This window comes from Dermochelys coriacea, chromosome 13, assembly GCF_009764565.3.
Source record: "Dermochelys coriacea isolate rDerCor1 chromosome 13, rDerCor1.pri.v4, whole genome shotgun sequence".
NCBI lineage: Eukaryota > Metazoa > Chordata > Testudines > Dermochelyidae > Dermochelys > Dermochelys coriacea.
In genome coordinates, this window is record NC_050080.1 from 14,124,214 (window position 1) to 14,268,392 (window position 144,179).

At 40.7% G+C, this 144,179-nt stretch overlaps 1 protein-coding gene across 8 annotated transcripts; it reads right to left on the bottom strand.

Moving 5' to 3' along the window:
* Positions 1 to 13,290: 13,290 nt before the first annotated feature.
* DOK5 (docking protein 5) lies at positions 13,291 to 101,156 on the bottom strand. 8 transcript variants are annotated; one of them, XR_005288728.2, is made up of 10 exons: positions 100,792 to 101,155; positions 54,572 to 54,679; positions 35,428 to 35,542; positions 35,208 to 35,348; positions 32,566 to 32,755; positions 31,073 to 31,208; positions 24,901 to 28,948; positions 24,113 to 24,791; positions 23,210 to 23,305; positions 18,489 to 18,609 (listed from the first exon to the last, which is right to left on the bottom strand). XR_005288728.2 is itself a non-coding variant. In XM_038370436.2 (8 exons), exons 1-8 carry the CDS (start codon positions 100,855 to 100,857, stop codon positions 13,447 to 13,449), a joined length of 942 nt encoding a protein of 313 aa, XP_038226364.1. In that variant the 5' UTR covers positions 100,858 to 101,150; the 3' UTR covers positions 13,291 to 13,446. The 8 variants fall into 8 exon arrangements, 6 of the variants coding, with proteins under 6 accessions (XP_038226364.1, XP_038226365.1, XP_043351754.1 ...); XR_005288727.2 differs by lacking the exons at positions 24,113 to 24,791; positions 24,901 to 28,948 and adding an exon at positions 13,499 to 13,511 and having other exon boundaries at positions 100,792 to 101,156; XM_038370436.2 differs by lacking the exons at positions 23,210 to 23,305; positions 24,113 to 24,791; positions 24,901 to 28,948 and adding an exon at positions 13,291 to 13,511 and having other exon boundaries at positions 100,792 to 101,150.
* Between the last annotated feature and the right edge of the window lie 43,023 nt (positions 101,157 to 144,179).

Consider the following 144,179-nt stretch of genomic DNA (forward strand, 5'->3'; position numbering starts at 1 on the left):
AGAGACTACTCTAAGGTGCCACAAATACTCCTTTTCTTTTTGCGAATACAGACTAACACGGCTGCTACTCTGAAACCTGTCATAATCCAAGGGCAGTCATCCGCCTGACCTTGTTTAGCTTGCAAAATCTGACTGAAATCAAGTAGTAGCAAATGTTCAACCTGTGGGCTGTAAGCTCTAGGGATACGATGAGTCTCTTCCCATTCCATGATTTCAATGTTCAGTGGATATGGATCTGCTCAATTCCTGCTGTGAAGTGCTGCAGAACCCACTGCTTCCTTTGAAGTGCTCTGGATGCAGGGAGCATCAAAGAAGACCATTTCCAAGTAGCTGACTGGGGGGGGCGGGGTATTTGTCACCGGCTTGGTCTCCCACAGCATCCTCTGGGGGTGTGACAGGGCCCATGTACACACCCAACTTCCAGTCCTCAGTGTCCAGGTAGTCAGCAGCACAGAGCCAGGTGTGGGAGACTCAGCTGAATCCCCACCGGAGTCCACCCTTGCAGAGTTACCAAACGTCCCTGCCCCCCCAAAAAAGGGGTGTGGGGGAAAGAAAACAAAACCTGAAGCAAGCCCACAGCAGGCAAGCCATGATCCAATTCTACACCCACAGGTGAGTCACTAGGAAGAGTTCCAAAGCAATTATTCAGAATCCAGATCACCTGCCACTCAAGGAGTTCAGACAGGCAGCAGTTGCACTAGCAGTCCTTGTTCTCTGCCATACTTTCCTCTGGGAGCAGAGGACTGAAAGTCTGTTCCCTCCCAGGCCTGCTGCTAACTGAGTTGGGCTTCCCCTCTTTTAAGCCTTTCTTCCAGGCCTGGAATGCCTTGCAGGTATATCAGGGCAAGCCCATAACAGTTCCTTAACTGTCACCTGGCAGGTGCAGGGTTTGTACACTCCACCACAAGGGATCACAGTGATTGAGAGTCCTTAGTATCCAGAATGTCTTAGTATCTAAGTAGTCTGCAGCATGTCTTGTCAATAGTGTTGCAGTACATGTGGGACAGAAGAGACATGTGGGACCTGCCACAGGGCTTGATCTTGCAGCTCTGAAGTCAGTGGGAGCAATGACATTGGTGTCAGTAGACACATAATCAAGCCTTGAATACTTGCATTGCAACTAAGGAATTTTTCTACATGATTGCAAGAGGCACAAATTTGAATCTCCATCTCTATCTCTTATCTCAGTGTCAGAGGAAAGAAAGACTCTCAAAAACAGCAAGTTCTGTTTCAGTGGAGCTGGGGAAGACTGCAGTAGTGAGTCAATATATTCTTTTTTGCCAGCTGGAACATTATCTATGATAGAGAAAGAAGTCTGGACTGTATGTGAAGGAAAATAAAGATGGCGATAGGGATCAGGAATGGTTTAATTGGGGAGGAGAGAAGAAATACCTCTTTCAAGCAAGCCCCGGAAAATCACACTGCGTTACGATAGCCACCTGGGAGAACTATGCTGCAGCTGTGTGCAGTTAGACAGTCCTCAGCTAGATAGGAAGGAGCTGAAAATCAGACAGACAGGGCCAATGCTCATTTACATGCTTTGCTTTTCATAAATGTTGCAAGCAGCAGGAGAAATGTATATAATTTAGGCTCTTCCCCAATTACGCCAACCCTCCATTTTTCATGTTGTGAATCACCCCTCAGTGACAAAGAGAGAGATGCCAAGCTGCTTGCTGCTATTTCACAGACAGAACAATCCCCCATTGTGTGTGATTCAAGAGTCAGCAGCACACCTTTGTTTAAATCCTACTCCATCCTAATCACCATCTGTGTAAGTGGTGGACGTACAGCACACCGGAAATAATTTTGAATCCATGGTTTTCATTTCTGCAAAGGGGAATTGTAGGTCTCCAATCCATTTCCACTTTTATTGTGTTTCTCTAAAAGGTTTCACTGCAGAAATTTCTTTTAGAATAAACCAAATGTTTCACTTTGTTGCTATTGCTATGCAAGCAACACGAAAGATAAAGAGTAGAAGCCTGATATGGCAGAAATGGTGGAAGGTGTTGTAAGATAGATAAAGAAGAAAAAGCATAGGATAGTTTTACTTTATCAGCTATAAACCCCAATTTAGCCAGAGAGCAAAGAATAGGGCAGATACTGTTAAAATAAATCAAGTTGTTCACTTTTTCTATCACAAGGAAACACTGACACTTAGTGGCAAAGGAGAGTGAGACAAATCAACCCCACTCTTTAACAGGGAATTCTCTCAGTTTGATTTCTGGGAACTGCAAACCCATTGGGATAAAATAAGAACTGAGCCAACATTTCAGACAAAATGGGAACTGACCAGTTCACAGTTGTTTCTCCCTCAGTTGTCTTTCATCTGTGTACCTGTAGGCCCACTGATTGACACAAGTTCTGGCTAATGTCAGCAGTGGAAGAGAGACCATCTAGGAGGTTTCTAAAATAAAGCTTGTTATCACATTCTTCTTCCAGTCTCATCAGACTCTCTGTTCCCATGTGAGTGCCAGCCTTGGTTTTAGCATTGAAGAGGGTTAGATAGTTGTATAACCATCTGAATGCTTCCCTGCAGTGAAACCTTTGAAGATCCACCCCAATACCATCATGTGATAAAAGACCCTGGCTGTACAATCCATTACACTCACTAGCCTGATGCATTTACATTGACTTCAGTGGGTTTACATCAACCCAGTATCATCTGGTGTATAAGGGCTTGTCTACACCATGCAGCTTTTAGCAAGAAGGCTGTGTCGACACAGCCTTGTTGCTAAAAGTCAGTGTGTAAACGCTTTTTTTTAGTAGTTTGTCGGCACTTTTGCCGACAAAATACTTCCAGCCCCGTGAGCGGTATTAGCTTTTTCGGCAGGCAAAGCCACGTTCACACTGCCAGTTGCATCAGCAAAACTTTTGTCTTTCGTGGGGAGGCTTTTTTAAATACCTGTGAAAGACAAAAGTTTTGTCGACAACTTCGCAGCGTAGACAAGCCCTAAGAGTCTTCTTAGTTGCAAACAGTGTGATACAGCATGGCCAGAAGACAGCAGGAGAGTGTTAGAAGGGAGCCTTATTCCCTGTAAAGGGAAGAAAGTTTACTATAAATTAAAGCACTTGAAGCCAATTAAAGCATCTGAAGCCAGTCACATGATAAAACCCCCCTGCTTCAGAGGAGGAGTTGAAGCAGAGTGGATTTGAGTTGGAGCAAAGAGCAGTTTGGAGGGAAGCAGAGGAGAGTTTGGAGAAGTGTTGTGGTGGGCTAAGAAGACCAAGAGCCTAGGTATAGGGACACCTGGTTTGTGCAGAGGGAGGGCAGGAAGCCCCACAAGCTGAAGGACAGGAGAGGGAAGTACCCCAGGGGAAGGACTGCTAGTTCTAGTGATTTACCGCTATCCCTAGGGCCCCTGGGCTGGGACCTGCAGTAGAGGGCCTGGGTCCCTCCTTCTCCACTCCCCTCCTCTAGGACACTAGTGGGACAGTTAATACCCCAGTTCAGGGGCAAGAAACGGTGCCCTGAACCCCCACCCAAGAAGAGAAAGTGCGAGACCCATCATAGTAGTGCTGGCAATTTGCCACAACAGTTTCTTCTCTATCACTGAGCTTCCTTCCAGAATGAAATAAAATGAGGTAGAAAAACATGTAACGCTTTATTATGAATATGTGTAGCATCTGGGGGATCAGGTCCACAATATGCTAGGTGCTGTACAGCACATACATATAACAAACAGTCCCTGCCTAAAAGAATAATTCTAAGGCAAGTATGTAAATCTTCACAGCTCATTGTTGGCTCTAAATATGTCCTCTACTAGTAGTTTATTTTAAACCATATGGATTAGAATTCCCAAGGGTGCAAGTCAGACTTGAGCTAATCTCAAACATGTGTGATTTGGGGATGGTTTGATGGTGACAGTTTTGTTTGAAGCAGCCACATATTTCCTCTATTGCTATCACTACGATGATTTTCTTATCTATTGTACTCATATGGCCCCTGTTATCACATCTGAGCTCATCACAAACTTGAATGCATTCATCCTCATAACACCTGTGAAGAAGGGAAGTACTGTTTATCCCCACTTTAGAGATGGGGAATTTGGGGCCCAGAAAATAAATAGGTGACTTGACCAAGGTCACAGACAGGTTGTGGCAGAGCAAGGAATTGCATCCAGGTCTCCTGACTTTCAGGCTAGTATCCTAACCCTTAGACAATCCTTTCTCTCAAGATTTCATTGGGCAAACTGCACCAATGCACACAAGGGAAGTGTTGATGAGTGCCAGTAGCATCCACATGGGCAGTTTGTGACACACTGATGCACCCTTGAATTTACACCCCAAATATGTCACATTAGTCCACCATGGAGACAAGCCCTAAGTACTTCAAAATATGGCCCAACATTACCAAGAAACGCAATGAATTTTTCCTATCAAGTATACTTGCTAGCATTTGGAAATTAAATGGGGAAATGTAACACAATCAAAATACCCTATGTTAGAACTCTAATTAGAGCCATTTGTTTGGAAGCTGTTTTTCTTTAACTATTATGTGTTTGGTGGTAATGATACAATATTCTGTAAAAACAAGAAAATGTTTCATTAGTATTCGTGGCAACGGAAGATCAATCTGTACTTGTAAAAGTTAATGAATACACAGAAATATCATATAGTCACCTGTGATCTCAGTGCCCAATGCAGTAGCATTATTATGCACTTTTCAGCATAGCAACAGGGCTCAGACACAACTATTTTAGTATTCAGATTATTTGTGTGATTATATAGTTAATGGTAACAAGACTGGAAGTTGCAAACTTGAAGAGTGCTGATTTTCTTAAAATCAACTAAAGCTGTTCACACCCCCTACACAAAACAACAAACAAAATCCCACCCACAAAATATTAACGCAATAGGCCAATGGTGAAAAAATATGGAGGTTTCGTTTTGATTAACATTGTAATTATCAGGGGGTTTTCTGTGTGTGTTTTTGTTTTAAATTCTCTAAATACATAGCTTCCAAGGACACGTACAACCAAATTTTTGAATGTAGGTACAATTAGGGCTAGTCAAAATATTCTGAGTTTTGAATTTGACTTCTCTAACTGAAAACAATTGATTAAAATTTTCAACAAGAATGTTTGTGTTTTGCAACCAGCTCTGGAGACAGCTCACAAATGCCTACCCATCCACTATTATCTCTGCATACACATCATATTGGCCAATTCTGCTGTATGTACAATTGCTTGATTTGCACAGCCATATATTATGCTGCACATAAATGCAGGTTATCATAGTTGCACCGTGGTAGCTTGATTTAAAAATGTGTGCGTACACGTGTGTGTTATCCTGCCCCTCATTTGCCTGCATGAAGAATATGGTATGTATGTACGTGATTGCGAATGATGGATATTTACATATGTATCTAAAATGTATTAGTATGCTCACAAATTAGATACATTATTCAAGATGCAATAACCCCATACTTTCAAAATCAGGCCCATATTTCTAGTGAAAATATTTAAACCTCATTTTTCCCCTTTGAATGTGTTAAATGTAATCTAAAACACAGAAATATGCTTGACTATGTAAAGAAACAGAGGACAATCAAAACATTAGAAAGAATCATATGAAGGTCTCAAAATTATATCCTTGCTTCAGCACTGCTTCCATACCCTTTGTTATCGGTATGAAGTAAAGCCTCAGGGATGGAGCAATTGTCCCACTCTGAATTTACATCTATAAAGAAGAAAGTCTATTCCCAGAGTCAAAAGACAAACGCCTGACATTAAAAAACACTAAACGTCCATCTTTAGTTTCTGGAAAGGGCAATCCTAATGAGACAAAACGACAGAACCACATTTGGCTCTGTCTTAATACCCTGTATTCTAAGAGACAATCAAATACAGCTGAAGAGTGGTAATTTGCTTTGTATTGGCTATACTAGATATGTTCAAGGAAAATCAAATTAAAATTGTATGGGATGCCATGACTTTACTTCCAGAGATATAGTGATTTTTTTCCTGATGTACTGGAGATCTAATTCAAGTGAAGTCTTAAAAAATTATCCCCCACTGAGTGCTGCCAAGGTCAGTGCCAGTTTGGGTTACTTGCTGTGTTGCTGCTGGTTAAGTAGTGCAGACCTGCTCATGAGCTAAAGAGACTTGCACAGTCCAGAATACTTTCTTGTTGTGATTTTGGAATGAAGCGTAATTCGCTTGGCAATTCACTTCCTTTTCATTTCCTCTCCTCTTCCAGCCCCAGATTTATACTTCCCTTTCCATGTTTTGCCCCAGAAGACTATTCCTCAGTAGTGAAAATATTCCATGCTGATAAATACATGCTGATCTCTTTCAGGGTGAGGGAGAGTGAAAGGACATAGTCCACCACTGTTCTGTCAGATCTAGGTGGAAGTGCAGTTTGACAAATAGCATGTTACTTATGTCCAATGGTGAAGGTTACACAGAGCTCCAGGCTGCCCTTTGGAGGGCATGCATATTGGCTGTCCGCTATATGTATTCATGCTGAATATTTTTGTTCTTCTGAAGCGTTCATAGATGTGCTGAATTTCCATCGCCCCGAAGTTTGGAGGGAAAGCAAGCTGGGGGTGGCAGACTTCAAATGGGAGGATCTGGGTGGTAGAACTGCTGTAGTCTCTCTGCTCATATCTAGCCCACCCACTATGCAGAAGGATTATACCTCTTGTTTGGGTAGATGACTATTCTGTGTGGCAGGTGGAAGCAGAGAATTAGAGAGCCACAGGAGAAATAATGCTGCATGGATCCTACTATCCTTTTTCCCTGATCCCAGTGGGATCCATAAGGGCCAGGACCCAACTATTACGTTTCTAGCATTCTTCCCATTATACATCTGCTCAGTGCTCAATCCAGTGGATATGTTGTTCTATTTCTATACCATCTTCACTGTTGTATCAGTTAGTAAATATTTTAAAGCCCATCTGGATAAATCATACGATATCACCCAAAGATTCATCACCGTTCTTAACATTACATGGAAAGAGACTTCTAGGTACTTTACAATAAGACAATCAGAATTCAGTTCAAAACACACAAACTTTTCTCCCACCCCCCCATAAAGCCATGGGCAATTTGGGTGGGCATTCTCTCTCACTCAGCTTCAACTAATGACCCCTCGAGCTGATTTGTCTGGTGATGATGCAAAAAATAAATAACCAACCAAACTCATCCTGATCTGTTATCATAGCTATACATTTAGCTAACTAACTGTTTGTGACAGATTTTTGACATTAAATGTCATATATGATACAGCTGAAGAGTACAAAGTATTTGAAGGGAAAGTTGCTTTTAGATCATTTTTCCCCACCCTGCACACAGTTCCACTAAAAGGGAAAAGAATCAGACCTCACTGATTTAAGGACCCTTCACTTAAAGACCAAGGTCACAGTATTTTCTGTCTTCTTTATAATTGGACTGTTCAACCATAGGTAAAGTCTTACCATATCAATCACTGCATGAATGAAGGCTGAATAAAAGCATTTACTGAACTGTCACATCTATGATAAAACAACATATGCTGTCAGCTTTAAAGGGAATCCATTAATGGGACAAAAACCTTAAAGATAAATACTAGTCATAGCATGCCCTTAAAATCACTTATTTATGGTCACAGTCCATAAAAAATAAAATGGAATATAATCCTTGTTTACTGCAAATTGAGCTTATTTTAGTACTGAACTGTGTATCAAACAACAGGGGTATATTGATTACCCCCTTCACAAGTACATGCTGCCATTCTTCCCAACACTTTATGTCAGGCTGCTTTTCTGAAAGTCTCTATCACTCTCAGTTCTGCTAGTTTTACTTTCTAGGAGGTGGATACTAGCAATTTATATTTTTATAGCGCTTTGCATCCTGAACAATCCCAAAATGTATCAAAAATATACAAACAAAGGACCCCAGGCTGATTTTTTTTTTTTACATGTATGTGTGGTCCTATTTGGAGTCAAGGGAAGACACCACAAAGAAATCAAGGCTTGAAATGGTATGGAGATTGAACTAGCTGCCCACTCTTATCACAGGATTGAGGCACATTGCTCGGGAAAGTGTGGGGAAGCCTAGACTGCATCTGACTTTGCTATGTTTAATTTAAGGATACAGAATATGAGTCTCCCGGGTTCTTAGTGTTTCCTTTCACCAGAATAAATTTTTAGAGAAAAGCCTAAAATGAGCCCGCTCCCCCACAACATCCTTGAATAGGTCCAAACCCTGGAAAAGACTAACTTGTATTGAAAAGTTGTTCATTTGTCAGATGTATGATTGACCCTCCAGGGGATTCAATGTGAAATCAATTAGAGGTGGTCAGGAATTTTTTAAATGAAACTTGTGTCAGAAAATGAAAACTGAAACTTTTCAAAACATTGTATCATTTCAGTAAGGAAGTTTTTCATGTCTAGGATGGAATCTTTGGTCAAAATGTACATGTGCATGTCACCAATAACCCAGGGATGAGGGAGACTCAGGTTCAAGTCTTTATCCTCTGGATTATTGGCTAGTCTGGAGTGCGGATGTCTACTTGGGGTTTTTCATGAAAAGCCTTGAAAAGTCTCCATTTTGTCCTGATATGGAACAAATTTTCCAATTCACACAAAAAATAAATTGAGTTGTTTCGCAAACAGCCCTATAAATGATTCATTTCAGCCCAAATCAGCTAAATGGTTACTTGCTTATGTACCTCAAAACTATGTTAAGAAGAGTGGAATTAATGTGTTTCCTTAACAGCCATCTGTTTTATTTTTTCCTTCATATCAGCATTTTTACCTTCATTACTTCCATAGTAAATCTTCTTTTATGCCCCTGTATACCTTCATTTTGTTTTATTGGCTTCCAGTTTAGAGGAAACATGACTTTGTCTTAAAAAAAAAAAAAACACCCATAACAAAACACATTTTGTGCTTTTCTGTAGTTTGCTTAGCTTTGTGGGGGTGGGAGTGGGTAGAATTGTTCATTCTTCAGAGGCAACACTCCAGAAAGTCAGTTTCGGGTCTCTAATTCAGCAAAGCACGTGATTTATTTCAGACATATGCTTAAAATCAATGAGATTACACACTTGCTTAGAGTTAAGCATGTGCTTAAGTTTTTATGACTCCTGAGAAGAATATGTAAATATAAAAATTTAATTCCCATAAGTGATTTAGAGGCCCAGTCATGAAGAGACACATTGAGAAACAAAATCAAGAGGATTATTTACATGAATAAACATTTGCAGAATTGTTTCCTATAATTACACAAGCCATTGACAAATTTTCCAGGTGTGGTTACCAAAAGGTAGACACCTAAATAAAGAATCTAATTTTAAGGACCAAAATTTGAAAATTTTGGCCTATGTTTTGTTTTTGATCGAAATAAAAAACATTACACTAATGTCCATTCCTTTTAATATATACAATTTCCCTAACTATTTACTGTTTTCCTTCTACAAGTGAATACTGCCAGCAATCCCATAAGCACTAAATCTGACCAGACTATTCTTGTTAGCTCCGCTACAGTAACACATTTCCTGGAAATGGAAACGGAACACCATACTCACTGAAGTTGTAACGACCCTTGTGAGTTTGTACATGGCAGGGACACATAGTGCATTTATCTCCCCATTGTGCCATAAGCATTAGACATAAGCTTCATTCACTTATTCTTGGGTTCTTGAGTACATGGAGCTCAACACACCAAATACAGATGTGGATGGGTAGAGTGGGGAGGGGAGGTAACAGGATATCGCCTTTCAGCAAGCTACAGAGGGGAGCGTTTGCTGCATCTCCATAAAGCTTATAGCAACAGCATGCTCCCCTCATGTACAGTGAAGCTCTAGCCAGCTTCTTGCCAGCCTCAGATATGCTGCCTCCAGAGTCAGAATGCAGAAGTGACCTTCTGCATCACCCCAAATGCAGGGCAGGGCCTAAAATGCACAACTGAGTCTAAAGCTAGACATTTGTCAAACAAGCTCATTGATAAAAGTCAATGTATATCTTGCTCCCTATTGGTGAGTAAACATTACGCTCAACCCTTCCTTAATCCAAAGCTAATGTAGGGTAAAAGGGGAATGTAATAGCACATCCTTACTAGAGCATACCCTTGCCTGGTGCTCTGCAGCAACCACTCAAACTCTGTGTCCATTGTGGTCTTTTGCTGCTCTGCCCAGCTCCAACATCCTCAAGGTGGCAATGACTTAACACTCTAGTCTGTCCTTTACAGTTCTATCCCTTCTGGGATTCCCGGTGTGGCAAACCAATAACTTCCAACAAATTAAAAAGGGTTCCAGACACAAGATCTTCCTCCCACCTGGGCTCTTAAGTCTCACTTTCCCAGAGCCCAAACTAAACACAAAGAAATGTAACTACCAACTTCCTGGGCTCAATTCCCTGCAGATTCTTCACTCTTTCCCAGGATTCATAGAGATCTTCCTCACTATTTTTTACAGAGCGCTTTCTCCATGGAGGCCCAGTTCTTCTCAGTCCACTGTCCCTCAAGGCTTCTTCCCTGGAGTCCTTCCCCTTGTCTGTCTCTTCTCAGGCTGCATCCTTACATACATCCACCTGAGTCTGGGCCATTCCCAAGCCCTGCTTCACAAGCTTCTTTCTCTCCAGTTACCCTCTCCCTTCAGGGCTAGTCACATGAGAAACAAACCCCTCCTGGCAGCAGCTTACCTTCTTCTCAATCAAGTTGCCCCTAAAAGACTGAGATCACCCAGCTCCTTCACACCGCACTTAAACTAGACCCACACCATGTAACCCTCAGCACATCAGGATCAGTTGGGAGGGTATCTGCTCACAGGCAATGCTGACCCTGACTCTCCTTAAAAGGGCCATCTATTTGTGACAGGTAAAAGTGATGGCATCACAATCATATCAGAGTCAGCACATAACTGACCAGGCTCCACATGAATCGGTTGGCATCCTTTCTCATATAGTATTTCCAAAACTTGCTCACACAATGAATGCATAGATATGTCTAAGGACTTGATGTCTAAGGACCTGACCTACTCCAGTTTAAATTCAGAGTAACTCCCCTGAAGCTGGTGAAATTATGAAGTAAAAATTAATCAGGCCTTATTTATTAGCTCAACTCTGACTTCACTGAGCTTCCTTCTACTAATAGTGTTCATAGGTCAAAATTATGAGGTCTTTGCTAATAAAAATCTCATTGTAGGCAGTCACCACAGCAAAATGGTATCTCTCAAACATTCCAGCCATCTCTTTCACACACTTTTCTTCTGTTTCCCACTGTATTTCTTGTTGTGTCTTCAGCTCCAAAACTCTTCCACGTTTTCATAGCTTGTACGCTCTCAAAGGCAAGGACTGTGTCTTGTACAGCACCTACCATAATGCAGACTTTGGGCTTTGTGACCTTTGGGGATTATGATATTCTAATATTAAACATAATAAAATTGACACCCAAGAATAAAATTGTAGATAAATTGGGAGAAAATGGGTTAAATTCTGAATATTAAAATCTATGACAGTATTATGGTTTATTACAAAAGACCATGCTTCCTTTTAAGTATTGTAAAAGGTCATCGTTTTACTGGAATAGATGTCAAAGTGTTTTGTGAAAAGGTTTTCATTTCGCTTTACTCAAGGACAGGGACACGGGTGATAAGGATTCTAGAAATTCCACAGGCAGAAAGACAGATAATCAAAACCATTTATCAGACATTTGGAGTATGGGTAAAATGGGACTCAGATCTAAACCACCTTGCTTTGGGTTTTGCAGAACCTAAACATGACCAGCACATTTCTGCAAAACCTAAACCACCCCTTCTATCTTTCCTTGATGCTGAACATGCACAGCCCCAAACCAGAGCCATTTACTTCAACATGTGAACTTTGTGGGAGTTGGTTGAATGGGACAGGGATCTGAACCCACCCTGGGTTTGAATTTGCAAAAACAACACTGTCTCTAGCGGCAAAGGGAAAAAGCTCTTTACATAAGTAATAGGTTTCAGAGAGACCCCGATCTGGCTTCTGGCATTGTAAGCAGATTGATTGCTATTTCCCCTGCATGTCACTTTAGTTCTTCCAGTTTAAAAAAAAAAAAATCATATAATACTTGTTTGAGTAAAAAAAATAAAAAAATGGATTTTATAGATGCCACCATCTTACATTTTGCTGATACATCCCAGTAAAGAGTGCTAGTGCTCATTTCAAGGGAAAATTCATGTTCCTGTCAGTTTCCAGGTGACTCAGGCATGTGTGGGTTTATTGATACTGAAGTGAGCATTGCCTGAGAATGCAGGAGTGGCTTCTAGAACCTATACATTTTAGAACTGACTCTGGCTGGAGTTCAAGCTACAAATGATCATCATTTGGAGTAAAATAAACCAGTTGTTCATCCTTGCTCTTTTTCATTGACTTGTTAGCAAAATTTTATTAACTACTGTTAACAATCTGTATCACTACACATAGCTCCCTCATTTATGAAATATCAGAACAGCCAGAATTATCCACTATGGGTCTCCAATTCCCCATTTAATGCCCATAAACTGGCTATCCAGTTAGTGCAATATAAAACACAACTGTTGCATGAAAAATTCTGTCCAACTTAATTAAACATTCTAATATCATATCTGTGAATGCAGCACTTAAAAGGGACACTGTCAAACATATTAGCTAGGACACAAAATGTGACCTCTGCCACAAAATTATTTGGAGCTCATGGGATAAAGACTGTGGGAGTTACTATTCTGTTTCTCTAAATTCATCATAAATCCTAAAGAATAGCAATTCTTTGGGAGAGATCCAAAATAACCCAGTTTTCCTCTTCTTACTCATGAGTGGCTGTTGCTTGACATTCTCTGAGCTGACTGCACTGCTGATATTGGCATTCACATGGAAAAGCACAACATTGGTGGGGGAAAAGGTTTTATTTTTAAACACCATAGAGTTGGAAATAAACATGGAAAAATTAAAGAAATTTTGACAGTGTCCTTTTAAAAGTCTACAAGGACTCAAGGAGACTTAGCACAGGAAAAACAGATCCAACTGCTGCTTAAAACTGGCCATCATTTCTGAAAGTACTATGGTCACAGATTAGTCTTAACCAATAACGTTAGCAACTAAAGGGTAAGAGATACAACAAACGAACCATGAGATTGCTGGCACAGCTGACATCAACAAACATGCTGTGGAAACAGACTAAATGGTATCACAGTACCACATCATAAGACAAATTCATATATTTGCAACATATATCTATCATATAAAAACAGTAACATTTAGGGGCTGATTTCTGTCCCCTCCAGGTGTAATATTAAACAAACATTGTGATAGTTGGTTTGGCATTTTTTCAAATATCTACAGTACACATTTCTTTCTTGCCAAGGTTAAAAAAAAATTGTATTCAAGGACTTAATTCAATCCACGCTGGAATTTTTCAGTATTTCCACCTTTGTTTGCTTGCCGTCATCATTATTATCCGCTGGGCCAGGCTGTCACAAGATAGAGAGAGTTTTCAAATCCTTTACAGTCTTTTATCAATGCTCTGATCTGTAAGTGGGGAAAGTGTCTGTTCGATGAAGCTTCAGGGGGCTTGAAACATCTTCACCAAATCAGATGTAAGAAAAAGAAGCGTAGTTACTGTACACAGCACTTTATTCTAGAACTAGCTAAAGAATGAGACATGCATTAGACTCACTTTAGTCACTTAAGGGAAAGACTGTCACTGTGCAATATGCCACACTGCCTTAGGAACTGACCAAGAAGGGAATGTAGAGAGTCACATGTCCCTTCTGGGCTCCTTCCTTACTCCAGGGGGAAGCAATCTGATACTGGTCTGTACACACACACACACACACACACACACACACACACACACACGTGTAGAATATTGCTTCTCCTGCCATTCTGATTCAGCTGTACTACCTGATTTGCTGCGGGAAGGAGCCCAGGCTCCACCCACTCTCCACCCTCCTGTGCAGAAGGGACAAGAGTTGTCCCATAGAGGCTGCTTTCCCTTCCTTGCTGCGACCCACAAAGTGTTTAGCCCATTCAGGACACACAGAGGCTCCTATATCACCTCACTCTCCTGTGAGAGTGTATAGGACAAGCAGTCATTTTGCCCTAAATTAAATAAAAATGTAAACAGGGTCAAATTGAGCTGCATGTTCTCATGCTGAGTGGTGCCTTACTTCAAAGGCCATCCCAGTAAGATCCATGAGACTACTCCCTAGAGATGGTCAGGAAATGACAATTTCAACATTAGCAAATCAGTTTCCATTCTGAATCGGAACAAAGTCGTAACAGCAAAACATTTCACAAATCAATAGCATACCCAAAGTTTTGATTCAACATTTCAAAACAAGATCAGGCCATTTTGTTTCAAAATGTCAATTCAAAATGAAAATGTTCATATATTTTTGGAAAATTAAAAAAAAAAATGGAAATTTAGTTTTTTTGCTTTCAAAAACTTCTTTTCCTCAGAAAATGTAGTTTCATAGCAATTTTACAAATATCAAACTTCTCCTCTTCTCACTTAATAAAATACTACTCAAAGTGTGTAAGGGTATTGCAATTGGGCCCATGCTTAGCACCAAGTTTATTTTATACTGAGTGTTTCCTTTTTTCTTGGTAACTTGGTGCATTCTAAGATTTTGGTAAACTAAACTGATTGCATATGTTACAGGTACTGTCTGAAAAGCCGTTCTAAATGTCGAGTGACAAAATAATCCGAATGGGTGTTTATTAATTGGAACAGTATTCTATGTATGACTTATTTCTGGAAGTCCCAGGACTTATCAGAGAATTTAGATCCATTAGCCAGTCCAAGCTGTGGATTTTTTCCAAGCATCCTTCTATTTAGTTTATCTAATCTAAGCAATTTTTCAAGTATAAAAATAACAGTTTGTACCAATATTGTCTCCCTATTCATCATATGTCAAAAACATTGGTGTTAAATTATTACTTTAATAAGGGGCTTTATCATAAACCACAGTAAGAAAAATCTGCTGATTGTGAGGCAATATTGCAAATAAATGTTTTTCTTGTTGTGTCAAAGGCTGAAATTCAAACTGGCATATAAGCAAAGTATTGCTTTTACTCTTCATCTCTTTTTAAAAACATATGGTGCTTTTATGTTGTGTCTGCGCCCTCTAGTGTTCAGATCGTCTTCAAAGACAGCAGGGAAAATCTGCTTAGCTTTGTTTATGAGTTGGTGATAAATGAGGCAGGAGAATGAGAAACGTACACAGGCTATGGCTTGGCAGAATTTGATTTTTTTAAATAAATTCAGTAGATAATATTTAAAACCTTTTTTTATTTTTATCAATTAAATTTTCACACTTGCGGGAAGTTATAGGGGGTCAGACAATTATTTCATGACAGTAGATAGGAGATTCAAAAGTGAATGTTTTATAACTATTAAAACACAAATTATCAACATCATATGTCAAAATATACAAAATAAATATCCTTATATCAAACTCTAAAGTTCTGAAGCAGCATTTTTCTTACTTCTGTAAATTTCAGTCACCCTAGATGGAACTTTTTTGCCAGTTTGTGTGTGTACAAATTGTCTGCGAAACTGATGTTTTACTGATATTTACCAATAACAATCTATTCCTGTATCTAATCCTGTAACAAGCCTATCTCTTGTGATAAAAATCACAAATCTTGCAATATATGGTAAACCCAGTTCCTGGAGTCATTTGAATGTGAGAATCTAAGCCTTCATTTAAAAAAAAAATAATTGTACACCTCATTATTGCAGAGAAAAAAAAAAACTTGAAAACATGAACCCTAAAGGCTCAAAACTAGGTAGCAAATTAAAAGAACCCCACATTTAAAAAACACAAAACAAAAAACATTTATGCCAGTCATGATTTTTTTAGTTCTAGCTTGACATTTGAACACTTGGGGTTGGCAAGTGATATCTGCACTTTGATATCAGAACTGCAGTGTGTTGCCTTACCAGCCCCTAAACAGTTCTGTGAAACACACATTTACAACATTGTTTTGTTTTTCAGTCATCATTTAGCTCAAAGTCTGTCCACATGCTCCCTACTTCATGGGACTCAATTGCAGTCAGGCGCAGTAAGGCAACTTGACTTCAACAATTTCTCTTTCTGGGACAAATTGTTGCCAACATCCCCATTGGTAAACTTTACAAGGTTGCCAGTAGCCTGCCCTTGTGCATCACCCTGCATGGGCGCCAGACACAACTGCTATCCCTGAGCTCTCTGAGTGGCATGAATGTTCCCTACTGGTGCTCTCTACAGTGCAAGCCACCCCAAGGTTAGCCTGTCCTTCAACACACTAAATTCTGGATGCAGCCTTCTCAGGGTTAGTGCAGCAGGTGTTTTCTTCCTGCAAGTCAGTGAGCTCAGGGAAACATTTTATCTCTGTGATGCGTGTCAATGGTGCCTCCTCTTGGGACAATACAACTCTACTCTACTAAGGGTTGTGCCTGGATGATAGAGTCTAGGCCTCTCTCCATTGCCTCTCCAGTATTGACATCTAGCAAAGCTATTTCAATCCCTCTTCATTAACTAAAGGAAACAAAGGAACTGTCCAAGTTTTATTCCAAAGTGCTCTAGAGAGAAAATCAGGCCAGAGGGGTTGTGACAGTTTTTGGTTCCTGCCATCCAATAATCCACTATTGCCTTGTTTCTGTTAAATATTCGGTTAATCCAGTCTGTTTTCAGAATTCCTCTGCTGACAACTCAGAACAGATCCCCGATCCTTAGTTACTGATCATCATCAATACAGTACTAACCCCGAAACAGACCATCAGCTTCATTCCAGCAGATTTAAAATAATAAACTTCACAATATAAAAAATGTAGATGGGAAAAGGTTTCAATTTTAAATTAAGACTATGTGCACAAACTAGAAGGTACTGATTTAGGGCCTGATCCTGAGAGGTGCTGAGCACCCACAATTCCGACTGAAGTCAGTAGTAACAAACAAGACAGTCCAGACATGTGATGGAGCTTAATGGAGTTACATCATGGATGTATTTGAACCAAAGGATCTATAATATATTGGAGATGTTGCAGTATAACCTCCTGGGATCAGCTCTTAAATTGTAAGAGTGGAATTCTCAAAAATGCTCAGCATTGGTCTAACTCTGCTCCTACCGAGCTTGGGGAGAATTTTACCAGTAGAGTTAGGTCAACACTGATCATTTTTAAAGATCACATGCCAGACACTAAGGATGGGACCCTGTCTTCCTTCATGTTTGTAGTGTCTACGGCACACTCACCATTCAACATTCCTACCTGATAAATTAGAGCACTGAACTAGTCATCAAGATAAAGTCTCTTACTAGCCACTAGATGTCCCCCAGTGATCATGACAGAGGCAATAATGGGCTGTATGGAACTGCTGAATTACTGACCCCATAGAAAAGGAGTACTTGTGGTACCTTAGAGACTAACAAATTTATTAGAGCATAAGCTTTCGTGAGCTACAGTTCATGCATCCGATGAAGTGAACGGTAGCTCACGAAAGCTTATGCTCTAATAAATTTGTTAGTCTCTAAGGTGCCACAAGTACTCCTTTTCTTTTTGCGAATACAGACTAACACGGCTGCTACTCTGAAACCTGACCCCATAGGAAAATCTAACTTTACTCAAAATTGCCCAGGCTCTTATGAGAAATCTCACAGAATGGTCTGTGCTATCCCTTAGGCGGGCAATGGGAAGTATATCTGAAATGTGATAGCCAGAGGAACTGCAGTTCCCCTGAGTACGAGGATGCAAGCAAGCAGTTATCCCACTGCTGAATTGGATGGATTGTTCACAGCAAGGCCACTCCACTGTGTGCTTTACTAAGCCGTATTTTTCTGTTTGTTGTTGGAGGGACTGGTGTGAGAGGGTTGGACAAGGAGAAGGGTTAGTGACTGTTAGTGGAGGGATAACACATTTGAATGGTGGATTAAAAAATCCCCCAGCAAATCATTTCAACTCATTTTGATCATTTCAAATCACTTGATCTTTTCAAACCATTTTGTTGTTAGAATAATTTTAATTTGCTGTACTCAATTGACTACTCCCGTGAGTAAGGCATGTTCCAGGACCAGACCATAAACATGTGCAAAATGCAATTTTTCAAAGGCTTATAACTTGCCCAAATTTGGGCAGATTTTCACAGGGACAGCAAATGATACAGCCCTGACACAAAGGCCACCTGCTGACAAATTCAAGTCCCTGCTCCAAAGCATGGGCGGTGCTAGAGAAAGAAAAGGTTGCTAGAATTTTTTGACACAGGCAAAATAATGTATTTTGCGTAGCTTTGTTCTTGGAAATGGCTAAAGCATTTTGGATGAAGTTTTCCAAAATAATTCAGCCTTGGACAGACACGCGACATAGTAAATTTCAGCCTGAGTGGTCAAAGTGTGGCAAATTATAAGCAACTAATTACAGGATCTTATAATAGGAAAGTGCTGGGCAACCATAAATAGATGGTGCTACCATCCCTACCTATAAACACAATTATTGTTTCCAGTACAATAAATGTTCAAACCACTCTTTGGTCCTGTTTGTGACAGTTAGATTCTCCCTGCACCATGTCTCCCTTACCTTGTAGGCCGTACAGCTGGCCCGTACTGTGTTGCCGTGTAATGTGCTGCCAGTAGGCACTCCGGGGCAAGGGCACTATGGTGTTGAGGGAGACGGCTCGCTCGCTCATTTTCATTTGAAGCTGTAAGAAAGGAAAGTGAGATCAGGAGTAGAGCACTACAGTGGTGTTTCTAACACCCACCAGAGCATGTTAATTGCTAAGGCAATAGTTGCATAGAAAAACCTGCTGGAGCGTTGGGTGAGAATGACAAACACTCAGGTTTATTAATTCAAATCTTTATCTGAACCAGACACATGCCCTAGATTACAATTAGTATTAAAAGCAAGAAACAATAAAGATACTGAAAAAGACAATGGCTAGTTACCTTCTCCTAGGGAGCAGGCAGGTCATGATGGACTTCTGTGTCTCCATAGGAGCCCCAACTATCCCTTACAATCTACCACCTTTTGTATACATCCAAATGACATATTTCATTAGTTCTCTTCCAAACACCACTAAGTAGTATGAATATTCTGTGTTTTATGCAATTCATACAAAATACACGTGTAAACTTCAATTGGGATGATTTTTACTGTCCTGGCTATTTTTGTGTTATTTCTAATTGTTTATCGTCACTGATCGTACATTGATGGCACATGCTTGACCAGGCTACTTCTATCTTTTACCTGATATTAGGGACTCATTTTTCTCCAATTAGCTTTTGGCAGCACATTTTGTGTATTCATTGTCCTCCAATTTAAGCACATCCTATGGTGAAATCATCACTGTTGTCCTGTACAGCTGCAGCTGTAACAAGTTTACTTAATAACAAGGTCACAAAGACAACACTCATATCAAAACTAGGTTGAAGCCAGCCAAATCAGTACAAATATCATTTAGAAATGACCCTTATGTCAATTCCAAAGAGGAGCTTCTAATGGAATAATAGCTTTATCCCTCCACCCCCAGCTCTTGCCAAAAGTAGTGTAGTTTTTTATTTTGCACTGGTAGCCGTGACAAAAAATTAAGGGCTAAATTCCACAAAGCAAGGCTGGGAGAGGGATGTGCAAAGGCAGCTTAAATGTTTGTACTTCCCTGGTCCTGGTCCAGCACTAGTTCCCCTGAAGGCTGTTCTGAGCCCCAAATGGTTGAAACAGAAAATCAGTGAATCGTGAGGAATTTCTGGCCACTCCCCCTTTGCCATCAGAGAATTCTACTACAGTGGGGGTCAGCCTGCCTGGGCCAAATGTACTCTCAGTCTTTTTCAGCCAGGGTGTGAAAAGAAAAGGGAAGTCGTTCTTATTTTTTGTGCATAGGTTTTTCTTTTCATTATTCTGTCTCCTCTCTCATCAGCAGGGCAGCAAACATCTTACCCTAACATGCTGCACTGAGGACAACACAGGAGTTCATTGGCTCGTCAACACAATAGAACAAATTCATCCCTTGGGCACCTTCATCGAGTTAGACACCTGAGCTTGTCTACACTTATAGTGAAGCTGCGCTGCTATAGTGCTTAGTGAAGAGGCCACCTATACCTCCCCAAGAGGCAGTAGCTATGTCAATGGAAGAAGCCCTCCCATCAACAGTGCCATCTACATCAGAAGTTTGGTCAGTATAACTGTGGATTTTCCACACTCCTGAACAATACAGTTATACCAACAGATGTTTGTAGTATAGGCCAGGGCTCAGTATACAAATGATCAGATTTCCACAGTGAGAAGGGGCACAGAAATACCTATCTAAGGAGTTGGCATGAATTGGGCCTATTCAAACTTCACTGGCCTGAGGAGAAAGACGGACAAGATCATGATGATTAAATGCGGTACATTAACCAGAAGCTTTCTAAGCAGAACAACTAAGGAGGTGTTGGGGGGTGGGAGGATGTGGAATGGCCAATACAGTTTTGAGCTCAGAAGGCTTTCAGGTGACCTAACAGAATTCACAAACAGGCAAAGGTCAGACAAAGATAAACTGTTCTCATTAGCGACAGAGTCAAGTCAGCGCATCATCTAAAAATTACAATGTGAAGAGTAAACTATGAATCCGAGCAGAACTATGGCTACAGCATTTCATACAATGAGTTAGAACATCTGGCATGGACTAAGCTGCCAACTAAGGCCACTGAAGCAGTTTAAGACACAGGCAGTCTTGTGAAAGAAGAACCCTGTGGCAATGCAGAGGCAGTGCTGGGATACAGCAGAAGGGACCATGCTAAATGTATCCTACCCAGGGGTACAGCTGTCTGAATCTTTCATATCCAATTCATCTTGCTTGGGATTCATTAGGAACCTGGCCTTGGTTCACCAAGGTAAACCCAGGACACGTTTTGGGTGGACATAGCCTGAGTTACTGATGAACCCTTTCATCCCTAGCTAGGTTTAAATGGCAGGTTTGGGCAGCATTGTACTTAATTTGGGACTTCACTCAAGTCTAAGACTCAAAATGAAATAAGGTTTTCCTAATAGCTTACAAAAAGACACTGCTGAATGTTGCACAGCTCTATTCAGATAGGCCTTTTCTGGCCACTTGTTCTGTATGGCTATTACCACCAATGAACTAATACCATTAATCTGATAATTGAGGACTTTTAAATTGTGTTGGCATAGTTACAAGATGATATGGTTTATAGCTTACCACACATTCATGTCAACAGACAAACATGCAAGACTTCAAAACAAGAGTTGCGGTGGTATTACTGTGCCACAGCCTACAGCTTCTTAACAATTTGCTCCCCTGAAAACAGGAAAGCTAACAAATTACTGTAATTTCAAAACATATTAGTCAACCAAATAAAGCACTTTGAGGTGCAATACTTTTTTTTTTTTTTTATGACATAGGCAGTTTCTAAAAGAAAACATCAAATTAAAAATGCAATAATTTTTTGGCTCTCCTCGAATTTTGTGCATTGACTGATTGCACCTGCAAGTAGGAGGTATGCAGCCATTTTGCATATGCAAACAAACAATGAATGCACAAAATCAGTGAGCCACCACTCTACAGAAAAGAAAAACCAAGGCACAGACATAGCAAGTGACATGGCTCAGGTCAGAGACGAAGCATGTGCAGAAAGGGAAGAAAAGCAGATCCTGTTCCTTATCCAGTAGATCATCTCTCCCCCTCAGTTTGCTCCCAGCTTGAACCAAAACATTTAAAAAATTATGCTATTTGTATTGTCTCTATATTTTGTTGCGTATGAGACCAAAAGTGGAAATAGAGAGATACTGAGTAGTGGACCATTCTTGGGAGATTTTCAGCCCAGCCCAACCTGACATCTTGTTCTCATAATATTTCCAGTTTAATTTTCAGGCCAAGAAGTTTTTTATGTTCAGAGCACGTTCTAAACTCAGATGCTTATATGAACCCCACTGAAACTTTCTCAGCTGTCCCAGCTGCTAATGTAAACAGGATCAAACAATTTCTGGTGTCTTTCAGTTAAACAGGTGAACACCAAAATTCACAAAGCTTATTAACCTGTAAAACTCAAACATGAAATAAAACTTGTTCAGAAAAAGGATAACCAAGAATACTAAATATCATCCTACCATTTGATAGTCAACACCACAACATAAAGATTCTCTCCCTTGTGCAGACCTAAACTCTGTCAAACCCTTTCATCTGCAAAAACCTTAGCATATAGACACACCTTACAGCTTCCTCTGAAGGTCAGGAGACCCTATGTATTTCAGATCAGGGTAGAAAGCTGTTCCCAGAGCTTAGTTGACCCTCCAAGAGGATGTCCTACTTCTTGACCATTTTCTCAGCTTGAATGTCTCCTCTGATTGCAACTATTTCAGTACAGTGTCAGGAAAGATGTGGAATCTCAAATGGAGAAGTCCCAATCCATTTAGGATTTAGGACTTCCTAAATGCATTTGAGCTAAAACTATCTCATGTAAAACCAAGTCTCATGACTCTTCCCTTATATGCAACACCCTCAGCTTTATTCCCTAATTTTTAATTTTAAAAAGTAGAAAGCATTGTCAATTACACTATGCTTCAAGATACAAAAATACATGAGATCTATGCGAGAGCTGGTAAAAATATTCTGAATTTTGACTTTTTAATGCAATTTTTTGTATTTTCCATTTTTAATAAATATGTTTATTAAAAATGGAAAGCTACAGTCAGCTACATATTTATCCAACTTTAACTCTGTGGAACTGCCAAAGGTTCTGTCCAGAAAGTCAGACTAAGGGCTCTAAAACTCAAAGTTTAAAGAAAAAAAAATTCTGGAGCATGTAAGCTCTATGGGGAAGGGACAATCTTTTTGTTCTGTATTTATACAAGCCTAGTACAATAGGGTAATGCTCTATGACTAGGGCTCCTAGGTGCTACAGTAATATAAATAATATTTTAGAAAGCATGTGAAGTGCCAACATACATAATAGTCTAGGCCTGGATCATCTCCATTCTCTTAATCTCTGTTATATTGGGAGCAAAAAGCACAGTAATATATCTATGCTACACTGTGTTGTTGTGGAATATGTTCTGAAAGACATGCTTCAAGCATGTTTCAACTTTTATTTTCCTTTAAAAAAATCTGTCTAGAAATGGAGGGAAAGAATCTTTACAAAATTAGCGTATTTTATAGCAAAAAGGGTCAAGCAAGCACACAGAAGAGGTAGAGATAAGGGCTGGCTGTCTTTGAGGAGAAGAAGTAAAGATTTGAAAGACAAAGTGGATGAGGTAATATTTTTTATTGGACCAACTTCTGTTGTTGAGAGAGAAGCTTTCAAGCTTACATAGAGCTCTTCCTTAGGTCAGGGTTGAAGTTATTTAGCAAAACCCATTCGCCTACAAACTTCCTTTCTATCAGGTGTCGACATTGTGCTTGAGATCTGAAAGGAAAAGCAAACACAAGTCACCTAGTGATCTTTCAAACACCCACATCTAAGTTACTAATACTGAATCACTCTAAACAACATACACGTCCACTTACAATCTCTTCAATAAAGAATCAGCAAAAACTTCAGTGTTAGCATACAGTTCAGCACCATAGAAACAAACAACTAGGATCTATTCCAGGAAATGGAAAACTAGAACACTGATTTTGACAGTTCCCCAACTGCACAAAATCTTTAGCAGTCTGAACTCCATTTAAGAGTGTCTCTAAGGTAGGTTGGGTGAGAAGGGAGTGTAAGTGACAGTACAATGTTCCTGAAGTGAGTGGAGTTAATAATGGGACATGCTTGGAGGATGGGAAATAGACTTGTGGGGGAAGATAATTTGATGAGGACAAAGAGGCCTGAAGGAGAACCTGCTGTGAGTTTTGACCCAAAAGGAGGGGAAATGGGTCTGGAGAGATAAGGAGAAGCAATTCTATGTCCTCAACACACAGACTGTGTCAACACAGCTCAGATTCCATGCAAACCCTGTCTAGACCATGACTGATTTGATTCCCATAATTCATTCACTGGTATCTCTGCAGCAACATAAGGAGCCAGAATGACATGATAATTGGCTGTTTTTATTTCACATAATCATTCAGCACTGAAACGTGGGGTGAAAGCTGTAGGAAACAAAATGTTAATGTGCACATGCACAATGGTTACAAGTTAGCCAGGAGCAGAGAAATGTGAATCTGTGTTGCATTAACTTGGTGAGTGAATGATTTAGCAACTGAAGGACATCAACCCAAAACCTACCATGTGGGGAGTGCTGCTTAGATATTTCCACTCATGTCATTGGTTAAAGGCTATTAGGACCCTTCCAGTCACATCCCATCCAAAAGATACTGCCATTCTCCCTGATGAGACACCACTCTTGGTAGAGAATACACTGTAGCGCTTGTGATGGCTTGCTGGTGAACCCTGCACTAGCACAAAAATACTGCAAGCTAATGCATCCTCTTCCATCAAGACAAACATTTATGCTCAGCCCTACCTAGGTGCACTTTTTGTGGTGGCTTCTTCTTCATTTTCCTTATACCTTAATTATAGCGAACTCTCCTCTTAAAAGCAATAAGGGACTGGAATTTTTCTGATCTTTGTAACAGATGACTGCATAATGCAGTGTGGAGGCACTCTCACAAAGGCTAACATTTTACTGGCTGTTTGGATGGATGACCATGGTACAGTGATCATTAGCAGGGTTTTCGTTGTATACTGAGGTTCACTGGCAACCTGGATGGTGTAGTCTGTTCTTCTGATGCATATGCGTAACAGGAAAAGCAATTTAGAGGCACTCAGGGGTCAGTGGCATTGTACCATTTCACCATTAGAGGAGAGCCAAAAGCTATTTTGTAAAACAATGCAGTACGATGGGATGTTATTGAGTGGTGTTTCAGCCAGCCAAGGAATTCTGTGCCATATTAGTGACTCCATTCTGCATTCAGAGAGAAGCAAAAACACAGTGGTGAAAAGCAAGTTACTATTTTAGTTCATATTTCAATAAATTAATGAAACAGGCAAGATGTAATATATAGTGTATATACCTGGCTGTGCCTGAAATTTTTCTGGATGAATGTCTCCACATCTTAAATCCTTCTCCTGAACAAGGAGAGCATCTTTGAGTCCTTCTTCAATAGGAATGCACTAGTGTGACTGAGAACAGAACTTGGTCTAATACTTCTCCAATATTATCTGTCCATTGAGAATAAAACGCATGATTTCAACTGGGGTTTGCAATGTGTTTTAAATGATTTCTGTGGAATACAGAAAGGCCAAATTATCACTCTTACTGTGGCCCCTTGTGTCATTCTAGTGCTGAAAAAGATGTGTAAAGCGGCCTCCGCTGTGCATTTGAGAATTCCCCTGGCATGGGGGTTGTATTAGAGGCTTATGTAGAGGACAGTTACCAGAATGGAACCTAATCCTGGGGCTTGGTTTCCAAGCAGTCCAGCAGTTTGAGGGAGTCACCTTTGCATCTTCTCTTGGGTCCTACATTAAGCACAGCTCAGCCAGGACTAAAAGTTTGGATCAGAAATAGTTTATTTAAAAAAAAAACAAACCACTCCTTACCACCACCATCCCACAAAATTAGTATTGCCTGTGTTCTCGTTCTCTCTCTCTCTCAACACAAAACAAAACACACAGAAAAAAAACAATCTAGGTAATTTATGTAAAACATTTGTTAATAGTGTGCGATCTGTTCACTTAGTCTGAGTATACATTTCAGAGATTTATCAAAAACACTAATTATAAAGTAACTGAATATTAGTTCTGGGATATATTGAAATTAGGGCTGTCAATTAATCACAGTTAATACATGTGATTAATGCAAAAACATTAACTAGATAAAAAATAGTTGTGATTAATCAGTTTTAATTGCACTATTAAACAATAATAGAATACCAATTTAAATGTATTATACATATATTGATTTCAATTACAACACTGAATACTAAGTGTATAATACTCACTTGATATTTTTATTACAAATATTTGCACTGGAAAAAAGATAAGAGAAATAGTATTTTTTAATCTCACACTTAATTGTGATTTTTTAAAATCATTTGTCAGCCCTAATTGAGATGGGGCTTTTTTTTTCCTTCCAGGTGAAGTAGGTTCATGTTGTCAATTCAAACTTTAAGACAATCACTGCTTAGTTAAGGCAGTTACCAAATCCATTGCAAAAGATATGCAAATGCTGTAGAAGAGGCAACATTTTTATTTTAACATCTTCAGACAGACAGTGATGTGTTAATGCTCCTTTTAAATTTTTTTGATGAGTTTACTTATGTCGTTCATTTTTTACCCTACTGTCATCCTTTCTACTCCAAGGTATTCCTTTTTTCTAGTCCCAGAGATAGAAAGTACCATTCCCAGCACTAATTTCCATTTCTAATGATCACAAGTACACATGGAAATGACCATAATTAGCAATTTGCCATCCAATAATCCAATTGCACTTGTATTATCATATGCATCAGATGTAATTTTGTCTGAAAATCCGCCCCCAAGCATCTAGGCTGCTCGTTGAACTGGCCAATACGATCATTCTAGGCAATATTGGCTTTCAGTTGCCAGAACTAGGAAGTTTCATTCTCATTAAGTCTTGATATTCCATCATGAGAAGTAATGAGGTTCCTTCTTAAACAACTTGGCCTGAGCTCTGGCATAAATGGCAACAGTCAGGAACTATAATTCTGTTGGTCAATTATTATGACAGCTAGATAATCTTTCATGGGTTTTGAAAAATGTGTTTGTGCTCTAAATATTACTTTTCCATTGAATGGTGGTACAAAATAGAAAAGGAAGAAAGCATGAAAAGGGTGGGTATAAACCAGATACGCTGTGTGGTGGCAAATAATCAGAAAGGGTGAAATTCACCCAAGCAGAGGGCCAACACTGTTTCTGCTCTCTCCAAAAAGGACACATCTTTTAATTCACTTTGCTGACAAGTAAATGCAACTGTCTGGTGTGTATGTGTCACAGGGCTGCTTTGCACCAATGGTGCAAAGAAGTCATAAAATTGGCATATCTTACGCCACTCCCATTTGAAACTTGTCATGTGTCTGGACAAAGGTCATGTGGTCACAGCATCTTATCTGAAATGAGCCCTTGTCTGCTCTAATTGCAGTGAGGGCTAGCCTGATTCCTTGTCAGTCCCAGAATTAGGGAAGAACGTGGGTAACAATGTCACTTCTGCCAACCTTCCACCAGTCTTGTGCTAAGCACAACTCATCCAGATTGGAGTACCTGAGCCAATGATTAGATATGGACCTTAGAGATGAGTAAATAGCAGACAAAATTTTCTGTGAATATTTGAGTTCTAAAATGAATTTTAATGATCTACATATTCTACCCTTCCAGGTACACTTTCTATAAATAAAAATAGAATTTCATGATGTAGCTGAACATGTTTTGTGGTCTGTAAAAGAGGTGAAATTCATCAAATAGATTACCTATTATGAAGTATTCTCTCAAATCTAACAAGGACAACCAAAAACCTTAATCTGGACACCCCGGAACTCTAGGATGAAGGCTGGAATCTGAACCTAGATCCAGAGCCATATTTCAGAGCCATCTCTATGATGGGCTACACCAAAAACCCAAGATCTGAATTTCCGGTTGGTCTCAAGTCTGTTTCCAGAGGTAGATGGGCTGATCTTTGTATACCACTACTAAATGATAAGCCTTTAAATTTAAAAGAAGAGTATGTTGTTATCGTCAGGTTAGCATTCTAGGATTCAGTGTTATTTTTAGAGGTTACAGTTGGCCCTAGTTTAGTAAAATGGAGTTTAGATCTGTTGCAGCTGCTCCCCACTGAAATTTATGGCAACTGTATCTCTGAAGTGATTGAAATGACTATTTTAGTGCAGTTTAGTATTTTAAGAATCAATTGAAGTGACTCTTCAAATACCATATTGCACAATAAGACTGCCATTTACACTTCTGTAAAACCACCAGATATGAAGTGGTCTGAAAATGCTATTCACTTCAACAAGAAAAAAGTTACCGCAGAGTGTTAGACTTTGAAAATAGCTATGACTAAATAGACAACACATTACTCAGTCTCTTCCAACACTTGCGGACTGCAGCCAGTCCTTGCTTCCTAGGTATGTCTGACCCAGGCCAGGCTATTTGTAACCTGTTTTGTTACATCAGTAAAATAACTGCTAATTCAGAATAAATAAAATAATAATCATCATTTTATTCCCCCTTTGATAAAAGGCTGACATTGCTGCTAAAGACTTGAAAATAACCCAATGTTTTAACCATCAACACAGCTCTAAGATATGTATCAGTAGAGGATACTGCATTGAGAGAAAGAACAGCGTAAAACTTCATTTGCTACTGATTTTGCACCTCAGGTCAATACATTTGTGGAGGCAGAAAAGCAAAGTGTGTCCTTGACAAGTACCACCCAAATATAACCTAATAAATTGAAGGCTGCATTGGAAATTGCTAAAATCCCAATGGCTGCACTTGGGGCAGAGTTTTTACAATTGCATTTAGGTTTGGTATGCTGTATTCTGTCATCATGACAACACATGTGGATCTTCTATTGACATAATGACAGTGAATATATAAGGAGCCAGCTAACACCATATCAACAGAAGAATCTTGCCTTCAAGAATGACTTCTTGGTAAAAACCTCCCCACATTCCTACCTACAAGGTGATCACAGATGCTGATTAAGAAAATGAATACAAGGCAGAAAGTCTAGGAAAGGTACGTAGGTAACAATATCTGTGAAGTGTCAATATTAACTACAAATTAATATACTGGTATTGACTGGAAACAAGTCAATGTTTTGTTTTAAATAATAGCAGACTCAAGCTCTTCCAAAATGCCTTGCAAAACTACAGCAATGAATTATTTATTAGCTTGGGTGCTTAATTGAAGTTTAGCTCAATTATCCAATCTGCAAAATTTGGCTTGACACCTTAAGAGAACAGTACGATTCTTTTTCCTTTCACGGTTTCTTGTATTTCCTCATTCTAGTTTGGTAGGAATTACTGTGAGAACAGCCTCTCTAGCTTTCTTTTTGTGATTCTGATTCCAAATCCTGGCCCACATTCAGAAAAATAAAAAAACCTACAAAAGGAGGAAAGAAAAAGGTGGAATATTAATTCAATACATTAATCTTCAAAAAAAATAGCAATATTTGGATGAAATTTCAGAGGACAGTTTACATTTTGTCTCAACCAATTACATCCAGCCTGACTCATACCACAATATATCACTTAGCCCAAGTGCTTAGAAGGATTCTGAAAAGGATTAGACATTAATATGGACAACATCATCATCCATGTTTACATTAGGAAGGATAAGTATTGATAATCCCTTATGCTTTAGGGTATAAACCAATCACTATCTATCTGGAATAAGGAGGAAATTTCCCGTATGGTCAGGTTATCCCACAGTTCTCCATTAAGTGAATTTTATATCTTCTGAAACATCTGTTACTGGTTAGAGTGCTAGTCTGCGATTCCGGATACTAATGTTCAGTTTCCTGTTCTGCCACAGACTTCCTACATGATCTTGGGCAAGGTAATTAGTCTTTCTGGACCTCAGTTCCCCAGCTGTAAAATGGAGATAAAAGATACTTCCCCCTCTCTGAGATGTTGTGAGGATAAGTACACTCAAGACTGTGAAGTGCTCAGATGCTACAATGACAGGAGCCATACAAGTACTTTAGACAGAACACTATATGAGATAGGACAGTAACCTAGCTATACCACTGGTCTGATCCAGTATGGCAGTTACTGGGTCCCTATATGCCTAATTTCTCTAGTTTTGTAAGTGTCAAAAAACAGGTTTGAAGACATGATTAAAGCATTTTACAGCCCCAGGAAGCAGAGATCCTTTGAGACTCTAGACCAATATTTGTTTCTCCCTAACAAAATCAAGCAGTTTAGTTTAAAACAATATATAGAATCATAGAATATCAGGGTTGGAATGGACCTCAGGAGGTCATCTAGTCCAACCCCCTGCTCAAAGCAGGACCAATTCCCAACTAAATCATCCCAGCCAGGGCTTTGTCAAGCCTGACCTTAAAAGCTTCTAAGGAAGTAGATTCCACCACCTCCCTAGGTAACACATTCCAGTGTTTCACCACCCTCCTAGTGAAAAAGTTTTTCCTAATATCCAACCTAAACCTCCCCCACTGCAACTCGAGACCATTACTCGTTGTTCTGTCATCTGCTACCACTGAGAACAGTCTAGATCCATCCTCTTTGGAACCCCCTTTCAGGTAGTTGAAAGCAGCTATCAAATCCCCCCTCATTCTTCTCTTTCGTAGACTAAACAATCCCAGTTCCCTCAACCTCTCCTCATAACTCATGTGTTCCAGTCCCCTAATCATTTTTGTTGCCCTCCGCTGGACGTTTTCCAATTTTTCCACATCCTTCTTGTAATATGGGGCCCAAAACTGGACACAGTACTCCAGATGAGGCCTCACCAATGTCGAATGGAGGGGAACGATCACGTCCTTCGATCTGCTGGCACTGTCCCTACTTCTACATCCCAAAATGCCACTGGCCTTCTTGGCAACAAGGGCACAGTGTTGACTCATATTCAGCTTCTCGTCCACTGTAACCCCTAGGTCTTTTCTGCAGAACTGCTGCCTAGCCATTCAGTCCCTAATCTGTAGTGGTGCATGGGATTCTTCCGTGCTAAGTGCAGGATTCTGCACTTTTCCTTGTTGAACCTCAGATTTCTTTTGGCCCAATCCTTTAATTTGTCTAGGTCCCTATGACACTTTCTAAATTATTCTTAAAGTGTAGACATCAATTAATAAATGGAAAACCATGAGTCAGCCACAATATTTTGGAATTGAATTGATGAGAAACACTTCCAAATAAACTACTCAAGTTGCTGATTAATAATGGAAAGCTAATGAGAATGGAAAACATGTGCCTACAGGACCCAGCCTTCTTTCCTACAGCAATTTACACCCATTGATGGTTTTACAAATAAGGCAATCAAGGAATATAATGCAGAAACTTCTACTTTCAGTTGCTTAAAAAAGCAATCATTTACTGCTTTAGTAACCCCAAGTGCTAAATGCAGTCAGAACTGAACACATTAACACCTTAACTAGAAGAGAAGAAAATCAAACTGTAAATCAAAAATTAAGAACATGCTCAAGAAAGTGGTCTATGGATTGTTACTCATTAATGCTGAGTGTTGCATGACAAGCATGACTAACAACCATACCACTGAATTTTTCACACTCTGTAATAAGCGCTCATGTTGTTCGGCTATGGCCAAAGCAGCTGAGTGAACCTTCTGATAGATCGCCTCCCCATCTCTTGTCTGAAAGATGAATAGTCCTTCCCCAGTGTCACACATCCTGCCAAAATGAGAACAGAAATGATCCAAATGTGAGGTTTTCATTTGTTCAGGGTGATTTGTAAAGTATATTTTCGGCAGTACTGTTGTAAAAAGTGATATCAAAGCAAAAAGGTAATAAAAACAAAAAATAATTGTTTGCAGTACAACACATTGATTTAGATACAACTTCATAAACGTATATACAAACCACTAGAACAGGATTACTCATCATCATCAACAACATATGGGCCAGATTCTCCAACTCATATTCATGGAGTAGTATTTACTTATGCACATAATTGCTTCTCAATGTAAACATTATAGAATCAAGTCCTTGGTGTATTTCACTCTCAAACTATGTATGCTTGAAAGGGTTTGATTCAGCTGTGAGACTCAGGCCCCTGTCTAGAATCTACATTACTGATCTAAATTAAATTATTGCGTATCTGTTTAGATTGATTAAAGATGATGTTAGAAATAGGGAAGTGTCGCTTAGAGGAAGCCATGTACCTGTTTCCAATCAGAAAAGTTACTAAGAAGATAAATGTTACCTCCACATGCACTGGTGGATGTGAACTTTATTTAATTGAGGAGACCAATATCTAAATTGGCTGAGAAAGTCAGTAATTAGGCTTATATTGATTTGCACCATTAGGAGAGCACAAAATTTCCTCTGGGACCTATGTGAAGCCACCATGCCGTTTCTCTTCAGATTTTTTCTCTTTCACGTCTACAATGAAACATCCATCTTGGCATAAAACACAGGCTTCCAATAGGAACTAAAATAGCATTTTAACACTAATGCCAATGCTTTAAGGCAAAATTCCCCTCTTGCATCTACATGACAGATCCTGACTCCACTATTTAGCTCTCCATAATTGCACAGAACTCCAGTAAAGTTTTGAGAGCAGAGTTTGCCTTCAACTTGAAACACTTGTACATGTAGCTAGTAGATCCATTAGTCACTCCTAACTGAATCTTCATGTCATTATGGCTAAGGTAGATGCTATTAGTGCCCAAGGGTCAATCTTTGTGTTGTACGAATTACTGGCAGAATATGATATTTTCCCCCCTTTTTCTTTTAAATCTATACATCCAATTCTCTGGACTCATGTACAGTATTTATTAAAAATAACTACACAGTAAAAAAGAATCAGTGTGCAAAATTTGTGCTTTTTTAAAGTTGTAACTTAAACTATCCATCTCAAAAGGATGAACAGTTTTCCCCACAACCTCTGTAAGGTTCTGAACAATCTCCACTCTCATTCACTTCAGTGTGAGGTGGGGAAGCTCATTAGTACCACCTAGGATTAACCCCCCCCCGCCCCATTGCTCCTATATGAAAATGGCTTATAGTACTATAGCAAAGCACTCACCTCCCTGCTTCAAATGTAAACCAGGTTGGGTCTCGTCCATACCGCCGGAGGGCACTTAATGGCCAAGAGATGAGTTTTACTCTGGGATTCTGGATATCCCAAAGACAGATATGCTCAAATGTTATCTGCAAGGTACATTCCCCATGCACCTCTAAATTAGGGGATGGCATTAAATACACATTGAATCTCTCTAGAAGAAAAACAAATGGTTGGTCTAAAATCTTTAAGTTACATATTGTAGACATTATAGGATTTTTCTATTTTTCCTTTATTTATAATTACAAAGTCTTATATCCACTTTTAGCAATTACTCCAATAATAAAAACTCACTTCCCTTAAGTGATTGCATTTGTTTCTAAAAATATACTGCATATAGAGTGAAGCCATTTCAGTACCATAAAAACAGTACATAGCACTGGCCTCTAAAAATCTATAAAACGTTATCTACATGATCACTTTTTAAAACAATTGAGATCTGACGCCCTTTGGGGTAAGGGTCTATTTTATTACCTATCCGTAAAGGGCCTAATAGAGTCCTGGATTCCAAGGCCACAAGGGATCATTGTGATTCTCTAGTCTGTTCTTCTGTATAACACAGTCCATAGAATTCCCCCAAAATAATTCCTAGAGCAGATCTTTTAGAAAAAAGTCCCACCTTGATTTAAAAATCATCAGTGATGGAGAATCCACCACGAGACTTGGTAAATTGGTCCAGTGATTAATTTTCTCTCATCATTAAAAAAAAATGCTTTATTTCCAGTCTGAATTTGTCTAGCTTCAACTTTCAAACACCAAGGGAGAAAGTTCAAGCTGCCAAGGTTCAAAATGTGGGGCCGCAAGGATCAGAGACCATAGAGAAGCCACATAGTGGAATTTAATAGCGCTCTGCATGCTGCACAACTAAACTCTCCAGTGGCCTGCTCTGCAGGAGATTGGAAGGGAGGTGAGCTCTGGTATGGCCTAGGAAGTGACTGGAACGTTGCTAATGGATCCAGACCTACACAAATTCACTGACAACACATCATATGGAAGGTTGCAGTAGGCTACAGCTGCTATCCATGGCCTTCAGGAAGAGCTGGGAAACTCTCCAATGCCCTGGCCCCGGTTGAGATTGCACAGAAGATTCAGAATTCTCTACCCAAATAGGCTTTGATTCCCCAGACAAAGCCTATTTACTCAGACCTTACATTCAGGACATGAGTGTCATTGTGAAGAACTATAGCAATGAAATTCTCTTCTAATAATTATGGTTGTATATAAAAAGTGTCACAAGAATAGTTTAACTGCAGTGCAAGGCTGTGCATTTAATAAGTCTCTCGTCTGCGTTCATGACTGCTTAAGATTTTATATGAACTCAGTTTCGCAAAGAGGATTCCTCAGTCTACTTCTCACAGACATGGAATTATCTAAAGCCACTCACACACTTGTCAAACTGGTTTCTTCTCATTCATCACCTTTTTTTATTCACTTGACTTAGTGCACATATTTTTGATTGAATGAGTAACAATCAGAATCGATAGAGGAAAGTGGCAAGTAAATCTGAAAATTAATATGTTCTTTAATTTCAAGCTGGGATAGTATTTTAGAGGTTTAGAATCTGAAACTACACTCTGTTACGTCAGTTCTGTGATGGTATAACTCTGTTTAAGCCAGTGGAATTGCACCAAAACAATGGAATGAAACACAGATTCAGATTTTTAACTCTGAAATCTGGTTTTAAAAAAGCTTGGAGAAATGGTACTAAAGGAATTCCAGGTTTTCTTCGGGTGAAAAGATAAACTAAGCTTTCAAAATTAACTCTTTTAGGTTCAATGAATTGTTAAAAATTTAGCTGATGTTGCATTCTCAGTTATAATTTTAGTGCAAGTCCCTGGACTCAGCATGAAACAGAAATGGGATGAGGGCTAACTATAAATTCTAATATGTTAACCATACATGGGCATCTGAGAATGTGTGTTTGGCCAGTATACAGACTGGAGGGGAAATAAGCTAATAATTAGGGCTGCTTGAAAGGAGGAGAAATTCCAGCCTGTGCTTCTCAAAGAGGAGTGTATTTTCAAAGCATTTAGGTATATGCATGTGGTCACACACAAGGCATTCACAACTGTATTCTGCATGCGGTTAATAAAATTGTGTGCACTAATTAAGTCATGGAAAGCCCATGTGTGCATACAAGTAGCTGATTTCCATATGCAAGTGAAGTAATTGAACTCAGATTATATATGCAATTATTATTTATATTGCAATATTTATTCTTTGTATTTGTGCCTACAAGCCACAGTCATGGACTAGGACCTTATTTGGGTAGGTACCTTCCAAATGCAGAACCAAAAAGCATTCCCTGCCACAAAGAGATTACAATGCACCTAATTTGTCTGAAAAAAATCTCACTAGAACGTTTCTAAAATCCTAAATCAGAGCATCAGATTAGCAGAACAGGTTAGTGCTGATAACAACCAAGAATAGTGTTTTTTTGTTTTGTTCCGGGGTTGTTTTTTTTGTACCAGGTTGTAAAAGCTTGAGTATATTTCTGGTTTCTATGTGCATGGCCCAAACATTTCAGTAACTGAGCCATGCACTCAGGTAGGAATTATGTTCTAAAACTTTCTAAATGCTATAAAGTTCAATATTTCTATACATACCACTCTGCTCCCTTTCTACACCAGATGCCAACAAGTCAGGCTCTCCAAGGCTTATGTCATTAATTTGAGTTCCTAGGCATTCCATCTGCAGCACTTTGCACCACTCATCCGCCTCGAGTTCTGTATAAATGCCCAGAAAATCTGTGTGTAGGTACAATATGTTTATAATTTCACAATTAACATTCCAGTATTTTCTAATATACTGTGACAGTTTACCCACCTGATTCACAAGCAAAGGTTTTAGATGAGTCATCATTGAAATAAATGCCTACAGCATGTTTCTTCGTGCTTTTTGGCAGTCGTAATATATTCTTCACGTTATTGAGCTCTGTGACCTGAAAAAGAGCAATTTGGAGTTCTAATTAGGATCCCTGAATAATGACTATTGAACGGAGGAGAGAAGAGAAAAGCATTAAGCCAAGCTGGAAAAAAAAACAAAAAGAATGAGCCCATGAGCACACACAAGGAACAGCTACCTTGACATGAATCAGGCTCACAGATGAACTTGAAGATTCTAAATGATGTAGTCACATTGACGCTTCCACACTGCCTCATATTCTGTCTGCATGCAAGCTCCAGTGAAACCCAACAACAAACAGGATTTAAGCCACAGGGATGGTGGAATCATCTCTTCAGCATTCACACCAATGGGGAAACACCGATAAGAAGTACTTTGGAAAGAGCAAACAGGTCCCCAGAAGTATCAACAGGACCAAGAGAAAAGGTTTCACTTGATCCATTCACCTAGAGGGTGAAACAGATTCTGTTATGACTTGCTCTATGGAAGAGTAAATACTAGGGTAGGTGAAATTTTCCATCTAAAACTATTTTTGATGAAAAATTAGTTTTTCAATAGAAGCGTCCACTTTCCTTGTAGGCCTGTAATAGCAGAGGGCTGGACGCAATGACCACAAAGGTCCCTTCCAGTCCTATGTCTTACATTCTTTGAACATTTTCAGTTTTTTGGTTAGAAATACAAAAACCTGAAAACCGAACATTTAAGTCCTCCCCACCCCTCACAAATATGGTTTTCAGTATTTTTTTAGCCAGAAATTTCCAGACTTCAGAAAATCAAAACTTTTTCAGTTTTTGTCAACCAGTTTTCATTTTTTTCAATGCAAAGTTGATTCCCTCCCCCCTGGAAATCTCCCATTTTCTGTCCAACTCTACTAGATAGCTTCAGCAGACAACAGGTGATTTTTAACATTTCTACACAAAGATCCCTACTTTCCAGCCTAGACTAGGACTTTGCTCTAAGATTTTAACAAAAAAGAGCCTAAAATTTGACTCAGTGGTAACTGTTGGTTGCTTTGCACAATTTACGCTCAGGCAAGTGGCTAAATGTGGAATCAGGAGACTACATTTTAGACATCTGTTCTGGAACGTCTTAGCCCTACACCTCAATATTTTCATTGCCAAAGTAGTCATCTGAACATGAACTTCAGCGATTCCCTCCACTGGTGCATTTTTTTTTGATAAATTTCATCAGAAAAAGGAAGGACATTGCTGCTAGACCTGTCCTTTCCAAAAACAGCTTACACCATTATTGTCCAGGTTTTCCTAGTTCTCTGAATATTACTGAAAGGGTACGGTAACATTGAGCAACATTACATCCCAGTGGAAAATTTCACTTGCTTTTACCATTGTGGGCGGGTTCTCTACAGTGCTGAAAACCAAAAGGCATTACAATCTATTTATAAAGAAGTGAGAGACTAATTCCTAATGAGCCTTAGGCTCCCACTGACCCTGTCTGACCCAGTTCCTCCTCAAAGCAGTTCTACTGCATGTTCTCTTCTGGCAAGCAAGCGAGAGAGAGAACATCTCTAGAGGAGGAAAATCTTTTAAAGCTAACCTCTCCTGAAGGAGAATGGAGCAAAGGAGCAAAGTGATGGGTGCATTGTGAGCAGCCGCCAAAATAAAAAAAGCAATGCATTGGCTGCCACCTGTGTCTGGACTCACACTTCTTTGAGAAGCAGCAGAAAGACAGGAGAGGGCCATTACACAAACACTAAGCCAGCTGCTAAATCTCACCACCAGGTGGCTGAGTTCAGAACTCAAACTTTCTTGCCTATGGGCTTTAGAATCAATCTTAACATTGCTTTAAACAGGATAACATAATTGTGCTTAATTTGCATGATCTCTTCCCACTTTTACAGGGAAGACTATGGCAAGAGAGCCCATGATGGAAGAGCATTCCCGATGCTAACAAGACACTAACAAACATTTTGATAAAAATGAAAAAATCTGTCAATATCTATCCCCCTCTCACCTCATCACATTACAGGTGAACTGCAAATTGTCAGCTACCAAGTTCAACTTCTAATATTTCCTTCTCGCCCCCAAGGAAAGAATTCAATAGCATGGAGAGAAACAGTAGACACTTCCTCTTTTAGGACCAATGTCTCCCTTTCTCACTCACAATGAATAGTATTTTACTCTCTCCGAGTAATTCCTCTGAAGAAAATGGAACTAATGGTGGAGTAAATTATTACTCATGTTGAATAGAGAATGGTAGAATCTAACCCATAATAGTTTGCTACAGTATTACAGAGAATGCACTACTCTATCATTTAGCATATAGTGTTAGATGGAACACAGGGAAGAGCCCGCTTCCTGAAGTCGTTAAGCTAGCTTTAGTTCTCCCCATTGTTCACAACCACAACATAGAGGGAGTGCAAGATTTGTGCAATATTTCTGGCCACACAGAGATTGTATTATAGCTCCTTCCCTACCTATGGGCTAAGATCTGCGTGAAAAGCATTGCTCTACTTTGTAGAATTCCCTTCACAAACTCCAATTCCTGGGCACTTCACTAAACTGATGTTAGTGGGTGTTTTTTGTCTGCAGAATTTGAATCAATGATCACAAAAAGGTGAAATAACCTAATTCACTGATATGGCATCTCTGAAACAATTTAGCCTTCATCTTGTGGTTGGTAGAGGACCAGACCATGGAGAAAGACTGGTGCCAGAAGCTGGTATAGGCATTCTTCCAATGATTTACATTAGACTTGACACATCCAGAGCAAAGCTTTCCAGAATAAAGGCCAGATTCTGCTATCTGTACTCACGCTGAGCAGTACCTTACAAATCAATGGTATTACCTCCAGAATAATGTACTATTTAATGTGGGTAAGGGTTTCATGATGGGACATATGATGATGAACAGTGGTTTCTCTAATGTATATTAACTATCATCAATATAAGCACTGTGCCCTGATGCTTTAAGCAGTGGTGGGCAACCTGTGGCCCATCGGGTAATCTGCTGGCAGGCTACGAGACAGTGTTTATGTTGACCATCTGCAGGCATGGCTGCCCACAGCTCCCAGTTGCCTGGTTTGCTGTTCCCGGCCAATGGAAGCTGCGGGAAGCAGTGTGGGCTGGAATTCAGTGGAATACCCTGATGGGCCATGTGCGGGCTGCAGGTTGCCCACCACCGCTTTAGAGAATAAGGAGCTCTCTGTTCCCATCTGTTGTTGAACAGGGGGAAAGAATGGCCCCAGAGCTGCTTCATTTGCATAAAGCTATTTACCTAGAACTCAGGAGGCATGTCCCAGGGGAAGGAGCTCTTTGTCCCCATCTACTGGTGAACAGGGAAAGTATGGTTGCAGAGAAAGCTTCATTTTCATAATCTTTCTACCAGTAATTCCTCCAGTCACACTTTGGGAGCCACCAAATTGTCCACAAACTCAAAATGTATTGAGTAGTGGAACTGAACTGACAAAGAAGAGAGGGGAACTCTATCTTGTGTCATGGAGTGCATCCAAAATGGCAAGGACTTTGCTCAAGGGACTTATGTTAGTGGTTCCCCGCTCCTGAGGATCCTGTGCCATTGAAAGAACTTTTTGCTGAAGCCACAAAATACAACACCAGAGCTACCATGGAAGAATCCAATGCCTGCAGATTGGATGTGCGATATCAGCCTTCATCATCTTAAATGGGATTTAGCACATACTTACCATTAAAACATGTGCTTAAATGTTTTGGTAGATTGGGGTTCAAAAGTCTCTCTTCCATAGGCCTTCTGAGGGTAGCAAGGAACATTGTAGTCAGGTGACTAAGCTTTTAGAAGCTTCAAATAGAATTCTTTTCTATGTAAATATTGAAGCTCTTTGAGAGAACAGTGTATAAATTTAAACACGGGTTTTCGGTTGTTCAGCATATCATGACTATGGAGTTTGGGAGGAATATACAATTGAAGAAGGGGGAAAAAGTACTGACATTATCAATTCATCTCAAAGGTCATGCAGTTATGAAGAACTAGTATGGTAATCCAAAAGACAGAGCAATAGATTTCAATAGTAATTTAGTACACTCCAATTCATGCTTGAAATGCCAAAGTTCATCCATTTGAACAGCAAAATTTATTTTCATTTGGTTCATTTTTCCTTTCACATGTGCTCTTTATGAGCGTACTGTGTCACAAAGCAAAGAAGACTCTCTCTCTCTCTCTCTCTCTCTCTCTCTCATAACAGTTGCCTTCAGAGTGCTCACACTGATTCAATTTGCTTTAACAGTCATCAAGAAACACTAATCCTAATGAACAAAATAAATTCTTCTTCACACCAACATTAGATCAGAGGAGAAAAATATATGGAATACATAATGGCCTGGTTCGTAGAAAGTTTATTTTGAAGGCTTTCAGATGTGCCTTCTGCTGGTCATGCATGGGGTAAATTTCACCCTTTAGGACAAATCTTGAAAATATTGATGTCAGTAGGAACTTTGCCATAGATTTAAATGAGACTAAGATTTATCAGATATTATACTGAAGGAAAAACCCATAGTTATAACTGAAGTTAGATAATAAACAAAAATGTAGAAAGATTAGCCCCGTAGATAAAGTTAATCAATCAAACAGCTACCAAACTTCAGAGCAAACTGCACTGGAAACTTAGTTCAGGGGGGAGGCATTTCACACAGTGTGGTCATTCTGAAATCCTTTACTTGTAGCTATGAACATTTTCTGATATTTGGTTTTGCAAATCTGAACAGGCTGTAGTAGAAACATTATCCTGTGTGCTGGGATAGATATATAATCCACAATTTTGACCTTTGGTCCTGGTCCAAATATCTATGATAATGTGCACATCATTCCTTCTCTTCCCAGCTGGCTTCAACTCAAATTTTTTTTTGGTGCAAGGCTTCATAAAACACAATGAGAGAAATAACTTGAAGAAACCAAAGCACTATGGGCGTCATTTGGACCATGAATTACATGAATGATTTGATGAAAAGTATTAAACCAGCAACATCCCTTCATAGATAAACTCTTCAATCCTCTACTTCCAGACTCTTCAGCCAGAAGACTTACTTTTTGTGTGCTTTGCTTTCATGGCTGCCATTTTATGTAGCCTGAGCTGTGCAGCAGAAGTCTCTGCTGTTTCCCTTTTATTCTTTACAGCTATATTTTTATTTCTGGAATTGTTACCCAACATGCAAGAGATCACGAAGAAGATAGACACATTCCAACATGGGAACATCCCCTCCTTTTAAGATCTAACTTTAGCCGTTGGGTTATCCATGTTCTCTAGGCTCAAAGCGGCACCTGTGTATCTGAGGGGAAAACTGGGTAAAGACCTCTTAATAACTGAGTGGCTGAATCCTTCAACAAGCCATTTCATCATCATCAATCATCATCATCATCTCCTCCAAGCGTCCAGGCAGCCTTCCTTCTACTGACACTTGCATGGCAGATGGTGCAAATGGTCTGGCACATGTATGCTGAATCCATGTTGAAAAGTGACAAACTGCTAATATCTTTAGTATTGTGATTTTTGGCAAGAACGGGTGATGAGCAAGTCTGAAAATATCTGTGATTGAATTTTTCCTGGCTTTTTGAGGATGACTCATGTCACTATCTTACCTGGTGTTGTTTATTATTATCACTACTACTTTTCTTTTCTGCATCTTACTAGCTCTCCTTGACTCAGACTCTTTCACAGCAAATGTATTTTCATATGCATGATTTGTGCTGTGCTTACATTAATTAGCTAATCCTCAGCAACTCTTTCAGATCATAATTACTGTACCAGCTCCCATTTTTAGAAATAGGAAAAATGAGATGCAAAGAAATTAAGGAGAACATTTTCAAAAGTGGCCACTAATTCTGGGTGTTTGCCACAGTTTCAGAGTAACTGCACCTGTGACCTCCCTCTGTGTTCTGGCCAAAGAAAGTCGTCTTAGATCTCTAACAATCAGTCTCACTGGACAGGGACCCATGTTCTACTCTCTCCTGACCAGGGCTTTAGGCTTGCAGCCTCCTGGTACTTCCGATTTCCCCAGCCAGATCTGACCAAAAGTCTAGTCCCATGCTTTGCTGTCTCTCCAAGGGCTCAGAGTAGCAGCCATATTAGTCTGTATTCGCAAAAAGAAATACACCTGAGAGACTCGTGGCACCTTAGAGACTAACATTTATTTGAGCATAAGCTTTCGTGAGCTACAGCTCACTTCATCAGATGCATTCAGTGGAAAATACAGTGGGGAGATCTGACTGACATATTCCAGTGGTTACAGGTCATCACAGGTCCTAGTGAGCACTGCCTAGGACTGCTGTCAGTGGCATCTAAGCCTCTGTGTTCGGTAGAGTGGCCACCGATGCATCCCCAGAATACTGGACATTGCAGTACTTCTGGAGTGGTGTCACCCTGCACCATGCATGTGAGGTCACGCCAGAGTGGGCAGAGCAACACACTCTGTAAAATGGCCTCCTCCCCTATGATACCAAAAAAAAAAAAAAAAAAAAAAAAAAAAAAAAACTATGTCCGGTGCCAGATAGGGACAAACCTTTCCAAAAACAGGACAGTCTGGCTTAAAACCAGACAAATGTTCTGCCTTGTGCTCTGGATCCCCTGGGGTTTATCAGACTTCTAGAGCTGCAGCACTGGTTCCTCCCTTTGCCTCTCTGGCATACTTCCTGGGTACTGTCTCAGTCTACTACCTGATCTGTCTCCTGCCCTATCCTCAGGATCAGCACTGACACCCCACAAGATACCCCAGTTAATTAAACACACCCCTTGCCTTTAACTCCATCCAATAAGTGTAAAGGTCCTAGTTTACAGTTTAACTCTCTCAGGGCACAAAGCAGTTGTCGAGCAGTCCGCGCACGCACGCACACACACTCTTTGCACAATCCAAAACCTTTATGCTCTTTTATTTGTAAACACGTCAAGAACAGGGGATCATGCATCATACAAAACAACAAACATCTGAAACCGCAATGTCCCTCACTTTCTAGCTCACACTTCCCTTGTGAGCCCTTGGGAACCATCTGGGTCCAGGAAAGCAGACAGACAAGGCATTCCCTCCTCATACAGGCTGTGGTATGCTAGCTGGTCTCTCTCACTCATGGAGCCCCTCAGCCAGCTTCTGTGATCTTCTGCTCTCCTGTCCCATCCTACCTCTTCCTTTCTGGCCCCCGGTTTCTCTGTTTCTTTATTTAAGCTCCTCCTGGTCAGCTGACCTGTTTTGTTCTACTGCTGGTATGTTTCTACTGTCAAGTACCATTGTTAACCTTAAGTATTTCCATTTGTATCTGTCTGATGTGTACGCACTACAGGACCTGTCAGCAACCATGAACCTACATACGGATAGGAATTTGTAATAACAGTTTTTCATCATATTACTTCACAAGTCTGGCAAGTCAAAGTCCTACCAACCCTTCAGCAGGGTTTGGGATAAAAAGGTTTTGTCCATTTGTTCAATCAAAATGAAGCACCTCTGGCAGGTTAAACTCAGTCTTTTATACCAAAAAGCCTTTCTTTGTCTCCTTGGGCCTCTGGTACATATCTAAACCAATACATGAAAACAACCCCATGGGGTGGTACTTCTCTGGAGTGGCCTACAGTCTAGAGACTGCAGTAATGACCCCCCTGGAGGAGCTGTAGTAACCCTTGCTCATGAAGTAGAATACAATCTCTAGTACACAATGATCCATGTAACATTCATAAAGTTAATATAATAGTCCCCGAAAAAATTACATTTGATTGTAAAATTTGTCATGGCTTCTGTTTGTAAATGTCTTGCTTACACAATAGGGGAAATCCATTGATTTTCTATTGCCATGAACTTCAATGGGGTCAGGATTTCACCCCTAGAGCTTAATTTTTGAAAAGTACTGTGGGTTTGCAGCTACTGAAGTTACAGGTATTTGGCTTTTTTTAAAGTCAGGTCTACGGGTCTAAAATCTGGCATCTAAAAAACAAGGAACTCAAAATTAAGTCCCAATTTTCAAAAATACATGCACTCTCAAATTGCACAGCATCTTGTCCCTGCATATGCATAGGCTGTGGATTTGTGTGCATGTACTCACGGTATTTTATATTTTATTCCCTTACCAGGCTTTCTGAGGGAGGAGGGCAGAGTGCTTCTTCCTATCAAACAAAGCCCCAAAAGCCCATTCATGCATGTTAATAGCAGTACATGAACTCCACAAACTGTTTCAACTGCTTCAAAACAGACTTCAAAATGTGCTTCCGGTGTTGACCCATATTCACCTCATATGTAAGTAATAAAGTGCCGGTATTCTAATGGAACATTAGGAGGAGTACATTTGCAGCTGGAACACTACTCTGGCCTCCATGTATGGGTGCAAAAGTTATATGTACTCTTACTTGTACCCGCTTTTGTGGTCACAAAAACACCTGCTAACAATGCTAGCACCTGTGGGCATAAAGAGTTTTAAAATGTTTAGAGGGCCAATCACATCTTTCTTAAAGGGGCAAATTATCAACCATTAGCCTCCATCTCTGCATGTGCAAAGCTGCATGCACACAAAGATAAAAGTGTGTTATGGTTTGACATCTGACAAAAATGATATTACATTTCATAAGGCTTCCAATTCTGGCTTGTAGAAGGATTATGGCTAAAACCACCTACTGAATTTTGAGACTGGACTTATTAGTTATATATCACAAACTATCACTCTCAGACCTAGTCCCTTGGCTCACATGTTTATTTGAGCTGTGCTTGAGATCCATAACCACTGGCTACCAGCTTTATACTATTTGTCATTTCACAGTAAGGAATGACACATATACATATACAACATAATACGCCTGATAAATCTTGATATATGACATTCCAATAAAGATGCCAAAAATTCCTTGTCAATTTTTTTTTAAAGTCTCAGACAGGACACTTTATTTTTAATAAGTGATAGTATTCATTAAAATAAATGTTTAACAACCAGTGATTAGCAGAGTGGTCATACTTTAAATGTTTAATTTGCTACCAATACAATTTTGCATTACCAAGCTTGGAAAACAATTACAAATTACACAATTCAATTTTCCAAATGGATTATTTTGTAACTAAGCAGAAAAACTGCTTAAATTACTTCTGCTGTTTCAAGGGAAGATTAATACAACCAGATTAAAAGTCAGATTCCCTTGAGGAATCTGTATATTCCTGTCAGCATTATGCAATTAATTGATATAGTATTGGAAAATTAAGACCGTTTCTGGTATGTTGCAAAATCAAAAGACGTTTAGAGAAACAAGCATTTGATTTCCAACATTTCCCCCCGCTCTTTCTTTCCAAATGATAACTTGTAGAAGATGATGATTCATTTATGTTTACCAATGAAAACAAGACAGCTATCTAAAAGGCAATTTTCTACACAGCTTTTGTAGTCTGTATCCTAATTATTTTTCCTTCCTTGTTGGATTGCATGAATTATGCGGCCAATTCGCTTTGTGTATACAAATTTGAAGCCCACTTCATAAGCTTCAAATGACTTTGTTCTCACACAAGTCACCCATCTATAGCCTTGCCCTGAATAAATCACACCCACAGAGTTTTTTAACCTGTATATGTTGCAAAACTAATAGAAGATTCCAAAGTTAAACTGATATTATTTATAGGCCAATATTTTACAAAGTTACTTATTTCAAAAGGATTTGTTGTTCTTTTACCTTAATGAGACATTGTTTTTTATCTATTAAATACAGGACTCTTTCATGGAACTTGGATTGGTAATGGAACTATTGAACGCTCCCCTATGCGCTCAAAAAAGGGATAGCTAAAATCTGGCCCTAGCTAATTAGTAGAGAACTTGTATAGCATAACTTAACACCTACTGAAATTATTATGCCTCGCCCATCACCATGGGATCTGAGCACCTATTTTATAGAGGATGCTAATGCAACACACATATGAACAAAATCCACATACCATTAATCTTTAGAATTAAACCCAAAGACTAACCTGGTTTTCCTACCTTTAAATGATTCTCTGCTGTAGGTATTTTAAGCCATGTGCAGGGCTGGCAAACTGTCAGGCCTGTTCTCAAAATTTGTGCACACAATTGAGTATCTTCAGAAGCTGACAAACACCCCTACTCTGCACATGAAAAACCAGCATTGGCTTAATTTACCATTCAAAAATGGGCATGCAAAACTGGAGGACAACAGATTGCTGGGCAAAGCATTTATGGAAGACCCTTCAATTTTTCAGACAACTCTTGGGCCTAATTCTGTGCTGGCCTAGACACTTTGCACCACCACTATAATCCTGACTGGGATGATTTACACAGGGGATTTATGCATTGCAATGCTGATCATTGTAATGTCCAATTCTTAGGCTCCCTGCTGCCCTGTAGAATTCACAGCCCCAATTTAGACACCAAGGCTCCCATAGCATTTTATAGGGAGAGTTCAGTGCCTAAGAAAGGGATTCTCAGAAGCCAGCAGGATGAGTAAGTAACTGCCAGGAGTGAAATGCCAAGGATGAGGGTGGATCTGTGGCCCAGATCCACAAAAAGTACTGAAGCATCTGTGGGCGCATCTACACTGCAACTGGGACATGCTTCCGAGCTTGGATAGACAGACACACACTAGCTCTGTTCGAGCTCACATGCTAAAAAGAGCAGCATAGCTGGGGATAGCACAGGCAGCAGCTCAGGCTAGCCACAAAATAGAAACCCACCCAAACCCCCTGGGTACATATTTGGGTGGCTAGCTCAAGTCCTGCCAGTGTGCTATCCCTGTCTATGCTCCTATTTTTATTGCACTTGCTCAAGCAGAGCTAGTGAGTCTGTCTACTGGAGCTGAGAAGCAGGTTCCCAGCTACAGTGTAGACATGTCCTTATTGATAGGCCAGAAAGAGGTGCCTATCTCTACTTGGGATTTTCATCCCTGAACCTTCTCCAGGTCAGCCCTTTCTCATGAAAAAGCATAGAGATGACACCTGACCCCAACAATAAATAGTCCACTGGGTTGAGAACTCACCCAAGGTGTGGGAGACCCAGTTCAAATCCCTGCCGTACCTGATTTAGAGCAGCAACTTTAATCCATGTCTCCCACCATCCTGGAGAGTTTCCCCAACCACCATGCTAGAGGCTGCTCTGGGGTGGGGTCTCTTACTCTTTTCTGTTGAAGCTTTTCCACTTTGTATAAGTAAATATTCATTAGGCCATGGGGGGGGGGGAGGGGCACGAGAGAGGGCGAGAAGCGAGAGATTGACTCTCTAGCTGGAGAATCAGGTTCAAGCCCCTGCTCCAATGAAAATTTAATTTACACAGCATGGAACAGCTTCAGAAGGAGAAACTGAGAATGACCCATGCCTGGGCACTCTAATGGGAATCCTGGGCTTTAGTCCCTATGCCAAGTTAGACCAGGAGGATGGAATCCGAGTCACCTACACTAACCCTGGGGCTCTTGGATATTCTACAGGACATGTATGCTTACAGCAGTCCCCAAAATTCCTTATCTGCTCGTTCCTGTCTTTTGAGGAAGAGAGCATGCTTTGAAAATGCCTACCAGAGTGAGGCAGGCAGGGGAATGCATAGCTTGAGAATCCCACCAAGCTCTGGGCATGAGCTAGGGCCCCAAGCAGCTCATTAGCCGCAGGGCGGCATCAGTGGAAATTTAAACACCTACGGGGAGTAAGGCATCTACAAGATTAGGTGGCACTTAAGAAGTGGTTTGATGAATGTCAGTGGCGCCTAAATGTTGGACTTTGGCATCTAAAAAGGCAGCGAGGTGCCTAAATACCTTTGTAATCGAGCCCCAAATCACTCAGCATAATGAGCAGGGCTACACATGAAAACAATCAGCTATAACTGAATTTCCCTTTCTCTGTGTGTGTTCAGTAAAAGACCTTTAACATTTTAGGGACTGGCTGGAGGAGGGGTCAGAGGTGGTGTTTAAAAAACAAAAAAAAAACAAAAGGCAAAGAGCCTTTTACAAGTAATTTGAAAATGCTGTGAAGATTTTAGGGTTTTCAGGATTTGCCATAAGCCATAGCCTCACACTACATGTTTTTCCTTGATCTTGGGGGGGGGGAACATCAATTTTAAAACATCTAGTTCCCACCCCCACCCCATTCATATTTTTCAGGGTAGTCTTCAAATAAAATAAACATACTTATGTTTAAAGGCCTGGTTCAGGTGTGCATAATCTCTCTGATTGCATATGTAAATGCTCCTAGTTATTTGGTTGTGCATTTGCACTGATTGGGAGAGTCAGTCTTGAAGCTGAAATTCATGCTGGCTTCTGTACTGTCATTCTGAAATTAATCAAAAAAGTTACTTCAATAAGTCATATACTCTCTATTTGTATTTGACTTGCCAGCATATTTTTCACATTTAGGAAGTGGCCTGATGCATACTTAAAATAAAAGGTCCAAATCCGTGTTGCGTCAGAGACGCAGCACAGAAGATACAGGCCACAGAGAGTGGGAGGAAAGATGGCTTTACACCACCAAATTTGCAAGGCAGCCAAAACAGCATTCAGCATAACTAAGAGTATCTTCCAGGCTGCCTATGGACTGCACTGTATCTCAGTATCTCCACAATGCCAGGCACTATGGCTAGGCTTCCTCCCACCCTCAACCCGATCCCTGCCTTGCATCTTATCCTGGGGCTTGTGGGGGTGAGAAAGTATAAGGGAGCTTATGTCATCCCTGTGCTGCTCCTATATCAGAGGATCTCACCCAACCCCTTTCAGTTCCTTTACAGCCCCATACACAACTGGAGTGGCATATAGGGGGCAGAGTTGATCCCAGAATTCCAGTCTGGGCTAAGCCTGGGTGAACCATTCAGAAAAGAAAAGCAAACTCATCTGAACTGACTGTTCGGATATGCAAAACAGAATGCAGATATCACGGGTCCGTGATCAGCAGTCTCAGATACCTCAATGTGATGACACCAATCTAGAGCCCACAGACCAAAACCCTACGCGGTGACATAGCAAGCAACCCACCAAGCAGAACTCAAAAGAGTTCTCAGGCCACATAAATTCAGACTCTGACCCCAGATCCAGGATTACTAGTAGAACAATGCCGTGAAAGCGGATGCTCAAGAAAGAGCCCTGACCTATCGTAATAAATTAAAAGTAACATCTGCAGTTAAATCTATCATTTAAAAAAAAAAAAAAGGATTTAATGCTTCAGTGAAAAGGCAGGTGCTACTGAAACACTGGCTGGTTTTGCCATTTTTCCTCCTTCTCCCCCACCTGCCTTATAGTTTTTATGACGGTGTAAAACTCTTCTTATAGAATGATATATAAGGCGAACAGAGGCTCCTGCTGTTACTAGATTTGATGCAGCCTTCATCAGCATTTGAGAGTCATTTTTCAGGGACCAAGTGGGAGGATAATAACCACATTTCTTACACATTATTAATGCAAAAGTGGAGTTTCCTCCTACTGCATCATTTGTCGAGCTGGACCACATCCCCTTGGATTCATTAGCACAGTCTCTCATTGCGGTGCCACCAGGCATGATAAAGGGGTGGGGCTACTTTCTCATTTGTTGTAGCATTGCTGCCTTTGTCATAGCTATTTAAAAGCAACCTTCTTTCCCACGGGTATTTAATGAGAATATTAGCAGAAAAGAACCCAAAGCTATTACCATACACTTAGACCCAATCTTGCTGACCAGTGTTACTATATATCAATAAAGGCAGAGTGCCACGATTCCATGTTGGTCTCATACATCAAAGCAACCGAGCATAAAGATGATGCCTTAATACAATACATCACTGAAGCGACATTACTCTAATGATACACATAGTGAAAAACTGACCAGAGAGAACATTAGCTGAAGTCTGCGCCACATAAAATTGGTTTTGAATTATTAGCCTTGCTGTTCCTGGAACTAGCTCATGATTCTAATAAAGGAATAATGATGATATGGCTATTTTCCTCTTCACTTTATTAGATTTAGTTAATATTACTATTATTAATTGTTATTAATTATTATTATTGCAGACACATTTAGTTAGATTATATCCCAGACTGGAATTTCACACATCAAGAAAGCAGCTCTCAGGCCCTGACTCATCTAGACAGGCAATGCCGCCATTCTTCTTGGTTACTATGACATCATAGCGAGTAACATCAGAAAGACTATATTCCGTTTCTGAGCAATCACCTTCACAATTTGCATTCACCATATGGATATATGCCCAGCACCTAAGTGAGCGGATGCAGAAAAAAAAAAAAAGTTTTTCATGACACAGGAGGGCGGGTGGGAGAGGGAGATTTGAGTGTAGCTGACAAGTTGGCCCACAAAGTCCTCCAAACTTTAGGTACTACTTTTGTGGCTATGACAGCCTTTGTTTTAATGCTGTAGACTACAAAAAGAGGCAGTTCTACAAAACTTTCAGAAATTTCCTATAAAATATACTCCCATGGTAGAAGTAGCAATTGAATGCATGTTACTCAATACTCCTATCAATAATGTGAAAACCTCAGTAGAAAGAATTAAAGGTAGATCTCACAGCCAGCCAGGACCAGATGATGACCATTCAAGCTAGTCTGTGGATTAGACAATGTCTCTTGCTTGGATGAACACTAGCACAGAATTCGGCTCTGATGGACATTGATTATGGTCACACCTGACTGAGAAGTTCCTTTGTATTGCAGAGTATCTGGATGAAATGAGGGAGCTGGTGGAAAATTTTCAGATTTCTGGTAAAAACAGTAAAAAGATTTTGTGCTACGTTTTTGGTATTTTGACCAGCTTATAGAGTGATTGACATTTTTTCAAAAATTCAAAATTTGGCCTAAAAGTTTTCAATCACCTGTCAAATAAAGGTAAACATCCAGGGCCACCTGAACTAGTCTGTGCTTAACATTGAGCACATGGAACTTCATGCAAACAGGCATAGGGATTTGAGGACAAGGGATTTCCCAGGTCAAAGCAGATGGGTTGTCGAGAGTAAGGGCAGAAAAAGAAACTGCTGTTATTTTGGCTACAGGTTGGACATACTTGCACTAGACTCTCAGCTGATGCAAATCAGTGGCATAGCTCCACTGAAGTCAATGGAGTTATTTCAATTTACACCAGCTGAGGAATCTGCAACTTCATCACTGACTACCATCTCTGTACAAGAAAAATAGTAGAGCTGAGTGGGAAATGGTTTTCTTGTCCCATGAATTTGGTTGATAATTTGAAAATTTTCACAAAAACAGGAAAAAAAAAAATCTAACTGGGTCAATCAAAACATTTTCTTTTAGTAATTTTGAGAAGTTTCATTTTTATTTCAATTTATTAATTATAATTATACTAGAGATAGCATCAATTTCAAAAGAAAAGTCATTTCAACCTGGAAGTTTTGTTTCAAAAATGTCAAAACAAAACCGACAATTCTGATACTTTTTTCCTCCAATTTTGTTGTTTTGTGTTGAAAAATTTGTCAAAAAGGACGCTTTCTCACAAACAAGTATTTTTCAGCTAAAAGATTTGTCAGAAAATTCCCAATCAGGCCTAGTAAACAGGACTTGTGGACATTTTGTAAATTAATAAAAGTTATGCTACAGCTAAACACCACCCTATCTCCATTTCCAATTTCTCTCCCAATGAAAATGTGGATACTGCTACACCACAGACTTTGTTACCACAGCAAAGGGGAAATACTACACAGGCAAATGATAGCTCATCCTGCATAATTAAATTTAAACAGTACGGTCTGATAAAAAGCACTGCTTATTTTTCATTTTTGGATGTGCAAAGAAGAATGATAAACATGGAGAAGCAGTAAATTATAATGACGACACTGATTGTTTGGTGCGGGGCATGGAGAAAATACACTTCCAGATTCACTGTTAGAATACTGAACGAAATCATTAATTAAAATAACATTTACTCTAGACTACAAATGGTTTCTCATGAAAATGTACATACTGCAGCAGAAATATTCTGGATATAGATAATTATTATTGTGACTAATTTGCATTGCAGTAGTGCACTTAGGATCCCACTGCAAATCAGAGTCCTGTCATACAAGGCACTATACAAAAACGTATAGTTAGAGACAGACCCTGTGCCAGACAATTTACATCTAAACCGTGGGGCAAACTGGCTTCTGGCGCACACACTTCTACTGGGCATGGGTACACCCATTCCCAGGCTTCTTGACCAACATGTTTACAATGTTGAGCTCCACTGGCCAGATGCATGGCTCACCTAAAAATTCTTGTCCATAGTGGTCTCACATAGGGAATACTGGAGTAATGCTCCATTTTGTACAGGAAATTGCAGGACACCTTGCATGGATTCTTTGTGGCTTCATTTCTCATGTATTTAGACAGTTGAGCCTTACATATCTGGAGCTTGGGTCAGCTTTGGTTAGTGGGCGCTGAAGTTTGAAACGTTTTGGTTGGAATAACCTGGATTTCCCATGGCAGAATCTCATTGGGAAAGTATACCTTGCATTCAGTAGGTTTGCTTAAATTCTCATGGATTGGCCATTACCAGAAGTGGGACTTTTAGCCAGTCACAGAATGAGCTGGCCCATTAAGAGGATTGAGGTCTGAACTGAACTTGTATCAGATTTGGTCTGATGGTGATCTCCCCAAATAGAAGCAGTGAGTGACGTCACCTGACAAAGCATCAGGTGACTAGGAATTGGGCCTTCTGGGGGAATAAAAGGACAGTCCTGGCCAACTGGCTGCTTGGCTGGTGGATGAGAGTCAACTGACTGGAATATACCATTTAGCTTGACACATTTGGGCTTGAGCTCAAAATGCAGCATGAGCAACCATACCAAAACATTTGTGAATACCCAGAAAGAGCAAGTACAGTTTCCAAAAATCTTGACTGGGAAGTGCATGTATATAGAGGTTTGAAAAGATGGTGGCTGATCTAGGGATGCAGGTCAAACTCAAACCTAGACAGATTTCAAGTGTATTCAGCGTCTTAGTCAAATCTTTCGCACAGCTCCAAAAAATATCATTAAATGTAGTTCTAGATAGAACTAATGTAGCTTTCAGAAGTATATGTTGCACATACATTTTTTAATTTTAAAATTACATGAAGAGGTTTTATTTCCTCAAACTTCGTGTTTTGGGGGGAAAAGTTGGGTTTGGGGCTTGTTTTGGGGTTTGTTTTTTTTAAAACCAAAACATTTCTAAACAACCCAAAATATTTTCCGGGAACATTTTTTAGACGTTATTTTTACTCAAAGAGTGTTTTTTAAAACAAAATATTTCAACCATGTCTAGTGTTTATTTTGTGCCTACAATTATTTCTGGGTATAAGATTAGCTGATTAAGCTAACCGGCTGAATTCTGCTCCTATTGAAATCAGTGGGAGTTTTACCATTTATATGACTGGGAGCAGAGTTTGGCCTATACCGAGAGCTACTGTAAATGACACACTAGCTGTCTGAGCTCCCGATTACATCCATAAATCAGTTACTTGACATTAGGCCATATCTTGCAACTTGATTTATGTGGCTGGATCCCTATGCCTTCATGGAATCCCTCTGAAGTTAGTGGTAGCCATGTGGTATAGTGGTCCACTTGTGCAGATCCAGTTGCAGGAATTGACCTCTGGATTGCATATGTAATAAACTTGCAAATGCAAAAATGGATATCCCCTTAAAGAAGAGAAGAAAATTTTGCCTTAAGTATTTCGGTTCCTCTTGGATCTCAAATCCAGTCTTAAATTCAAAATCTTCCAGGCAGTGGTGCATATATGGCTGATGCAAATTTAATCTCTTATAATATTAATGCAGAGCATCAGTAATTGTCAGAACTGCACCATCATAAATGTTACATATTTCGTACAGAGCTGAAATGTATCTACTCTAAAAATATACACTATGTAATCCCCACATAGATCAAATGGAAATTATTCACTTTTCATTGCTTTTGCAAACTGAGTAATATAAATTTGAATAAATTCCTTTTTCTGGGCATGACGTACTACAAATAGCCCTGGGGTTTTATGACCAATCCCTTATAAATTATGTAGGGCGTAGATACAGATGGAGTAAAATAGGAGAGGAGAGAATTCAGATCCAGTCTTCCCTCAGGATTTCCTCCTATATGTCTCACAAACTGGATAAAAGAGGATCAGCCTCAGAAGCTCATCTGCAGTCTCACGCACCTAGGAGGTTATGCACATAATTCCTAATATTCAAATGTATTAATCTTTTGCCACCAAAGATTATAAAATTAAAGCATATTATTTTCAACTCCACGTCCAGGAGAATTATTCAAGTAAATTCTCAGGTGAACTGAGATGAGCAGAGGACTCTAGAGAGAAGTGATTAGAAAAATTAAGGAAGTTCATTGGTCTGAAAGGCATCCAACAAGGGCTGTCATACTAACACGGAGCCAAATTCGCTACCTTCAGCAGAGTTAGACTAAGGATAAATATGTGGTCCTTTATGTTTCCAAGAGTTTGCACAAATAATCTCTGTCAATATAGACCATTACAAGTTCAATTGAAACTTGTGTCTAAAAAACCTGGCAGTAGGGCCCTTAAAGTCTTGGATTATGGCAATTATGATTTAGACTCCCCTTTCCAAGGCAAGCATTCTGGGCCTGATTCTTGTTTATGTTAAGGCCATCTTACACTCATTTAGCAGTGCAGATGGGTCTTAAAGTAGGTGTACAATATTAACTTACTCCCACTTACATCTTTGACAGTGTAAAGGGATCTTTAAGTTGCCTTAGTGTAAATGAGACTTAGGTCTTATCTTTTTAATATGTCTGAAGTGTTTTTAGCTCACTATTCTTGCCATGCTAATAATAAACTCTGGTTTTGATTCATAAAGGTATTTAATCACATGGTTTCAATGTTGAAAAAGAAGGGACATGCTTTTTGTGAAAACTTTCATGATTTTTTTTCCCCAACTTTTCAACCAGCTTTAAGGCTCATCAGTGCAACAGAGTTAGGATAGACACAAAAGTGAGCCCACGATTTTGAGTATCTTGATTATTTACAGTTATATTCATAGTAGATGAGTTGTCAAACTATACAGTTTATAAAAATCTTTAAATTTCACTGGAGAGTTAGTCTTTGAAGTAGCAACAAAACTAAGTATTCTTGTACTCTAAACATCTGTGGGAGCAGTGTAGAATTAAGAACTCAATGGAAATTTGGATACGTTTATATATGGCCAAATCTTACCTTATGGTAGCACCTAAAATAGGCAGCATGCTCATCTGAAAACTTCTCCAGTCGTTTTGGCCCTTTGCTTGAAGCTTTCTTGAATACTAACCAGCATCTCTGATAAATCTGGAAGCACAAAAGAGTACGCTTGGCATCTCCAATGACTTGAATATCGCTGACATTTGCATAAAATGCTCTCTTCTTGATGCTTTTGCATGTAAATTATTTACAAGTTACAAACTAATTGTTGCTTACAGTAAAAATAAAACATTTTATCCACCATGGATCTTAGATAGACTTACTGAAATCAGAAGAAAGAAAATGAGGGTTTTGAAGACAGGGGGAAAAAAATCATCACTAGCCTGATTTCAGAATGCAATGGCATGAAGAAAAAGCTTCGGAACAAAATACTTGTCTGATCATTTCCTTTAATGCTAGGCCCTAGAGGGAAAAGGATGCAAATCATGGACTTGCTAATGCAAGATCGTTTCTGTTCCCAGGGGATCAATACTACAGAGTGAACAGTTGAATGATTTTTATTTAGACATATTGTATTATTGTAATGGGAGTAATTAAAATAGATATAGGATTCAGTCTTGCTACATGCACTTCAGATAGCAACTTTGTAAAATCTTGGTCAGAGCAGACAGGCAGGTATGGAGCTTTCCGTAACAAAGACAGGAAACAACACTCTGTTTCTGAAGGGATTGGAAAAGTTACTGGGCAACACAAAGGCAAAAATCATTCAATTATCCTGGAATCCAGAACCAAAAGGTTGGTCCCAATGAAGTCAATGGGAATTTTACCAACATTTGGCCATTAATCATTACCATACTCACTGTATTCACCTGATTTTTTTTTTGACCTCTTCTTCTGCTTAACAGAACACCAGGGAAGTTGAAGGAGTATTTCATAAAGCCCCCATAAACCCAGTCTTTACCCACCTGTCTCTCCAACTACTCCTCTAGTCCCCTTAATCTGTTCATCTCTAAATATAATTGTGCCACTTTCTGATTATCATTAATTGTACTATGGTAGCATCTGTGAGCCAACCAAAATTTCCACACTTTTCAGAAACTTTCAGAAAAGCGTGGCTAAATTAAAAAGTGTTCACAGAAAAAGTGATAAAAGGTTTAGAAAACTTGACTTTTGAGGAAAGGTTAAAAAACTGGGCATGTTTAGTCCAGTCTTGAGAAACGATGACTGAGCAGGGGACCCGATGAAGAGTCTTCAGATGTATTAAGCAACTAAATATCAAGCCCTAAAATTGTGACACCCTCAAAATGCATTCACAAGACCATTTCTAATTGTATGATTCACAGACAAAACTGGACTCACAAAAAACGTTTAAAAGAAGAAGACAAGGAATGTTGACATTAAAGAATCATCATGTTTTCCATACCTCCCCCTCCCCTTTCTAGTAGATTAAATGTAGTACAGACTAACATATTTACTCATAACACTGAAATAGAAAATAAAGAATTATTAACAATAAGATTAAGAGCTTTGATAGCTGTATTTTAATTTGTAATTATGTATAAATGAATTAAACACTTAGGTCAGGGTTTTGGTCAGCATATGCGTGGTTTTGGCAATTCTTTTACATAGGATTGCTAATCTTCTTAAAATGTTATTGCTAACAGAAAAACAACATGTGTTGGAAGATGCAAGTAAAAAGAAACAAAATGATAAATAAATAAAACAAACAAACAAAAAACTTTTTTCTAGGAAAACCCAGGGCACAGTGACACAAAAACAATCTGAGCCACAAACTGCAAACAGGAAAAATACAGAAGATGGGTACCTGAAGCTTGCACATGTGTAATGTATGGGTTACCTAAAATCCAAAGGGTTGATGTGCTAAAAGTCAATGGGATAAAGATTAAATAATCTGTAATGTAGAAATGTATAAGAAACCCAAGCGAGCACGGTCCCAAACAGGAGAAACATCAGACCAGAAACTGAACAGGGAAGTTGTGGAATTCCCATCATTGGTGGTTTTTAAAAACAGGTTGGACAAACCTGTCAGGGATGGTCTAGGTTTACTTGGTCCTGCCTCAGTGCAGGGGGCCTGACCTGATGACCATCTGAGGTCCCTTCCAGCCCCGCTTTCTAGGAGTCTAAACTATTGTGGCCCCATCCTGCAAAGTACTGTACAAACATAGACTATTAAATAGTCCCTGGCCCAGAGAGTTTATAATCTAAATTTTAGAGACAAGATGGCAAATGGTAAGAAAGGGGGATTTAAACACAAGCAGAGTGAAAAAATGTGGTGGGCTGAGAGCATCATGTTAGTGCCATGGGTTTTCTACACTTCAGGGCAGTGTTCTGTTAGGATGGGGATTAGCTAAATGGAAAGACATGGGAAGGGAGGGACAGGAGAGAGAAAGAGCAGAGAAGACAGAATGAAGGATGGAAGAATTGTTCAGTGGTTAGGTCACTAAGCTAGGATTTGGGAGAGCCAGACTCAACTCCCTGCTCTGCCACCAACAGTCTGTCATTGGGCAAGTCACTTAGGAAACTAAGGCACTGACAGTCTATCTGTAGAATGGGAACAGCAGCATTTCCCTACCTCAGATGAGTGTGATGAAGATAACTGTATTTAAGATTATTGTAAGGTGCTCAGGTATGGGAGCCATGTAAGTGCCTTAAACAGAAAGAAAGTGGAGTGAGGTGCCGGCTTTGGGATGGGGAAAAGTAGTTCTGGTTCCTTACAGCTGTTGCTTCCCATACAACTGCGTTCTAAACCCCCTTCAGTCTGAGGGCTGTTCTAAACTTAACACTTAAATTGAGCTAGCTATGGTGCTCAGGAGTGTCTACACTACAGAGCTATAGAAACACCACTGCAGTGCAGTAGCTGTGCCGCTGTAGCATCTGTAGTGTTGACAGCTTGATTCTCCCTTGTCCACTATCAAAATCCTCTCAGAGGTCTTTAGTTACTCCATTATATCCAGACTCCAAATCCTCTATTCTTTTCTCCCACTCTTTGAACCCTCTGTTGCTTCCAAAGAAGGTGAGCAACACATGTTTTGACTTCTTATCCTTCCCTCTGTCACTGCATCCTCTTCTTGTTTTCCTCCAACCTCAGATTTCTCCTTCAGTATCTCTTTAGGTCAGGTCAGTGTCTTCCTTCTCCTCAGCCACTGTGCTTGAGGGTTTACAGAGGCCCCACCTTCTCTTCTTTACATACAATCTCTCTCATACAGTCACATAGCTTGAACTACCATCTTTATGCTAGTATTCTTTCATATCTATTTTTCCCATCCAATCCTGAACCTCAGTCTGTGTCTCTAACATTTTCCCCTGGTGTCTGGCGCAGAGCTCAATCTGAAATTGCCTAAGGCAGAAGCCATTGGCAAGACTAGCCATCCAGGGCTTCTTGTATCCAGAGAGACCAGAACTACCTGGACCTCTTCCCCACTCCTGCTCTTTCCTTCTGAGATCTCCCTATTCCCCATTCTGTCACTATTAACATCCTTCCCGTCTTTCAGACCTGGTATCATCTGGGATGCCATCTTCAAGCCTTATTCTCTCCCCCCCCCCCCACATATATTCAGGTTGTATCTAAATATTCCTTCACACCATTTGTAACATCCATCCTACTTTCACTCTAGACAACTCAAAACTCCTGTCCACACCAACAACATTTCCTGTCTTGATTATTGTAACCCCCTCCTCTCTAGCCTCCTACCACCTATCTTACCCCTGCATACCTGGCACAAATGATGTGGCAGTTTTGGGCGCACAACCAATGCATAAATCAGCATTTTAGAGGAAGTATGAGTTAAATTGTAATGAATTAACAGTGTCCATCACTTAAAAATGCAGAGGAATGCCAGCAATTGCAGCATTCTTGAGGTGAAATTGTTTTCAGCAGCTAGGCAAATACAAGCAGAGTTACAGACTTAGAGGATCCAGAAGCTAGATGAACAATTTCTTCCTTATTAAAATAGCCATTAGATAAACAATAAAGGTTAAGTGTGATTATTTGAATCTGGAAAGTTAACAGACAGAAGGGAAAATGTATTTATTTTTTGAGTGTAACAGCTGGGAAGGCATTCATTTTTAAGTCAGTAATATTAATTTTTTTATACATTTATAAATCTTGCTTTGAGTCTGATGCTCTGACATCATGTATGTATAATTTGTACACAGAATACCCATTGGTGTGCATGGCACTTTACAGAAAACAACCTTTTACTATTTATAAATATAATCATTGGGTTTATCTAGTGCAGTGTTCTACCTCCAGCATGGACAATAACTAGTGCTTCAAAAAGGTACAGAGCAGGACACCGTTCCTGCTCCTTTGTCTGGTTCTACCTGGGGGAGGATAACCCTGGTGCAGGCACTGCAAAAGACAGCTATAAGACTGCCTTCTAAGGGTGCTCCTGCACGCCCCAGCATAAGGGGAGTGGGACCAGGAGCAGTAAGGTGTGCTGGGTGCTGGACTGTAGCAAAGCCAAGAGATTCTGGGCAGCTCTGCAGCTTATAGGCTGCTTTATCTGAGAGGCCCTCAGGGCTACCTACCAGGGAACACAGCAACTTTGGGCCAGGAGGGTGTGAAAGAGGCTTAATCACCCTCCGCCTAGGCGGCAAGTCCTGCACTTCACCTCTTAAAAGTGCAGCGCAATTTCACTCCAGGTGTCCTTGTGTGGTCCACTTCATGGCACTGTGTGTGCTCTCTGAGGTGCATTATCGGATAAGGCGGGGAGGAGTGCCTTTCTCAAATACATCTCACCAGTGGAGACATGATGCCACATTACATGGATCACTGATCTGCTGTGTGTCAGAGGAGATTTTCTTGTCTTCATGTGATCCAATACAATGGGCACATAGCTCTTGATTTTGTGTCTCACTCATTCTACCATTGGGAGTTATGGACACATTTAGAGAGAGTACTGTATCTGATTATGGAAACTCCCCAACTATTCTAGAGCGTGTGGATTCAGATTCAAGCAGTAAAAATACTGCATTGTGAAAATGAGTGCGTTTCAGAAACCTTTTGGATCCACTTATTGTTACTCAGTTCTCAACATCCACTATATAAATTACAGCTATTATGCATTGCTACTGATAGATATGCAATGGATCGTTGGGAAAATGAAAATATTTGAAGACACGAATCACTTTCTCACGATGCTTCCAAGCAAACAGCCTCAGAGAAGGATAGTCTTGAGCTTAAGGTGCCAGTTTAAGAATTGAGAGCGCCAGGGTTTCTTGCCAGCTCAGCCACAAGTTTCCCATGTTATCCGGGGAAAGTCATCCGTGTACCTTAGTTTCTTCATCTGTAAAAAACTGAATGATAAAATATTCCTATCTCACAGAAGTGTTTTGAGGATAAATTTGTTCATGAGGTGATCAGGCAGTAAGATGATGAGCACCATTACATTTTTAAAATGAAATGTTTGTGTGCATTAGATATACACTTGTAACAAAACGATCCATTTACTGTGCAATTACACAGACTTCAAAACTATAGCAAAGTACTTCTAAGTAATCTTCAGAGCCTGTCAGGTTTCACCCTAAGTCTAACTAAGGAAACAAGTTTCACAAAGGATACAGCTCAAACGCAATAAGAATTAATGGGCCAAATTCACCACTGTTATTTGCATTCTAGACTTGCCTAACACTGAAAGTAGCCATATATACCAGCAGAAAATCTGACCCATCATCTTCTTGGGTCAAATCTTGCTTTTGACTTTTATGCTTTTGATACAGCAGGATGCTGATTGCAAAGAACAATGGAAGAAAAAAGCCTAGAGTTATTTATTATCTTAGTGCTCTTGCCTGAGTACCATAGGCTTTACTAGTTAAACGTAAGAATAGTTACTTACAGCCTAGATCTGGTGTCACATTGCAATGAGAACACTTACTTTGTGCTGCTTTCTACTTGAAAGAGTCTCAGATGTTGATTATACTTTATATCTGGGAATGTTTGAGTTGGTTTCTGGATGAGAGCAGGAGGTTACTAAGTTATTTTCTACAATACTTAGTTTGAAATACTATCTTGAGAGTTTATGAGACACATGCTAACCAAGTCATTAAGCTGTCAATTTATTTAGGATAACACTCCTAATATCAAACATTAAGCAGACATCTTTATGATATTTTAAAAAGGTTAGGAAGAAATATAAAAGTACTACTGAAGATAATGTCTTCTAGTTTCCTTTGATCTAAGTTTGAATTAAAGACTAGTGATTGAATATACAAAGTAAAGCCTGAATTCATGGAAGTAAAATGTAGGATGTAGAACACCTTAGTGTAGAAAAATTCATAACTGGATCCATATGTAGTTTATGACCAACAAATGTCTATCTGCATTAAACCTAACAAAATACAATAGCAGGTAATGAAGACAAGAACTAGAGGCCATGTTATGAAAAAAGAATATACAGAAAACTCAGGCAGAACTATTTCATGAGGTGGATTAGGATTTTAGATTGTAATCTCTTTGGAGCAGGACTGTCTTTTTTACTTTTTGTACAGTGCCTAGCACAACAGGATCCTGGTCCATACACTATGGTAATACAAATAATAAAGAAAACATTGATGGAGAACATCACCAAACCAAATAATGTTAATCACATTTAAGAAACAAAGGGCATTCAATTTATGCACTCTGCCTGAGTGAATTATCTGACATCTCTGATGGAAACACTAACTTGGGGCTTGATCCAGAGCCTGTTGAAGACAATGGGAACTTTTCCATCAGAGAAACTTTGAAAACCAGTTTCATGACTGGCCAGGCTACAGTGTGAAAGTTCCATTTCTTTCTCCTTGGTGAAACCCCCGGCCCCTTGGTTCACTCTACTTTCCTGTAAGCTAACCACCCTCCCCTCCTCCCTTCGCTCACCGCTTGCAGAGGCAGAGGCAATAAAGTCATTGTCGCTTCACATTCATGCATTCTTTATTAATTCATCACACAAATAGGGGGATAACTACCAAAGTAGCCCAGGAGGGATGGTAGAGGAGGGAAGGACAAGGCCACACAGCACTTTAAAAGTTTAAAGCTTTAAAAACTTATTGAATGCCAGCCTTCTGTTGCTTGGGCAATCATCTGGGGTGGAGTGGCTGGGTGGCCAGAGGCCCCCAATCACGTTCTTGGGCGTCTGGGTGAGGAGGCTATGGAACTTCGGGAGGAGGGCGGTTGGTTACACAGGGGCTGTAGCGGCGATCTGTGTTCCTGCTGCCTTTCCTGCAGCTCAACCATATGCTGGAGAATATTAGTTTGATCCTCCAGCAGCCTCAGCATTGAATCCTGCCTCCTCTCATCATGCTGCCGCCACCTTTCTGCTTCAGCCCGCCACCTCTCCTCCCAGTCATTTTGTGCTTTCCTGCACTCTGACATTGTCTGCCTCCATGCATTTGTCTGTGCTCTGTCAGTGTGGGAGGACAGCATGAGCTCGGAGAACATTTCATCGCGAGTGCTTTTTTTTTTGCCTTCCAATCTTCGCTAGCCTCTGGGAAGGAGAAGATCCTGTGATCCTTGAAACACATGCAGCTGGTGGAGAAAAAAAAAAAGGGACAGTGGTATTTAAAAAGACACATTTTATAGAACAATGGGTACACTCTTTCACAGTAAACCTTGCTGTTAACATTACATACATAGCACATGTGCTTTTGTTCCAAGATCGCATTTTGCCTCCCCCAGCGCGTAGCTAGCCCCTCCCCAATGCTCCCTCCTCGTGGCTAACAGCGGGGAACATTTCTATTCAGCCACAGGCAAACAGCCCAGCAGGAACGGGCACCTTTGAATGTCCCCTTCAGAAAAGCACCCTATTTCAACGGATTTTGTTTGAACGCCAGAAAACATGCACTGCAATGCTTTGTTCTACAATGATTCCCGGGTACGTGCTACTGGCCTGGAGTGGTAAAAGTGTCCTACCATGGTGGATAGGATAAGTCTGCCCTCCCCAGAAACCTTTTGCAAAGGCTTTGGGAGTATATCCAGGAGAGCCACGAGTGCCAGGCAAATTAATCATTAAACATGCTTGCTTCTAAACCATGTATAGTATTTTAAAAAGGTACACTCACCAGAGGTCCCTTCTCCACCTGGCGGGTCCGGAAGGCAGCCTTGGGTGGGTTCAGGGGGTACTGGCTCCAGGTCCAGGGTGAGAAAAAGTTCCTGGCTGTCGGGAAAACCGGTTTCTCCACTTGCTTGCTGTGAGCTATCATCATCTTCCTTGTCCCCAAAACCTGCTTCCATGTTGCCTCCATCTCCATTGAAGGAGTCAAACAACACGGCTGGGGTAGTGGTGGCTGAACCCCCTAAAATGGCATGCAGCTCATCATAGAAGCGGCATGTTTTGGGTTCTGACTGGGAGCGGCCGTTTGCCTCTCTGGTTTTCTGGTAGGCTTGCCTCAGTTCCTTAAGTTTCACACGGCACTGCTTCAGGTCCCTGTTATGGCCTCTGTCCTTCATGCCCTGGGAGATTTTGACAAATGTTTTGGCATTTCGAAAACTGGAACGTAGTTCTGATAGCACTGATTCCTCTCCCCATACAGTGATCAGATCCCGTACTTCCCATTCAGTCCATGCTGGAGCTCTTTTGCAATTCTGGGACTCCATCATGGTCACCTCTGCTGATGAGCTCTGCATGGTCACCGGCAGCTTGCCATGCTGGCCAAACAGGAAATTGAAATTCAAAAGTTCGTGGGCCTTTTTCTGTCTATCTGGTCAGTGCATCTGAGTTGAGAGTGCTGTCCAGAGCGGTCACAACGGAGCACTCTGGGACAGCTCCCCGAGACCAATACCGTCTAATTGCGTCCACAGTACCCCAAATTTGACCCAGCAAGGCCGATTTCAGTGCTAATCCCCTTGTTGGGGGTGGAGTAAGGAAATCGATTTTAAGAGCCCTTTGAGTCGAAAAAAGGGCTTCATCGTGTGGACGGGTGCAGGGTTAAATTGATTTAATGCTGCTAAATTCGACCTAGTATAGACCAGGGCTTAGAGAGAGAGAGAGAAAAAATGAGTCTGCTCTACAGCCTTAGCTAACAGCCAGTTGGCTTTTAGCTCGTGCAGTAGAGGCTCCAGAGGTCCCTGGTTCGATTCCACCTGCCAATGACCAGGGTCTGTCGGCATTACAGTAGTACACACGTTCTCAAACTTAATTGCACTGTGACCCCCTTCTGACAACAAAAGTTACTACACGACCCGAGGAGGGGGGACCAAAGTCTGAACTCACCTAAGCCCCGCTGCCCTGGGGGTGGGGGCCAAAGCCCAAGGGCTTCAGCCCCAGGCAGGGGGCCTGTAACGTGAGCCCCGGCACCCAGGGCTGAAGCCCTTGGGCTTTAGCTTCAGCTGTGGGCAGTAGGGATCGGGCTTTGGCCCCAGATCCCAGCAAGTCTAATCAAGTCCTGGCAACCCCATTAAAATGAGGTTGTGACCCATTTTGGGGTCCTGACCCATAGTTTGAGAACCGCAGAAGTAGTAGATTGTAGCAATTCTGGCAGGTGGTGCCAACATTTGACCATTGAAGGGTCTGATAGAGAAAAAAAGTATAATGTAAGTAATATTTACTTGGCACAAGACATGTTTACTCTGTGGAAATCCTCAATATGCCAAGTGACCAAAGTTATGAGAAATGTGGGTAGATCAAAAGATTTGGAAGAAAAATAATTTAGAAAGGAGCAAGCTATAAATACCTTGACAGACAGATCAATAAATCCATGTTCACCACTTCACTTTCTTTGCATCCGAACAGGAAGCAGGAAAAGAAATGAGGACACGGAAAACTAACAGTGCACTGATGGCTCCCTAAGTGCCGATTCAGAGAAATAATTTATCTAATGCTTAAATTAAAATGGAACAACACTTTTATATTGATTCAGACACATGGTAGCTACTATAGCAAAAGCTTTACACCGCTAAGAAGAAATCTTGAAGTCAAATGGCAAGAATTAGTTATGGGTGAAGAGTTCAAACAATGCCTGAACAGATACCATTGGGACAGAAGACTTCTGAGGCACCTGGAATTCCTCCCAGCTCAATGTTTGACTAGACCATTAAGAACCAGAGGAAAAAAAAAATAGATGACATTCAAGAAGTGAGTCAAAAAGGAATTTGATGAGATAGTAGCAAAATCACTAGAGATTTCATGGACAGAGCTGTGAAAATCAGTACAAGGGAAGGAAAAAAGAATCAAATTTCCTGGGTATGCTGAATATGAGAGTTTCAATCCTGCTTTGGTATTTTTTGTTATTTTCATGAAGGATATGAGCCAAACAAACTCAAAGGTAGAATATAGCATTAAAACAGTCAGCATCAGTTCATCCAGATTAAAACTATTTTTTTAAAATAATCATATGATTCTTAATTTCAGCAAGTAAATGCTACTTATTGTCAGGTTTACGGGTATGATCCAGTAAGGTGCTGAGCCCTCTGCCCCCAATCTAGCAAAGCACTAAGCAAATTACAATTACAAAACAGAGATCAGACCTCAAACCACACTTATAAAACACTACCATGTACTACACACGCTGCAGTTCACACCTTCATGGTCATACATGGCAAGCAAGATTAGCCTGCAATCAGTAACAAGCAGAGTTGGGTGGGGAAACTGGATTCCCATCCTGCAAAAATCTTTGCTAACTCAATTTTTTTCTCATTCTGAGTTGGCATGAACCAGAGACCTTTGTAATTTTTCAAGGTCCCTGTGATCCACTCATGCCAGAATAGCCTGTAGTCCAGTGGTTAGCCCACTCAAGTGGGATGTTGGAAACCCAAGTTCAAGTACTTATTCTACCTAACTCAGAGCAAGGACTTGAACCTGGATTTCCCAGGTGAGTACCCTAACCACCTGGCTATTTGTGGGGGAAAGGAAGACAGTCAGTCTATCCGACTCTCTCCTTTCCCTCCCCACAAACAAATTCAAGCCTGGACCAGAAAAATCCTTCCCAATGAAAGCTCACAGAAATCATCAGTTTTAACTCAGCACTTTCTAATGAAACCTTTTCCCTCCCCCCCCCCCAGAAAAAATTCCCAGCCAGTTTGTGTGACCAGACTTTATGAAATGAGCAGACTTGGTCAAAGTAAGAATGTGCTATGCAAATTTTAAAACAGACAATTTAAATTGTTCACTTTGGGACATCATTGCCACAGGCTAAGAACTAACAAAAACAGCTGCTGAAAGGCAATTAATTATGTACATTAATGGATTAACAAATTAATCTGCAGCTAACAAGGTTCTATCACTTCACTAATCAAATGGTAATATTGTTAAACAGTACTTTGTTGGAATTTACATTTCATAAACTAGGAATGGTGGATAACATGGTCACATGGAGTGATAGTGAGCAAGCAACTGGCTGGGTCCCTTAATTATTTATTTATAGGCTAACACTTTAATGTTTTGTTGCATAATGTAGTCTGCAGCAAACTCTGTGATTGGTTAATCCAGGCCAGGATTCAAACAGACCCTGTTTCTCAGTCTGAGCTGAGAGTCAATTTTCTGGAGTCCCTGTGTCCCTAGCAGCCTTGGTATAAAAATTTGGCAGACCCTGGGGTAACAAGAAAATCTGCATAAAATGGCATTCTTAACACTCCTACATTGGTATATATTAATATGAATCTAAATAGCCAAAGTATGTTGGTTCCCACGAGCACTAGTTCATTAATATAGACAGCCACCAAACAAAATGGGACTAACATGTTGTGACCCTAAGGCCATCCTAATGCCAGAGAGCAGAGGCTCCCTGATATCAGGAAGTGAGTTTCAGTTGGGCTGACCAGCTCAGTGTACCTCAATTCATTAATGTTATAATCTAACAGATGTCACGTAAGGTATCCTTGGAAAACCAACACACTGATCATTACAGTACACACACCCCACAAGAATATTAAACACCCAAAGGGCTGTACAAATGCAAAGGAAACATGGAATTAAAATGTGTCTGAACCAGACAAGTCTGGGGATTGGATAAACAAGTTTTTTCCTCCAGACACAGCCAAGGCCAATGCCTCCATTCAGGTATAATCCCAGACAACTGGCAATCAGTCAAGTGGCCATTCATTGGCATACCGGAGACTGCAGGGACAAATCAATTTGCATTGTAAAAAGCACGAGTGGGGAAGAAACGGAGGAGAAAGTAAGCCGGTATGCCCTGGTAAGGCATACCGGCAAGAGCCAGTGCGCCGTACCGGGGAGGATTGGCTTCCCCAGGCGCAATTTAAAGGGCCTGAGGTCCCAGCAGCGGCTGGAGCCCCCAGCCCTTTAAATTGCTGCCAGAGCCCCGCTGCCAGAGCCCTGGGGTAGCAGCAGCGGGGCTGGGGCGGAGATTTAAAGGGCCCAGGGCTGAAGAGGCTGAGCCCTGGGCCCTTTAAATCATCCCCGGAGCCCTGCTGCTGCTTCCCCAGAGCTCCGGCAGGCTCCGGGGACAATTTAAAGGGCCCAGGGCGGTAGTGGTGGCCGGAGCCCTGTCCCTGGAGCCCTGCAGCCAGAGACCTGGGGAAGTGGTGGCAGGGCTCTGGGGATGATGTAAAGGGCCCAGGCCACCGCTACTGCCAAGGGCCCTTTAATCCACTGCCAGAGCCCCCGGCTGCCACTGTTACCCTGGGAAGGGGGAAGGAGGCACTTGCTGGTACAAAGTGGGCTGGGGCTGGCTCTGAGCCCTCTCAGCCCCACCCCTTCCGGTCAAGGCCCTGCCCCTTCCAGGGGCCAGATCCGACCCCAGCCCAGCCCTGTACCGGTAAGTCCCTAGACTTGCTTTCACTCCTGGGAAGAAACCAGCATGGAACCTTCTCCAGACTCCTTGGCAATTTTCCTCAGAGCAGGGGCACTGGACTTTAAGGATACATTTCAAACGTTCACTGGACTATAAAAATGTGGGGTTCTTTGCCTCTCTCTTTCATTGAGGACGACAAAGGAACTGAGCACTTTGGACTTTGAAAGAGATCCTGACCAAGGAGGTGGTCTGCCATCTTGCTAGAATAAAGTGAGGTGAGAATCTTACCTTGAACCAAGAATGTAGTTTTATTAAGTCTTAGTCACTGGAAAGCATTTTTAAACTTTGATTTGCTTGTAACCATCTCTGACTTTGTGCCTTACACTTGAACTCACTTAAAATCCTCTCTGTTATTAAACTTGTTTTACTTTGAATCTAAACCAACCCATTACTGTGGTTGAACTGAAGTTATTAACACCAGGTAACACAACAAACTGCTGTATCTGCCTTTTGAAAGAAGCAACAGACCTCATTACTTCCCTAAGTGTTCCAACAGAGGGCTGGTGGACATTTCAGGACTTATGGTTTTGGGGGAAATTCAAGGAGTGTGGGTGTGTTGTGGTCACTTGGCTAGTATTAACCAAGGCTGGTGAGGACCAGAGTATGGCTGTGGGGTAACAAGCAGGCTGCTGGAGTCAGAGTTGCAGAACCGGGGCTGCTTATCATACACACACTTACTGCATGCTTGTATGCTGGCTGGGAGCATCCAGACAGGGAGCTACAGCAGCAGGGCATTTTAAGGCACTCAGGGTTACAGGACAAGTTGTAACACAACAAGCCACTACTCTGGGTTGCACCCCAAAAAACCAACATGTGTATGTAAGACTCACCAGTTATCTTCCAATAACAGTGCCAGGACAGCCTAGTTCCTCTTCTCAAAAGATAGGAAAAGAGGGAACATACATGTTTTCCAAGCACAGTCCCATAGCCTATGTATTGGTTTCCATATATAGCTTGTGCTAGTGCTCAAATACAATGACAGTCAATATATCATAAATAGGATACCTAGTCTGTCTCGTTAGGAGATAGATATATTGTTTTTACCCCCCTCACACTGTTGTCACATTGGACTTTGGGACCATATGAGTGAAACAGTGTAATCTTACTACAGAATTGAATAATGTGTGCAGAAGGGTGATTTCTCCCCCTTAATATCACTACACCCGAATGTAACATCATTTACCTTGTAGACCCTAAAATAAGATGCTAATTAGAACATTAAATAGCTATTAGCCTTTACATGCATTTACAGCATGTTAGTACTGAAAAGCAAAATAGTTGCCTTTTGTATGTAGATTGTCCAATCTAGCCTGCTTCCTAAAACAGATGATGATCAAAATTCTCTGTTGTCTATTTCCATTTTATCAAAGATAAAAATTCATCAGTTCAGTGAGGCCAAACATACAAACAAGTGGACACCTAATTAATGCCTCTCTTACACTATTAATGTTATTGATGATGTCTACCTTACCAGTTCCTCTCAAATCACATTGAATACAGAGAATTAGTACCAAGGAATAGGCTCTAACTGGCAGATGTTAAGCAAAACTCAAAATATTGATTTAAAAAAAATCAGTAACCACCAGTTTTAACTCTGGAGAAGATTACTGGCATAAAAGAGTAAATCCTGCCTCCTAGCATCCTTTGTGGCTATGCTGTGCAACTGGAGATTCTTACAGAGCAAAATTAATCCGAATTAACTAAAGGCATGACTTTAATGTGGATTAGTTAAACCACATTAGACCTTTCTGCTTTCATTCAGAATTACAGTGGTCTTAATTCGGTTTAGCTACTTCACATTGGAAGTAAAGCCATTTTAATTCTGAATAAAAGGCGTCCACACAGGGATTCAATACAGTTTAACTAATTCATTTTAAATATTAATTTATTCACTTTAAATATTCATTTTTGTGAGGGTCCCTGTGTATAAGCCTTAAGAAATGTGCCCCGCACCATGCATAGATACCACAAATGTTACTGAGTCTCATGGGCTGCAGTCACAGTTGGGGGAGCAATTCCATTGCCGCTTCATAACTACAGTATAGGAATGAGACTATTATCTGTTCCCCAATCTCTGATATATCCCTGCACTCAGACTATGCGCATTGAACATGATCGGATCCTACATACTCAGCTCACATGAAAACTCCTTGCATCCAAAACCATTTGCAGAGCCATCCATGTAACTCACATAGAATACAAAGGAAAATGCAAAATGCTAATTTTACTGGGTTCCGACATAGTTTCATTGAGCATATTCCATCCAACAGTATAGCTGAGGAACTTGTTCTTGGATTCAGATTCAGATAGGGATGCCACATGAACAGATGGCTACAAAGAACCTACTGTGGAATTGCTTCTTGGAGACATTAAATGAGTCAGCACTTTCAGTCAACTGTAGTAGCATTGTGAGTATGGAAGCCTCTTTTTACAACCACCACAGTTTAAACCTGCACACAAATTCCTGGCTCCACCACAGGCATACTGGATGATCTTGGGCAAGTCACTGCCTTCTCTGTGCCTCAGTTTCCCCATATGTAAAAATGAAGATAATTACACTTACCTCCTTTGGAAAGTGCTTTGAGAGCTACTGATGAAAAGCACTGTAAATATATTATTAAAAGTGCAGAACCTAAATGTTTTGTAACTGCTTAAAAAAAAAAAATCACACACACACACACACACACACACACACACACACACACACGGAAGATCCAGCTGCCAACTACAGAGTCAATCAAAACATGGATAGAGAGACATGGTAGGTTGGAAAATACATTGGCCAATCTAATTTGTGAACTGGAATCCAATAAAGTGACCCAGATTGATATTAAGTAGTTCTTTCATAAACAGTATATTTACAGCCATTTCCAAAATGCCATCAGTAAGACTTCTAACATGGCAAGTGTTAGTGTATTGGGACTTCTGCCATTGAATTCAGTTGGTGAAAGATTAAGTGCTAAACTTTCAAAATCAAACATCTATTTGCTTTGCATGTGTGTAACCTCCTGGAATTTAAAATTAAATTTAAATATGCAGCCTCTGACTTCTGTTTGTCCACCTGGGGTTGTACACAGACAAAATTTGGCTTCTGATGGACCAAGATAACTGTCTGCCTGCTTTGTGAGTGCAGTAACATTTTGGATACAGTCATTTAGGGATAAATCATTAACAGTGCACACTTAAGTATACTTGACTTATGAGTACTGGGCATCTGTTAAAGCACATTTTTGAGAATTCAGCCCAAGACACCATAATCTGCACCTGCAAATAACTGCAGAATATCTCACACCCAGCATTACAATAATATCGGTACTGAACACCGAATATAAATATAAACATGTCTGTTTCAAAGAAAAAACTGAATCTGATCGGTTTAAACAAAGATGCAAATAGTTAGCATTTTTGGCATCAGTTAGAAGGACTCTTCCTATGATCAACAGGAATTACCAATGACATCACTTAACTGATTTGAGGCCTGATCTACCTATGATGAGGGCTGAGAAGCTTTGGCTTCTCATTAATATACTGCACCTTAATTTGAACACAAAGCACTGGATTCTCAGTTGGTGCAAATGAATCTAGTTCCATTGGCTCTGATTTACACCAGCTGAAAACCTGGCTCAAATTTCTCAAGAAATAGATTGAGCCAATACATCCTCAATTCTCCCTAGACATGTTCTATAAAATTGCTATGATTTAAACGTACTGCACCTCTTTGGGTCTTCTTTGCTTAGACCATAAGCAATTGGAGGCATGGGCCATCTTTTGGTCTTGTGTTTGTACAGCACCTAGTACAATGGGGTTCTGGTCCATGACTAGGATTTCTAGGCAGCATGCAATACAAATTAATTTACGTTTAAATGTTTCATCTTCGAAAAGGACCTGACTGCATTATGTTTTCAGTTCCTGAACAAGACAGTCAATACGGAAATGGAAAATTTCTTTGTGCTATTTGCAAAATATGATAGGCAATATCCTCAGCTGGTGTAAATCTGTGCAACTCCATGGGCTAGATCCCCACCTACACTGATTTACATTATCTGACAATCAGTCTCCATGTGTTTTCCCCTCATTAATATTTTTCACAATAAAATCCCAAACACAAAAGCATTACAACACATCTAGTTAGACAGGTTGCTCAAATTATTTACGGCAGGGGCTTAATTGCTTTAAAAAAAATAAATACCTAGCAGGACTTGAAATTTTATTCTGATCAAAAGCAATGAATTTTTCCTTTGACTATATAGTAGACAGAATCCCAATTAATGCTGGTGCTTTGACTTCTATTTTTGTCTTTTAGTGCTCATTCACATATCAGTGCAGTAAGAGATTCCTCTTCACTTAAAGCATTCTGAGCATCTTCTAATGGGTTACAAATTGTGATAGGAAAACTGGTGGAGCTATCACCACAGAATGCTGACAATGTCAAATATGAAGACTGGGACACTGTAATACAAGATTGAGCTCTTTTAGAGGAAATGTCCCCTAGATTGAGAACGCAGGATGGTCTCCTTTTAACTGAACACAGTCAATCACTCCTTTTTTTACATTACAAACTGATATGAATGCTTGTTGTTTATCACTGCACTTCTATAGGAAGAGATGATTACAGGCAGGCAGATATTGGAGAAATTTATTCTTGCACTGTTGGGCACAGCAGCCATAAGATTTGTTATTTAAAAAGATATGTATACAGTGCTGTGTGAAGTTTATGTGGTCCTTTAGGATGAAACACACTATACAAATGTAAAATACAATTATTACTAAATAAAAAAGTAGCCTGTATTACACAGCTGCAAACAAATTTCAGCTGCAATTTGGGTTGTTTAGCATGACACTACTATTACCCTCCCATTGAAGGGGAAAAAAGATATTGTTATTGTATCATCAGAAATAGACTGTTACAGACCTAACAAACAATGCATGCAAATGCAGATTGGTTCACTGATTTAGCAAAGGGAGTGTTGACACTGTACTTTATTTATAAAATGTAACTGCACTTGGCAGCACAGAGGACTTTATTTTCCTGTAATACCTATTTAATGTTACTGTGTTATGAGCATAAATGATATATTACATTATTCATAGTGATCAGGCTGTAATGACCATATGAATCAGCTTTGTTTTACAGAAGACTACGTACATTTCTTCTCCTTCCCTGGGAGAACAAACAAATGTATACAAAATCAAAATAAATCTCATGAGAAGCTCACTTCCTGTGTGTCTTCAGACCAAAACGGTGAGGATAAATTAGTGTAATCTGTGGTTTGCTAGTAAAGAAAGAAAGAACAATCTTACATAATATATCTGTAGATCTCAGCTGGCATAAATGAAAATTGCTCTGTACTGCACAGTTTCCAGTGGGAATCTAAAGCCTCTGTCTTTCAACAGACATGTCAGTAGGAATTCAGATCAATAAAACAGAGGTGTGTGTCTCCAACGGACAATAAATGGAAGCGTTTTGCATTGTACCACTAGATAGGTCTGTAATGTCTTTTTTGATCACATTATAACACATAACATCCATGGGGAAAGCCTTCTAACCCAAGATCTCAAAGTGAAACATTGTATCAGGTGTAGAACAGGAGAAACTATTACCTAGTAGTTAAAAATAGCTTAATTTATAGCATTTGATATTGGAATACAGCTAGGCCAAGATAATTCTTTGTGAATGTTTAGTACCAGAGCTAGTGACATTTTTTTCAAAGAAATAGGGTGTTGAATATTTTTCCTGAAAAAAAAAAACAAAACCCTGTCATACGTGTTTTTTCAAAGAAATTTCAAAACTTTTTTTAAATTTCAAGTTTTGTGGGGAAATTTTCAGCATTTTTGTATTGAAGTATGGATAATTTTCACTTTTGTTTTAATTTTTTTTTTCTTCCCTCCCTAACCTACCCCCAAGAGAGGAGGTGGAAAAATTAAAAATGAGATTTCCCCCCCCCTTACTTTCTCTCACACACATTTCCCCCCCCCCCAGTGGAAAGTAGGGGGAAGCACTGCAAATAAGACTCTGGGATTTGTCTCACCAAGATGAAATAAAATTAAGTGACTTGATTTTAAAAAGGGAAAAATCATATCAAAACGGCTTCATTTTGATGAGGGGAGGATTCCCATTTTTTAATTTTTCTACTAACACCAAAAATGATGATTTTTTAAATGGGGAAGGAACATTTTTGATCAATTCTATTTGGCACCCTTCAAAGGAATCCAAAAGGATCTGATCAAAACTCCACATTTCCATTCTCAGGAAACTGACATTCCAATTTGAAATAAACAAAAACAATTTTCTGAACTTCTACTGAAATGAAAAATTCTGAAGTTTCAGTTTCAGAAAAAATTGTTTCAGAATTTCAAAATTTTGTTTTGAATTTTATTTGATGTTTATATTTATTATTTTATATTACTTCATGACATGTCAGTAATAGTGCCTGTTATGACATGTAAATTCCATATGGTTCAAATACTTAATATATATTTTTTAAAATCAATAAGAGAACCTGCTTCTTCAGGTGTTGGCAGCTGCTAGTTAGTATGAATTGCATTACTGATTTTAAAAACAGAACATTTTAGCTATTCTGTCGGAATGACATGCCAGTAGCAGAAGAGCATATTATAGAATCATAGAAATGTAGGGCTAGAAGGGATCTTGAGAGGTCATTAAATCCAGCCCCCTGCAAAGAGGCAGGGCCAAGCAAACCTTGTCCATCACTGACAGGTGTTTGTCCAACCTGTTCTTAAAATCCCTCCAATGATGGGGATGCCATAACCTCTCTTGGAAGTCTATTCCAGTGCTTGACTATCCTTGACATTAAAAAGGTTTTCCTAATATCTAACCTAAATCTCCCTTACTGCAGATTAAGCCCATTACATCTTGTCCTACCACCAGTGGACACAAAAAGCAATTGATCCATGTCTTCTCTATAACAGCCTTTAACATATATGAAGACTTATTAGGTCCCCCTTCAGTCTCAGAATCATGCCCAGTTTTTGAAACCTTTCCTCATAGGTCAGGTTCTCTAAGCTTTTAATCATGTTTATTGCTCTTCTCTGAGCATTCTCCAATTGGTCCACATCTTTTCTAATGTGCTGTGTCCACTTTTGGGCACTAATCTCCAGCTGAGGCCTCACTAGTGCCTACAAGAGCAGGACAGTAACCTCCCATTCAACACTTCTGTTAAATACACCCCAGAATTATATTAAACCTTTTTTGCAACTGCATCATATTGTTGACTCATTCAATTTGTGATCCATTGCAACTCCCAGATCCTTTTCAGATTTTTCCTTCCTAAGTGTAGTACTTTGAACTTATCTTCACTGAATTTCATCTTGTTGATCTCAGATCAATTCTCTGATTTCTCAACATTGTTTTGAATTCCAATCTTGTCCTCAAAAATGCTTACAATCCTTTCCAGCTTGATACTATCCTCAAATTTTATAAAACATCTGCTTCACTCCATTATCCAAGTCTTTAATGAAAAAATTGACTAGTGCTGGACCCAGGACTGACTCCTTCAGGACTCCACTAGATACACCCTTTCAGTTTGACAGCAAACCACTGAAAACTAGATTAATAGATACTAAGGTCAGAAGGGACCATTCTGATCATCTAGTCAGACCTCCTGCACAGCGCAGGCCACAGAATCTCACCCACCCACTCCTATGAAAAACCTCACCCATGTCTGAGCTATTGAAGTCCTTAAATCATGGTTCAAAGACTTCAAGGAGCAGAGAAGCCTCCCTCAAGTCAACCATGCCCCATGCTACAGAGGAAGAAGAAAAACCTCCAGGGCCTCTCCAATCTGCCCTGGAGGAAAATTCCTTCCCGACCCCAAATATGGCAATCAGCTAAACCCTGAGCATATGGGCAAGATTCACCAGCCAGATACCCAGGAAAGAATTTTCTATAGTAACTCAGATCCCATCCATCTAATATCCCATCTCAGGGGATTTGGCCTATTTACCCTGAATATTTAAAGATCAATTACTTACCAAAATCCCATTATCCCATCATACCATCTCCTCCATAAACTTATTGAGTAGAATCTTAAAGCCAGATAGATCTTTTGCCCCCACTGCTTCCCTTGGAAGGCTATTCCAAAACTTCACTCCTCTGATGGTTAGAAACCTTCGTCTAATTTCAAGTCTAAACTTCCTGGTGGCCAGTTTATACCCGTTTGTTCTTGTGTCCACATTGGTGCTGAGCTGAAATAATTCCTCTCCCTCTCCTGTATTTATCCCTCTGATATATTTATAGAGAGCAATCTTATCTCCCCTCAACCTTCTTTTAGTTAGGCTAAACAAGCCAAGCTCCTTAAGTCTCCTTTCATAAGACAAGTTTTCCATTCCTCGGATCATCCTAGTAGCCCTTCTCTGTACCTGCTCCAGTTTGAATTCATCCTTCTTAAACATGGGAGACCAGAACTGCACACAGTATTCTAGGTGAGGTCTCACCAGTGCCTTGTATAACGGTACTAAAACCTCCTTATCCCTACTGGAAATGCCTCTCCTGATGCATCCCAAAACCGCATTAGTTTTTTTCACAGCCATATCACATTGGCAGCTCATAGTCATCCTATGATCAACCAATACTCCAAGGTCCTTCTCCTCTTCCGTTACTTCTAATTGATGCGTCCCCAACTTATAACTAAAATTCTTGTTATTAATCCCTAAATGCATAACCTTACACTTCTCACTATTAAATTTCATCCTATTACTATTACTCCAGTTTACAAGGTCATCCAGATCCTCCTGTATAATATCCTGATCCTTCTCTGAATTGGCAATATCTCCCAGCTTTGTATCATCTGCAAACTTTATTAGCACACTCCCACTTTTTGTGCCAAGGTCAGTAATAAAAAGATTAAATAAGATTGGTCCCAAAAACGATCCCTGAGGAACTCCACTGGTAACCTCCCTCCAGCCTGACAGTTCGCCTTTCAGTAGGACCCGTTGCAGTCTCCCCTTTAACCAATTCCTTATCCACCTTTTGATGTTCATATTGATCCCCATCTTCTCCAATTTAACTAATAATTCCCCATGTGGCACGGTATCAAATGCCTTACTGAAATCTAGGTAAATTAGATCCACTGTGTTTCCTTTATCTAAAAAATCTGTTACTTTCTCAAAAAAGGAGATCAGGTTGGTTTGGCACGATCTACCTTTTGTAAAACCATGTTGTATTTTGTCCCATTTACCATTGACTTCAATGTCCTTAACTAATTTCTCCTTCAAAATTTTTTCCAGGACCTTGCATACTACAGATGTCAAACTAACTGGCCTGTAGTTACCTGGATCACTTTTTTTCCTATCTTAAAAATAGGAGCTATATTAGCAATTAGCCAATCATTCGGTACTATTCCTGAGTTTACAGATTCATTAAAAATTCTTGCTAATGGGCTTGCAATGTCAGGTGCCAATTCCTTTAATATTCTTGGATGAAGATTATCTGGGCCCCCCGATTTAGTCCCACTCAACTACTTTGAGTATGTAGTCTTTCAACCAATTGTGCACATGCTCTATAATTTTTTTTCCTCGACCAGATTTCCCCACATTATGGACATATCGTGAAGCCATGTAAAAAAACAAAAAAAAAATGAGAACTTAAAAAATTTGGAAATAAAATTCCTTTCTTAAATCAATTTTTTCATTTTACATAAATGTCATTTGTATATGACATTTGGTGTAGTCTCATGCATTCCAAAAGGATTAAAAAAGTTGATCAGAAACACTTTTTAAGACCCAAGAATAAATCATCGCTGGCAGGATTGGCATAGCAGGATCCAAAACGTAGTGAACTCATTCAAAGGCAGAAAAATGATTCCAACCTTCCCTTCAGTTTGGAGACAAATTTTAAAAAGGGTACCTGGGAGCTCCCAAGAGCCCCTTGCAGCACATCACTTCAAAAATGTTAAGAAAACAATTTAAAAGCAAAATATCCCCTTGGAATTGTTGTTGATGCACAAAACAGTTGGAAGATATATTTAATTGTAAAGACACCTCAAATGAATGCTTCCAAACAGTCACTGGAGGGCACCTTCATTTGGTTATAACCAGCTTAATCTCTTATTATCCAGGCTGACGGGCGTATAGGGCTGACAAAAGGAAAGAAAGTCTTAAGGGTTATGGTAATGAAATGCAGGACATCTGGTTTCTTTCTCTGCTACAGAGTCCTTGTGAGGCCCTGGGTAAGACACTAAGTCATGATCATGCACTGAGCTCCGTTACAGGACTGAGTCCATAATCTCTTTGCACTTTAGCTTCCCGATCTACAAAACAGAGATAATACATACTTCCTTACTTCACACGGGTATTGAATTCAGTAGGGCCAGTGAGATGTTCAGACTGTACAAGTGTCATAGGAGATCCTTTAATTAAATAAATAAATCTACTGTCCAGGATGCAGACTGAAGAGAAGAGCAATGCTTTGGACTGGTATGGCGGGGAGCAGTCATTATCCAAGAACACAAGCCAGATATGTTGTTTTATTGAATCAAGCCATTAATATAGGCTGTTTACTGGCAAGGTACCAAAAAAAAAAAAAATTAAGGACCAACTCACAAGTAGATTGGCATGCAATTTGTGTTTGAATGGACTAGTTAATTGTGAATAAAGCTGTGACCATCTATGACTGCAAATATCTGACAGCTTGTTTGATTAGAGGGAAGCTGGGGGAGGGTGGGGAGAAGAGATGTGTCCATGCCACTGTTAATAATTCATGGATCCCAATAGTTAACACATGGGATGCAGGCCACAAATCTATTGGCACCTAATTATGAGTGATCAACAGGATGCATGACAATCATAGGGTGTGCAAAAAGCTTTTCTTCTTAAAGCAATGGGAAAACAATTTTATTTCAATTTCCCAAGTCTAGCTGCTTATAAAGGTAAATATAAATATAAATTCAGGCCACAACATTTGGCTCTCAAGTTCAACACCCTAAAGTTAGTGTGTGTGGATCAGAGATTGTTTTAGCCAACATGGCCCAGAGCCATTTGCAAAATTCACTCAGATCTGGATTTGGACTGCTATCTTGACTAAAAATAGGGTGACCACTTTTGAAAAAGGCAAAAGCGGGACATATGCAGGGGCCTGTGACAGTCCCCCCCCCCCCCAAGGCCCTGCGCCCTGACCAGGCAGGAAGCCTGGGCCACTGCAGAAAGCCTGGACCCTCCACCTGCCCTGGGCTGGGGGCCGGGTGCCTGACAGCAGTTCCTGGCCTGTGTCCCTGCCCCCCCCGGGACTCAGAGCCCACCTTAGCCCCCACCAGGAAGAGGGTGGTGCTGCCCCCTGAGGCTTTGGAAGCACAGAATGGCACCACAGGGAATATGGGACAAATGCTGTCCCAGAGTCATTCAGCTCGGGACCAGGACTTGAACTCTGTATTTCAGGACTGTACGACCCAATTCGGGACAGGTGGTCACCCTAACTAAAAAAAAGGTACAACCAAATAATTGAACATACTTGCAGTTCAATATTAAGAATGTTCAAGAGATCAAGTAACCAAGCTCAGCCAAAGCAATACATACAGGAAAGAAAGAGTTGATACATCACCAATCCTTCCCAGGAAGTGAACTCTCGCAGTGTGTTCAGTTCACCTCACACAGAAGATGCGCTTCCCAAATGACCCTTAGACTAGGGATTTTTTACAATACACACAGCACTGTTCACAATCACCAAGATTAAACTAGCTAGCTAGATTGTGCTGGCTTTGACTTTGAGGCCTCCTGGAACTTTCGTCTGCTCTCATTTTGAATATTAAATTCTAAACATTAAGGGGCACAAAGAATCTCTAATACAAAGCATTCATATCTCTTACTTTATTTCCACACTGTACCTTGGCCTAGGAAAATACAGAAACTGTCAAAAGCTAGATGGACAAGTGCTGAGCGATACGTGCCCCGGGGGGTATCATGCCTCAGCAAAAGTGATCGAGAATAAGTATAGTACAATTTAGCCTGATGACCCATCACATAAATATTTTATTAATACCATGTGCATAGTACATATTCATGTGGTCTGTGTATATAAACCTATAGGCATTGGTATAACACCTAACACTATCAGCATTCAAGGATGTTGATTTCATGGGAAACGGGATCTAGGTTGATTTCAGACCTTTAATTAAAGTTAGTACTAATTTTCCTTATTGCAGTGTATTTCCTTAGACAGTGAGGTGCCATGGACAGGACATTGGTCAATGTCCTGAAAGTCAATACACTAATACTCTTTTCTCATCTCTGCCAATCACCTGGTACATGACCTTGGACAAGTCACTTTACCAATCTCCACCTTCCAGTCTGATAAATTCTAACAATATTTATGCTCACTGAAAGTTGCTTCAAGATCCATAGATGACAAATGCTATAGGAGAGCTAATTATTAAACACATGATGAGTATAATGGTCCACTTTTAAAGTCCAATCCTGTTTCTGCTGAAATCACTGGATGGTTTGCCATTAACTTCAGCAGGGGGCAGGAGCAGACCTCCCAAAGCAAACACATTGCCAACTACTTCCTTTCACTTTTCTGTTTTTCCAATTCAGACTTATCACAGCTGTGCAGTGAGTCATGACTCTCTCTCTCTCTCTCTCACACACACACTTGTATTTATGACCGATTGAAATCAAGGGAAGATATTTATTTTTTATGAAATAGCAAATAATGCCATCAAGTGTGTCACAGCAAGCTGATCCCAAACATTTTGCTTTTTTAAAAAGTGACAGAATTATAGTCCATTAAATCATACTAACAAGCACTTCAGCTCTGCCTTACAGCAAATAAAATCAGAATGGTAATTGAGATCACTTGGCTTGAAGTACTGGACATACTAATGGATTGTGGCACAGCTCTGTTGCCAAGCAGAGCCCACAACTATCAAAATGTATTTCCCTTTTCTAGCACTTTGATGTAATGACATAAGAATTATAGCCCCCTCTGGGCTCTAAATTACAAAGTAATCAAAGAGTTGTTCAAGGGGAACCAAGACACACAGTAGAGCCCAAGTGTGATTAAAGTGAGCTTGATCCTGCATCCCATGCATATACAAAAACTCCTGTGGAAATCAATGAGCCAGTGGGTCCATAAGGAATGACAGGGTAACATACTTATTAGCTCATAATCCTAGCATAAGGCCATATGTACAATAGAAACTTTGCTTGATGCAAGTTACGTTGGCATGAAGCTGCCAGAGTTACTATATTGCTTGTGTGCGTACATTCTTGAGCTTCTTGCATCAGTGTTGTCTGTTGTGAGTGTACAGGGAAATGGACCATGGATAGGTATCCCCAGTGTGCAACCCGTCACCATCCAGCACAGTATCTTTTGGAAAGTTTTAGCAAGGCATAGCGAGATAGAAACAAATCTAACTGGGAACAAGGGGTCAACTTCCCAGCATGCAACTGTCTCCATCACATGATGTCATCTATATCCCCTAATTTTGTATGTACTTTAAAAAAAATATCCCACAAACCCGCATAGCCCTCCTACTGTCTGCCATCTCTGACAGAAGCATGGAGCCTGCAGAGCTCCGCACAATTGTCATGAGCATTGCAAGCACAGGACTTGTGATCCTCTAGAATTTGCAGAGCCATAAGAAGAACTGGATCAGTGGGAGTTGTCATGATTTCTTGGAGGACAGATTGCTGTGGGACATAGTAAGAACCTATTCAAGGTTTATGTTGGTGTTCGTAGATGAGCTGCAGATGGCAGAGCAGTGGTTCCCAAACTAGGGGCGCTGCTTGTTCAGGGAAAGCCCCGGCGGACCAGGCTGATTTGATTACATGCTGCGTCCACAGCTTTGGCCGATCGTGGCTCCCACTGGCCATAGTTCACCGCTCCACGCCAATGGGGCTGCGGGAAGGATGGCCAGCACATCCCTTGGGCCACGATGCTTCCCACAGCCCACAATGGCCTAGAGCAGCAAACCGAGGCCAGTGGGAGCCACGATTGGCAAAAGCTGTGGACGTGGCAGGTAAACAAATCAGCCCGGTCCACTAGCGGTTTTCCCTGAACAAGTGGAACCCCTAGTTTGGGAACCACTGTGGTAGAGTGTCACTTCTGGGCCTGACAAAAAAAAAAAAAAAAAAAAAAAAAGAGCACAGGCTGTGGGACCACATTGTAATGCAGATTTGAGATGATAAACAGTGGCTGCAGAACTTTGTATGCACAAGGCCACATTCCTGGATCCGAGCTCACCCCAATCCTCCAGTACAGGGACACCAAAATGAGAGCTGCTCTGACAGTGGAGAAGTGGTGATTGCACTGTGGAAATGTGTAATGGTTGGATTGCTACCGGTCAGTGGGAAACCATTTCAGAGTTGGAAGAATCCACTGCAGGAGCTATCATCATGTAAGAGTGCAGAGCCATGAATAGTTTCCTGCTATGCACAACTGTGACTCTCAGCAATTTAGAGGACATAGTGTTTGGATTTGCAGCAATGGGTTCCTGAACTGCGGTGGAGCAATAGATTGCACATATATCCCTATTTTGGGACCAGACCACCTTGCCACAACAGGAAGGGCGACTTTTCTACAGCCAAACAAGCATTGGTGCATCAGAGGAGACACTTCACCAACACCAATGTTGGCTAGTCAGAGAAGGGCATGATGCTCACATCTTTAAGAACAGAAAGCTATAAGCGGGGACTTTCCTTTCCCAACTGGCAGATTACCAGTATTGATGCAATTAGGGATCCTGGGGGACCGAGCCTACCCATTGGTCCCCCAGCTCTTGAAGCCTTACACCAGCCACCTTGACAGCACCAAGGAAAGATTCAACTTCTGGCTCAGCAGGTGTAGAACAGATACTGTATGAAAAGCCCAAATATGGAAGTAACAAAGATCTAGTAATGTGTCCATTTCTACCATTGGCATCACAATTATAAGGAGAATTCAGTGCTGCCATAGTTTCCATTCCATTCTGCACTGTGATACCACCCTTGAGAGGTGGGGACACTCTAGTTAGAAGTCACATACCCTGGTGCATATTCTGTCCAAATAGATGCTCTGCTTCAACGCATACAAGCAATGATGGTATACTGTATTTATATAGCACCTGTGATGGGTTCCCCCTGGGGTGCCACCTGAACATGGAGTACCACTGAGCCCCACCAGCCTGAGCTCCCTTTACATTGTACTGCTGTGACCAGCCTGCCAAGCCCTCTCCCAGGTTCCAGCCTGCACTTTACCAGCACACATACAGGTAGGGACACACCTAGCTGTAGGACATACAGATGCTGTGATCAGCTCTGCATGGGAAGGCACAGCTAGGGCACCTCCCAGTTCCTAAGGCATGCACCGCCCTCTGGAGTGCAAATCCAAAATTATGCTACACAGGGATCTGTACAGCATAAATTCAATCTCTCCCTCAATATGGAGAAGGATATGCAACAGCTTTCTGCCCCGAGTTATGATTCCCACACACTGGTTTTAGACAAAGCAAAAATAAGTTTAATAACTACAAAAGATAGATTGTAAAGTGATTATAAGGGATAGTAAACAGAGTAAAACAGATTACCTAGCAAACAAACACACACAAACTAAGCTTAATATACTAAAGAGATTGGATACGAGTAGCAAATTGAGATGATTCATGCAGGCTGCAGAGATTCTTAAGGGGCCAGCTTGTTTACAGCTTAAAAACTCAGGTGTTCCTTTCACAGGCTAAAAATCTCTTTAGCCTGGGTCCAGCACTCCCTCCCCCCGTTCAGTTCTTGTTCCTCAGATGTTTCCAAGAGTCTTTGGGGTGGGGAGTCAGTGAAGAATCACGATGATGTCATTCCCATGCCTTAAATAGGTTTTGCATATGGCAGGAATCCTTTGTTTCAAAGCTTGGCTCCCACACCAGTCAGTAGAAAAAACACTGGTATTCCAAGATGGAGTCCAGCACCAGGTGACCAGGTCACATGACACTGTTGTGTCATAGCAGTCATGAGACAAAGCCTGTGTACAGTATCCTCAGGAAGGCTTCCTGGTGGGAGATTAATTTCTTCCAAGACCTATTATTTTCTCCTAAAAGGCTCATCAACTGAATGGGCCCTTCCCAGCCAGCCATCTAGGGATTGAGCATCTTTTGCCTAGCTAGTGTTCCCCAGGTGTAAACACATTTGTAATACAGATGTATAGTCAATATTCCTAGCTTCTGATACACAAACGATACATGCATAGAGATAGGATAATCATATTCAGTAAACCATACCCTTTCCTATGACACCTCACATGACCCATCTTGAATTATGCCACAGTCATATCATCACGGTGAAGAATACGGGATGCAGTGTCACTGCACCGTCCACCCTAAATATCCCCAGTGTGTTTGGGCTGGCACTTTCAAAGATGTCCAACTTCCTTAGGCTCCAAAAAAAAAAATCACACTGAAATGGGAGTTGGGTGCCTACCTCCTTTTCTCAGCATTGAACTCCAGCCACTTCTGGAACAAGAGGGGCAGCAGCCAGCCAGACCTCAAGGAGAAGAAATTTTGGCCAAAGAGGCAGAGGCCAATTTACAAACAATACTTTGGAGGCTTCAGCGTCCAGGCAGGTTAAAGAGTGCGACAGATGCAATGAAATGAAAACAGCACTCTATAAACGATATACATCTAAATGGTATCCCTCTCTATGGGCTGGTTAGTGATTATATTCCTGGTTCAATAGGTCAGAAAAAGGATGCTTCTTGCAGGAACAAACTCAGGGACAAGGGGTGGGTTATTATGTAAATCACCAATTCTGAAACAATGCAGCTAACAAGCTTTGAAGTCATCCCCCCTTCACCTGCCCCAGCCCAGAGGAAATACAGAGACATTTGATTTGGGTTAAGAAGCCTAAGAAGACAAAAGTATTTGAAATGGTATATGTGAGAGCACTGAGCTAGGGAGGTGGTCATTCACACTCTATCCAAGAGTAAAGAGACATCACACTGACCATGAAACACAAGCTCTGCCATATTTTAAGGGTATGTTTACATTGCAAACAAACACCCACAGCTGGCCCACGTCAACCAACTCAGACTTACATGGCTCAGGCTGGGCGGCTGCAAAATTGCAGTGTAGATGTTTAGGCTTGGGCTGAACCCCGGGCTCTGGGACTCTTCTCCCTCAGAGGGTCCCAGAACATCAACAGTGCAACTTCATAGCCCCACAGCCCAAGCCCTGCAAACCTGAGTCAGCTGACACAGGCCAGTGGTGGCTGTTTAATTGCAATGTAAACATATCCTAAGTCTCCCAGTGGAAGATGGGGGACCATTTGATAAACTAGAAGTATGTATAAGCTGTTTATTGCTTTTAAGATTTTTTTTTCCTTTCTGTAATGCTTTTGTTTGGGATAACTGCACTTTGCTTTATGAAAGCTTCCTGGTCACTGGTAACCTAACATTGCACCCAACGTGCTAAACTGAACTTTGACCTGCTGAAGTTATGTCAGTAAATTGCAGGAGTCCACTGCCTCGGACCCTAGTTGGGAGGGAGAAAAATGTGAGATTGCACCATGAAAAAGGTGATTGCTTGAGACTTAAACAGGGTGCCCTCATAGAGACCATGAGGGGGTCTGAGGTGCAGCTAATTTGGGAACTATTACACAAAGGTTCAGTTTTTAGGTCTCGTCTGAAATATCCAGACAGTGTAAACTGCATGCATCTCAAATTTAGGAGAATAAATTGGTCCTACCAGGACATAAATGGGGTAATTCAGGTATATCAGAACTAGATGCTTAGAGCCTGACTCCAATTTCATTTAGATGGAGTTACACCAGCATAAAACCAGTTGAATTCCATGGAGTTACTCCTGATTTACAGGGGTATGAGATTAGAATCAGGCCCACAGACTATGACACATATGCACAACACTTACTTCATTGTCTTCACATCACGCAGCAAATTGCATTATTTGGCTAAACAGAGAGGAAAAAAAACAACAACATGTACTTTGCCATGTGAACACAGTGTGCCAAGAAGTGCCTTTGGTTGCTATTGTACTGAAGTGCAGTTCAGCAGCACACAAAATACAGACATTAATTATTTCAGTACAATCAATATGCAGCTTCTTTATCTTTTGTTTCTTGCAGATTCTTTACCTAAATAAGTGAGAGCACTAAAACTAAATTTTTCCTTTGCTGACAATGGAGATTGTATTGTTCCCCAGATGAACATAACATGCTAGGTAAAGGGGCAATTTCATCTGCTGTAGTGAAGTTACTAGGAGAGAAATGCCGCAGTCATTCTACCCATCAATATTTTTAATTAAAACAAATTATGTTACTTCAGTATAGGAAATAAAGTCAGATTCATTGATAGCCTGGGACTCCAGCGATATTTCTGACAGCACTTGATGAACTGAGGCAAAAAAAATTACAAAATAGTCCATCAACTCTCATAATGTATCTAAAACTATAGAAATAAAATCAACATGTCAGCCTTAGTTATCGCACACCCTCCATCTGTTATTTCCCCCAGGCTGTTTCACTGGCACTAAAGACATATATAGCTGGCAGGTCTATATTATATAGAGACATAGCTCCACTGAAGTCAGTGGAACTATGCCAATTTACACCAGCTGAGGACCTGGCCTTAGACTACATAAAGGTTAGTTACACTGGCTGGTGGCTTTCCAGGATAGCGAAGGATCAACTTTGCTCACAACAGAGTGTGGTTTTCTTTGGCCATTTTCTACTGTTTACTCTCTCTTTTGTACAAAGATGAAGTGCAAGAAGATGAAGGATTTTCATCCATTCTATTATTCTCCATCAATACCGTCCTTACTAAACATCATGAACAATCACTGATTATATATTCACTGCTGTACAGGGCACCGTTAGTTACTTTGAATTCCTGAGATTAAAAAGCACCTTAATCAGGTGTTCTTGTTTTGGGATTTTTAAAAATCAGAAAGCCTCTCCCCCAAACACTGCTAACGCTAACACACACACACACACACACACACACACACACACTTTCTCTCTCTCCCCCTCCCTTCATTTGGGAGTCTTTTTAGTGGGGGGGGGGGGAGAAGAGCCAACATTTGGAATTACTGCCAATTTTACATCAAAATAACGAAAACCCAGAGAAATATGAGGGACTCAACTCAGCCTGAAACACATGATGAAAGATACAAGTTTTTCTAGGTAATTCCTATTCTAAAATATATATTTTATGGTGCATGTAAAAAGCCAACAATGAAACAGGCGTGTGTGTGTGTGTGTGTGTGTGTATGTATACACACATATATTGTTGGCTTCATTGTTGGCTTTTTACATGCACCATAGCATAAAAGTCTTCTACACAATCCTCCATCTTTAGACAATCATAAAGAAGGTATGTCTAGAAATTCTTCATTTCAGATCTACATTTTAGCCGGCAAACACAGAGCGCTTTTTTTTTTTTTTAAGAACCCTTTGCTTATGATGTTATCACCAAAATCTTTTACCTTTCTTTACAATCAGCATTTCAGATGCTACCTGTGACCTTATAAACTAACAGCATAACCATGCATGACACTAGGAGGCTTGAAACTAGTGACCTGGAGGAGCTATGAAATTTTAACAGAACTGGGAACTAGGTGCAACTCACCTGATTAAGGTTTCATTATACTCCGAAAACTCCTGTACTATGCAAACCTCAAATGTACCCAGGTCAAATTTTGAGTGGACATAGTCACATCCATCTAGACTTAGTGATTTCAAGAGGAAGCTATGCGAAACTTAAATTATTTTAGTTTGAGGTAATAATTTAAAATTGCAAACTGAAAAATCATGTGGTGAGAACCATGTGAAGAAAAACAGGTTCCCCTGTACTCATGCAAACTAAAACCCTGGACAACTCACAGGGCCAGTGCTTGAGGTTGTAAACAAAATACTATCCTATTATGTCGTAAAATGTAATTTAATCATCAGTTTGCAACTGAAACCCAAAAGGTCAGGATGTTATATGTCCTACTCTGTCTCCAGTCCATAGATGATATGAGACTGTTACAGCTCTCACATGGCAAGGCTACCTTCATCTCAATCTGTGGCAATGCATGGATTTAGTTCTGAAGGCCCCCTGTTCAATTCCTTGTGTTGGCCAAAATGGTGGCAGTCACATAATTACTGTCCTCTTAATCTCCAAATAAGTCACCCTAACAATGTCCTACAGCAATATTGGAATGAACTGGCTAGTCTGCATGCCTATCCACTACCCTTTACCAAATGGAATCAACCCTGCTCAGCTGGGCCATAAGATTTATACCACTATCCACAAGAGGAGATTTCTTCAGTTTAATCTTCATTCATTTTCAAGAAAAAATTCACATTAACTGTGTCATGAGGGAAGTTTGTACCCAAATGCATTCAGAAACTTAAAATATTTTTAAAAAGCCACTGTTCTAAGCAAAACAAATTAATTTAACTAGCAAATTGAAAGAACTAGCAGGACTCTCATTCTAGGTGTGCCTAGATGAAATTTTCATACCTCTTTGGAGTATCTTCTATCTTAAGTATCAGAGGAGTAGCCATGTTAGTCTGGATCTGTAAAAGCGGCAAAGAGTCCTGTGGCACCTTATAGACTAACAGACGTATTGGAGCATAAGCTTTTGTGCATCCGACGAAGGGGGTATTCACCCACGAAAGCTTATGCTCCAATACATCCGTTAGACTATAAGATGTCACAGGATTCTTTGCCACTTCTACCTTAAGGCAACTGTATGAAGACATGACTTGTACTGCAATGCACCATCATCAATAAGCACATGCAATGTCCTAAAATGGCAGAGTTGGATGGCCACTAGTTCATGAGTTAACACAACGTGTATGTTTGTGGGGTACAACATTACCTTAAAAATGCATTATCAACTACATTTATGTCAAACAAACAAACAGCTTGCTTAGTAGGGGATACATAGTTACCACTATTGCAACACAAGATATTCGACTAGAAGCAAACGTACACAGAACTACTAAAAATACAAGATAGTGTTACATATATGGGGTACATTTGTACCACCACATACTTTTTTGATAGCATGAAAAATATTTTTTTCTTTATTTCTTTTTTGGCTTGATTGCGTATCTGTGCCTAGGTGACAGTGTCATAAAAAACTGTTAGATTGCCACTAGTTCATGAGTTATCGCAACATATATACATTCACAGGGTACAACATTACCCCATGAATATGGAGGACGGTTAAATGGTTGGAGGCCTGTGATTTTAGGGCACAAATTTCTGAGTTCTATCTCTGCTGTCACTGGGACATACTAAGTGGCATGAAATCCCTGATAGCTGTAGGTTTGTTCCAACACTTACATTTTATAATTTGCTAAAAATATTATCACTCAACAAGTTTATCATATTGCAGGTTGAGGTTCTTAGCTTTTCCAGCACTCATCTCCTTTGACTCAGTCTTCACATCTTAAAGTTTAAGTCATAACTATCTGGTATGATTGTGAGAGCATGAATTTTCTTACACTATGACCCAAAACTTGCATTTTGTTCCCCCATTACACAGGAGTCCACTCACATTGAACTTGCAGGATCAGGGTCTATTTTTCATAAGATGCCAAGGACACAAAGTGTACCGCACAGAACTAGTCAAAAAATTTCATTTGACAAAAACAAAACAAAACAAAAAACAAAAAACCAAAGAATAATGTCCCCCCCCACCCAATCAAAAAGGAACTCTCTATTTGAGAAATGTTAATGGTGTCAAAACCAGAAACCTGCAAATTTCAGTTTGATAACTGAAAAATTTCACCTTAAAAAAAGTCTATCTCCACCACACCCACTTCACGTTTTTGGATTTTTCGTGAAAACCAAGACTTTTGATATAAAATGTTGAGATCCATCAATTTTTTTTAACTGGAACAAAAATGTTTCCAGGCTAGCTCTAGTGCAATCTAAGAACTAAATAGCAACAACAGTGACAATTTATTTTCTAAGGGGCTCATAGTAAAATGAAATTGTTGTACAGCCCACATTTTTTAAATTTAGCATTTAGCCCGTGTGGCTGAGATTTGTTGGTAAGTTCCAGGTTCAACAGTCAATTAGCACATGCTAACAATTTTTACGACATTTTTGTGTTGGTTTTTAAGATGACATTAGCCTCACAGTACCATGCAAGTCTGATAAGAGAAGAATCTGTAATCCTGTGGGTAACACATCAATCTAGTTAAACAGTCCAGAAGCCTGGGGAACTCCTCTTCCTTTTGAATCTTTAATCAATCCGGAAACATCTGGCATTCAGAGCATTTCATGTTACTCCACCTATTATACAAATGCTTCCTAGAAATTAGCTATCAGTAAGTGATAGACAGTTAAGAAAATCAGCTTTCCCTCCCCCCAACCTCATCTCACTCAAAAATCAAATTCCCAGAACAGAATTTGAGTGCAGAGCCACAATTCTTTAAACTTAGGCTGTAGTCACAACAAAAAGGGTGGCTGCAGGTCTCTGGGAGAGGAATATGGTCCACCTCTTTTGACAAAGGGAAAGCATAGCCATGCATGGATCCAAATTTAGTCCTCAGTGATCTTGTCTGCACTAGGAGCAAAAAAAAAAAAAAATTCCCATTGTTGAATCTCTACCCGTGACCGTAGTAGTGGGAGATGTTGTGTAGACAAAAGCTATTGCAACCACCAGCATTTTTAACACTGGGACATCATTGGGAGCCAGGATTTCGCCCAATGTTTGTTTAGACTAGCTTTGATCCAGATTAGGGGACATGATGATTAAGATAATTGCACCACAGGAGCCTTTTTCACTCTAGTGTTATCACTGATGGAGCTGGAACAGTGGGAAGTTTTTGCCCACCTCTCTCCCCTGGCAAAAAATAAAACAAGATGGTCTGGATTTTCTACAGAGCCAAGTACCCAACAGCTCTTACCGAGGCACCCAAGTGTTTACCATCTACAGTCTCCTTTGTTCTCAATGAGAGCTGCTGGGCACTAAGTTTTTTGAAGATTTAGCCTCTTCATTAATAAGTCAAGCTTTTGAAAGTGTTGGGCACCCATACTTGAGCCTAGATTTTTTTGAAAGCTCAGCTTCCCCTTAGGCACCCAAATGAAGTGGCCAGATTTTCCAAGAGCATTCAACTCCCAGCAGCTCCTATGGACAAAAATGGGAACTGCAGGGTGCTGACCTCCTTTGAAGGTGTAGCCACTTGTACATTTAGGTGCCTGAGGGCTGTGTTCAAAGTGTCTACACGAGCCCAACCTTGTAATTGAAACTGTATGTAATTTATTTTGAAGTTTACCTAAACCGTAAAACCTATTTGGGAAGTTAAATTTTGGAACTGATATTTTAAAAGTGGACTAAACATTGGGGCTGTCCCTTCTGCAAGAACAGTTCTCAGAACTCATCTCTACGAGCTAGTCTCTAGACATCACAGTTCATGAGTCAGAGATAAAGCCAACCGATTGCTTATAACTGTAGTTTGTAGGGCAATCCCACCTCTGAACTGGCTACCCCAATGTTCTAGTTTAGGAAGGCAGTGACATGAGAGGAGACCTATGGAGGTTAAACACTTAAAATACTTCTGAGGATCTCAGCCAGACTCCCAAAGAAGGATCCACCTTCTATATTGTTAGAAAGTGGATCTTTCTTCACACAACAAAGGTGTCCCTTCATCGGATGGGACTACAGCTGAGAGATGCAAAATAGAATGTGGTGATTCTGGATTTAATCATTACAAATACTGACAGGAACATGGTAACTGTGAGAACAGCTCAGTGAATGGCCTAGCAAGTGCAGAGGTGGTAGATTTCTCAGACTCTCAGAACAAACTTCCACTGAGCACTCGGGAAAAAGGTGTGGTCAAGGTAAATACTGGTGCCAAAACATAGCTACAAGAAGCAGATTGTGTTCCTATTGCTCGACAGAACCCACATTAAGGGAATAAGCATCTGGTTTTCTTACATGCCATGTCTTGGTATATCATAGGATGAAGTGCACCAGTCCACAGGTTTGTAGGTGCAGATCTTCGGCTGCTGTAAGGTATCATAGCTCTATTGGATTTAATGGAGTTATGACAGTTTATGGTACTTGATGATTTGCCCTGTAATCTCCATAAACCCTTTTGATACAATGCAAAAAATAATTTTATAAAACCAGATATTATATATATTGCAGTAGTACTTTTCTTTATAGTTATCCATTAAGGTTTTAAAAGAGCTACACAGTATTTTCAATTGCAGGATGTTCTTTGGCTCACTACCATGTAGCGGATTTGTGAACTGTATATATTTTCCAGCAAAAAAATCAAATCTCTTCTCTTGTAGACATTAAAGAAACATTACAAAGCAAATACATTAGGCTGAATGGCAAAGATGACCAAAGCATTTAGAATGGCAAGTGATTCACACACAATTGTCTATGTATATACTGCTCTAGAATTGAAATAATATACATTTGGCCTCAAGATATACGAGACAGTCAAAACTGATTTTAATAACTAGCCTTTTTCTCTGAATTAAATTTCATCACTAATACATCCTCATCTAACATATGGGCCTTCTTATCTTGCATATGAAAGTGCTCTACAGTATTTCCCATGGTATTTAAAGAAGATTAATAATTTTTCCTAAATCTCTAGTGACAACTAGTCTTTAAGCTCGGCAAGTTTTCCTTCATTATGATACTGTAAATCAAGCAAGTCTAGAGTTGTCACAGAATCTGGTCAGTTTACAAATCTCACAAAATTCAGGGAAGTACACAATCTGAATTTACAAATTATACATCCACCCACCAGCAGCCAACACAAGTAGTCTCTCAGGGTCACGAAGCAGCTGTTAAAAGTAGAATGAATGTAGGGTATCTTCATTATTGGATATGGTCTCGTCCAGTGATTAAAGGCAAACGGAAACCAATGGCAACAGCCAAAGCAAACACTCAACCCAACAACCAAAGGTATATAAACTCTGATATTTCATGATGCTAATGTGGATCTTGAACAAAGGAGTCTTTGGGCTAGTTTCTCAAGCAGGACAAAGTAGTTGAAGAGATGCCCTAACAAGGCAGATGGGAATTCCCTAGTACTGTGAAAATCCTGGAGGGACATAAAACTGACATAGCTAGCTCTACACCACCCACGCCCTGCCCCCCGGAAACATAAAGGTCATCCTGTGATCCAGCAATCTTAGAGAAGTGCTCCTGCCACCTTAACATCAGGTGCTGTGGACCCCAGCCATCACCTGCATTAGGGGAGCAGAAAAGTGGCTTACAGCTACTTCTCCCACCCCAGTCCCAGATGGAGCATAGCTCGATATAAGGACTTGGCCTTTGCTGTATATATTACAGTCCTATTTTAGAACATTATACTGCTGTCTATCACTGCTATACCTGAGCAGCTTGCATGTTAAAAAAGTCAATGGCAATAAAGTCCCAACCATTATTTATATTTAAAAGATTACTTTTAATATTTCAAAAAAAGTTGAGCCATTGGTCAGCTCTACAGCCAGTCAAAAAAACCCAGAAAAAAAATTAATGAAAACTTTTCAGGTTTGGCTTATTCAGTGGCAAGACAGGAATCTTTTTTTCTGAAGGATAAATGAGAGGGCAAGATCAGTTTCAGTGTAACCTGACTGGCACCTCCTTTATTTCTCATGTCACCCAAGTACAAGAGGAATCTTATTCCACAAAGATATGCTGCTGTCATGATCAATTATTTATATTAAATGCCAGACTTGCTGGTCCAATCTGATATGGTAATTTGAATGCATGTCTCCAGGCAGTAGGATGACCACCTACATTTCAAGGAGTAAATGACCACACACACAAATGTATGAAAGGTAAGGGGCAGGCCTTATTTAATGAGACAGCATCCCACTGTGACACTGCACTCCAGATTCTTCATAGTGATATTACTACAATATGATTATAGCATAATTATGATGTAGTTTATACAAGTCACGTGAGGTGTCATTGGAAAAGTTATTGTTTGCTGAATGATTATCCTATATGTATGCATGTATCATTTTTGTATCTGAAGTTATGAATATTGACTATGTATCTGTACTTCAAATGTAGTTACACTTGGATAACGCCCACTAGACAAGAGGCTTTCAATCTAGAAAGTGGGTGATGAAGGGCCTATTCAGGAAAATGGGCCATTAGAAAGAACAATAGGCTCTAGGAGAAGCTTATCTCCCATCTGCTGACCCTTCCTGAGAACACTACAGACAGTCTGTGAGTGATGGTTACCATGACTCTACAAGGACATGTGACCAAGCCACATGACACTGGACTCCATTTTGGGATGTCAGTATTTTTCCACAGACTAGTCTGGGAACCAAGCTTTGGAACAAAAGGTTCCCACCACATGCAAAAGCTATATAAGGCAGGGAGTGACATCATCTGTGGTTCTTCACTCCCCACACATGAAGGCTCCTGGAACCTGAAGAACAAAGACTGAACTGGGGGAAGTGCTGAACCCAGGCTAAATGGATTTCTAGCCTGTGAATGAAGACCTGAGAAACCCAAACTGTAAAGCTAGTACAGCTTGTGCCTTAAGAATATGCAGCCTGCTTGTATCATTTCCCAGAGTGGGAATCTGATTATTCATATGTAATCTATCTAGTATATTAAGCTTAGGTTGTGTTTTTGTTTATTTGCTAGGTAATCTGCTTTGATCTGTTTGCTGTCCCTTATAATCACGTAAGATCTATCTTTTGGAGTTAATAAGTTTATTTTTGTTTTAATCTAAACCAGTGAGCTTTGACTGGAGCGTTGGGGAAAATCTCTGCTTGGTTACCACAAGTGTGCATTGTTCTCTTCACATTGAAGGAGAGGCAGACTGGGTATTAAACCCATACAATGGCCAGATTTGACCAGGGCAGGATGGTACTGCTCTGGGGTCCCAGGCAGGGAAGCTGGTGGTTGAATTACTTGAACGTTTTAAGAACCACATACACAAGCATCAGCTTCACCCCACTCTTGTGGAAATGTCAGCACTTAAGAGAAGTTGTACAGTCAAAACTCTGCTCCAATTTTTCCTCAGGATGGAATTAGGTCAGATTTACACTGGAGAAACTAGGCACAAAATCTGGCTTGAAGAGTCGATTCACTGACTAAACATGTGCCAGGTTTGTTGGAGAAAGACATCTTCTATCTCACCACAGAGTGATGGAATCCTTGCCACTTTGGAACGAGTCCTCAGACAGCTGTTCACAAAACAAGGATGTTTTCCCCACTAAACTTTTAGTGGGGAAAATCCTGAATTGAAAGTTTTATTTGTGGTTTTAAAATTGTCTCCCCTCCCCCCCCACACTTACTATTTCCCCACCTTTTCCCAGTTAGAAAACAATCAGAAAGTGAGATTAACCCCACAATTTAAACAGCGGTTCCCCCCCCCCTTGAAATTTTGTTTCAAAATAAATAAAGTTAGAAAACAAAAAATGAAAAATAGAAGTTTCTCCATGAAAAATACTGATGTTTTCAGCTCAACCCTATTTTGCCACACAAGTATCTTTTCAGAAAAATTTTCAGCTAGCTCTATTCCTGAGGAATTTTACCAGTATCTGCTCACCTCCCACTCCTCCCTGCCCCTCAACCTGCACATGGCTCAATACAACCAGCACCAACCTCTGCTAAGGAGAACTGGGTGAAAGTCTTACTTTAGCCAGCAAGACTCACCAAGATGGAACGTTGAAGTAACTTGCTCAAGGCCATAGACGGAGTGTCTCAGTCAGGATTAGAACACAGTAGAACCTGGCGACTCAACCCTGTATCCATAAAAATAGCACTCGTAAATTATTGTAAAGACAAAAGCAAGATGATGTGTCACTACACATCTACTGATTTATTTTACCTCTCCAATCTAACTCCAGAGTACATCAGGAAAATACACCTGTAGTCCTGGGGTCGGCAACCTTTCAGAAGTGGTGTGCCGAGTCTTCATATATTCACTCTAATTTAAGGTTTTGTCTGCCAGTAATACATTTTAACGTTTTTAGAAGGTCTCTTTCTATAAGTCTATAATATATAACTAAACTATTGTTGTATGTAAAGTAAATAAGGTTTTAAAAATCTTTAAGAAGCTTCATTTAAAATTAAATTAAAATGCAGAGCCCTCCGGACCGGTGGCCAGGACCCTGGCAGTGCGAGTGCCACTGAAAATCAGCTCGCGTGCCACCTTTGGCACGCATGCCATAGGTTGCCTACCCCTGCTGTAGTCAAACACACCAAGCTAGAAATCATCAAAATAAAGCGGGATTGGATAATACTGGAGTGTAACCACCCACTTCCAAATTAACTTAAATCACTGCTGTCAATAAGGCGTGCTTGAGTGAACTACAAGACCTATATCATAACCATAAACATATGGAAAGAAGAGAAGAGGCCCTTTTATTCATCTAGACTGTGTCTTTCTGTAAAATAAAACAAACTAAGGACACAATCCTACTGATAGTTGAGCACATGAGTAGCCCCACTGAACTTAATGCGACTTCCCACAAAGTGTGCCAAGTTATTCATGGGCCAGATTTTCAAAGAGCTCATCTCCTGTGTAGGCACCTAAATGATATGGAAGTGGAAATCTGGGCCCAGTTGCAAGTGCTAAGCAGTTTGTATTTACTGGGTTCACTATGACAAGGTTAGAGGGGTTGCCTGTTGCATCCCACAATATATGGAAAGTGATAATTTGATGTACTGTATCCTCATCTAGAGGAAGGATTGTCCAGTGGTCAGGACACTAGCCCAGATCTCTCAAGACCTGGATTCAAGTCCCTGCTTCCACCACAGACCTCCTGCACCAGTTATATAGGTATTATCTGTTCTTTTAGACGCCTAAATCCACTATTTAGGTGCCGCTTATATTTTCAAAGCCACCACTCAGCTGCTGATTAACTTTGTGGGCAGCAAAGTTTACACTGGTAGGCAGTTTTCTGAATGCCAAATTGCTGGTGTTTCCCCATAGCTAACAAGCTGCTCAGAGCCAGAGGCTCCAAAGCAAGATTCTCAAACTACACAAGGGAATGCCTGTCTCACCAGCAGGTCCAGTCTGAATGCATTTAGGATCAAATACCTCTAGCAGAAGAGCCAGATGCAGGACACCAATAGGTAGAAGGGCAGCACAGCAGAAAAAGCAAGCAGGACAGGAATTTTTGACAGAACTCTGCTTATGTGAGCATCTGAAACCAAGACCTCTTCCCCCTGGTTTAGAGAGACCATCATCCCTTGCAAGTAGCCAATCTAGACAGTAGGGCATTCACCTGGGAAGGGGACACCCAGATTCAAATCCTTGATTAGGAGCAGGGACTCAAACAGATGTTTCCCCCATCTCAGGTGAGTGCCTCAGCCATCAAGTTGATTAGTCCAGGGTGACTCTCTCTCAATCCCTCCTGTTAAAGCTGTTCCACTTCGCATAAATTGTCAGTAGGCCAGAGAGAGACTGACTGCGGTTAAAGTACTCAGCCCAGATGGCGGAGCCCTTGGTTCAAATGCCTGCTCTGAATCAGTGTCCTACCCATCAGGGTATTGGCAGAGGGTGAAGTTCTCTCTCAAAAGGTCTCTGTTTTGGCTGCTGAAGCATGAGTTATCTGACCTGACATAGGCACCTGACTCCAGGACAGGATCCTGAGCAAAGAAAGGCCCCAGTCTCTGGCCCAGTCTGGTGCCTAAGCCTCTCTCTCTTCAGCATTTCCCTTCTAGCTACCAGTGGTGGCTCCCCACTCAGGTTGCTGCCTTCTGAGGATCCCTTCCTTAGGTGCCTAACTCTCCCCAAGCATTGTATGGGGAGCCTGGACACCTAACGTGGAGCTGTGCGTTTCACTAGACAGCAAGCTGTCTATGGATTAGGAGCTGCAATGCAGAGCAGAGCAACACTGAAGTACCTTTGAGGATCTAGGCCTAAGTTCCCCATCAGTAAGATGGTATCGTATTGGTATAATAGAACTTCCTTCCCCACATGGGTGTTGCGAGGATAAAAGCCATCCCAGATTGTGAGGTGCACAGATACTACATTAATGGGGGGTCATAGGTACTTAAAATAGACAGCTCCAGGAGTCAATACAACCTATTGAAAGCTTTGGCTGAAGCAGAATTATGCTGGTATGTTTGTGCTGGTTCAGAGCTACAAGTGGGTGTGGTACTGATCCTTAGTCTGCTGCAGCACTCTCTACACAAGCTGGTCTTATATTTAAAGTACTTATATTATAATTACTGAAAGTATTTCTGGAATGAAGTGGAATCTGAAATCTTGGCATTGGAGAGCTGAGACATTTACAGCAAATGCAAGTGGTGAAAAATCTGAAGTCAGATTATTTCTAGCATTAGCAGCCTGAACTAGTACTAGAGAAAATATTACACACTGCAATGTGTATGGGGCATCAGTGGAGTTTGAAGGAGGGACCTCAGTTCCTCAGCACAGACCTTGGTCACTTGAGCTAAAGGAGTAACCCCCTCAGTTGGTAGCTGCAACAAGCCTACTACCTATGCCTCCTTGGGTTGGAAAGTCAGTGGCTTAGCAAAGATATAATTTAGGTCCAAATATGGGTACCTGACTTAGAGTCTAGGTCATTGTCCAAATTTTGGTCCTGTTCAGCTTTTGACTCTATGAAGGTTTCAAACTGTAAGAGCACTCTCCATACCATGTTTGTCCTGTCTTAGATGGACTGGTGATAGTAGATCGCAAAAGTACTTTACCTTGGTTAATCATAATTAATACCTGGAATAAAAGGCAACCAGATTAGGTAAAGGAGAGAACCTTTTAAAAAGAGATTAATTCCAGTTCTATGGATCTTAACTAAATAAACCAACGACAGAAAAATGTGAATCTATATACTATAGGGACCAAATACTCTTCCATAAAGAGTGAGCTGCAAGGTTTTACAGTGATAAGTGAAGTTCCACATTGTCTTACTACCACTGACTGGGCTTGCTTACATGCCCATCCACCTTCTCCGGCACATCTTTTACAGTTATCTGCTGTTTGGAAGTTTGGTCTGTTTATTTACCTGTTGTGAACTGCATGGTATGCTCCTTGTTTGTTTCAATGGGAAATTATGTACACTGTGTTCATTTTCCTCTGCTTTACAAGTGTTTTCCCCCTCCCCGGTATTGATAAATACAATAAAAGTTACCCACAATAAGGGTCTGGATGCATGGCTGTCAGAGTTCCATCTGAGGTGAATTGGGCCCAATAAGTCTGTCAGAGAATGCCCAAAATTAAATCCTTCTATTCGAAGGGTCATGGCTACTGTATATATTATACATATACTTGGCAGAATTAGATTTTTAATAATTTCAATGGATAATACCTATATTTATTTTGAAAAAATTTTTTTATCAATTTAAATTTTCTGCAGTTGGGGGGGAACTATGGGGATGAGAAGGTGTCAATTTTTTTATGACAGTAGATGTTGGGATTCAAAAAGTTATAGCTTTATCACTGTTAAAGCACAAGTTGATATCACAAACACAAAATGTACAAAGTAAATATCCTTAAATCAAACGAATAAGCTCTTAAGCAGTACTTTTCTTACTTTGCTACCAGTAAATTTCAATTATTGAGAAATATTTTTTCGTGTGTGTGTGTGTGCGCGTGCACGTGTGTACAGTGAAATCAATGTTTACCAACATTTACTGATAAAAAGCTAATCCTTCCAAGACTAATTATACAGACTGCACAGATTTCATCAACATGAGGAAATTACAAGCAATATCATATTTAAGCTGTCAGAAGACTGCACAGTACAAACTCCATGCAACACTTATGGAAAGTTCTCCTTTTAGACTTCCTTGAGTGTCTGTTTTCTAGAACACTATTTATATACCAAGTAAATATAGATCAAAAAGATCATAACTATAATAAGCCAGCAAAACCTTATAGATATCCACAGAATCTTTCAAATAAATTCCCATGTGATAAACCTCAGTGTAAAGCTTCAAACTATGAAATTAATTCAGTGACTCTGAATCAATAACACAAGGGCTGTTCATATTGGCATACAACAAAAACCAAAAGGTGTTCTAAACTTCTCATAACGAAAAAGGTAAGTACATCCAAAAGCAAAATCTCTTCTAAGAACCCTCCCACTCCCCACCTTGAACTGCCTTCTCACTAGGTTGCATATTTTATACAATAAGAACTATGCTTTGCAGCCTGAAAGGCTGATTAACTGTAGCTTGCCACGCTTTGATACCCAGAAGAGAGACAGCAGCAGCATATTTTCAATAATGCTAATGGGAATTAATCACACAAGAGGAGAATGAAAGCCAAAAGATGTTCCAAAAGGAGTTGGCCTGCTTACATTATATGCATCACACATTTAAATCCATAAACATTTCACAATAGTAACCAAGTGCATATTTGCAAAAGAAAAGGAAGAGGCAGACAGAAGAAAAAATATCAGAAATTATAAATCTATTGTGCACCTGCAAACTCAGTGCAGAAAGTTTTAGAGTGTTTTAAGACTAGTACAAATCTCCCTCCCCCCAACACACCAGAGCTTTTAAATCACAAATGCAAACTTTTAATGGGTAAATGGTCAGTCAGTAGGAATACCTAGTGCCCACAGCATCAGAGCAGCTGCAGTGACAAACCCAGGTGAGATGAATGGTTTTGACAGCCACAAATTTTACTGAATTCAAAAGGCATGAGTTTGCATTGCAGGAAGTAAGGTCTTGTCTACATAAGGACATTCAGGAAAATTAATCCTAATTAACCAAGGGGGTGAATTTAAAGTGGCTTAATAAACTCTTGTGTGGATGGGTTTCTGTCTCAGAATTAAAGTGGCCTTAATGATTAATAAACTGAATTAAGGCCACTTTAATTCTGAGTAAGAGCATCCACACAAAGGTTTAATGGGAGTTAACTAATCCACTAAATTCACACCTTTAGTTAATTACGATTAATTTTCCTGAGTTTCTCCCTGGACATCAAAAATCAGTCACACAGGCCTTCCGCTATCATCCTAGAGAAAATTTTAGTTAACAGCCCTCTACATATGTTACTGCTCCCTGCGATTCTGAACAACTGCTCAAAACACACATGTGGTTTAAAAGAAGTCACGGAAAGCCAACCCCACCCCATATTTCAGAAGCTATCTTCCCAGTTCAGATTCTTTTGTAGCTGCGTGTTACTGACAGACTCTGATCCATCGTCCCTGCTACCGAAAGGCTTGCAGCTCAGGTGCAAAGCTGAGTGAGCGAGAGCCCTTTGGCAATGGAGATCTTGCTTGTGTTCCTGAGCAGAACCGCATCCAAGTTCTGGTCTGCCCTTTCCAAAAAACCAAAGTGCACCTGTTCAGAGAGCAGCCTATTGCACTGCACCTCAAGCTGTTTCTATATTTGTTGTGTGCAAAGGACACAGTAGCGATCTGAATTGGGGAACTTGGGGAACCGACGTTTCCCTAGAACCCAAGTTCACACTTTACAAAAAGAAAAGACGACGTCCCCCCCCCAGACAGCCACCGAGCAGTTTGCAAAAGAAATAACAATGGGAGCCCTCGCGCATGCTGTCTGCAGCCCTGGCAAACAAGAATGCTAAGGCATGTCACACTGAACAACCAAAAGGGAAAAAAGAGCAAACAAACAGAAAGGGAAAGCACAAATACTTACACCTAAACGTCTGCTCCTAATCTTTACATACCCTTGCTTCACTATGTCATTAAAATTGGAAGCCATCCTTTTTGTGGGGAGGAGCTACTCGCCCCAGTTGAAGCCAGTCTGTGGCTGAAATGATTCACCAAGCCCACATCACTTAGAATAATCCTCCTGACCCAGAAACTCAGCGGCAAGAGTTTTAATCCACTTGGGAGAGGGAGGAAGAGAGGCTAGAAGACACCCCCCCACATCAGCTGACAGCGCTGCCGGCTGCAGCTGCCTGGGATGTGCAATGAGCTCAGCTCCTCTCCTCTGGCAGAACAGCGGGATCCGCCCTCTGCCTTACTCCCCAGCAGGGCAGAAAGCCCCCAGGCCAGCCCACCTAGCAGAGGCTGCACCTGGAGAAGTAGCCGTCCTGGCTGTACGCGGGGAGAAGCACCGGAAAGTTGGGGGGATCCCAGGGAGAATTATGTTCGATGCCAGAGAGACAATAAGTGGGGGGGGGGGGAGAGAGAGAGACTGGTGGAATAGGGCTGACTGAAAAATGTTGCAAAAAGAAAAGGAGTACTCTGAAAAATGTTGGTTTCAGAGTAGCAGCAGTGTTAGTCTGTATTCGCAAAAAGAAAAGGAGTACCCGTGGCACCTTAGAGACTAACAAATTTATTAGAGCATAAGCTTTCGTGAGCTACAGCTCACTTCATCGGATGCATTTGGTGGAAAAAACAGAGGAGAGATTTATATACACACACACACACAGAGAACATGAAACAATGGGTTTATCATACACACTGTAAGGAGAGTGATCACTTAAGATAAGCCATCACCAGCAGCAGGGGTGGGAAAGGAGGAAAACCTTTCATGGTGACAAGCAAGGTAGGCTAATTCCAGCAGTTAACAAGAATATCAGAGGAACAGTGGGGGTGGGGGGGAAAATACCATGGGGAAATAGTTTTACTTTGTGTAATGACTCATCCATTCCCAGTCTCTATTCAAGCCTAAGTTAATTGTATCCAGTTTGCAAATTAATTCCAATTCAGCAGTCTCTCGTTGGAGTCTGTTTTTGAAGCTTTTTTGTTGAAGTATAGCCACTCTTAGGTCTGTGATCGAGTGACCAGAGAGATTGAAGTGTTCTCCAACTGGTTTTTGAATGTTATAATTCTTGACGTCTGATTTGTGTCCATTTATTCTTTTACATAGAGACTGTCCAGTTTGGCCAATGTACATGGCAGAGGGGCATTGCTGGCACATGATGGCATATATCACATTGGTAGATGCGCAGGTGAACGAGCCTCTGATAGTGTGGCTGATGTGATTAGGCCCTATGATGGTGTCCCCTGAATAGATATGTGGACAGAGTTGGCAACGGGCTTTGTTGCAAGGATAGGTTCCTGGGTTAGTGGTTCTGTTGTGTGGTGTGTGGTTGCTGGTGAGTATTTGCTTCAGATTGGGGGGCTGTCTGTAAGCAAGGACTGGTCTGTCTCCCAAGATCTGTGAGAGTGATGGGTCGTCCTTCAGGATAGGTTGTAGATCCTTGATGATGCGTTGGAGAGGTTTTAGTTGGGGGCTGAAGGTGATGGCTAGTGGCGTTCTGTTGTTTTCTTTGTTGGGCCTGTCCTGTAGTAGGTGACTTCTGGGTACTCTTCTGGCTCTGTCAATCTGTTTCTTCACTTCAGCAGGTGGGTATTGTAGTTGTAGGAATGCATGATAGAGATCTTATAGGTGTTTGTCTCTGTCTGAGGGGTTGGAGCAAATGCGGTTATATCGTAGCGCTTGGCTGTAGACAATGGATCGAGTGGTATGATCTGGATGAAAGCTAGAGGCATGTAGGTAGGAATAGCAGTCAGTAGGTTTCTGATATAGGGTGGTGTTTATGTGACCATCGCTTATTAGCACCGTAGTGAAATGTTGCTGCTTTGTGAGTTTCTCTCTTTCTCCGGTTCCCTGTATGTTCTGTCCAGCCCCTTTAAATACATATACACGCTCTGGAGTGACTTAGCTTTCCTTCCAGTGCTTTTTACTCGTCCTTTTTATTTCCTTCACTCTTTTCTACCTATCTTCTCCACCCTTATTAAGTCTATTTTTCTATGCTCTGTGGCAGCTGTCCCAGTTCCTTCTGTCTGTTCCCTTCTTTCACCAGCCTCTCAGTTGTGTTCACCCCTTCTCATTACCCATGTTTCAGTCTCTCTTTCCCCCTTTTATAGGGTGGGCCATAGGGTTGCCATCCATCCAGGTTTTACCTGGACAGTGCAGTTTTTGGCTGCTGTGTCCGGATGCCCTCATTAGGGTTGCCCAGTTTTTGACTGGAAAGTTGACCAGCCTCCAAAAGTCTGGTTACCTTGGGGGGAAGAGGTGGAGAGGGGGCAGGGTGGCGAGCTCAGGTGTAAATCTATAGCGCTCTGACCATGTGGAACAAAATACTTTAGTTAAAAGTTCTGGAGTATGCTTTGACATACTGCTGTTTGAAACAGGTCATAGTATGTCAAAGCACACTGCAGAACTTTTCATGCCCAATATCATGGTCCACACGTCAACATGATGCACAGCAAGCTGGTGCACTGTACCATCATACCCTTAAAACCACTAAAAGTGATACCGTCCTACAATCTTTCAACATGTATGTATAATTCCCTGAGTATAAACTGACATGCTATTTTGGGGCCTGATTTAAAATCCATTGGAGATAACAAAAAGACTCCAATGTGCATTGGATCAGATTCTTAGCCTCTTTTGTGTGTGTGTGTGTGTGCTGTGCTAAGTTTAAGAGCCAAGTAAGAAAGGACCAGTGCTCAATAACAGGGGCTGTCCTGCAATTCTCAGGACAAGCGGTGGTCACCTGTGGTTTTCTGCAGGAAGGTGCGTTTCCCAGAAAGTCTCTTGGCTCCCTCATGGGTCAACTGGCACCACTCCAGACTCTGAAAATAACCTGAGCCTTGGCCCTGGGGAAGTGGTAGAAATGTCACACCAACACAGACTTTTACTCTGGCAATGTGTGGCTGTCCTGATGAAAGAAATTGGCTGGCGCTGGGCAGCATGCTGCAGCCAGTGGATAGTCATTGTTTTTAGATGTTTGCAAGCACTGCCGAGTATAACAATGAAACCAGGAAAGGGAGAACTCCAGGCACACCCCCCATCCCCACCCCAGCACGACCACTGTTGAAATGACTTGTTCATACACCCCATTGCTGAGGAAGGAATTGCTCACTTTGTAAAACTGGAGATTTTTAAAAAATGCATCCTTTACTACCTGTTAAGAGTTCTAAACACAGGCACCCATTGTCCAGTATTTCAGTATCCTCCTTCCCAATCTCTTTCAGACTGAGACTGCCAAATTACTGCAGTGACATGCTTCTTACAGAGGAGCTGGGCAGATGGCTACAAGGCAGACCAGGAAATAGTCACTGAAAGCCAGAGATCAATAGTAAATGTGGAATGTACCTTCTAGGTATGTAACTACATTTTTCAGACAGGGATTGCCTTTTTTTATGTTTATTGTACAGACCCAAGCATACTATTGGCACCAAACCAGCAACAAGTTGGCCAGTCACAAAAGGTTTTGTAACTTCACTGAGAGCCATGGAAGATAGTGTAGGCCTGTGGTCTGCCATCTGAGCCTGTAGCCCTGTAACTATGAGTTGCTTTTATAGGCATCTCCATTAAATGCAGCTGAAGGGACCAGGGACAGAATGCAGGTACAATTTAGGGAGTCAACCCCTGCTTTACCTACTACCTCACATACAGTTTTGTATTGGGAAAGGCAGGTTCTAGGTCATGCTATTTTCTCTATGGTCATATTACACTTCTGTGCTCCATACCCTAAATGGACTAGTTCATGGACCCCCCTTTTGGTAAGAGAACCAAAAAAGTGCCACTGTGACTAAACAACAAAGTAAAAGAAGCAGTGAGAGGCAAAAAGGCATCCTTTAAAAAGTTACATTCTAGTGAGGAAAACAGAAAGGAGCATAAACTCTGGCAAATTAAGTGTAAAAATATAATTATGAAGGCCAAAAAAAGAATTTGAAGAACAGCTAGCCAAAGACTCAAAAAGTAATAACAAAACATTTTTTTAAGTACATCAGAAGCAGGAAGCCTGCTAAACAACCAGTGGGGCCACTGGACGATCGAGATGCTAAAGGAGCACTCAAGAACGATAAGGCCATTACAGAGAATTTAAATGAATTCTATGTATCAGTCTTCATGGCTGAGGATGTGAAGGAGATTCCCAAACCTGAGCCATTCTTTTTAGGTGACAAATCTGAGGAACTGTCCCAGATTGAGGTGTCATTAGAGGAGGTTTTGGAACAAATTGATAAACTAAATAGTAATAAGTCACCAGGAAAAGATGGTATTCACCCAAGAGTTCTGAAGGAACTCAAATTTGAAATTGAAGGACTACTAACTGTAGCCTGTAACCTATCATTTAAATCAGCTTCTGTACCAAATTACTGGAGGATAGCTAATCTGACACCAATTTTTTTTTTAAAGAGCTCCAGAGGTGACCCCAGCAATTACAGGCCGGTAAGCCTGATTTCAGTATCCGGCAAACTGGTTGAAACTATAGAACAAAATTGTCGGACACATAGATTAACATAATTTGTTGGGGAATAGTCAACATGGTTTTTGTAAAGGGAAATCCTGCCTCACCAATCTACTAGAATTCTTTGAGGGGATCAAGAAACATGTGGACAAGGGGGATCCAGTGGATATAGTGTATTTAGATTTTCAGAAAGTCTTTGACAAGATCCCTCACCAAAGGCTCTTAAGCAAAGTAAGCAGTCATGGAATAAGAAGGAATTGTCATGGATTGTAACGGATTAAAAGATAGGAAACAAAGGGCGGAAATAAATGGTCAGTTTTCAGAATAGAGAGATGTAAATAGTGGTGGTGTCCCTCAGGTGTCTGTACTGGTACCAGTCCCATTCAACATATTCATAAATGATCTGGAAAAAGGGGTTAGCAATGAGGTGGCAAAATTTGAAGATGATTCAAAACTGCTCAATATATTTAAATCCAAAGCAGACTGTGAAGAGCTACAAAAGAATCTCACAAAACTGGGTGACTGGGCAGCAAAATGGCAGATTAAATTCTATGTTGATAAATGCAAAGTAAGGCACATTGGAAAACATCATTCCAACTATACATATAAAATGATGGGGTCTAAATTAGCTGTTACTACTCAGGAAAGAGATCTTGGAGTCATTGTGGATAGTTCTCTGAAAACATCCACTCAATGTGCAGAGGCAGTCAAAAAAGCAAACAGAATGTTGGGAATCATTGAGATAATAACACAGAAAATATCATATTGCCTCTACATAAATCCATGGTATGCCCACATCTTGTCCACTACGTGCAGATGTGATTGCCCCATCTCAAAATAGATATGTTGTAATTGGAAAAGGTTCAGAAAAGGACAACGAAAATGATTAGCGGTATGGAATGGCTGCTACATGAGGAGAGATTAATAAGACTGGGACTTTTCACCTTGGAAAAGAGACGACTAAGGGGGGATATGATAGAGATCTATAAAATCATGACTGGTGTGGAGAAAGTAAATAAAGAAGTGTTATTTACTCCTTCTCATAACACAAGAACTAGGGGTCACCAAATAAAATTAATAGGCAGCAGGTTAAAAACAAACAAAAGGAAGTATTTTTTCACACAACGCACAGTCAACCTATGGAACTCCTTCGCCTTAACAACATCCTCTGGCAAGACTAACAGGGTCCAAAAAAGAACTAGATAAATTCATGGAGGATAGGTCCATCAATGGCTATTAGCCAGTATGGGCAAGGATGGTGTCCCTAGCCTCTGTTTGCCAGAAGCTGGGTATGGGTGACAGGGGATGGATCACTTGATAATTAACTGTTCTGTTCATTTCCGACAGGATTCTGGGCTGTATGGACCTTTGGTCTGACCCAGTATCGCCATTCTTGCGTTCTTATGATGAGAAACAAGTTCTTCAGCTGAGAGAGCTCTCTACTTTTACCTTTGACATTTTGTATAATTGCTATGAAAGCAGATGACAGTAATGGTAATACCATGGTAATATTTTCTACATAAACCATGGATCTATCTTTGATGATCCAAGATCTCTTTTCCCTACTGAGATTCATAAGGCCAGAAGAGGCCATCATGATCATCTAGACTGGCCTCTTGCAGAACATAGGGCATAAATAAATTGTCACCCAGTAATTCCTACAAATGTCCACAACTTTTGGTTGCACTAGAGCACATCATATAGTAAGATATCCTAACTTGATTTGAGAGGAATGTTAACTTGGTGTTAGAAGAGAAGATAAAACACACTCTGAAAAGAATTTAACTTTGCAAGTGTTCCTTTTTTCCTGACTGATTGTCTTTTATATGATATATGGAACTAAGATGAGAGCAAAGCTAGTGTGTATAAACATTTAGTAACCCAAAGGTCTATTTAATTAAATTTTGTAAGTAATTTGACTGTGAAAATCTGTCCCTAATAAGCACTCTTTTCAAAACAGAGGATTGTGGCCTTTGAGAGAGTGTACAGTTATATCAACTAAAGTTCTTTAGTTGGCATGGAATTAACCAGGTTGCATAGCTTTATCCTCTCTATTTTGACATCCTTTTATAAAGACATTCTCTTTATAAAGAGAAAACCAAGAGGGAGCCTTCTTCTACCTAATCACTCTGTCTGATTAAACAAGGCCAAAAAATGGCCCTATCTTGGCTATAGGAATGTTTTGGGAATTTCCCAAATTATGCAGCTATCCAGTTAATCTGATTTGAGCAACCAGATGGAGCAACATTAACATTGGACACAAAAGACTTAACTCCAGGAGGATTTCTTGGGAAAATGTCAGTGTTCACTCCAAGAACACTTATTGTCATTATCTTGACATTATCAGGGTGGATCATTTTCTGGAGAGGATGACTGTAGAACTTGGAAGGTCTAGGGAAGGCAGATGTCCTGGCTCAGCACTGGAATTATGCCTCTATCAGGCCAGTGCAGTGGGGTTATTGTGGTGGTTGCTGCTGCAAAACAATTAGGCATAGCAAGTTCATGTATGTGAACACAGAGGAGTGGTCAATGTTAAACATGGCCATGAGTGATCAAAGACTGTGAATTCCTAAGTCTACTTGGACATATTTCTGGCAGAGGAGTCGTATGTTAGGATCATAAAATTTGGGCAGCCCTAAAAATTGGGCTATTCTTTGGCACCTCCATCCTTTCCTTATATTTGGAAATATAGAGTGTTTTTGCTAGAACCAACTCGATGTCCTAATTTATTGCCAGATTTTCAAGAATGTGAAGTCAGTAAAAAAAGGACCTAAGTTTGAATGAATTTACTATGATTGCCCCTGTAAATCAGGTGACAGGATATACAAATTAAGCTCAATGCCCACCTAACTTTAAAAACAAATAAATATGGTCATTAATGAATAGAAGTATTTACCCACTGCACAACTGGGAAAGAAATTCTTACTGAAAACACCTTATAATGTTATGATTTATGAAAATAAATAATCTATTGACCAGGCTGATATGCCAGTTTATGGAGTAACATAGGTTGTGGAGTCCTAGGTTACTATAATTATCTTGCCTCTGTCCCATTCAAATATTTTTATTTTATATAGGCCAAAGTGGGGCGAGACAGAATATATTAAAAATACCAGCAACAAATGGAATGTGTCCTTTTACTGGAAGCTGTGCTTCTGATTTTAATATTGTGTGCCTAACAAAATTACTGTCAAGATGGTGAATGAAAATAAATATATGCTGACTAAATCTGCAAGCAAAGTGAATGCATTTGAATCCTGGGTAACATTACCTACTGAGAAACAAAACATTTATTTTGTTTGCTTTGTGATTCTGGGACAGGTTACATGTATCCAAACAACTTTGTCATCCCTCAGTCTCCTGAGGACAAGGGACCTTCCTCCAGCCACACAAGAGTGACTCAGAAATTAAGTAGAACTGAATGTCTGATCACAAAGTCATCATCATCCATTCTTCTTTTTCCAGTATGTAATTCATCAGAATCTACAGCATACCGGAGCGCAGCTCCAGGACTGACAGTTTCCTTTGAACTGGCTGCTAAGGGAGAGCTCTGACTGATACAGGCTAGCTTTTCCGGGTGGCAGGGATCATTGTCTATGTAATTCTCTCAGCCTGAGTCAGCACAAGGGCGTTATTCCCAGGATTAGTCCTAAATCTGTTGTTATAGCTATCAGTGAAAACAAACTACAAGCAGCAAGGAAGCAGTGCATCTTTTCTGGAGATACAGGCACCAGCAATAGCAAAATGCAAATTCTAATCTATGACATTATCTCTTAAGAGATAGATATGTTAAATTGTGTTGGTATTTAGCTACATTACTTAAATTAATATTAGTGGAGCTTGCATAGCTAAATCCCTGTATACCGTTTTGAAAGTGTATCCACAAAATAAGATTACATGACATACAAATATAAAATATAAAGAGGGTCATCCTGTTGCTTCTTTAGAGCTTGATCCTGCATGCATGCTGATAAGAGTTGTGTGGGATGTGTAGAGCCACCACTAGAGCTCCTGAGTGGTGTGCTTTTTTACTCATGATCTACTAAGGAGAACTTAGGTGAGAGCTGTGGGCTTTGAAGGCTGGTGGACTAGCATGACCACTGTGCCTGGCTTTCATCAGGAGGCACCAACAGCTGACTGAAGGTTAGTGTTTGCTCAGAACTTTCAGGTACATTTCTGTATCAGCAGCCCTCATGGTTGACCAAATCCCATCCAAAAACCCCTCTAAATTATACTAGCAGGAATGTTTCCTCTATGGACAAGTCAGGGGCTAGAATTCCTAGCAATTGGTAGCCAGAGGCACTGTTCAACCCAAACATGCATCTTTTGTTAGGGGAGAGAGAAGAATGGACAGTATAAAGCCGGCTATGTCAGCTTTAGGCTACTTTGGGAATTTCCTATGCCAGGCGAATCCACAGCTAACTTTAGGGCAGCTCAATGGCTGCTTTCTTGTGCTGCCACAAGAGGGGCCAAGCATCTGGCTCACTTCCTTCTAAGTACCGATCTTGGCAAGACTTATGTAGCCTCTGCTCCTGGCAGACATTGGGAGTAATTAAAAATCCTTAAAATGGCCACTATGCACTAGATTGTACTCAAGGCTCATATGTTGTGGCCACTTGCCATTTCCACCCCTACTCACCTGTTCTCACCGCTCTGGTAAAGGTTTTCTCAGGTTGCTGAGCACTTATGCAAGTCACTGTCTTAAAGCCTCTCTCCTCAGGTGTGGAGTAAACATGAAGTGCTGAACTTCACCCTTTTGGTCTCCATACTACTTTCTGGAAGTCTCAGCAGCCTGAAATACCTGATCCTCAAAGTGAAATCCAGTTCATAAAGTTCCATATAATTATACTAATATCATCCCTGTGACCTGATGCTCTGCAGGGCATGGAGCTCTCCCCCCCCCCACCCTCCCATTGGACAGGTGGAAGTAGTTACAGAATGAGTGTTTCATTTGCATAAGCTTTCTACCCCAAATTCTTCTAGTGGCACGGTGGGATCCACCATGCTGTAGAGAAATTCAGAGTTTGTTGTGTACCAGAATTGGACAGAGGGAAAAACATGGGCATCTCCCTTGTGGGAAGAAATATATCCCCAGTGGCATGGTTGTATGGTATTGGTTCCTCTCTGGGGATCTTGTGCTGTTGGGAAGACTGACAGGAAATAACAGACAGGTGCAACAGTCAGATAGCTCATTGCTGAAGCTGCAGAGGAAAGCAGCAGAGCTGAGTGAATTGTAGTGAGGCCCCTTCCAAGCCAGCTAATAAAGCTGAAATCGTAGCTGGTTTAGGTGGTGGAGCCTCAGAACAGGATCAGTCAGCATGTCAATGAACTTGAGACAGACCTGCCCAAGTACACATGAGGGCACTGGAACTACACTACCCACTTACACCAAACCACGACTGGGGTTTCATGGACAGGAAGGGGAAGTGATGTGGTGAAAGGATATTTGCCTATTGGACATTCAGTGGTGGGTGGGAGTCCAAGTTAATGGGCTACTGCCAGTGTTACTGTGAGGAAGTGTTTTCTTTAGATAGACAGGGAACATAGCAACATTCACCCAATAAAGTTTACCTTGTTTAATTCCCACTCACACACACACGCACACACACACACACACACTAGATTGCAAGCTGGGATGTATTGCCTATTATAAGGGCACCCAAGGAAGGTAGTTAGTGATCCAAGACATCCTGGGTGGGGGCTCAAGCTAGTGGTGTTTGTTAGTTTTAAGAAGGACCTCTAGCTATTTGAGCCTGACAATTATGCCTCTGATGTGGCAAAGAAATATTTATGTTTAATTTTAAATAAACCATAAATGTAATAAAATCATTAGGAAAACACCAGTTTTGATGAAAACTTATCATATTCTATCATATAATTTTGAACATATAGAAATAATTCATTTCTGAATTAAACTTCCACATTTATCTTTATAGGTCTCCTAATGTTGACTGATTCCAGTGAAGTTTGTTTTGCCCTAAATACTCATTACTGAATCAATGTCACGTTAATTTGTATCTGTGTTAACAATGTCTCCAAGGCAAATTCTTATCTTGAATCAATGCATATTTAAGCATTTATTGCTGCATGTCTGTTGAAAAATTATGCCTGAAAGTATACAATTTTTTGTTGATGTTAAATGTTAGAAGGAAAATAAATTGTCTAATTATAATATTTGCTGATTGCATTTTGAAAAGATACTAATGGTCTCATTTCACATCATAGACAGGTTTTATGGTGCCTTTATAATCAATAAATGTGGGAATAGATTTTCAGGGTTTGAGTTTGCGACTGTAAGCTTATTTTCCATAACTGCACACTCAAATTCAATTGGTTTCACATTCAAGTAAACAGAACTGCCTATTTGCTCACTCAGAAGAAGACCATGACTGGTCCAATCTTTTGCTCAGGAGAGGAAGGGGGTTTGAGACAACCCCAACCCCTACATAGTGCCCTGGCAATGTGGCTGGGGTTGTAAGTGGGAAATGGAGGAGTTGTGCACCAGAACTGTTCCCACTTGAGCAGATGAATGTGGAAGGGGCAGAGTATGGCAGCCTTAGCTCCCATGCTGTTCTTCCAAAATGTCACATGTGGAGAAGAGTAACTTGCATCCAGTACAGGAATGTGGTAAGTTATTATTCCATAGGAGCAGGGTGGGTTTCCGTGCAGGAATTAGGACTCAGAGTCACAGTGTCTTTGTAAGGCTCTCTGGGGGCACTGCAGCTATTTTCCTCCCCTTAATATTGTCTGAACCTAAAGACTCAGTCTAGTTCTTAGTAACAATTGTGTGTAAAGTGGCTAAACTGTGGCAATTTGATGGGGAAATGTATGTCCAATTTGTCTGAAAACTGCCCAGATTCATTAATGTTCTTTGCTACTTTTCAAGGTGAAAGTTGATCTGAAAGTAAACATTTTGTGGTCAATTATTAACTCAAAGATGAACTAAACAAAATCAAGGAAACACAATACCTGAACAATATGATAACATTCCTCTTACTCAAAACCAAAGGTACTTAGCTCATGATTTGGGACAGCAGGGCTAATAGGGGGCAGGAGGTGACTGTCCCCCTTAGCTGCCTTTTAGGTGTATGTATGGTATTTGTTCAAACCAATAGGTATAATGGAAGGGCGAACTACCAATGACTCATCTCTCCCCCCACCCCCTGCCCTCCACTCCTCCAGCACTGCTGAAAACCTAGCTCCATAAAGGTTTTGGAGCTTGTAGATGGTATATTTTTGTCATGTTGGCTGGAGTGGCTCATGACCATGAGTGTCAAACTCAAGGCAGACTGTCAAAAAACATGAACACCAAACTGATTGTGTGTTCCATACTTATATTTCACCAACCAGGTAACAAGTGTGAACACCTCATGCACTATAATAGCCTTAATAGGGAGCCACAGACAATCCCCTTGTGTTCTCCAATCTATCTTGCCACCCAGTCAAGCCTGCTTTTGTGATAGATGGTCCCTTACACCAAAAATATCAATATTCAGTCCCAAAGGACCAGTCACTTACCCAAGGTCAGATCTTAAACCGAAGACAATGCTGTAGCCAATCATAGAATCATAGAATCATAGAATATCAGGGTTGGAAGGGACCCAGAAGGTCATCTAGTCCAACCCCTGCTCAAAGCAGGACCAAGTCCCAGTTAAATCATCCTAGCCAGGGCTTTGTCAAGCCTGACCTTAAGCCTGACCAATCCTATAACTAAAGGTACTAACTATGGAAAAAAGAAATGAGTTATTTACAAGGCTAAAGCAGTTAAACATATACACACGAAGTACAATCTTAAGTTCAAAAATATAATAAAAGTTTCTATAATAAGCAAGTTTTATATCCTTTAGGGCTAACCCAAGCCAAACAGCATTGGGATCAGTTGCCCATGTTTAGGAATCCTTGCCCCTCAGTGTCCAGACATTTTCTCCCTATCAGGGATTTTTATTCCTTTCCCCCAGCATTCAAGCTGTGATGGGATGAGGGCTTGTGCATGTAACCCTCTTTAGGAGTTTGGGGGAAGCAATCAACATAGTCTCTTGTGCACAATGGCTTGTCAGATGTCTATAGACCTTCTTCTGTTGGGAAGAATGCCTCTTGTGGTAAGCTAGCATTGTACAGCTGGTAATGCTTCTCCCCGACTGTAGGAAGTTTACAGTCTCATAAACATTTTTATAGTTAGAGCAAACATGTAAATGTTACTTTTAACATGGTACACAGATATAAGTAGGATTAATATGTGCAGCATCCTACAAGCATTACAAAGTTTAAATACTAAACACGTTCTGATAACTCTAATTTCTATTTCCACAATACTAACTACAGAGATGAAGCAGACTGGTTTCCAGCCATGCATTTGTCAGTGTTCAGTAAGGCCCATGGCCGTGGCATGAGCTTGTGTCACAATTTTATTTAAAATGTGATGAAAATTTTCATGATAGTAAAGATGGCTAAAGTACATTGCACTCAAAAAGGGTTCAGAAATATTTATGTAGCTCAATAATGTAGTGATAGCAAAAGACTCATGTGTAGAAAAAAGATTTTGGTAACAACTGTTAACTCTGTGACAAGAAAGCCAAGGAAAGTGTGGGCCCCTTACTGAATGAGGGAGGCAAGCTAGTGACAGAGGATGTGGAAAAGCTAATGTACTCAATGCTTTTTTTGCCTCTGTTTTCACTAACAAGGTCAGCTCCCAGACTGCTGTGCTGGGCATCACAAAATGGGGAAGAGATGGCCAGCCCTCTGTAGAGATAGAGGTGGTTAGGGACTATTTAGAAAAGCTGGACGTGCACAAGTCCATGGGGCCGGACGAATTGCATCCGAGAGTGCTGAGGGAATTGGCGGCAGGGGTTGCAGAGCCCTTGGCCATTATCTTTGAAAACTCGTGGCGAACGGGGGAAGTCCCGGATGACTGGAAAAAGGCTAATGTAGTGCCCATCTTTAAAAAGGGAAGAAGGAGGATCCTGGGAACTACAGGCCGGTCAGCCTCACCTCAGTCCCTGGAAAAATCATGGAGCAGGTCCTCAAAGAATCAATCCTGAAGCACTTAGAGGAGAGGAAAGTGATCAGGAACAGTCAGCATGGATTCACCAAGGGAAGGTCATGCCTGACTAATCTAATCGCCTTTTATGATGAGATTACTGGTTCTGTGGATGAAGGGAAAGCAGTGGATGTATTGTTTCTTGACTTTAGCAAAGCTTTTGACACCGGTCTCCCACAGCATTCTTGTCAGCAAGTTAAGGAAGTATGGGCTGGATGAATGCACTATAAGGTGGGTAGAAAGCTGGCTAGATTGTCGGGCTCAACGGGTAGTGATCAATGGCTCCATGTCTAGTTGGCAGCCGGTGTCAAGTGGAGTGCCCCAGGGGTCGGTCCTGGGGCCCGTTTTGTTCAATATCTTCATAAATGATCTGGAGGATGGTGTGGATTGCACTCTCAGCAAATTTGCGGATGATACTAAACTGGGAGGAGTGGTAGATACGCTGGAGGGGAGGGATAGGATACAGAAGGACCTAGACAAATTGGAAGATTGGGCCAAAAGAAATCTAATGAGGTTCAATAAGGATAAGTGCAGGGTCCTGCACTTAGGATGGAAGAATCCAATGCACCGCTACAGACTAGGGACCGAATGGCTCGGCAGCAGTTCTGCGGAAAAGGACCTAGGGGTGACAGTGGACGAGAAGCTGGATATGAGTCAGCAGTGTGCCCTTGTTGCCAAGAAGGCCACTGGCATTTTGGGATGTATAAGTAGGGGCATAGCGAGCAGATCGAGGGACGTGATCGTTCCCCTCTATTCGACACTGGTGAGGCCTCATCTGGAGTACTGTGTCCAGTTTTGGGCCCCACACTACAAGAAGGATGTGGATAAATTGGAAAGCGTACAGCGAAGGGCAACAAAAATGATTAGGGGTCTGGAGCACATGACTTACGAGGAGAGGCTGAGGGAGCTGGATTGTTTAGTCTGCAGAAGAGAAGAATGAGGGGGGATTTGATAGCTGCTTTCAACTACCTGAAAGGGGTTTCAAAGAGGATGGCTCTAGACTGTTCTCAATGGTAGCAGATGACAGAACGAGGAGTAATGGTCTCAAGTTGCAATGGGGGAGGTTTAGATTGGATATTAGGAAAAACTTTTTCACTAAGAGGGTGGTGAAACACTGGAATGCGTTACCTAGGGAGGTGGTAGAATCTCCTTCCTTAGAGGTTTTTAAGGTCAGGCTTGACAAAGCCCTGGCTAGGATGATTTAACTGGGACTTGGTCCTGTCTTTGAGCAGGGGGTTGGACTAGATGACCTTCTGGGGTCCCTTCCAACCCTGATATTCTATGATTCTATGATTCTATGATTAAGTTATGAAAGACAATTTATTAATCATATGTGCGCTGTGGATGAAATTCAAGCCTATTCTTACAACATAAATTGACCGTAAGTGATGTTTAGGCCTTCTGCACAGGAAGGAATTTCACTCAGTGCTCACTAGACTCTAGGTCCTGTCCCAGCATGTAATGGACACAGTATAAACAAAAAGATAAGGAGTACTTGGGGCACCTTAGAGACTAACAAATTTATTAGAGCATAAGCTTTCGTGAGCTAATTTGTTAGTCTCTAAGGTGCCACAAGTACTCCTTTTCTTTTTGCGAATACAGACTAACACGGCTGCTACTCTGAAACCTGTCAGTATAAACAAAGGAAAGGATTCTCTGAGGCTGTTCCAAAAGATTTAGCATTCTGGAGAGAATTTCCTTATAGCTACACCTCTTACATGTTGTTGACATTGCTCCTCCCCCACCCACATACCTGGGGAGTGGTATTTTAGGACATGAATTACACTAAGGAAATAATGACAAGTTTCAGAGTAGCAGCTGTGTTAGTCTGTATTCGCAAAAAGAAAAGGAGTACTTGTGGCACCTTAGAGACTAACAAATTTATTAGAGCTTAAGCTTTCGTGAGCTACAGCTCACTTCATCAGATGCATTTGGTGGAAAAAACAGAGGGGAGATTGATATACACACACAGAGAACATGAAACAATGGGTTTATCATACACACTGTAAGGAGAGTGATCACTTAAGATAAGCCATCACAAGCAGCAGGGGGAGGAAAGGAGGAAAACCTTTCATGGTGACAAGCAAGGTAGGCTATTTCCAGCAGTTAACAAGAATATCTGAGGAACAGTGGAGGGTGGGGTGGGGTGGGGGGGAGAAATAACATGGAGAAATAGTTTTACTTTGTGTAATGACTCATCCATTCCCAGTCTCTATTCAAGCCTAAGTTAATTGTATCCAGTTTGCAAATTAATTCCAATTCAGCAGTCTCTCTTTGGAGTCTGTTTTTGAAGCTTTTTTGTTGAAGGATAGCCACTGTCAGGTCTGTAATCGAGTGACCAGAGAGATTGAAGTGTTCTCCAACTGGTTTTTGAATGTTATAATTCTTGACGTCTGATTTGTGTCCATTTATTCTTTTACATAGAGACTGTCCAGTTTGACCAATGTACATGGCAGAGGGGCATTGCTGGCACATGATGGCATATATCACATTGGTAGATGCGCAGGTGAACGAGCCTCTGATAGTGTGGCTGATGTGATTAGGCTCTATGATGGTGTCCCCTGAATTGATATGTGGACAGAGTTGGCAACGGGCTTTGTTGCAAGGACAGGTTCCTGGGTTAGTGGTTCTGTTGTATGGTGTGTGGTTGCTGGTGAATATTTGCTTCAGATTGGGGGGCTGTCTGTAAGCAAGGACTGGCCTGTCTCCCAAGATCTGTGAGAGTGATGGGTCGTCCTTCAGGATAGGTTGTAGATCCTTGATGATGCGTTGGAGAGGTTTTAGTTGGGGGCTGAAGGTGATGGCTAGTGGCGTTCTGTTATTTTTCTTTGTGGGCCTGTCCTATAGTAGGTGACTTCTGGGTACTCTTCTGGCTCTGTCAACCTGTTTCTTCACTTCAGCAGGTGGGTATTGTAGTTGTAGGAATGCATGATAGAGATCTTGTAGGTGTTTGTCTCTGTCTGAGGGGTTGGAGCAAACCCCACCCCCCACTGTTCCTCAGATATTCTTGTTAACTGCTGGAAATAGCCTACCTTGCTTGTCACCATGAAAGGTTTTCCTCCTTTCCCCCCCCTGCTGCTGGTGATGGCTATCTTAAGTGATCACTCTCCTTACAGTGTGTATGATAAACCCATTGTTTCATGTTCTCTGTGTGTGTATATCAATCTCCCCTCTATTTTTTCCACCAAATGCATCCGATGAAGTGAGCTGTAGCTCACGAAAGCTTAAGCTCTAATAAATTGTTAGTCTCTAAGGTGCCACAAGTACTCCTTTCTTTTTACTAAGGAAATAGATTGCTTAGATCAACAGCTTTTGCCATACCCACAGCTAATTGTAAAAATGTTGGGTTACTCAAAGCATGTGTTTTGATTCTAGAATATCTTAATAAAAATATTTGCTTAATATCACAAAGTTATGTGGCCAGTTTGCCAGAATTTGAACATCTGGTTCTATTAGGTGAATGTAGGAACCTTTCTCATAAGGTGACCTGCCTAAGGGACTCCCAAGAATGACTGAGCTCCCATTTACGCTAATTTCCATGGAAAATATTGTAAATTCATCTCATGTAATATATCCCAAATCAATATTCATTAACATAGGTGACTTTGCTTGCTAAGGCTCAGCTGGCCTAGGGATTCATCAGTTGTGCTCTCAGGGGGTATGCACACTGATTACAGGGAGGAGACTGGGGGGAAAATAGGAAAAAGTTATACTGATACATAAACTGTTATGACACAGAAAAGTTAGGTGCACAAAGTTAAGAAACAACTTATCAGCAAGGTCTATATTTCCCATCTGAAATTCATTAGGTTACCTCTGTTGCCTGACGTATGGCTTATGTATTAATTGTAGTGATTACTTAATTCTGAGGTTTAATAGGTTCTTGTCCTAAGATCAGACACAGTATTAAAATTATGGTTCATTGGGAACCCCAGTGTGCCTGGTTGCAACACTCACTCTTAGGAAAATCCTTCTGTACTTGTAATAGTTTGACCAACACTCTAACCAGCAAGACAGAGAGAGAGAATACAGAATGTACATTTGAACATACATTCTCGCACCATCCCTTGCAGAACAACCTGAAATGCTAGCCATTATCTTCCTCATCACCATCACCTTCCTTATCACCATCACCAGTGGCCAACATCTGGCCACCTCTAAAGGCTTTGTCTCTCCCTTCCCAAACACACCGACTGGGATACAACTTTTATGTGTTATGCTGATGCCATTATGTCTAATGCATATTGAAGATGGGAGAAACCCCTATTACTTATTTGTATTTCCTCATCCTACTATTATTGGTGTGCTCTTATCCTATAGGTCAGTATATTAATTATCTCCATGTATCATATGTCAATGTATTGCTCTGGCATTCTGTGATCAGACATCTGTGGACGTTCCTATCTTAAAATAGGAGCCTAGTATCACTTCACTATTTTTGCAGCAACTTGGCATAAGCTTCCCCCTTAAACACATCTTTCCCAGTTCCTCAAAACTCAGGATGACTATTGGGCCATCTATCTATATCAAAGTTCACAGGCCTCAAAGACTTATGCTAACTGCTTAAGCCAATGTGTTACAGAAAACAGGCCTGTAGGCTCATTGCTCTACTGCTTTAACTTATGTCTAACTTAGCAAATATCTCTAGGCTACACATCAAGTATAACCTTAGCGTCATTATTGGGAAAATTCACTGGCCATACTTAATATAAAGTTTCAGTGTATTAAAAAAATGTTAAAGGGTTAATAAGTTATCCAAGCATGTTAGAGACCTGCGAAGTATATGCTATCAGTGGTTATAACCCCAATGCTAAAATGTGTTTTAAAGGCCTATTATGCAACCAGTTGGATAACCTATAACAATTCATTAACCATTTATTAAATACAACAATCTATTAACACATTATGACATTGAAAAGGGGACCTATAATATAAAGTGTGATCAGTTCATGTCTCAAACTATGTGCTTTGTCCAATGCACTGTGCGCCTGATAAATATGATTCAACTCCATATTGATTCATCTTCATTTACTATGCTAGACAAGGAGATTTTATACCAGTACTGAAAGAAAATAAGATTGCAGGACTCCCACTGTGGTGCTTCTGTTAACTAATCAATGTTATCTTTTGTCTTAATCTATTGAAACTGAAGTTATGCTCATTCAAAGAGCAGCCCTTATGAATATACCATCTAGCTCACAGATCTTCTTTGAAAACAAAACGCTAGTGAGGTTTTAGAATTAAGATAGATTATTTTTTTTAAACCAGAAAGTACAGTCAGCTTGAATAGTACCTATTCTTGCTGCAGCAGCATTATCTGTCCTTTGGCACTGTCTGAAGAGTTGAAGCAGAGATGAAAAATTGTCCGGGTGCTCTCATATTGACATTTAAGCACATCACAATAGCCTTCTATTTAAAGTCTCAACTCAAACTGTCTGAACTTTAGACATTCATATATTTGAAATAATTCACTTTGGTTGGGATTTGAAAGAGTCTAACAGACATAGAAGCCTTGCATAATGACAGGTTTCAGAGTAGCAGCAGTGTTAGTCTGTATTCTCAAAAAGAAAAGGAGTACTTGTGGCACCTTAGAGACTAACAAATTTATTAGAGCTTAAGCTTTCGTGAGCTATAGCTCACTAATGCATCCAATGAAGTGAGCTGTAGCTCACGAAAGCTTATGCTCAAATAAATTTGTTAGTCTCTAAGGTGCCACAAGTACTCCTTTTCTTTTTTAGACTTAGAAGCCCAACCCATTGAACTTGCAATGGGATTTGGATACTGAATTCCATTAAGTTCCTCTAAGTGCAATAAAAGGGTTTTCTAATTCCAGGAACTAGGATTCTAAATTGCTGAGCTCTGCCACTGACAGGCTGTGACCATGGGCAAGTTACTCAGGCCTATCATGTGGCTCTTAAGCCACAACTTGCATGCAGGGTTGCCAACTTTCTAATCACACAAAACCGAACACTCTATTTGAATCCACTGGGAGCAGGATTGAATTCCTAAAAGGGAGACGATCTTGACTGAAAGAAAAAAACTCTAGTTGCCAGTCATGGTTTAACTGATGGTTGCAAAAGCTCGTTTTTATTATTATTATTACATTATTAATTTCCACAGCAAAATAAGTGTTGCTATGGCATTTAGGAACACTTTACAATCTGAAAGTGCTGCCATTCCTTCTCAGCCTGTACAAGTCCTGACAGTCCATTTCCCTAACGTTAAACTTTAATTTAAATATTACTTTTGTTTAAATTTCTCTATATTAAATCGATGATTCTAATGGGACTTGCTTGAGGTACAAACTTCTTTAAAAGTTCATTATATTTGTGCAATATTTAGTGTAAGCCCCAGAGGCATTCATTGTACTTTTCTTGGTTCATTTCAAATTGCATTAGACATGATTTTTAGTTATGTAGGATGTGTAATGGCATGCATTTGTTAGACTTGCCCTTGCAAATAGGTTAACTGCATGTGCAAATGAACCTAATTAACAATGTATGTACAATTACCTGTTTTCAAGATTCAGCTGAAAGCTTTACAAGCAAGGTTTACAATTTTGAAAAAATCAGGGCTTTTTTGTTTTATTGTATAGAATTCTTCAATTAACAACCTTGATCTATAAGATTTCTTTCTATATTAGGAACCCATCTGAATCTAGGATGCACTTTTCAATAGTAATTGATCTTTCCAGACAGCAGTGAATAATCTAATGAAATAAATCAAATGGAATTGATGTGTTTTAAACAGATTTTGGGGCATTAATTGCAGTGTTGCCAGCTCATGATTTTATTGTGAGCCTTGCAGTATTTGGTGTTTTTCTTAAAGCCCCAGCTCCTGGAGTCATGCAATTACTGAGCATTTCAGCTGTCATTTTGAAAAAAGAAAGTTTGTAGCCCTCATGGTTGTAGAGAAAAGCTGAAAAGTGTGAACCTGAAAGACATACAAACCCCCAACGCAAATGAGACGACAACATTTATTTTTAAAATGTCATGATTTGACAGTATAAGGTTGACAATACTGTTAACATACTATTACATGTTGCACCATCTTTGTAATTTCTGAGTGGATCAGCTGATGTATGACTGAAGTTTTGATTTAGGCTTATCCATTAGAGGTAAGTGTATCTCACTATTACCAATCTCAGTCTCTTCTGGACAAAATTGATTGTCTAATTTGTGGACACTTCTGATTTGCACTGGTTTACTAGACCAAACAAAAAAAGTCATTGCTGTAAACACTCTATGCACTGTAAAGAAGTAGAAAGAGTTAATTTAGTTTACTTAATGTGCTGGAATTTCTAAGTAGTTCACATTAGCTTCACCAGTGATTAGATAGGGATATTGATCTAGCATAGAGACAAGAACACTGGACTTTGCTGAACATGGGGCTTCTGCTAAAGTAAATCATTGTTATGCACAAAATTCTGTTGATTAGTTACTCCTGGGAGAATTTTGCACCACTGCACGTGAGCAGAATTCATGTCCCACACAGATTTCTTTGCTTCCCCACAGAAAAATGACAGGAAAGCAAAGGGAAGCTGCAAGAGCAAACATACACCACTCCCTAGCAACACAGGTGTATCATTTCAGGCACCCAGAGCAGCCAGGAGAGAGGTAAATCACTGCAGGGCTGGGGACATCCCAGCCAGTGTCTCCTACTCTAAACTGGAATCAGCTGCTAGTCCTGGCTGGGCTGGAGGCAGAAGAGGACGAGGCTTCCTCTTCCCCTACAAGGAGTTGCTGGGGCTGTGTCAGACTCACCCCCAAAAACCTCCCCCAGCATCCCATCCCCAGAAACCTCCCCCAGCTCAGCATCCACCCTTTTTCCTGCCCCCATTGCTCCTCAGCTCTGGGAGTGGGGTAACAGTACATGGAGCTGCTCCCCCATCCACACAATCCCCATGCTTCCAAACCTCCCATACCCAGACACCCCTGCCAAGCCTCATGCGGTACATCCAGAACTCCCCTAGCCCTCCATACCCGAACCCACCCCACTGAACCTCAACCCTTGCATCTGGAGCCCTCCTGCACCAGACCCCCTGCCTCTAGACCCCCACCCCTTTACCCAGACCATCCCCCACTGAGCTCCCTTCATGCAAACCCCCACTCTGAGGAGCCCCACCCCCTGCACCACCCTGAGCCCCCACGTCCAGACCCCCATGCCACTGACCCCCAATTAGCTGCAACCAGGCCCCCACCCCACCAAACCCCACTCCTACAGCACCCAGACCCCGCACTGAGATCCCCACACCCAGACCCTCTGCTAAGCTCTAACCTCCAGGAGCTTCCAGGTGAAGGTGAGTCCCATCACCCCTAGAACCCTCCCAATGAACCTCTGTGCATCCAGAGCCCGCCACACCTAAACCCCGCATTGAGTTGCCTGCGTCTAGATTGTCCCACACAGAATCCTCTCATCCCATACCTGTATCCCCCCACACTGAGCCCCTCCACACGTGGATCTTTCCTGTGCAAGCCTGCCTGCCCCACGCCTGGTGCAACTGGCACATAGGGGCAGGGTCCCAGGGTGTTTCTGGGGCAGGCCCAGGCCTTGTGCTGTGTCAAGGTTGGGTGCAGCCTCACCACTGAGTCCGTGTCCCAGGGTGCGGGGTGATTTCCCACCTTCATGCAGCCAGTGGCCTGTGCTCCCCACTGCCATGCTGGAGCCTCTGCATTTATTTATTGACAAATAAAACCTGCAGAATTTTAAAATATTGTGCTCAGAATTTTTAATTTTTGGTGCAGAATGCCCTCTGGAATAATTAGTTTCAGTCTAAAAACTCAAAATAAATCCAGAAGCTGTAGTATCTTCTCATTCAACAAGTTTCGCGGTGTGTGCTGGGAGTGGGAGGGGAGGGGGAAATCAAACAAAAGACTCTGGAGGCTTTTCAATCACCCTTTTAAAGTGGGCAATAAAGGCAGTGGTGTTTACTAACTTTTCATAGCTAAAATTACTCTAATATGTTCCACAATACACAGTTTTGTTTTTTTAAAAAATTGGCAATAAATCCTGTGCACTTTGCTGGTTTGTAATCGTCTACTTGCATCACATTCAGTCCAGTCTTCAATGAAACAATAGGCACAAAAAACAGCTACCTGCAAAAATGGACACAACCTGGGAATTTGGGACCTAGATTTTTAAAAGTATCACCTAGTGGGATTTTCAAAAGCACCCGAGGTGCCTATCTGTATCTTTAGGCATTTAAAAATCTGGTCCTTTGTTCCTAAAACACAGCGCACTTTAGCGACAGGATAATCTCAGTTCTCAGAAGTGAGGATTTTAGTCTCTCTGCAATCAGCCACAAGAGGATAGCATACTGTTCTCAGACACATACAGTCACCATTATATTACTGTTATGTTCACAGTATACACAGAGAAAGCAGATACAAACAAATACTCTTGCTGGAAGCTTGCAACATTATACAGCTTTATTTCGTAGAATTTAGTGATATACACACAAGAATCCAGAGAGAGAGAAAACAGATTGCTCCCCAAGGCAGTGAGGCACTACTCACCCCAACTTTACTTAAGCTGTGTCTTTTCAGACTGACTCTGATCATATGCTTTGCCACAGAGCCCCCTATCCTGCAAGCAGGACCAGGAAACCCTCCCACTTTTATCATGATAGTTTACAGTTCCAACAGTCCTCCATACACCACCACCACCACCACTTGGATCTACCCCACTTCAAAATGGGATCTTGCAAAGTGTGCTAATGAGCTGTTTGTGGACCCTGCTGAGTTGCCCATGGACAATTAGGCAACGAGCCTCCAAGCCAGGGTCAAAAGACTCAGGATTGTGCTACCTTGCTAAAAATAGGTGTGTCCATGTGGCAGCTTGGGCTCTGAAGCCTAGGAAGAGGGGTGAGCTTCAAAGCCCAAATCACAGCTTAGTAGTGTGGGAGTGCAAGCCCCATGAGCTTGAGTCTGTCGATGCAGGCTCAGAGGCTCACAGCCACAGGCTATGGAGGCATATGCTTAGGGCACAGCAGGCTAGCATGGGGTAGGGTCACACCACAAACTCAGTATTCATGTAGATAAACCTACCTTGGACATAGTGAGTGAAAAACGCTTTTCTGTTGGTGGGATTTAGGGAAGTGGAAGGTAAGGGCATGTCTTCACTGGCAACGTTAAAAGGGCTGTAGTCGTGGCGCAATGTTGGGAGAGAGCTCTCCCAGAGCCTTAAAAAAACCACCTCCATGAAGGGCGTAGCTACCAGCCTTGGTGCACTGTCTACACTGGCACCTTACAGCGCTAAAACATGCAATGCTTGGGGGGGGGGGTGTTTTTTAACACCCCTGAGTGAGAAAGTTGCAGTGCTGTAAAGTGCCAGTGTAGATAAGTCCTTACATAGTAATTTGTCCAGGATACAAGAATTAATACCCTGTTCTTCAGAGTAGTGTCAAGAGATCATTAATGATACAAGGAGTTAGGAAAAAAACTTGGGTTGTACATATCACATGGAAGGTGACACCTTGAGCAGTAAAATCCTTCAGATGTCACTCTGATGCATTTCTCCAAACATTGACCAGGATAGAAGAGTGCAGCTGAGTGAGTTAGTTCATATACAAAAACAAGCCTTTCAGAGCTGAGTTATCTATGAACCCCACGACTATTACAGTAAATGGAAAAACCTGGTTGATTGCTTTTACAGATGAAAGTGGCTTGTTGAAACTGACAATGTTGTTTGCAACTAAACACAATTTTGAAGAAACTTTTTTTGGGGGGTCAGCTGAAAATTTTGATTTTCAGGTTTTGGGGGTTTTTTACAACATCCAAAAATGAGTCTGAAAATTTCAAAAACTTCTTTTATTGGAATTTTTCTGCAGAAAAAAAGATATTTCGACCAACTTTGAGCAGTTCATTTCTGCAGTGCATTTGATACACCAGTTTCATTTTAGCCATAGCCTACATTTGATCTGAACATTCCTGCTCAGATATATACAAGGAGCTCTTAGTATTTGAACAGAGGTTCATATTTTGTACAGACCAAAAGAGCATCTCTATCAAGCAACCCTCTCCATTCTTCATCATTAAAGAGAGGTTAGAAAAGCATTCTGAGTCAGATTCTGAACCACTTATGCCATCTGGCGTCTCAGAACATTTGAGATTACCAAGGATCCTACATCTTTTCTGGAAGAGGGGAATGCAGCTTCAGATTCCTTGAGCCAGACAGACTTATGGCAGCAGTAAGCATTGCTGTTCAGAAACCATTGCGACCTCAGACAAACACCTAGCTCTCCATCTTTTAAAAAGAGTCTAGAGGAGGCCTGTGTTTGGATCTACTCTCCTTGAGTGAAGTCAGTCTATTTTCTATTATTTTAAAGGCAAAATTACCACCATCCTCTAATGAATAAAAACAAACAAAATCAAGTGGGGCACATCTCCAGCTTCTTATAATTTTGAATGGAAAATATTTTCAGATCCTTGCTGAAGCTTAAACCAATGAAGTAATTAAGAGAAACTTAATGAACTGGTGTGCTAATGAGCATCTGTGGCAACAGAAAATCAAACAGCTATTGTGTAAAGACACATTGCATTACTGAATCCTAATTGACACTTTACTAGCAGAAAGTATAAATATGTCCTCCACCTACTTTTGTGTATTATTTCATTTCTAGGATTATAACCATTTGGGGGTATGTCTGCATTAGAAAGATCAATCTGTGGTAGAGCAATTGGTTATTCTAACCAATGGAGTGCATCCATTCTATCCTTGAATCAGTGTGGAGCTTGCTTCCTTACACTGTTCAGGTGGGGAGGCTCTCAGCAGCAGACGGTATCCTGTTGCTCAGGATGAATGGAACCATAGCAGCACTCCCCACAACTGCTAAGTCCCCCCCCGCTAAGTTTTGGAGGGACCAGAGAGGGTGGGAGAAGAGCTAGTAGACAAGGAAATGTCAGGAGTGTAATTACCAGCTCCAGTCCTCCAGTATAGCCAAGCAGGACTTGCAGGCAGTGAACCAATCAAGTTATTCCATTCTATTCTCTTGCTGGAAAATGTCCAACATCTTTCTGTCAAGTGTACTCACCGTAACACATTTATTGTTATCTGTATTGCAGTAGCACCTAGGAGCTCCAGTCATTTACCAGGACCCCATCGTGTTCAGCACTGTAAAAACAGAACAAAATGTGGTCCCTGAGCCAAAGAGCTTGTGCTCCTCTTTTGTTTTTGTTTTTGTTTGGGTCATGTTGGAAAATCAGGGCTGCACCAAATGGAATTTGTAGCTATACAGCAACAATCTTGCAAAACAAGTCCATAGCGGTCCAGAGTGTGAAAAGCAGAGAAAAAGGATGCACAGAGGGGCGGGGAAAGAGTGCACTGCAGCACACAATGGGACCCTAGCAGTAATTGTTCATGATTGAGACATGTACATTTCATGCCTCAGAGCATACTTGATTACAATAAGCGGCTTGGAAGAATGATTTGATGTGAGAAGTGCATGATGTCAGACAAAAGAGCATAGGATAGTTTAACACTGGCTGTGTAAGGTATGTGTGCAGAAATATGGGGAAATAGATAGGGAAATTAAGGTAAAAAAGTTAAGTCACTTATCCAGTGTGACTGAATACAGATAATAGCACAGTTCTGCAAGGCAGTGTTGTTGAGTTATGAAGGGGAATAACTGACTTCTATCCACAGTTCTGCCACTGACTTGCTGTGTGACCTTGGGCAAATCAGCTAGGCAAACTGAGGCACAGAAATGTTATCTTTAAAATGAGAGTAATGCATACTTTACACTGGGGTAGTGCATCTTATTTAATTAATATTTGATAGTGCACACTGGCTTGAGTTTTCACTTTTGTGCTCAAGATTTCAGCCGAAGACCAAATGAGGTCATCCTATATACATCTATGAAATCACAGTTTATTATTTCATAACTGGTGGAAGAGTTTTGTAAAAAGGAAATATTAGGGCCTGATGCAAAGCACATTGGAAGTCAGTGGAAAGACTGCAGTGGGCATTGGATCTGCAAATTACTCTATAAAGGGAAAGAGCTACTTTTGTGTATTGTAGCTTAGTCAAAACAGGGTTGAATGAGTTTTTTCATGTGAGAATAAACAAAACCCCAATGATTTAAATTCAAAGACTACAAGATTTTCCCTTGAATTATAGATGAAGGAGGGGTCTACTGTCAAGATCAAATAAGATAAGAGAATTTTAAATATGGGGAGAAATGTCAAGATGATCATTTCAAAGATGGGCTTGCTCTGTTTGGATAAGCGAATATTTGCATTTTCCTTAATGGAAGATTAGAGCTCAACATTTTAACCCATGATTCTCTGGATTAAATAGAAGTTTACACACATATGCATCAGGAACACAAACATGGCCCATCAGCCTTCATTCTTTTCAAGCACTGAGAAAATATTGACATCAATGAACAAAACAAATCTCTTCATTTTGTGCTGGCTTTTCATCTATTGCTTCAAAGACCATGTTGTGAATATGATTATGTTTGTGTCTATCTGAAAATCAAAAGGTGATACCAAGCCCTCTGACTTATCAAAAACATTACAAGGTAAGCCACCTCTCCCAATCCATTTTTATTCAACATTTTGTATTAGAAACATAGGATACCACTGTGAGGATGGATGATTTTCAATGGGTTGATTTAACTCTGAAAGCTAAATTTTCCTATCGAGGTATAAAAATGGTGCTATTAGGGTAGACTGTCACAAAATGATTAATACTGCAAGGTGGCTATCATTTCTTTTAGTCTTCATAGCAGGATAGCCCATTAATCTGCAATCTGTACAGTCACAGCAAGTGTCATTTGTTTCTATGTTTATCAACAGGGACCAAGATGTCTTCTTTGTAGGGAAATTGATATTGAATATGCTTTGGGCTTAGTTTCTCACTAATCAAATGAGTGGCTACCTAAAGGCAAGTTTCCATGTGTGGGTCAGGAGAAGGGAATGGGGTAGGGAGGAGGAGAAAGGGTCTGTTAATATTATTGGGTTGTCGGTTGACTAACGTCACAATGCCAAGGGTCCTGTGCTTAAATATACTCATTAAATTTTCCCCGGGAGTTATGATTTATATGGTGGGTTCATTTATTTCTCTATTCTATCTCAGGGTTTTATACTGCCACCCATCTGAGCTCTTTCCACATAAAATCAATAGTAGAGTCCCTGGAAAGCTGAAATTGGCACTTTTTGAAAATCAGTGCTTCAAATTGGGCAACTGAAACACTGAAGCACCCCAAAACAATGTCACTGGTCACTTGGAAGTGTAGGCCCATGTATTTAATATGGCTCAGGGCCACGGCTTCCTCTGACATATGCCCAGGACATGCATATTCACATACCTTGGAAGACTATTCCACATGCAAGCAAAGCTTTTTTCCTGAGATTAATTTAAGATTACTTACATCCCCTTGCATTTTCTCTCTCAAGAGCCTCTAGCATATATTTTAATATGCATGTAGCAGTACTAATTGCTTAGTATCTCACTCCCCTCCTCCCAACCACATATGCACTATCAGGTCTTGGAGATTTTTGTAGTGATCTGACTTGTATTATTTTGAACCCCTGATGCAGTGCTAACCTCTTAGCACTAGGCTGTGACTAGCCTTATGCAGAGACATATAGATGGAAGTGTGAGGAGAGGACCAGAGCTATTTTTAATGCCCCTGTACTGTGGCCAAGTACGATCAACCAGTGAGTTGTCCGTGTATAAAGACTAGAGAACTCTGGCCAAGAGTGATACTAGAAACCCCACAGAAGTAAGAAAGGCAAAGGTGGGGTCATGCCCAACTCCCCATTTTATGCTGGTCAGCAGGGTTGGGCTGAAGAGGAGATGGGAGTGCATGCTGCACCTTGTGAAAAGAGCATCAGAAGCCGCCACTATGTATGTGCCACAGTGAGCCCAGAACCCATGGACCCTCCCTCTGGAGCATTCCTCTTGAGGGGTGATCAGCATGTAGCTCTGCTGTACCAAGACCCCAACCCAGGCAGCAGCTTCATGCCATAACACAGGCCAACATGTAGGAGCTCCAAAGGAGAAGTAATTAATGACCATCAACCATCATGCTGTTTGGAATGTCAGAGAATGGTAAGATGTTACAATTAACAGGTTCTTTTCAGCATCCTGTGCATACCTGAGAAGCTTGGGAGTCAGAGATGACTGGATAGACAGGAGAAGACTCATTCTGATCATTTAAAAAAAGTGAACTTGCTCTAAAGTGCCAGGTGGGTCTATACTGTCTTAGTAACACAGTCAGGGTATTAATGCATTTCTGTGAACTGTTATCCAGTAACTGCAGTTCTTGTGTAGTGCATCTGGCTGGGGAGTTGTGTAAGGAGCCAGGTTTTAGGTCCTTATGAGCTAGGTCGTTTTGGCATAGTTGTTTTGGAATTTGGCTCAAGCCAATAAGGGCAAACAACTCAAGTTTGGTGAAATTTTCATTGACTTAGTTCTAGGGGCAGCTGGAAAAGAAGAGACATGGCCACTCAATTCCATTTCAGGATTTGCCTTGTTCACATTTTCCTTTCAATAGCAACAACAGCTGTTTAGTCCACAGCGTGCTTCCTTTGCACAAAGCCCGAAAATCAGCTGGGCTGCCAGAGTTGCGATGGCCTTCAAGCTACAGATTAAGTGCATTGTAAGTCAGCAGAATTGGGAAAGGTGAACCATGTGCATGGGCATTGAGTTGTCTAGTCAAAATCCATGCTGGCAAGGGAGTGAAGCAGGTGCCAATATGTAGCACTGACAAAATTACCGTTGTGGTTCTCTATTTATAGTATTTATTTTGCCCCCATCATTTAAGTATATGTGCACTCAGGCCTTTGATATATTTATCTTCATGGCACAAATGTGAAGCAGGGAAGTTTAAATATCCTCATTTTACAGATGGGTAGCTGAGGCACAGAGCAATAAGATGACTTACCCAAGGTCACATAGGAAGTATGTGGCAGAATAGGAAACAAGCCCAACTCTTCTATAGGTAGGGATGGTGACAACCACTGGATCATCCTTCCGCTCCTTAACACCACTGGCATATTGGTTCCTCCACTAGGTACCATGTATAACACCTAATTATTCCATCAATACACAGGGGATCAAGTCTTTTTCATTATAACTTTTTTTGTTATAAAAAGAGGATATTTAGAAAAAGAAAGAAGTTCAAAGACAAGATAATGGAAAAAAATCTTCCTTTATAGAGATGTGAGATGAGGTGGGATCTGAGTTACTACAGAGAATTCTTTCCTGGATGCCTGGCTGGTGAGTCTTGCCCACATGCTCAGGGTTTAGCTGATCACCATATTTGGGGTCAGGAAGGAATTTTCCTCCAGGGCAGATTGGCAGAGGCCTGGGGGGGGGAGATTTGCCTTCCTCTGCAGCGTGGGGCATGGGTCACTTGCTAGAGGATTCTCTGCACCTTGAAGTCTTTAAACCACAATTTGAGGACTTCAATAGCTCAGACATAGGTTAGGGGTTTATTACAGGAGTGGGTGGGTGAGATTCCGTGGCCTGCATTGTGCAGGAGGTCAGATTAGACAATCATAATGGTCCCTTCTGACTTCAAAGTCTATCTATGTATTTTGCGCAATTAGAATTTGTTGAAAAATATATGCTCCGCTTCAAGCTAAAACATCTACAGTCATTTGACTTCCTTGGTGCATATTTATATCACAAAATAAACAGAGGTCTCAAATGACTTTCCAGTAATAAAATTAGTTTTAAAAAGCTCACTGCTATTGGAGGAGAGCAATTAACACACCAACCACAGCGATAATCTAACCTGAGTGTTTAGAATGATCTCTGATGAGCAATCTTTCATAGACAGGCCAATATTTTATTAGACTGCTTTGCAAATACTAGAAAGCTTTGAAAGTGATAGTACAACCAATAATCTTTGCCATGTCATTTTGTTTTTACAGTAGTCTGAAGCATTGTTGTACTAGCCATTTAATGAATTTTAGATTGATTGCAGGCATACCTTACTGCAATTTGAAGTATATTCTTAAATGGAGAGAATGTTGCTCATGAGTCTTAAGTTTAGTGACTAAATACATGAAAGAGTAATTAGTCATTACAATGGTACATGAGCCTGGTTCCCCAATTTATATTCAAAAATGACTTTCCTCTTATAAAAGAGAAGGCAAAGCAGTTAGCCAGCAAAAGAGTTAACTGCTGGGGTTATTTAACATCTGATAGCAAATGGATCCACCCAGCGCTTTACTTTTGTAATGCCCTTTTTTCATTTACTCTTAATGCATTCAGAATATTAGGCTTTGTTTACCATTATGGTAATTAACAATGGAGAGATTCTGGATCAAACTCTGCTTTGAATTGCACCAGTGTAATGCTCGTGTAACTCCAGCTAGGCCAGCAGTCATTCTGGTACAGCTGAGAGCAGAATTTGACCCACTGAATATTCTGAATTAATAACCCAGGCATTTTAGCAAAGATGGTTGTAAAATAATTTATGTTCTGCATCAAACAACTACAGATGAGGTTGATGTTGGGCTAGCGCCATTTCATCTGTAATAAATTGGCTAGGGTACAAAAATATAGTACAAGGCAAAGTTCTGACCACAAGACCCTGAGGACCAAATCCTATAATCCTTACTCAAAGAAAACTCAACTCAGAGTCAATGGGCTCAATCCTGTGGCACTTAGTACTCAGTGGTATCTGTGCATGCTCAGCAGTGCCCCTTCTAGTAGGTGTTCACTTCCGGTGAGATTGGAACACTGAATTTCTACTGAAAACAACTGGTTGCTGAGAACTCAGCAACTCTCAAAATGGGCTCTGAAATTTGCAGGACAAGCAGTGTTTGGAGTTTTCCCTGAGAAAGGACTGCAGGATTTACCCACGAGGAACACACTAGGAAATAGGAATAGTTTTTTCTCCTCTATGTAGTATTTGAATAAAGAGTGAAAATAATCCATAAGAACATAACAGCCATACTAGATCAGATCAATGGTCCATCTACCACAGTATCCTGTCTCTGACAGTGGTCAGTGACAGATGCTTCAAAGGGAATTAAGTGATGCACCCCTGTTGTCCAGTTCCAGCTTCACGTCATCAGAGGTTTAGGGACACTTAGAACATGGAGTTGCATACCTGAACATCTTTGTTAGTAGGCATACAAGTCCCTATCCTCCATAAACTTATCTAATTTTTTTGAACTCAGTTATACTTTTGGCCCTCACAACATCCCCTGGCAACATCCCTCCATAGGTTGACTGTGTCATGTGAAGTGCTTTCTTATGTTTGTTTTCAACCTGTTGCTATTAATTTCACCAGGTGACCCCCTCATTCTGTGTTATGTGAATGGGTAGATAACACTTCCCTGATCACTTTCTCTACAGCAGTCAACATTTTATAGACCTCGATCCTATCTCCCTGAGTTGTCTCTTTTCTAAGTTGACCACTCCCAGTCTTTTAAAATCTCTTTTCATACAGAAGCTGTTCCATAGTCCTCAGTAGTTTGCTGCCCTTCTCTGTACCTTTTCAGTTCTAATACATCTTTTTTGAGATGGGATTACTAGAACTGCATGGAGTATTCAAGGTCAGGGCATCACGGATTTATGTAGTGGCACTATGTAGTTTTCTGTTTTATCATTTTTCCCTTTTCTAATGGTTCCTGACATTATCTTTTCTGACTGTGGTGCACACTGAGTGGATGTTTTAGAGTACTATCCACAATGGCACCAAGATCCTTCTTGAGTAGTAACAGCTAATTTAGAACCCATCATTTTGTATATACAGGTGAGATTCTCTCTTCCAGTGTTCATTACTTTGCACTTCATATTGAATTTCATCTGCCATTTTATCACCCACTCTAGTGAGATCCCAACCTTATAGCTGTAGCTGAAGTGACAGTGCTGAGTTTACGTTCTATTTTCAGCATAGCCTGTACATAGCTCTTTTCATCTCCATCCACAGGAGCTACCTCCTAGGGATTTCCCCTCCTCCCTAAGTTTAGAGATTTACTTACTATTGCAAGGAAAGAAAGCCACTTTTTTCAAATGAGATATAAAACAAGTCCTTTTGACTAAAGCGGCGTGAAATTCACATTCATGAACCCAGTTGCCTGAATCATGTGAGTTGGGCTTCAGAATTTGGTCCTTCATTTGCTGGAATGGCATTAGAAAAATTATTGCTGTTTCCTGTTGTGAGATTTCAGGTTCCTTCCCGTAATGTCTCATTTAGAGGAAACAGTTCTTATTTTTCTTTCAGAAGTATGCAGAGAAACCACACTTTACGTGTATTGGATGTTACAGCCATCTTTGCTCAAAAGCTTGGTTTTAGCAGAAAACCTTGATCTGTATGTGGCTGTGTCTAGGAATCCTAGTCATGGACTAGAGCCTCACTGGGCTACGTGCTATACAAACAATTCCTGCCTCAGAGAGCTTACCATTAGTATAATTCATCATTGGCATAATTTTTGCCAAAGTGAGCCCATTTTCTAATGTGTGATGGAGTGTTAAGTGATACATTTTGAGTAGTTTTGCACTCTTTTGGATGAAATTCACCATTGTGCAGAATACTACCACAAGACCTGTGCAGAGGATTTAAATGCTATATAGGCTGTCCAGGGTGAATTCCACACTTCCGCACTGCATTCTTAACCTCTTGAGCTCATAAAAGATCCCCTGGGACATTTTGTAAGAGTTTTAGTCCTGATCTTCTGGCCAAAATCTAATTCCAACAATTACTTTGCCTGCCTAAGCTTTCCTGCAGTGTCAATTGGATACAGTTTTCTTCTGCACTCCCTTTTCTAAGCCATTCTGTAATCTTGTGCATTGTGAAGTGACTGTTGCACCCCACTCTAGAGCTGGCTGTACATAGTGATGGATGAAGTGATCTCTATGGATTTCTACTGAACTTGTAAGAACTGATTACTTTATGTCCATAGAGCACTAGTGAAAAGCTCTATACTAGTGCATTATTTGAAACATGTCACTCAGGTGAAATATGAAGGTATCTTTAAAACATGGAGAAAGTTTTTTATGCCTTGAAGTTTTCCTACGAGAAAAACAATTCTCTGATGAGATCTATGAAAAGCTGTCACCCCAAGAGAGAATGTGTACCTTTCATATTTTAATTCTCCTGGCTTCCTATAAAAGCAATTTATGGAGCAAGCTTCCTACTTGAGTCTCCAAACCTACACTAATAAGTTAAAAGGGCCTGATGAGAAAGGATGTAAGATGTCTGAGAACTGCTGAGAACACTCAACCTCCACTGATGTGAATGGGCACTGAGGATGCTTCCCCTTGGACAGACTTAGCCCCAAAAATAGATGAATGCACATGCAAAATAAGCTGTTATTTACAGTTACCCATGCTGCCTCTGTAAATGGCCATCTGTGAAAGCAAGTTAGGAAAAATGGTGCAGTAAGCATTCCCACTGCACAGAATGACTAATTCATTAATAAAAGCACCTGGTTTTCCTGCCACAGCCCAGAAAAAACCCAGCAGAATGAAATATTTTTGAAATAGATGAGGAGGAGAGGAAACAATGGGGAAGGGTGGTTATAGTCACGATTCCATGGAAAAGTTACAAAGAGCAGGGTGTTAAAATTTAAGTGAAAACTATAAACAAATGTATTTGGCAATGTCCCTCTCAGTGTTTAAACTGTGAAACATGTCAGAACCTGTGCCAAATATATACAGACATTTTAGATAGTTTTCATGTGTGTCATCTGCACAGCACTGCTATTCCCTGAAATTATACATGATTTAAGATCTCACACCGAGGGTAGGAACATGGACAATTTATAAGTCTTTCCACTGGCTAGTCTAATTGTATTCGGTGTGTTTTGCTAATGAATAATTTATTTGCTAATGTAAATTAGATGAATTAGTAATTTCACTTGTGCAAAGTCATTATTATTAAAATAGTTTGCAGAGTGAAGGCCCACCTCTTTCCAGCTTCAAACATCCGGGGATTATAAATGTCATATGTTAACACCTTTGCCTCTTATCTAGAGCCACTTCCTCTTTTAAGAAAAATCCCTGCATCCCCCTCCCCAATAAATTTGCATACAAATTAGAGGTTTTAGTGGTGCATGATTTTGTTTAGTTTATCTTCTGGTTTACCTGAGTGTTAATAAGTGGCCACAATTGGTTTCCAAAGTTCAGCTCATAGGAAAACCTCTCTGAATGCCATGATTTTGTTGCAGATATTTTATGTAGAGATGTAGGGCTTTTTGAAGATAAATTGTTTTCACAGATTGACACTTAAAAATCCATCCTGTACCGAAGCCTTTTATTAGTGTCATACATTGCACATTTGTTAGGGTTCAAGTTAATAATCAAAGAACCTGGCTAGAGTTTCTGTCTTGCTGGCTAGGGAGCCCTCCTCCTCTGAGTACACTAAAAAGGTGAACAAATTTCTAAATACCTATCATTATCCATAATTAAGGATATGGAGAAAGTCAGCATGTACTTGTCAAGGTTTTACAAGGGAATCTTCTCTCACACACTACTTGGTCATTTTTTTCCTCTTGGTTACTGAATGAAAGATATGATGTTTCCCAGTTGGCTTTAAGATTTATTATATAAATGCGTACCATGTGTTTTCATCTCTCTCTATCTCTATACGTCTATTACTATGTGTATACTATCTCCAGAAAGTATCCCAAGATATTCTATAATCAGTACAGGATCAATACACCTGCCCTTGGCTCATAGCAACCATTGTAGAGAAAGCCTGGTGGTCCAGAATGTAATTCTTGAATTGGACATTTGCCAGGAATCTTGGATTATCACCAATATCGCCTACTCTGGCACTCAGCTTTATATCTCATTTAACATCCCTTAAATAAAAGACTCTTGTTTTGAATAATTGTTACTGTACACTTTCCTATTAAGATTTTGATGTGATTTTTAGTAGATAACTTGTAACTACATTCTCCTTCTGGCTGTTTCTCTACTATTTCAAGTTGATAGTCTTTTCTAGCTAGATACCCTTCTGCCCACAGTGGGTCAAACTATGCCAAATTTTGAAAGGAAAGGTAAAGCACCAATGTGATGTACTGGGGATGACATGTATAGGACACAATTACAGAGGGAATTACAGCCACACTGGATGGACATAATGCACCAAAATGGGAGCACAAGCAAAGGGAGGCAACCAACATGCACTTGTGCTCAGCAAAATGATGTTACAATATCCCTGCTCTCTCATACTCTCCCCAAGGAGAAGGCCCATGGAGAGGAAATTGTGGGATGTAGAACCATTTGTAGAGCATAATTTTCTCTGGGCCAGATTTAGCAGCATCTTGCCCACTGCCTTTGATGGGTAAGATGAGAAAAATTCATCCCAACAAAGAAGCGACAGGAGATTGTCCATGAAGATAGAGAGTTCTCCTTAGCTGTCTATGACCTCTTAGGGGTGCATAGGGTCCTGAAGCCAAGACTAAAACAGACTCAGGGAGCTGCCACCAACCCTTCACACACACAGCATTTAACCCAGCCCATGCTCTATTCTATATGCCTACATTCGTATACAGACGTGAATGATCATTGTTCATTAGGATGTAATGAGACATTCCCGGCCCAAGACAGGTCACAGTCTTGAGACTAAATTTTAATAGAATTTGATCAGGCCCTAAATGAGAGGATGCTTTTAGAGTATCTATCCCTTGTCCATTATAAGATCTTAGTAACAAGCATCACCGTAGCTTTATAAGGTATGGGCATAATTACAGCAGGAAAATTTTAACTTAATCTCCCAGCCAAATGTTTCAAACAGGTAGAGGTCAGTGAAAGATTTTGCTTTTACTCCAATGACAGAGGACTTTAAATGATTTTGAGCAGTTGCCTTTTCCACAGGAGAACCAGCTTGAGAAAAAGGCATTTTTTGGAATTCATTTTCTTTCTACCCTTTACTGGAAATTCTCATCAAGTACGTATTATCTGGGTGGATGGCAGACATCCAGTCTCAAGGAAATCCATATGTCAATGTTACATTTGCCATGCTGCTAATGCCCTTAAGCTAGGTAATATTTAAAACAAAGGCATTTCATGAGAATCTTTAGCATCTGAGTCTTTATTTTAATGTATAGATGCTTGAAATCATGGAGAACTGAAGATTTAGCAGATAATTATCTAAACATACCATTTAGCACTAAGCAAAACCATGAGAATATCTTCAAAATACTGAAGATTCTAAGGATGAAAAAAATTCTGCAGCTTGTTTCTACTCCTAACAAATTCCAGCTACAGATTATGCTTTCATATTTGTACTGTATTATGCACTCAGAACTTATCAACAGTATCTACTGCACAGTGGGGGGGGGATTGGTTCAAAGGTCCTGGGAGTTGTATACGGAGCCTCTCACTTGTCAGTCACCAAAGGTGTCTCCAGTGGCCACATGCAGATGTGTATGTGAATTAAGGTATAGCCCATATTATTATATATTATGAATTATATAGCCCATATTTTCAGTGCATGTATCAGTGCACGTGAAATATCTATGTGAAGTTAGAAAGTGATATGCTCAGCTAGTGGCTTTGCAGCATGTAATTTTATACACGCAATTGTGCATGCAAGTAGTTGCAGATTAAGCAGATGCGTTCATATAGGCCCGCTGAAAATGTGGGCCTTATTAAAGTCTTCAAAATATATAGCTAGTACTCAAATGCTGAGAATTTAAGTTTGCTATCTTTTAGAATGAATTTTTTTCCCCGAGCAGCTAAAACTCAAGGAAAGTATGGAAGGAAAATATTAATTTTCCACTGAGGGAAATGCACAAACAATAGCTGATGACAGATACTGAAAAGCAAATAACTTTTCAGCCTAGGGCATTCATGTCAGATGGCAAGACAGAGACCTTTCAATTAAAAAACAGCGCTTATCAGCTGGTCCATTTTTTCTATGGACGTGCACAAAAACCTTACATCGCAATGTCTAAACAGCCTACCTGTGACAGACATCATTTTTGATCCAGCTGGAAAATAAATGTGAAAATTTACCTTAAGCAAACACCCAATATATTCAAAGGGAAGATTTACAAATCCTAATTCAAACAACTTCACCTCATTTGGATTGTGTTACTTCCCCCACCTAACCTCTGAATATTAAATCAGACAGAGAGATAGGTCTCCCATCATTGGGATTAAAGATATTCCTGCTAGCTAATGCTTACATGTCAGTCTTGTCAGGCTCTGAGACCAAATTAAGTAAAAACGACCATACTATCAATTGCAAACCAAACTTGGTATCATATCCAATATTCCACAATTATATACAGTTAGGAAAAACTCAGTTTAGAATTTTCCCTGTGGCTGGAATAAGAGCTCAAACCCTAGTGTAATTATAATGACACTGAGAAGGTTGCAGCTGGCATGATATAGTCAAATGTTTCTAGTCCAGCAAGAGTTACTTTCTCTTATGGACCCCAATTTTTCTCTCCAGTTCTGCTGGGGTGGAGTGAAACTAATGTGGGGCCACTGAGTGGGGAGGAGTAGAGGCGTAGAGCATTATGGCTAGGCAGATGCTTTATCACCCTCTGCAGGGGATTTAGTGTGACCACCCATTGAGGAGGGTGCAGGAGAGATTTTGCCCCTCTGGTCTTCTCTTTTTGAGATGGGGTCTGCAGTAGAGCCAGGGAACTGTGGTGGGGTTTCCCTCTTGGTAAGTAGTTTCAAACTTCTACTCTGCTATGTCCTTACAGAGGATGTGCTCTGTCCAGCTGCCCATAAGCAGAGCAAAGCTGGCAGCACAAAAAAGGGGTGGGATTTCCTTCCAAACCCCTAGCCAATGAGGGCTCTGGAGGGAGAAGGTTGGACCTTTCACATTATGGAAATGTGGAGTGGAGGCTACACACAGCCTGCTTCAGATCTTAGGCTAGAGTTGTGACTGCATACCTAGTGTGCTCCAACTCCTCAGCCCAAGTCAGGGAGGATACCTCCCCAAATGGCTTAGCAGGTTTCGCCAGTGCCCCTCTGGGGTACTCAAGCTGGCTACTGGAGGGATGATCTGAGACATCACTGGGAATTCAGTTTGCCTCAAGAACAAGAATTGCTTCAAAAACAACAATTATATACAGTTAGGAAAAACTCAGTTTAGAATTTTCAACAACAAAAGTCTTGTCAGTCAGCCAAAATATTTTGCTAGAAAACTTTCGGTTTTTGTGTTTTTGTGTTTTTGTCAGTGTAGTCAAAAAGATTTCAGGCCCAGCTGTAGCTGTTGCCCTCTGATGTAAGCAATTCATTTGGTTCAGATTATATAGCAATTTTGGTCAACACATATTTGCTCTGTACTACAGGAAAAGTGGAAATGGTTTCTACCTGGACCTAGTTATTATGCAGTGGTCATTATGATGCAATGTGAGGACTAGTCAATGGTAAAGAGATACTATCTAGGAGAATAGGAGGCAGTTATGGGTATGTGACCCTCCCCTTCCTCAAGGACAACTCCATTTGGCATTTGAAGTGAGAGAGAGGAGTAAAGAATTCTCTTTTTATAGAGGTCTGGAGATATCCTCAATCTCTTGGGAAAATACTTGGAAAAGACATGGCATTTAGCCTGAGTCAAAGGCAAAAAAATTGCTCATAGATTTATCATAATGGACAAGGGATAGTTTAACAACATCCAAAGAGGAAACCCAATTCCAGAAGAGGCAGGGGGAGCTTGTACCATTTTTCTCCTTTAGTCTGAATATTGCCTACATGGCTATTGTGTTAGACATAGGTGAATACCATCCACATCCACACCTGCACCTATGCATTTGGTGTGTTTCTTTGATCTACTCCCCCAGAATCAGAGGGCGATTTTCGTACAGCCCCATGAAGAGAATGTGCTTTTCGAAAGCTCACCAGATTATTTGCATTTATATGCAATAAAAGAAATCACACCCATGTTTGTGCTTTTCTTAACCTTTTTAAAAAGCTCATTGAATGGTTTAGGAGCTTGGAAAGCAGGCCAGACAAGTTGCGATGGGGCAATACAGTAACAGCTATTAATTTATATTATTAATTTTATTAATTTTAAATTTATTAATATTAATTTTATACTAAAAGCTATTTGTTTTGAACTGTTTCAGTTTGGATTTTTTCTGAAGACAGACAGGCAGAAGGATACAGCCTCCAAGTATGCTTCTGCCAGCACAGTGCCTCTCTGATGCCTTTGCAGCAGCCAGCACAGAGGAATGAGATCATTTTGAATTGAAGTTAGCTTATTAGTATAAGTTTCTATTTTTTACTACTGGCTTTTGACCAAATGAGAAAGTGTTTTCTAACAGTCAAACATACTGTAGAATTTATTCATTTACAAACAATTTAAGGGAAATAGTGAGGATAGAGAATTATACTCTGTTTTTCATTAATTCAGCCCAGTAGCACAAGTTCACAAATATATCAGGATACTGAAGCCCATTCTAATGATTTTGTCAGATTATTCTATGAGATTTGCATTCATAGTACTAATTGCAATATTTCAAGAGTAGTGCATAATACAGTACTTTATTAACCTGTTAGCTCTGCTTTAGTTAAGCTTAAACTACTATTTCCATCATCAACCTAAATTCCCAGGCATTTATAACAACTTAAGAATAAAAAAATTGTTTTAAACTGCAGTATGGCACAGACCAGTTCAGGTACGAAGGAATATCATTTTTACTCTTATGTCAATTTCAGTGATGCACTGGCAGCTGTGGAAACTGGAACATAACTGCATAAGAGGTACAGTACAGACAATGGAAATGCAAGCTTCCTGTAGAGCAGTGATTCTCAAAACCACAGCCCAATCAGCACAGCTGCAGCCCATGTGACATCCTCAGGGCCATACAGATTATATTATATATATTGTGTGGATGCAGCCCACATAACACAGAGAGCTGCATATGTGGCCCACAATAGTAAATAGATTGAGAACCACTGCTGTAGAATATATGAATTGGGTAGTATACCTTTAAATAGTTTGTGAGCCTTGCAGTGTGTTTTTTGTATACTATGTTTTAAACCCCACCCACAGGAGAAACGTATGTACATAAATACATATAACATGCAAAGCCTAGTTATTAAACATCATCTCACAGGGTCCACTCACCATTGGGCACCTTCTTGTGGCTGCATGTGGGGATTAACTCCACTCATATCTGATACTCCCTTCTTCATATCACAACGCTCTCTCTCTGGGACTCAGGGTACTCCCTCATCATGAATTAGTTCTCCAACCAGGTCACTATAGTCTTCCCCTTGCAAGGTAGGAAAGTTTCACTGGATCAGCTGTCCTCATGCCACTCCAATCTTCTAGGCCAGGTCCTGTGCCACCTTTTCCAAAGGTGGTAGGGAAACCTGGGGCACTCACTACTCCAGGTTCCAGCCCAGGAACCCTATCTCTAGCAACTACAGTCTGCTTACTCCCAACCCTGTCATTATTTTCTGGACTTCTTCCTACTTCTCTTTTCTATCTTCTGGCCTCCCTTTCTGAGTTTACCAGGCCACACTCCCTCCTCCCAAGGAGGGACTGTAGATTACTACTTTATCTGGGCTGCTGCCAAAGTTTATGGTCCTAAACCCACCTCCCTTCTCCCAGGGAATAAGTATAGACCATTTGCCCTACAGCCCCATTCTGGTCTCAGCTCGCTGGCTTTATACACGCTCAGCCTGCTCTGCCCAGCTAGGCTTCATCATCAATTAGCTTTTAGGGGGCCCACTTCTCCCCCAGGTGCAACCTATCAACCTGCTTTGCCTTGTCCTTTTGGGTTCTGGAAAGTGGGTACCTATGCACAGGTATTTTTTTATAGCAATAGAGTTGTATGAAGGGCAAAAGCCAGAACACTTCTGCTTTACATCTCTACCAATGTGCCTTAACCTTGACTAGAAAGAACCAACCCTACCAGCGAGAAGGGAGTTTAGTTTCAGAAGTAACGTGCTAGTACTTTTCAACAGCAGTAAATTCATTTAAAATATAATGAAAACAAAATAAATGTATAACGTTGCCCACACATCCATAATGGTTGTGGAGAGGATTTATTAGCCTTGTTTGACATGGCTACATTGCACACAACGGGAGGTACATCATCCACGGCCGAGTTTGGGCCTGTATTACTTCCTATTTTAGAATTCTTTGAGGGGGGTCAACAAGCATGTGGACAAGGGGGATCCACTGGATATAGTGTACTTAGATTTTCAGAAAGCCTTTGACAAGATCCCTCACCAAAGGCTCTTAAGCAAAGTAAAGGAGTACTTGTGGCTCCTGAAGGTCGAAACAGCAGACTGGACTTCTACATAGAGTGCTTCTGCTGATGTGCATGGCTGAAATTGTGGAAAAGCAGCATCACTTGCCCCATAACCTCAGCCGTGCAGAACACAATGCCATCCACAGCCTCAGAAACAACTCTGACATCATAATCAAAAAGGTTGACAAAGGAGGTGCTGTTGTCATCATTAATAGGTTGGAATATGAACAAGAGGCTACTAGGCAGCTCTCCAACACCACTTTCTACAAGCCATTACCCTCTGATCCCACTGAGGGTTACCAAAAGAAACTACAGCATTTGCTCAAGAAACTCCCTGAAAAAGCACAAGAACAAATCCGCACAGACACACCCCTGGAACCCCGACTTGGGGTATTCTATCTGCTACCCAAGATCCATAAACCTGGAAATCCTGGACGCCCCATCATCTCAGGCATTGGCACCCTGACAGCAGGATTGTCTGGCTATGTAGACTCCCTCCTCAGGCCCTACGTTACCAGCACTCCCAGCTATCTTCGAGACACCACTGACTTCCTGAGGAAACTACATTCCATTGGTGATCTTCCTAAAAACACCATCCTAGCCACTTTGGATGTAGAAGCCCTCTACACCAACATTCCACCCAAAGATGGACTACAAGCCGTCAGGAACAGTATCCCCGATAACGTCACAGCTATGGCTGAACTTTGTGACTTTGTCCTCACCCATAACTATTTCACATTTGGGGACAATGTATACCTTCAAATCAGTGGCACTGCGATGGGTACCCGCATGGCCCCACAGTATGCCAACATTTTTATGGCTGACTTAGAACAACGCTTCCTCAGCTCTCATCCCCTAATGCCCCTACTCTACTTGCACTACATTGATGACATCTTCATCATCTGGACGCATGGAAAAGAAGCCCTTGAGGAATTCCACCAGGATTTCAACAATTTCCATCCCACCATCAACTTCAGCCTGGACCAGTCCACACAAGAGATCCACTTCCTGGACACTACGGTGCCAATAAGTGATGGTCACATAAACACCACCCTATATCAGAAACCTACTGACTGCTATTCCTACCTACATGCCTCTAGCTTTCATCCAGATCACACCACATGATCCATTGTCTACAGCCAAGCTCTACGATATAACCACATTTGCTCCAAACCCTCAGACAAAGACAAACACCTACAAGATCTCTATCATGCATTCTTACAACTACAATACCCACCTGCTGAAGTGAAGAAACAGATTGACAGAGCCAGAAGAGTATCCAAAAGTCACCTACTACAGGACAGGCCCAACAAAGAAAACAACAGAACGCCACTAGCCATCACCTTCAGCCCCCAACTAAAACCTCTCCAACGCATCATCAAGGATCTACAACCTATCCTGAAGGACGACCCATCACTCTCACAGATCCTGGCAGACAGACCAATCCTTGCTTACAGACAGCCCCCCAACCTGAAGCAAATACTCACCAGCAACCACACACCATACAACAGAACCACTAACCCAGGAACCTATCCTTGCAACAAAGCCCGTTGCCAACTCTGTCCACATATCTATTCAGGGGACACCATCATAGGGCCTAATCACATCAGCCACACTATCAGAGCCTCATTCACCTGCGCATCTACCAATGTGATATATGCCATCATGATCCAGCAATGCCCCTCTG

Excerpts from the sequence above, each read along its gene's own strand:
- DOK5 (XM_038370436.2), bottom strand. The coding sequence starts at position 100,857 with ATGGCTTCCAATTTTAATGACATAGTGAAGCAAGGGTATGTAAAGATT. Across the intron at positions 54,680-100,791 it reads TTAGGAGCAGACGTTTAGGT|ATTTATCAGAGATGCTGGTT; the intron begins GTAAGTATTTGT and ends TTGTGCTTCCAG. Across the intron at positions 35,349-35,427 it reads AACCTTTGCTTGTGAATCAG|ATTTTCTGGGCATTTATACA; the intron begins GTGGGTAAACTG and ends ACCTACACACAG.